The sequence below is a fragment of the Apium graveolens genome, chromosome 2 (assembly GCF_009905375.1).
Source record: "Apium graveolens cultivar Ventura chromosome 2, ASM990537v1, whole genome shotgun sequence".
Classification (NCBI taxonomy): domain Eukaryota; kingdom Viridiplantae; phylum Streptophyta; class Magnoliopsida; order Apiales; family Apiaceae; genus Apium; species Apium graveolens.
The window spans coordinates 8,346,228-8,490,406 of NC_133648.1; the positions used below are offsets into that span (position 1 = coordinate 8,346,228).

Genomic DNA, 144,179 nt, shown 5'->3' on the forward strand with positions numbered 1-144,179 from the left:
AAAAATTTATCTGAGTTTTCATCGGCCATGCCTATATGTACATTAAAAAAAATGCAACAAATAATGTGAGGTCAAGTTAAGTTTTTAAATATAAGTTTAAATTTTAAAAAAATCCCAGACTCGGTCAATGCTAATAAAAAAACCAGTCAGTCACCCTCCATTCCTTGTGTCAAATATGGAGCAGCAAAAATTGCTGCAGACCAAAAGATTTTATGTTCAGGGTAACAAGAGATTTTTTAAATTAAATTATATTATATTACTTAAAAAAACGACACCGTTTTAGATTTTTTAAATTAAATTACTTTAAAAAAACGACACCGTTTTGCTGATGTGTCACTTTTAAAACCGTCCACCTACATGTGGTCGGTTATATCCACAAATTCTGCAGGTTAAAACCGACCATATCTGGTGGTCGGTTTTGTAGAATAATAAAAAATTAATTTAAATTACAAAAAAAAGTACCCGTTACAGAGAAAACAGTGTCGTTTTATTCTTCTGCCTAAAACCGACCGCTGAGGGTCGATTTTAACCTATTTTTTTTTTAATTTTTTTGTTATATCTCTCATTTCTTGATTTTGGGAACACAATCCCACTCAGGTGACTCTCAAAAGAAACCTGTTTTACAAAAGGACAGAAACTTCGAAATGTTCTTCAGTTGTTTTGTTGTTTGAGAAAAGAAACCACCACAAACATTGGGAATAGATCAGTTTTCACTGAAGATCCCATGAATATCTCTAATGCACCTTCATGTGCAAAACAGTCTTCACAGACTGAAAGGTTTGAGGGTAGTACTCCTAAGGGGGAGCTATCTAAATCCTCTCCAATTCAATTGGAGGTTCCTCAAGAAGGAACAACTACCCTCATAACTCTAGTAGAAGCTGCCTTAGCAGTCGAAGCTAGAAGTACAATTGCCTATGATACTGTCATTAGAAAGGCAAGTATAGCACATTTAAGTGTCAGTGTGTTGCAAGACACATAAGGGTTTGAGGCTGGTGTACATGACAGTAACCCAGTCAAATCCCCTCCAATTTAATTGGAGGTTCCCACTATAAGTGGAGGACAACACCCTGTCAAAACCACAGAGCAATCAAAGAGTTAAACTGTGACCCTAGTCACAGGTGTTTCTGATGAACCATCCACCTCACAACCTCAAATTGGTATTCACTCTTCTGATGAAATGAGTATGATTAGATCTATATGGATTACCCCTAATCATATGATCACAGACAACTCTAGTAGACCAGACATCATGTTTGTTACATGTCTGTGTGCAAGATTTCAAGCCAATCCAAAATAATCACATTTGATGACTGTAAAGAGGGTTTTCAGATATTTGAAGAAAACTCCAAACTTAGGATTATGGTATCCTAAAGGAACTGGTTTTGAAACCGTTGGTTACACAGATGCAGATTTTGCTGGATGCAGGGTTGACAGGAAAAGTACTAGTGGAAGCTGTCAATTTCTTGGGCAAAGACTTGTATCCTGATATAGCAAGAAACAACAATCTGTATCAACTTCTACAGCTGAGGCTGAATACATAGCTACAGGAAGTTGTTGTGCTCAAGTGCTTTGGATTAGAAATCAGCTAATGGATTATGGCCTAATGTTACATAAGATTCCTATCATGTGTGACAATACTAGTGCCATATATATAGTAGCTAATCCAGTTAATCATTCTAGAACAAAGCACATTGATGTAAGGTACCATTTTATTAGAGAACATTCTACAAATGGTACCATTGAGCTCATTTTTGTTCCAACTGGAAAAACAATTAGTTGCCATTTTTACTAAACCTTTGGATGAAACAACTTTCACTAGACTTGTAGGTGAAATTGGAATGCTCAATTCTTCATCCTAAGGCAAGAACTCGGCTAATATTTTGCAGCAGATTAATTTCTAATAAATCAATCTTTATCGGATTTGAATTAGAAATTAACTGAAATATGAATTATAAATATTTCAGAAATCTCTGCATATTTATTTTTCAAAATTCAAAAATCAACTTTGAATTTTTCAAATTCTAAGTAAACTGCTCAGTTGTTAATTTACATCCTTAATATGTAAAATTAACACAAGGCAGAATTACAGTAATCAAAAGTATATAGAGAACTGAGTTCTCGATAAGTCTAATTGACTTCTCGACAAGTCATTTTGGGACTTCTCAAGTGAGTTCCCGACAAGTCAATTTACTGACTTCTCGAGTGACTTCTCGATAGGCTTAAATATGACTTATCGATAAGTCCTTGTAGAGTTCTCTAGTAGTGATAATTCACAGAGTTCTCTACAAGTACAATTTTTGGATATCAATAACTCAGAACTGAAATAATTTAATTTAATAAATTATTTTGGTAAAATACTTTTGGAAAAATTATTCTCATTTAATTTTAAATTTATTTAAATAAAAGTTGGAATTAATTCAGTCTATTTTTAGACAAACTGGGTATCTATTTGACATCTCAATAAGTCAATTTTTAGTTCTCTATAAGAGTAATTTGAAATGACTTCTCGATATGTACTTCATTTCTTAAAAAAATTCTCGATGGACAAATTCCAAACGTCTATTTTTGAGTTCTCGACAAGTCATTTGCTTTTACTATAAATACCCAGACTTCTCGATACATTTACATACTTACAAGTTTCGAAATCTCAAGTGACCTAGCCTTTCAAGCAAAAACCGATTTCTCTCTCAGTTTTACTTCTTTCTAAAAAAAATTCTTACCCATTCATTTTCATTAATCAACAATGGCCCAAAATGTTGCAAGATCCTTTATTCCAGAGAAAGGAACCAACTATCTCGCTTTTACTGATGCTAAACAAGCTCCTGACAGTTTTAAGGGGTTTGTGAAACTTTTGGCTGAGACTTATCTTGCAGGAGCTTTGACTACAAATCATGTCCTGTATCTGGATGTTCTGCATGAATTCTGGACTACAACAATAGTGAGAACTGATATGAATGATAACTTTCTCTCTATGGTGGTGACATGCACAATTGGAGGCCAACAGGTAGAATTCAATGACCAAGATGTGAATAGAGCTTTGGGGCTGCCAACTGAGAATCTGGTGGAGGTGCCAACTCCTGATGAGCAGACTGAGTTTATGGACTTCATCAATTATGGTGGAAGAATCAACCTGTCAAGCTTGAACATGACCAATCTAAGGAAGGAGTGGTCTTTCATCTTTGATTCTGTGGTAAGGGCCTTCACTTGCAGGAAGACAGGGTATGACAACATTTCAAGTGTTGTGCAAAAGCTCGTGTATTCAATTGCCCACAACAGACACTTGAATGTTGGTCTGTTGATCCTGGAAGAACTTGCAACCAGGCTAACAATGCCCCTGTCAACTAGAGGTAAGGAAATTTTCATTCCTAGATTTATTATGTCCACTTTAAATAATAAATTAGCAGACATACACTTATTATATGGAATAGATAGTACAAAAATAGGCAATTATAAACAAGTGTCCAAAATAATATTTGGTTCACTTACTACAAAGAATAAGGTAAATGTAAGTCTAAAAATCACTCCATTCATGTTGGAAAGGTTCAGGACTTACCCTTACCCTATGCCTGACATGAGATCTAACATACAATCTAACACAACTAAGATCCCTGAACCTGTAGAAGTACAAGCACAACATTACCAACAGGGATCTTCCCAAGCTGCAACCATTCTTTCAAAACCTTTAGAAGCTAGGAAACCAACCACCTCATCTTCTCAGAAGGATGGGGTGGGTAAAAAGAAGAGAAATGGGGCAACCTTAAATGTTGTAACTTAGAGTGGTGGGGATCAAGCTGAAAAAGAGTCACCTTTGGTCAAGAGATCTAAAAGGAGTAAGAAAACTGAGCTGACCACTCAAGCCACCTCTACATCCTCCCAGCAAGATGCAGTTGTAAAAGCAATCAGTAGTGAGTCTGCACAGCCTGCACAAGAAACAATTCAAGTGTATGGTAGGATAAATAAGGAAGGCACACATTGTGAGGACACATCTCTTGAAGCTTCATCATCTATTCAGGGGGAGCTGTCAACACTCACAACTGAGCAACAATCTCTTATATCTAAAATTTCTTCTCTTCCCATTCCACTTGAATCCACTTCTCAAGTGCAACAAAAATCAAGTGACTTGGTTCTAGAAATCTTGTTCACCACCCAGACACCTCATTTAGATGGTGAGAGGCTACTAGCTGGGGTAGACCTTGATGTCACCATCACAAACATGGGGAATTCATCAGTTTTCACTAAAGACCCCATAGAAACTCAAAATGCACCTTCATGTGCCAATCAGTCTTCACAGACTGTAAGGTTTGAGGGTAGTACTCCTGGGGGAGCTACCTAAATCCTCTCCAATTCAATTGGAGGTTCCTCATGTAGGGACAACTCCCCTCAAAACCCTAGCAGAGATTTCCTTGGCAGTTGATGCTAGAGTACAATTGCCAATGATCCTGTCATAGGGGAGGCAAGTATAACACATTCAAGTGCCAGTGTATTGCAAGACACACAAGGGTTTGAGACTGGTGCACATGGCAATAACCCAGTCAAATTCCCTCCAATTCAATTGGAGGTTCCCACACCTGGTGATGAACAACAACTAGCCATAACCACAGAGCAATCTGTGAGTAAAAATGTGACTTCAGTCACATGTGTTTCTGAACCATCTACTTCACAACCTCAACAACCTCACACTTTCTCTTAGTGGCTGCAATAATCTGGCTCTCAACCAACTTCTGTAGATGTTCTACTAGTAGAGCAGATTTCTGGACTGGCCAACATATCTCAACATCTACTCACTTCTGATATGAGCAATCAAGACTATCAAGCCATCATGCTCACCTACAATGAAGATGTTGAAAAACAGAAGGAGTAGATTTTGAATGATGAATAACATGATGGTTATGTGGATGCATAGTTATCCCAAGATTTTGTGTTGAAGAGGGATCAAGTCTTGGCCAGATTTAAGGAAGAGTATGTTACAATCCTTGGAAGCAATGCAAAGGCCTTGACTCCACAAAAAATGTATGATGCAGTCACAGAAGTGCACAAATCTCAGCTCAAGGCTTTTCACCTTTTTGGTAAAGCTCTTGAAGTCAAAATGACTGGTCATGAGGATAAAATCAGGAAGCTGGTGAAGGATAAGATGGATGAAATTATACCATCTCAAGTACATATCACCTCTAAGTTCAAGCATTTTGTTGATCAGATGTCAAGGATGGATCTTACTACAATAGAGAATGAAGTCAAAAATCTCAAACAGTCTTTCATCAATCTCCATACAGTGGTCCAGCTGCAAATCACTCATTCTAATGACACTAAGTTCAAGCTGAATCAACTTCACCAGAGCAGATATGAGCCTCCAGCTTTGCTAATGGAAGGCATCAAACAGGTTGTAGAAGAAAACTTTGGCACATCTAGCAGCTCTTATCAGCCTGGATCGACTTCAACAAATCTGCAAATTCAGTCTCTACAGACTCAAGTCTCAGCACTGCAAGACTCCAACTCTTCTCTCACTGCACAAGTTCAAGCCCTAACATCTCTTGTCAAAAGCCAACAAACAGACATCCAGACCCTGGTGGACTCTCATAAGCATCTTCAAATGCAGAACTATATAGGTTTGGGAGCCATCATGGGCAAACTTAACATACCACTACCTTCTCTACCTGAATAGGTAAGGCCTGAAATACCTACTCCCCTCCTCATGCCTGCCAACAAGACTAAGGGGGAGATAGAGGCTAGGCTAGCACAATCAAGATCATCTACTCAACATGTCCAAGGTGCTGAAAAGAGCTTAAGTCAAGAAATTGATAATGGAATGGAGAGACTTTTTAAAGCAGCTGAGGGTCCCAGTCTAACAGGGAGTTTGATGAATTGCTTAAGGCACTCAGGGCTTCTCTCAATGACAATTTCTTCACCTACAAGAAAGCCTTGGACAAGACAATAAACTCAATAAGGGTGATCTTTGTGACAAGAGATAACTTCAAGAAAATAATAATTGTGGTCAACATCATTGACTCAGGGGTAGATAGAGGTATGCAGGTGTCCCTCAACTGTCTTATTTCTAGGAGGGAATCTGAGTTAGATATTCTGATAAACAAAGTCAGAGTAGTGATTCATGAAGACACTCTCTTGCTAACAGAATTGAAGAATGCACAAGTGGTTACTTTTCCGGAAGCTTATCTACAGCCTAGCAAGGGAGTGGCATACATCTGTCCTACTACCAAACACTTCAAACACTTTCAAGTTCCTAAACAGTGTGTCATGGCCAACAAGAAGCTTATCATGACTCTTGAAACTGAGCTGAAATAAAAAAGGAACAAAATTGTTAAAGATGAGGAGATGATAAAGCTGTTGAGAAGATAGTTGAATAATACAGAAGCCAACTTGCCTAAAACTCAAATCAACAAGGATGATTTGGATGATGATAAGCAGAAGAAAGATGATCAAAATCCTTCTGGCTCAAATCTAAGTCAGTCCACTAAGCCATCTGGCAGCAAGAATGGTGAGAAGAAGAAGGAGGATGAGAAGAAGAGAACAGATGAGAGAAGAAGTAAAAGAAGACATGATAGTTCAGAACCACACAAAACCCTAAAAATCCAAATACAACTAGCTCAAACCTCAGCTCAACCTATAACATTAACAATCTCAAACATCAAACCAAATCAAACCTCAAAGCCAAAATTTTTGTACAAACAAACAGCCAACTCTTTCCTAAAAATTCCAATCACCACAAGTCAAATAAATCTCAAGAAAATCTCAACCCTACCTTTAACCAAGCCTTCACTAAAAGTTAATCTCAAATCTGTTGGAAGAAAGCCTAAGGAAGCCAAACTCACAAAGAAAGGAGAAGTAACTGAAAGGGCCATCTGGAACTGTTTCAAGCAATCTGACTTTCTACCTCTAAAGTGGTGCATCTCAGATGAAGACCATTTTCAACAACTTGCTGAGGAAATAGTCAGAGTATGGGTTGTATCTCTTAGGGAAATTAGAATTTTCTATGAAGATGGTTCCTTTACCTTTCTTGGCAGTGATTTAATGGACTCTCTTTCAACCACAGAAATCAAGAGAATAATAAGTTTGTTAAAGGACAAGGATACTGCCACAAGGGCATGGAGATCAGTTGTAGCTGAGTGGTTGATTGAAAGGGAAGAAACAAGAAAAAGAAATGAAGTTGAAGCTGAAGAAAGAAGGAGGAGGTATGATGAAGAAATTGAGATGTTTATAAAAAGATCAGAAGAGCTTTAGGCAAAAGGAATGAGCAGAATCTCTAAGGATGGGAAATTTCTAAACATCAAAGCTAGTGGATTCTCAAGATTTATAATAGATTTGCTAAACAGTGGTTATCCCAAGGTAGCAAGACAAAAACTTGTAGAAGCTCTAAGTGGAACACCTATTATAGAAGAACTGGAAATTCTTGATCACTTGAAAGATGTTCTTAGGGAAGAAGCAGATACAGAAACTGTCTTTACCTGATACTTGTAACCATTGAACTTTGTAAATCTTATGTTGTACAAAAGTTTTAATTCTATCAAGCTTTGTGTATTAATTTTATTTTCCATCATTTTAAACTTGGGGTTAGTCTTGTTAACAGGCATGAATTTGTGTTAAGCAATCTTCTCACAAATTGGGGGAGATTGTTGTGCAAGACATGCCTGTACATTAACAAGACTAAGTCAACTTGATAACCCTAAGTAAGTTGTATTGTAATCTTAGTCTGCATTTGTACTTGTGACATTTAAAGTCTGTAAAAATATAAAAGAGCAGACTGAAGCCTTTTTCTATAAACAGTGTCAAGCCTAAGAATTCTATCTGGAAGAAGATCAAGAAGATCATGTCTCAGAAGAATTATGAAGAAGCTTGGAGTTGAATAAATCAATTTTAGGAAAAATATTCTAAGTCAAGATCTCTACAAGTCACAGATTTAGTGTTATAGAGAAGTCATTCGAGAACTCCAGAATGACTTATAGAGAACTCAGAAAAGCTTATAGAGAACTCAGAGATATCGACAAGTCAAATTAAAGACATGAAGATTGGAGATATCGACAAGTCATTTCTTCACTAGAGAACTCATAGTTATCGACAAGTAAACATTCACTAGAGAACTCAGAGTTATCGATAAGTCAAATTCCACTAGAGAACTCAAGGATATCGATAAGTCAAAATTCACTAGAGAACTCTGAGATATCGAAAAGTCAAATTTGACTAGAGAACTCTGAGATATCGACAAGTCAAGAAGCCACTGGAGAACTAAGAGATATCGATAAGTCAAGTGAAGATATGAAGATTAGAGATCTCGATAAGCCAAATTCTCTTATAGAGAACTGGAGACCTCTACAAGCCAAATTAGCTATAGAGTACTAGAGATCTCGATAAGCCAATATACTTATCGAGATTTCAAGTTCTCTATAGACCAAACTGGAGATCTCGAGGTAAAATCTCAAAGTACAAAATTGCAGATCAGTTCAATATCCAAGATTAACAATCAACAAACAATCCAAACAGCTGGATTGACAAGTCTACAAAAAGCAACTTGAAGAATGTGCAAGATCAATGGTGAAGATTAACTGACAAAGGAAGATCAAGATAATCACATGATGCTAAAGATATGCTAAGCCAGAAATAGAAGATATACTTTTCTATAATTGGAAATGACAAGTGACAGTTTACTAAAACTAATAGCATGTCTTATTGTACACTGTGTAAACCAGCAGTTAACTGAATTATAAAGTTAACATCAGGTGTGTGAATTCAAAGAAAAAATAACATACAGGAGATGAAATCACATGATTGTCACGTATTCAAGCAAAAATTATCGCTTATTTTTTGTCGTGACTTACTCCCTAGGCATGCAGCTGATCCTATCATTGAGTTGTGCAACTTCTTTCCAGATTTGTGTTCGTCCACCCTCAAGTACACATATTTGAAGAAAATGGAAAAAGATATAGTGATAATAATGTCCAAATTTGATATTGTCTTCAGTCCAGGTCTTTTTAATCCTATAGAACATTTGCCACTACATTTAGCAACCGAGTGTAAGTTGGGTGGGCTGGCTAATGGGCGTTGGATATATTTTGTTGAAAGATACTTTCACAACTTGAAATTGGAAGTTGGAAACAAAGCTCGAGCGGAGGGTTCAATGGCACAACACTACATTGGGGAGGAATGTGTACACTTTTACACGTTGTATTTTGATTCAAAGATTGGATTGATGCATAATCAATTACGTCAAAATGAGGCCCCTCAAATGGTTCATGATATCGATTTGTAAGAAGTTTACACATATCCGGCACATCCTAGTCTACAAAGTAGAGATATAATCTTGATTCTTGATGAACATGTACTCGTGACATACTATGTTCTTATTAATTCGCCGGAGGTTGGGAAGTATCCACAATAAGATATTTATAAGTCATTTTTATTTAAAAAAATTGTTTAGTTCATAATATAATTTTTTATTATTTAACTTGATTATGTAGTGGTTTCCAAAAGTCGGTAGAACGGCAATACCCATATTCCAATGATGCCGAAAAAGAACACTTTCAAAAATAACAATTTCGAGATTGGTTCGAAAGAAGGGTATGCATTGCATTTTATACAATAAACAAACACACACACATACACACATATACATACTTTATTTAGATTATGTTACTCAAATATTTTTTTAGGTACAAGATGATATATAGCTCAACAAGAAATTTATAGACTAATAAGATGTCCTTTGTATAAAATGGAGTCTTATAAAGCATGCAAGTGCAATGGTTAAAAATTTGATTGTGTAAATGCTAATAACCTCACTCCACCAAATTCCGGTGTAGTTGTCATATGTGGGGAATTTTATTGATTTCTTAACATAAAAGTCAATTTTTTTCATTAATATTTGTTTGTAAATCTAATATATTTTTTTAATTTTAGGTACTTGTTACGAAGAAAGTTATGGTAACTATTATGGAAGGATAGAAGAAATATTAAAACTCTTCTATCATAATGGATTTTTAAATGTCATTGGTCTGATCAAACTAAACATGTGAAAGTTGATAGACACCGGATGACTACCGTAGATGTGAAATCAAAATTAAATGCTGAAGACGTATTTGTGTTGGCTAGACAAGCTCATCAAGTGTATTACACACCAAATTTTTTGAATGTGAATCCAACATGGTATACGATTTTAACAACAAAGAGGCGACTAGTTGGTGAAAGTGTGTCAACACAATAAAAATCCGGAATCAATGATGATAATGAAGTGTCAAAAGCTACATCATCGAATGTTGAAAGAACTATTGTTCGCGATCTCTCAAATTTCTTTATTGACTTGAGGATGTTTAAGAATGACTACTAGGTGGATTGCACCAATTAATAATAAAATGAACAAAACAAGGAAGTCGAAGACGAAGACCAAGAAGAAATTGAAGATGAAGATGAATTAAGTGATAATGATGATTTAGTGTAATTCATCATTTTTAATAAAATGTGTATTGAAAGAGTTATTTTTCAACTAATATCCTTTAGTATACATTTAATTAAGTTTTTTATAATTTTATAATATTTTTTATTAATTTTTATAAGGTGAAAATGTGTGTTTTAGAAATTTTATGCAGTACGGCAGGGGAAAACATGGGAGGAAGCGGGGAACATAATTTTTTGGTCAATTATATTCGACCAAAAAAAGGTGACAAAACACCATATGGCTAAATTCTACTCTTTATAGTCAAATTTCACTTATATATATAAATATTTTTTTCATTTATTGACCTCATTCTTCACCTCCTTTCTCTTTCTCTGTAACAATTTAGGGTTTTAATGGCGCTCAATGACGAAGCAAGATCTGTGGCGCTCAGGAGGATTTGTGGCTCACATGTTTCTCTCTCTCTCTCTCTCAAATTAGGGTTTTTGAGTTTTTGGGGGTTTTAAGTTTAATTAGGGTTTGAAGGTTTGTGGTTTGAAGTTTATATGTGTATATATTGTGCAATGGGTCTCTCTCTCTCTAACTCTCGCCCTCTCTCTCTCTCCTTCTCTCTCTCTCTCTCTCTCTCTTAAATTACGGTTTTTGAGTTTTTGTGGGTTTAAATTTTAATTAAGGGTTAGTATTGAAAGATTGAAACTAATTTAACTATTTTCTTTAAATTTTGTGTCAATACTAATTTACCAAACCAAATTAAGTGTTATCTAGTGCTGGCTTTTGCAGTCTCTTTGGAATCAAGTACTGGACACCTTCAACATTAATAAAAATAATTTTATGGTCAATACTAATTTGTTTAATGGAAAATCAACCATTAATTTGGAATGATAACTAATTAATTTGGACATATTCAAGTTATATAAAGATGATTTTTGAGTGTTAATTTAATATGCAAAAACAAGAATTAATACTCTATCTTATCTTACTAAACTTCAGAATAAACAAGTGTAATTGAGTGCTCCACGTGTTTTTAATCAGCTCTTTTAGAGAATTACAGTTGTTACAAATGCTAAGTTTTTTATTATTTATCGACTACGTTGATTTCCAACTACATCCTTACTAACAATAAGAAATATATGTGGCCACTAATTTGTTGAGTAATTCTGAATAAATATTAATAAACAAGAGGGTTCAATAGGGGTAACATGTAAAGATCATAACTATTTACATTGATACTTGAAAGTGGATCATGTATTGGTCCGTGTGTTCGACCTAAAAAAGCACACAAAAAGCAATAATTAACCATATATTTGAAGGATGTGAATATGATGGTGGTTATTAGTGGGAGGAGATTGAATGAATTGATTGGCTTTGTTTCTCTTCTTATTAAATGTAAATTACAGTCTTTCATAAGGTTGACATGGTAGATCATTGGCCGATCTTTGTGGCTATTTTTTTAGGTGGCGTGGGCTGATCTTGGTCTGAAATTAAGGAAGGGCAAGGGTAACAAAAGCAAGAATGGGGGGGGGCAGTATTGGGGGTAGTGAAGCACGCCAACCTCGTGACGAAGAAAGTCATGTGGAAGGGTCACACGAGGTGGGAGAAAGTATCATCAAAATCATGTTTGAGAGGAAAAGACGCAGTTGTTCGGAAGGTGAGTACTCGAAGAAACCAACCAAGGATAAAAAACATGTGGTTTATTTCAGAAGTACATAAAAGGGTAATAAATGTATTTGTATTCATTAACTTATTTAAACATTTAAATGATTATAATTAACATTTTTATTTCATTATGGTTTTACAGTTTTAGGGCGAATACACCAAAGAAAACTCTGGGGTACATTGCTCGCATGAAATGGGATGAAAATGCAGTCAATTCTGATGGATCAACACGTGAAGCTTGGTACTACAGATGCATCAATAATTTCAAAGTAAATGTTTCTTGTTGAAAAATATTTGAGATTGTAGTTTATTACAATTTCATTTACAACCAATATTGACCAATTTGTTATTTTGGCAAGAGTACTACGATTATCCCAAGGGGTGTCTAGAAGAAGAAGGCGACAGAGTTGTGAGGGCGCATATTGCCCGAAATTTTAAATATTATCTTGGCACTAAGAAGTCCGGACTTGTGGAGAAGGTAAATGCCCTGTTGGATAGTGGATATACTGAAGACAAAATTGACATAAAGAGTGAAGCGTTCAGGTTTCACTATTTCTCGTCGTGTGTGTGGTGTTCAATATTTTGAATATTGGGGAACACCGCGATTTAAAACCTTGTCCATTGCTGGCCAGAATGCCCAAAAGATGGTCGAATTTACCTCTCGCAGCGGGGCCAAACCTTATCAAAATAGACGAGAGGTATGATTTTCTCTTTTAAGTTGATTAATGTCTCCTTTTTTTATTTTTATTGACACATAATTGTTTGGTGTTTGTTTTCCGTTTGACAGGAAATAAATGAAGAAAGAGAGACGAAAGGTGAGATGCCCATCTGCTACGAGGAGTTCATGACTAGTGTGTACGACCCCACTAAACCAGTTATGATCGAACTACAGGTTTATATTATAGTCCCTAAATTATTCTACAGTAGGGTTTGTATATACTTGATTTAAGGGGTTTTTATAAATGCTCATTTAGGAGTTTATAAATCTAGGATTTTAAATTTTTATTAAATTGTTGATGTAGTTAGAAATTTTGTTTGCATGAAAGAAAATGTAACTTGTTGCTGATTTAAACTTATTTTGTGCAACTCTATAACGACTCTATATTTTATCATCCCTGTTTATATACTTATATTACATTTTTGTTCCTGAATAATGTCAACACTTAGGGGTTGTTTACTTCCAGAAATGAAAGTTATGTTGATCTAATTAATATAACTTCCACGTCTTTCGTGTTTTCAATCGTGCATTCCATTTTTCTAAAAGTAGAAAACTTCATTTAAGTTTGTATAGGGAAATTATAAAACTATCCCACGCTAGTTTTCAAGCATTTTCAAAATTGTGATTATAATTTAGGAAACTATAGAAAACACGATTTTCTAGTTTTTTAGGTTTTATATTTAGAAAATGACAAAATGAACATGTTATTCTTTTTTTGATTTTTTCTAGGAAATTTTTTCTAGAAAATAAAGCAAGTAAACAACCCCTTGACATAGGTTTGCCATATTTGAAAATAAGATATTTTTTTGACTATCTCAAACGTTGTAGGACTATATCTTGACATAGGTTTGCGGATCCTTCAGTCTTTTAAAATTAAGTTAGGAACTCATGTCAGCGCAGCCTTGGGAGTTGTTCAACCTAAAAGATAGCGGGAAAAAAAAACTCTTTTTGTGCAGGTGCGGGCCGTTCATGCCTTTGGAATCGTCAGGTGCTGACATCTTCTGTGTGACGAACATGGCATCTATCGCCAACTGAGTGGTGGGCCACCCACCTTCGAATGGTGTTGGTCCTACGGACCGCCTTGATTTTTATTTTGTGATTTGGCTTCCAATTTGCAGGAAAAAATGAAACAAGTGCGGGTTGAATTGGAATCTGAGCTGGAGTCGCTGATGAAGCATCATCCCCCCGTACCCGTAGGGAAATTCAGTGAATGAATGATTTTATTATGCTATCTGAAGCGAGATGCCCAATGAAGGGGAAGCTTTTTCTATTTCCCCAAGATACAGTGTCAGAGCTGGTGGGTGGATGGGATGCAGCAGAGCTGTTGAAGAAAAGAAAAGTGAAAGATTCTGAAGATTTTATTGACATTCCTTATGAAATGTACTTGATGATGTCGATGATCTTAGATGATGTGAAGGAGATGGTATGTTCCTTATCCGAGCGGGAGGTGATGCAATCCATTTTGGATGAGGAATTGTGTAAACTAGCCACTGCTGCTTTTCCGGACCCAAGTCAGCAGTCAAAGCGCAAGCATTATGATCGGACATAAAAAGGTTTATTAAGTTCGATCTTGAAGGAAAATGATAAGATCATCGTAGAGGTAACATTCGATCAATTTGCTCCTCAATATATCTTTATTACACTTGAATTCTTATAAATACATTTAGTTATAAAAACACATAGAATTTCATAGTTATTAACTTAAATATGACTATTTTTAATTTTTGGTAGGTATCAAGATTGAAATATCTTGTTATATAATTTGTAGAGTTCAAAATACCAGTTGGCAGTTGCTCATAGAACAATTTGCTTGCCACTTTTGCCCTCATATTATTTAATGGTAGTTGTGCAAATTAATAGAAAGTACTTTATCAACTGAATTTCTGTATATTGATCAAGTTTTCAAATTTACGCTACTGGTTTTATACTGACTACTACTTGTTTCTGCATGTATGAGAGTGTTCAAGGGAAACCTATGGTGGTGGAGAGTACCTGCAATGATGAAGATGGTTTTGGACGCAATCAAGAAGAGAAGAAGAGTACATACACATCTGTTTCCTCTGCCTAGTAAACAGATGTACATCATAATTCATTTTTAAAATCTACATAACCTATGTCAAACTGCTGAATGATTTTAAACTTCAGTTGTATTTTGTTAAAACTATCAAGTATGGTCGAACAATGGCACTTTGTAGTAGCTGGTTAACTTAGTACCATGCTGAAAAACTGTGATTTGTATAGATGAATCCAATACTATCTAGTTGTTTTTGGGATGTTACTATTATAATGAAGATTTCATCTACTAGCATGTTTTTGCTAATTTACTTTTCTTTTAGTCATAATTCTTGTATATTTAGCTGTTTATTTGCATATAGATTTTATATTTTTTTGAGTTTTTGGTAAGTTAAATTCGACTAATTTCTGCAAGTGAAGCTGAGTTTTGGTCTGACAAATTTGACTGAATTATGATAATATTCAAGCTTTGGTCTGATAAGTTCGATTAAAGTAGGTTGCAAATAACAGAATAAAAGCTGAAAAACACGGTCAAATTTAGCAAAAATCAAGTCGAATTTAGTAAAAAGGGTACAACAAGAATTAGTCAAGTTTAGTTATCTCCAGTTTCCAGTCGTTTTTAGCTTACAACTAAAACTGGTCGAATTTAGAAATTTTTAGCATAGTTTCAAATTTTAAGTAGCAAAAATCCGATGCTCCTAAATTTGAATAGATGTAGTCATAAAATTTCGGTCGAAAAAGATCGGTCGTATTTATCCGATCGAATTTAGACCGGTCGAACTTAGTTATGTACGACCGACAGGTTAAATCCGACTCCCTCGTTTACAACTGTTTACTTTTCTGGTCGAATTTAGCTAAATTTTACCATTTCCGGTCATATTTCACGAAATTCGACCAAAATTTTCAGATTATTTTAGACATTTTTGTTGTAGTGTATTAGTTTTGAACATATTTCAAATATTTTAAATTAAACTAATCAACTCATTACTAATAATTATATATCTATATATATCTCAGTGGGTTATAAAAAATGGCCCCAGTAAAAATATTACTCTATTGTAATTCATATAAATTATCTCATTAAAATACAGAATTAGCAACTAATGTCCATTATAAAAGATAAATTTTTCAATTTTTGGGACGCAAATGATATTTGTATCAGTATTCACTACATTGGTTTCTCACTCAATTACCAAAACTTAATGTAACAACACATGATGACTTGAACTTCTGACGATATATATAACAAAACATATATCAATAACCAAACTTCCTAAATCGAAATCTAACTATATATAAACCAAAATTTAGTAATTACCGGTATCAATACCGTATTTTCGAATTCCCTGAAATGAGGTTTGATAAGATCATAACCAAACATATATCAATTATCAATGTTAACATATATTTAAATTGACAAATGAGCGCGATGAGATAACTTAAGTGGTTAAGAGTTTATCTCTTGTCGTCCCAGGTTATGGGTTCGATTCTCGCTCACCCCCGAGATTTGTTAGAATAGATACTCAATTATAAGGCATATAAGCCAAATTAGTAAAAAAAAGGCTTTTCTCATGAATACCTAAATTTTATAAACTTTTTGTAAAAATACTGTCAGTTTTTAAAATAAATTGCAAAAAAACTATCTTTCAAAAAATATTTGTAAAAATACGGAGGTTGCATTCGCAACCATATATGTAACCGCTAGTAACCATGTATGCAACCGCAAATTTGAAAAAATCTGTTAAAATTTACATTTAGTTGCAAAATAAGTTGTACAGGTGGTTGCAAATGGCGAAAAATGAATGCCCATGCAAGGCCAATACTAATACAAACTAAAAACAACCCCAAAATCAACTAAAAACAATCAAACCCACTTTTCTCGTATTATACTGAGATGTAGGCAGGCAGACAGATTGTCGAATTTACTCCTTAATATCAATAGCAGAGGACTATGACAAAAAGGGCGCGACGGCGCATGTTAGAAGGTTGTTAGACATCGTTGCTTGCACCACCAGCTTTGGATCTTCGGCGAACAAGGAAGATTCCGGCAAAAATGCGTCGGATAGCAAGGCCTCCAAAAAATCTATCCGGAAACGAACGTCTCTTCCGCCGCCGGAGAAAAGCTTGTCGGTGTTTCCGTCACCGTGCTCTTTTGTTGCAGCCGTGCTTGCACTGCCGTCGTCGGAGGAACAGCAGTCTAAGTATGATGTGGCGGTGGCAATGAGAGGAGACTGAGAGAGAGGGCAGAGAAGTTAAAAAAAAGAATGAGAAGATGAAGATGGTATTTTTGCAATTTAATTGTTTGTATGTTTAAAAAGATAGTAAATTTGCAAGATTTTAAGTAAGATAGTAGAGTTGCAAATAATTACCCCAAAATTGGTATTCTTGACAATTTCCCAAAGAAAATTGACAAATCGGAGCACGAGAACTGAACCCTTGACTACTCAATAAACCTAGCTCTCATATAATGTTATAATCAATTTATATAAAAGTTTAAAGGAAGAAAGATCCCAACACTAGGGGTGAACGCGAGTCGGGTTGGCCGGGTTAGGAGTAATAAATTAAATCAACCCAATTAATTCAGTTTTTTTAAAAAAATGAACCCATTAACAAAAAAATTATTTTCAACTCAACCGTACCTTTTATACATTGGATCGGATTGGTTTAGGTTAAAACTCGAATAAAATTATTTAAATATTTTTAGGAGTCAAAATTATAAATAAATTTAATTAAAAGTTGAGTGTACCCCATAATTTAAGATAAATATTATTAAATAATATATGTACCATGTATTCTTCAAGTTTAAAGTTCATAACTTATGGTGTATTAATCGTAAACTAATAATTTTATTTTAAAAATATTATTTATTACAATAAATACATAAATTAAAATTTCAACTAATAATACTATAATTGTAAAATCGGGTTGGGATAGATTAGTAAGAAAATAAATTTTTTGAAGTTTGATCGAACCCATTATATTCGGGTTGACAAAAGATTAAACCATTTAAAATTCGGATTTTGGATAGTTCGGTTCTGTTGGCCGAAATAATGGGCAGGTTGGGTTGTTAGTCCCTTAACAATAAGACAAGAATTACAGAAGGGGGGTTGAATGGAATTCTTGAAACTTTTTCTTGAAATAATAATGTTCTAACTCGATTATATATATAAGTGTGAATTGATTAGCACAATGCGGAATAGTTACTTAAATGAATCAAAATACAAGTAATTAAAAACAAGAGTCTATAAAAAATTTCTGGTGGATTTGAATGATTCCACCAGAGATATATATTATATATCGAGAGAACCCTGAGTACAAAAATGCTCACAGCTGCTTACAAATATTGGACAACTAAGAATGCAGAGAAATACTAAGAATTCTGCTTACAAATGTTTCTCTGCTTCTGTCTTCTTAGGTTTCTATAGTTGCTACTTCTTGATTTATATATATCACCAAGATTACAAAGTAATGAGACAGGATAATAAAACAAAAATTATTTAGTCTATTACAATGCTACTTCATTACTCTATTCCAGCATCTTTGAATATTTTCATAATAGCATGGAAATGACAATGCTTCATTGTTCTCGAAAACCCAGTTGAATAGGCTACCACATTCCATTTGCATCCACTCGACGCATGTGACTGTGTTGTCACTGTCAACAGATATTTGAATTCTTTATCCGCCGGGTTATTGATCATCCGTCGAGTTATTGATCATTTGTCGGGTTGTTGATCATCCGTCGAATTCATTGTAGTTTATCCATCGGGTAGCAATCAGACACTTGACTTCATTTCACTTATACAGAATTACAAGACATCATCTATGTACAATTAATCAACCTATTCTGCATATCTAACTAAAGTCAACATGACTTAATGACTTAAGTACTACTACAAATTCTAAACAATGTGTATGCGTAAATGTGCTTTGGACTTATTATTACATAAGTTACTCACTCGATGGATAATAAGTTATCATCCGTCGGGACTTTAAACCTTATCCGTCGAGTGCTACATTATTTCATTAAGTAAAATCTAACAAGATGTTTTGTTCATGAAATCATCAAGTATACAACATATATACAACATGGGTCGATTTTGCGATTTGGTCGATTTTTTACTTACCCCTACCCAACATGATCTTCAATTATTAAAAAATTGAAAGCTGCTACTCAAGTGTAATTACCGGCGGTGGATACGACACCACCATGGAACCAATGACGGTGACAAGCTCTCCCAATCAGGACCACTCCTCCTCACTCAAATAAAGAAGATATACATTGTAGCATACATGTTACATGTATGCATAATAAAAATGAAATGCAAGAGGTGTAGTGTGCGAGTCCACAAAAGACGTCACAGATACCGGCCGAACTCAAGGCTCTACCTTATCATCATCTTATCTAAATACCAAAACTGAGAGTGAGTGAGTGCGTAGGCCCTAATTTGTCTCCCCCACCTTCTTCAATTCCTCTCATACTTCCCCATCATCTTATAGTGTTATAATATCTTCTTGTTATACCCAAAAAAAATAACAGATATTCAATGGAACAGTAGGGTTCATGAAAATACAAAAACCAAAACAATACCAATATTACAAGAAACTACACATACCGGGATAATTATGTGACTAATTAAGCTATTAATTAATATAATTATCTCTGATCAAGAAGAGTACTGCTGTAGGCCTCTTCACATATATATGTAAATATAATCCCTTTGGATTACACAACAAAATAACAATAAAATTATGTAATTCCTTCAATGAAACAGTCCTACTGCAACTTCTGACGGAACTAGTAAGGGGCTAATCCAGGCTGAAGTCTTGTCCAGGCGCCTAAAATATATAATTTTTAATATAACACTCTTTAGTTTTCCTCAGATGATTCGGGACTGGGGAATTCATTCAAGTCAGGTTTATGGTAAACCCTACCCGAATTAGCAACAGAAGTTGAAGAGACGTCGTTATGATGTGTAGCTTGAAGAGCATCAACCCTAGCTCCAACTTCAGTAGCTTTTTTTCTAATAGAAGCTGCAGACAAATCATGAAGCTGATCCACTTGTTCATCGATTATTGATTCCGGAAAATTAAGGCGTGCGGATGGGCCTCTCAGATAAAACACGGCAGTATCGTAAGCACGAGCAGCAGCTACCGGAGATGAGTAAGAACCTAACCAAATACGAGAACGTTTGTTAGGTTCTCGAATCTCAGCCACCCATTTTCCCCACTTTCGCATCCTTATTCCTCTGTAGATCTTGTTGTTTTCCTGGTTGTGCTTGGAGTGCTTTCTTTTTTCATCGTTTGTTATGATGCTTGATGAACAACATGAATCTGTACTCCCCTCCATGGATATATTGATGAATTTTTCGAGCGGGAGGAAATGACCGTTTTTCTTGTAGGAAACTGACCGGATCAGCTGAGTTGTGGTTGGAGTTAATGTAATATAAAACAAAGAGAAGTTAATATGAGATAAGGAGGAGATTCCATTGTGTGTCCTATAGAAAACCCTTTTGCCTCTTCACCAACGTCCACTCTTACTTTATTTTTATACGCTCTATGCAGCTTGCAATTCGCTCCATAGAATAATGGATGTTTATATGCGTTACTCTTACTTAATATATGCAATAAACGCGTCGACTGGGACCACATTTGGCAGTGGTCCTTCCGTCCCGATGGATCCTTTATATTAGGTGACGTGGGATCGATATATATTTTAAAAACCTCGTTTTTTTAAATAATTTTAGATATATATTTTTAAAATAAAAATTTAAGTTTTAAGTTTTTATAAAAAATAAAATTCTAAAAATAAATAATAAAATTATACTTTTTAATAACCTTAAAACAAAAAATATATAAAGAATTCAGTAAGATCGGGGAATATAAAAAAATACTACAGTAAATTAAATATTGGAAATTATGTATAGCTTTGTAATAATAAATAATTCCAGACGGTTGATTAAATTTTTATTCAAAAATTTTATATGTTTAAAATTAAGGCATCCTTTTCAGTGAGAAGTTCAACTCTATTTAAACGAGAAGCAAATTTTCTATCAGCCTTAATTATAAATTAACATGTGAAAACTGATATTTCCTTCGAAAGGTATAACACTCGTTAAATACAATTCAAGCCAGAAAACGACATGAATATATTTGTATGTGCCAATATTTTTATTTGTCTAGTTTTACACGTAAGTCTTACAATTTTTTTTAATTAATTAGGTCATTTGAGTACTGTATAAATATTAATCTCTTAGATATCGGAGATCGATGGAGTAATAATTGATAATGTAATAAATTTATTAAAATAATATTTTTTTATTTTAAAGTAATGAACATAATATATTTATATTATCGATAAATAAATGTCTAACTAAAATAATATTTTTTTTTTCTTTACCCCAAACCCATTACTTTAAAAAAGGTTTAACTAGTACGTTTATACATGCGTCATAATCTAATAATCTATAAATATTTGATCATATATTTATATATGTTAATATGTAACAAGACTGCCAGGGGATAAACTACGTACATGATCGAGATTAGATACGTAACCCTTGAATTCATCGTTCTTAAAAATAAATATTCGTGAGAATTTAGTATATGAATTAATAATTTAGTAGTGTAATTTAGCAGCGTAAAATGAAAATCTCATATATTATGCGGGTAAAATCAAATCCTGAAATCTAAAATCTCAATAAATTAATAAAGTTACGGAAAACCCCTAGATACAAAAAAAATGTGGTGACCCTAAATGTCACATGGGGGTTAAAAATGATCATAAATATCACTTCAAAACGGTATATCGTGTACCGTTTATGCAAAACACCTAAAACGGAACTTCGTGTAACGTTTTGGCATTTTAAATTTTTTTTATGCGCAAAACGTAGATAAAGTACCGTTTTGATACAAAACGCTATATGATGTATCGTTTTGAGCCAAAACGCTACTTTAACCTCCGTTTTACACATTATAAAAAAATTAAAAAAAATAAATAAATTACCATAACGGAACACTAAGTACCGTTTTGCATTAAAAATATAAAACGGAAGACGAAGTACCGGTATGAAATGACATTTTGGGTTATTATTTTCAAAAGAGATATTTTGGATCATTTAACACTAAAAAATAATATTTTGGTCCATTGTTACAAAAAAATAGTACTATCTACCATTTTGAAATATTTTTGGATACGAAACATTATTTTAAATTAATAAAATGGCATGGAGGGGAATTAAATGTCCCCACAGGCCAACATGCTTAATACGGCAGACAGCACAAAATTGGGCACCTAGTTACTTGGCAAGTAGCTATACATGTATGCACGGACGCCACGTTGTGTTTTATCTCCGAATTAACTCCAAAAAATGGCCGACTGACAGGACAGCTACAATCCTTCTCTATCTCTCTCGATCTCAAACTTTGGCCTAAATCAATCCCTAACTATGAATTCATCGATATACCTGTACAATTAAATCTCGATAAATGAATATATTCGGGACCGAGAAATTTTATTCATTTAACGAGATTATTCATTTATCGAAATTAAAAATACATTATATGTATTATATTGAGACCGGAAAAAATTATTTATTTGACAAAATTATTCCTTTATCCATATTCATTTACCAAGATTCTACTATATAACTATATAACGTGTGTTATTATATATCCACCTAAATGGTTGAAGCATGTGAAGCAGATTCTACTACTATTTTCTTTAATTTATTTGAAATTTTGATTTTATTTAGAATTGTTTTTAAAATGTAGCTGATGAATTTTATATGTTCTAACAATTTAGTGACAACAATTTCAAATTTATAATATTGTGGTCGGAAATTTTATCTATTATAACAATTTGACGACCACAGTTTCAAATTTATAATAGTGTGGTCGGACATAGTTTTTATTTTTCAAAAATATGGCTAAGGACTACTTTTTGGAGATATTTCTTTCCAGAAAAATGATTCTCAACCAAACAAAAGCAATGTCTATTTACCCTATTGCAAATTTAAAACTCCATGACGAAATGATATGCATATATAATATTCAACAATAATTTCTCAATTTACTCTTTTATTTGTTGTTGATGATCACGGGGGATCCACAGGTTTCGCTTCTCCTACTCAAACCCTAATGTGTTGGTGTTAATTAAGTGATAACGAGATTTACATGCTTTATGTCAAAATGGTGATGATGATGATGATCTTGATAATGTATCTCTTTTATGGTGATTCTGCCGGCAGAAGTTAAATATTCAATGTACCGACGGAGGCAGAGTTGTGGCAGGCAGGTACCAAACTCCGATATAATGATAAAATTATTATTAAAATTTATGATAAAAAAGTACATATTTATAATTTTTTTAGTAATATATTTTATTTTAATTTTCGTCCTCTTAATAATATATAAATTTTATAAGTTTAGTACTAATATTTATGATATATATGAATTTAGATACACGAATTTAAATAAATATAATCATTGAAATTGCTTAAAATAATTTTTATAAATTTATTTAATAACTAATAAATTAAAATATATATTATTTACTTCGAAAAAATAATTCGCCACCCCAAACTGACTCCGTCCCTTCCTATTACTATTTAATACATGCATATTGCTACAATCCAATAAATTAAGCACTATACCTACCAGCCTATGATGTGCGACACGAATTGTTTCAGTTGCATAATGTTGGGCAAAACCAAGCGTAAAAAGGAAAAAACGTACTAACTAATTAAAATATTACACTAATAATATACAATAAAAATGTGTAATTACATAAACATGAGCATATGGCTAGAGTTGACTATATTTTAAATACTGCACAAATACAATGACCAAACAAAAAGTACCAAATATTAACAATTCAACCAAGAAGACATACTTGTAAACTTCCGGACAGGCATTTAATTTAACAATATTTTCATAACAAAGTAGCAATCTATATTTAGGAATGCCTAATGAAAAAATGCAATACATTAATGTACTAGGAATATAATGGAACCAGTATAACAAAAGAAGACAGTGTTACAAAAAGAACAAAACAAACCTGCAAGAAGATAAAATTAGAAATGATGGTTTGTGCAACAGCCTCATTTGCCCAGGTGTCCCTGTTAAGCTATATAAACATTCAAAAGACCGCAAGTGAATTCCCTAGAGAGAAAAAAGGGAGGGTTCCATGAATATGAGAAAGAGAGAATGATAGAAACTACAAAATATCAGCCGACAATATTAAAGAAAGAGAGAATTAAAGAAAAAAAGAGAGGGTTCCATGAACACAGTAAGCAATTGCAATATTAGACTGTTGCACAAACAATCAAACAGTTGGTCTGCGTTGGAAACCAATGACTGCTTGATCACTACTCTGAAAAGTTTGGAAACTAATTACAACCGGGTGCTGAGAGCCACGACGACATCGTTGCTGCATCTCATCAACCGTATCAGAATCCCCGGAGAAGAAGACTTTTATTAGAGGGGAAGGTTTAACAGCGATGTTGCGATTTTTAGTTGGATTATGCTAAAGTTGTATTGGTTTGGGGTCTGATGAGTTGAAGCAGAGGTTAAAGAGAGCTGAGGAAGACGCGGCGAGATGAGGAAAAACCGGTCAATTAGGTTTATGTTTTATTGAACAGGCAAGTAAAATTAAAAGGGGAATAAATTGGGGAAAGCGATTTGGATGAAGGAAGTCAACCAAATATTATTATAATAATATTTAAAATAAATATCATTATAAAGATAATGTCACCAAGATTATTTATATATATATATTAGTAATATATATATATATATATTAGTGAAATAACCAAAATTTCATAGTAAGACAATATTATTTGATTTGTCATTTTAACAATCAAGTATCAATTTGACTGGTACACCTAACTAGTGTTAATCGTGAATTGGTATTTCGATTATTTTAAAAATATTTTTCAACGATCCAACTGTATGGATGTATATATATATATATATATATATATTAGTGATATAACCAAAATTTTATATCAAAATAATTTTATTTGATTTGTCATTTTAACAGTAAAGCATCAGTTTGACTAGTATAACTAACTAGTGTTTAATCGTAAATTGGTGTTTCGATTATTTTAAAAATATTTTTCAACGATCCAACCGTATGGATTTCAATAAATATATATATTAGTTATATAACCAAAATTTTATATCAAAATAATTTTATTTGGTTTGTCATTTTAACAGTCAAAGATCAGTTTGACTAGTACACCTACTAGTGTTTAATCCTGACTTGGTGTTTCGATTATTTTAAAAATTATTTTTCAACAATCCAACCGTATAGATGTCAATAGATATATATATTAGCGATATAACCAAAATTTCATATCAAAATAATTTTATTTGGTTTGTCATTTTAACAGTCAAGCATCAGCTTCACTTGTACAACTAACTAGTGTTTAATCCTGAATTGCTGTTTCGATTATTTTAAAAATATTTTTCAACGATCCAACCGTATGGATTTCAATAAATATATATATTAGTGATATAACCAAAATTTCATATCAAAATAATTTTATTGGATTTATCATTTTAATAGTCAAACATCAGTTTGACTTGTACAGCTCACTAGTGTTTAATCCTGAATTGGTGTTTCGATTATTTTAAAAATATTTTTCAACATTCCAACCGTATAGATTTCAATTAATATATATATTATTGATATAACCAAAATTTCATATCAAAATAATTTTATTTGGTTTGCCATTTTAAGAGTCAAGCATCAGCTTGACTTGTACAACTAACTAGTGTTTAATCCTGAATTGGTGTTTCGATTATTTTAAAAATATTTTTCAACGATCCAACCGTATGGATTTCAATAAATATATATATTAGTGATATAACCAAAATTTTATATCAAAATAATTTTATTGGATTTATCATTTTAACAGTCAAACATCAGTTTGACTTGTACAACTAACTAGTGTTTAATCCTGAATAGGTGTTTCGATTATTTTAAAAATATTTTTCAACATTCCAACCGTATGGATTTCAATTAATATATATATTAGTGATATAACCAAAATTTCATATCAAAATAATTTTATTTTGTTTGCCATTTTAACAGTCAAAGATCAGTTTGACTAGTACAATTAACTAGTGTTTAATCCTGAATTGATGTTTCGATTATTTTAAAAACTATTTTTCAACAATCCAACCGTATAGATGTCAATAGATATGTATATTAGTGATATAATCAAAATTTCATATCAAAATAATTTTATTTGGTTTGCCATTTTAGCAGTCAAGCATCAGTTTGACTTGTACATCTAACTAGTGTTTAATCCTGAATTGGTGTTTTAATTATTTTTTTAAAAAAATTCAACAATCCAACCGTATAGATGTCAATAGATATATATATATTAGTGATATAACCAAATTTCATATCAAAATAATTTTATTTGATTTGTCATTTTAAAAGTCAAGCATGAGTTCGACTAGTACAACTAACTGGTAATTAGTTCTGAATTTGTGTTTTGATTATTTAAAAAAAATCATCGATCCAACCGAATGGATGACAATATCTATATATTAGTGATAATCAATGTTTCATATTAAATTATTTTATCAAAATATGTAATTTTTTTTTCTGAAATTCTTGAAATGTCATCCAAACAAATAAATGATGACATAAATATGGTTGGATCATGAAATAATATTTTTTAAAAATTGAAATTATAAAAAAACATGTGCTAATTTATTATCTACAAAAACTTGAGAAAAGTCAAATTTACCGCCAAAATTTTGGGGAAAAGGTTAAATTTCTCTCTTTAATAACTTACGACGAATTTTAATTTCCGTCATAAATTAGATGTTCAAATATTTTTTGTCAAAAATATTTGATCGTAAATTTAGATGAAATATATTTTTTGTTTAATTTTAAATTAAAATTTTAATAAAAATATTTAACTTACGACGAAATGTTCAAACCGTCGAAATTTCAAATGATTTTTATTTTCCCACCAAAAATTTGGGGAAAAAGTTAAATTTCCCTCTTTGATAACTTACGACGAATTTTAATTTCCGTCGTAAATTTTAATAAAAATAAATAACTTACGACGAAATGTTTAAATCGTCGCAACTTCAAATAATTTTTATTTTTATTTAATCGTATCGTGCATAATTTTATTAATAAAATACTAAACTTACGACGATTTTGGGTTTCGTCATAAATAATTACGACGTTTTACTTTTTTCCGTCGTAAGTTGGGCGCACATTTTTTTCCGTCGTAAGTTGACCGTCGTAATTGGCCTATTTTTTTGTAGTGGTATGTACAAATGCATGAACTGCATGATTGAAAGAATAATTTTTTACCTGGAGTTTCTGGAAAATTCACATACATGGCTAATGGCTGTGAGTATTTGTGTGGCCCGAAAGTCGAATCACTGTTTGCGACCCAGGATTCTGATAGTTGTGGCGATTCCTCTCATGTTGTTGCGATTGAAACCGACTTTTCATTCATAAATTAACTGCTCGGCATGGAGTCTGTTATCGTGAATTTCGAAAATATAGCAAAAAAATTTAGGGCTTTTTTGAAAAATATTTAAGTCAAAAAATATTTTGCAAAAATACTGTCGTTTTTTCAAAAAAAAATTGCAAAAATACTTTTTAATTTGTAAAAACACTATTTTTCAATTTTTTTTGCAAAAATACGATTTTTGACAACTAGAATCAACTGCATGCAACATTTGACGAGTTTGTGCTACCGGCAACTCCATTCAACTAGTTGCATATCTGTTTGATTTGGTTTATTTTGGTTGATTCCGTATTTTTGCAAAAAAAAATTAGAAGATAGTAAAATCGCAAAAAAACTTAAAAAAGTTAGTACTTTTGGTAATTTCTTTTTTTTTAATAATATCAGGAGAAGTAATTAAATTTATGTATTTTTTGGCATGTTCGAAAGTCAACTTATAGGAATCGTGAATTGAAAATAATTTTTTTTTACGCATTTTTGTATTTGAATCTCGTTTTCATTCTCGTTAATCTGATTAAAATCTTACTGGTTTTGTAACTTCAAAACAATCTATGTTGAGGAGAATTATGCTTCAAATCGTAGAATAATGCAAAGTATGTAGAAACATAACTCGTATACTGGGGTTAAGCATTGAACATAATCTCAAATGAAATATCATGAAATGAATGGCGGGAAAATCAACAACTGGAACCACAAAGCTGCTTTTATGAAAGGTTTGGTTTCAGTTGAAGAACCCACCATATAACTAAAATGCAAACATCGTACCAGAAGTTATAGGACCAACTTGAGGCTTGACAGAATCAGAATATCACCACATCGCTGTCTTAATCCACCTGGTATTGTGATTTCCACCAACATAAGTTTCAAAGATATGATACAATCAAGAAACTTTAGTAAACAATGAGTTGAACATTAAAAAATAATGACCGATAAAATCAAAGATATTCTAGTTAAGTGCCCGTTTGGATCACGAGATTTCAACCTATTTAACAAAATGGTATGAAATTTCAATAATGTATTAGAATCTCATTCCCACTACTGTTGACCGGGTTGAAATCCCATGATACAGATGACCCCTAGATGATTTAACAACCAAAATGAAAAACTCAACACAGTAGTGCTTGACACAGATCTAAGCCAGGGTCCAGAAGAAGATCCAAATTAAACACAACAGAAGCACACTTTATACCAACAAGAACAAACCAAAAGAAGGATACACAAATAGTTTCTAGGAGGTGAAATTTCTGCTCAGACAAAGGCTTCCAGTGAACAGGGGGCTAAATGGAATGTATGTAAGATGGGACTCGTCATGAAGGTCAAACATAAATTTAAATGAAGGTATCAGCTACAGCTACGCATAGTACGTATAACAAAAATTTTCATCCAGAAATGATGCCAAGTCACAGACAATAATTGTATGCAATCTAGATCTTCATTCTGGATATATATCACCAAACTGAAGTATCTATTTATAAGGAAGAATAACATAACCATCTAAAATTACAAAAAAGAAGAAAATAAATTAAATGTAATCCAAAATTAGGTTTTTCTGTATAAAATGTTGTCCGCATCTTGCTATTTCAAGATGAATACTACACGGTCGGTCGTGATATATTTTTCTCTGTATAATATATCCAGGGTCTGGGATTCATGCAGAGTTGTACTTGGAAGACTTTAGAAAACTCCTTCATCAATGATTCATAAGTGGCGTTAACCAGTTGATCATCAGTGAAATGTAATTTTCCGCATCCTTCAAAGGACAGAGGCTGACGCAGCAACTCTTTTATGCTGCCAACTTGACGGTCTTGTATTCCACATGGTACAATCCGATCAAAAGGTATAAGATCTACTGTTACATTTACTGATACTCCGTGATACGTTATCCATTTGGATGCACGTATGCCAATTGTCGCAACTTTTTGATCCCCTGAAGTAATCAATCAAATGTTTTCAGATAACGTATATCTAAATCATATAATGAGCATGACTACCTTTTTATAGAAGGGAAAATTAAATGATAGGTCCCTGAACTATTCCTGTTTATTCGATAGGTCCTTGAACAAAAGATTCCGCAAATCAAGTCCTTTAACTTTCAATTTTTTTTGAATCAGGTCATTCCGTTAAAAAGATTCTGACGTCGTTAGAATCTTGCTGACGTGACAGTTAACTTTAAAACATCGTGAGCTGACATGTAAATTGACAGAAAAACGTAATTAAATAAAAAAAATATACTAGTTTATATACATACGTTAACAGAACCCACTATCCATATACATACACATAACATATTATTAGTGCGGGCTACTTTTAATATTAAGATTTTATTTTTATATAACATTTATTTTTTATTATGAAACAAATAAACTATAAAAGATAATAAAATATAATATATATGTATTTATGAAGTTAATGACATGAATGGATTTCATACTATGAACATGTTCAAAAATCTAGATAGTTATGATCTTAAATTTGAAAATAAATATGTATAATGCGTCTAATGATATATAATTATTTAAAATTTAATACTGATATAACACATCTATATTATATTATTAAAACAACGATTGGTAGGACAATACTCATATTTTAATATTAATATTTTAGTTCGTTTGTTTTACAATTAGAATTTTATTGTAATTTTTGGTTAATTGAACTTTGACACTTAACTGATTTATTAATCTTATTATAATTAAATTGATTTTAATTGTTTATTTAAAGATATCTCAATTTTGTTATACTATTTTTTCATTGAAATTATACATATCAATTCACTTATAATAATATAGTATTTGAATTTTAGGTAATTGGAATAGATTCCACGCTGTATTTATGTTAGACCTAACATTTTAGTATAAATTAAATTAAATTAATTAATAAAAAATAATAATTTTAGTTTAAAAAATTATATTGATTTTAACATTATATTGATTTTAAGTTACAATATATCATTTTAAAAGTCATGTGCATGGCATGTAATGTTATTTTTTATGTCTTAATTTCATTTTTTTGTATCTAATTTCATTTTTTTGTTGAATTTTAGTCAAATTCACTGCCACATCAGCAAGATTCTGACGGCGTCATAATCTTTTTAACGGAAGGACCTGATCCAAAAAAATTTGAAAGTTAAAGGACCCAATTTGCGGAATCTTTTATTCAGGGACCTATCGAATAAAACAGGAATAGTTCAAGGACTTATCAATTTATTTTTCCTTTATAGAACATTCTTTTATTCAAATAAACCAACATAGCCCGCCAAGCATCGCATCCACTTATTAGTTAACATCAAGGTATCTAAGTCTATGTGACTACGTCTGAAGCATTTCTAAGTCTGCATATTCTATGTATTGGTTTTAAACTATTAGTCAGAAGCACAGGACACTGCGACAGAAATCTCCCCTGAATGATAATTAATAAATCGCATTTGAAATTAATTCTCTGAACTCAGGTGACTGCGCAGGATAGATATGCTCCGCCTCCTCCAAAGCAGTCAACATTCATCCATGCTCTAAAACCACACTCAACAAAGCCGTTTGTGTGCTCAAAACAAAGAAGATTATCCAGACAAGAAACTTTCGAAGGGAGAGAGCATCTTCTAAAGATAACTAGCAACCAAATCGGAGACGGTAAAGAACCGCACCGAATAAAATTATGACGATCATATACTGAACCAAAAAAAAACAACATAGAAAATTTTGGTTTTAAAATCTAACTGCACACAAACCAGACCAAACTGCACTTCTATTAATAAAATATAGATTTTACATATATAAAATACAACTAGCTTGTAACTTGTAAGTGATACCAGACATTCAGTACATAGTGTATAACTTAAACTTTCATCAAATGTCAAGTAAACACAAGATTATATAAATTATAACACAACTAGGTTGGCGTTGATAAAGGAAGACTAGACTGTCAAAGTTTGCTTAATTGCAGATTATATATTCTTCTGATAAAAGTATAGACTCAGTGTTTTGACATTGGTTAATTATTTATATTACTTAGATATATGTTCACTGTATACTCGTGATTCAACTACCAGTTAAAAACTGACCTTTTTTTAAACTGTTTATAGAATCGAAATCATGACGTTGAAAACTAAACCATAATTTTTTTAAATCGAACCAAACAGCTTTTGATAAAAGATTTTGGTGCTGGTTATCCAGCTCGACTATCGGAAAACACCTGAATCTCTCTTTCTGGAAAGGTTCTAGCTACTGAACTGATCAATCTCATGGCAGGAATATGCAATGTCATCTTGTTTGAATCTTTAGTCAACTAAACCAGCTAACTCCACAACAGTCTCTGCGGCAGGAGAATTCACCTTAAAAGCTGCTCGCCTAAGTTCAGTATCTGATTGTGGTTCAGCTGTAATCTCCATTACCGTCAAAAAAACAATCCATCTGCAATTGCCCTCTTGCCATCTCAAGCAGTGATCAGTCAAAGATAGCATCCCCTTTTCTTAATTATTCTCCTACTACTCGAAATACTACCTCTAGCAACATCCTAAGAGCCTGAGACCAATCTTCAACTCAAACTTCATTTTAGAAGTCAAATTCCCTCCTCCTGCAAACACCAACCCCATCTTTGGAATACAACTAATAAGATGCTCTCACTTTATAAAAAAATAATGTCAAACCATTCCTCTGAATCTGCTTATTTATCTAAACAATCGAATCTATACTCTGCTCCACAACACTTCTCCACTGCAAAGAATCAACAAATTTTGATTTTTTGAATGACACCAATGTAACCAAAGGCCTGAGATCCTAAAAATTCCTCTCTGACCACAGGCTCACTCTATGCCATTCTAGCAATCAAATTAGCCACAACAATCTGAACGCTCATAAGTGAGCTCCCCAAATCACCAATAATAACCGACACACCTAGCTTATTCCCAATCACCCCAAACCTCTCTTGATCAATCACTATCATAAGCGCATTGGACAACATTCAATGAATCACGTTTTCTTTTGAACACCATAATCAAAAACGGAATGCCACTTTATTTAAAAATAATCTTTTTATTCCTAATATTATCTTTTTCCACAAATGATATTTCATTAATCACTTTAATCTTACCATCTTATTCACTTATGCCAATCGAAGAAAAGTAATCTTGAATCAGCCCCTCACTTTTCATATTCAAATTGAAACCCTAAATTTACTAGGTTTCAAATATATGTAAAACTAAATTTAAGCAAAACTTTATTCCCGTAGTTTCTATAGCAAAGTAAAACCTTTGTTGCAGAATAACAACACTCAAGCATAAAGCATCATAAGAACATGTAAAAATAAAATACATGAGGACATATACTGATACATAAGAATTCTCAACACGTACCAACCCAAACTCCAGTCAGACCCTCGTGCCTGGAAGCCTTTATAGTAAAATACGAGGACAGAACTCGAATCACCACCTCTTCAAGAGCTCTAAGGTACCAATGAAGATCCATAGTGTGGTAACGAAGATTAAGAATAGGATACATGACTAGCTACAAAAAAACAAACTACTGATAAATAGTCAAGTCTGTAATAAGTTAATCAAGGAATACAAAAGATTACAATTTGCATCATGAAATGTTTTACTATCAAACAGATAAATGTTACAATTACTCAAAAATCCAAACTTTCAATAAAAATAGCTAAACAAACTAATGATATAAACTCGAGTCTGTAATAAGTTAACCAAGGAACACAAAATATTACAATTTGCATTATACATTGTTCTACTATCAAACATTAACGGTTACAAATAATCGAAAAATTCAAACTTTCATTAAAAATAGCTAAACAACTATCCAATTAGCACAACAAAATTCAAAAGTACCTGTCCTGGACCATGATAAGTAACTTCACCGCCGCGATCAGTTCGATAAAAGTTCTTGATTCCTTTTAAATAATCCTCAGAACTACATGTTCCCAATGTATAAACAGAGGGATGTTGCAAAACAATAACACTATCACAAAAATCTTGATTCTTATCAACCAATTTTTTTCTTTCTTCCACAATTGATTTTTGCCAAGACATGATAAGGAACTAACTCATTGTGCATATCAAACACATCACACATACAAATACACAACTAAACCAACTTAAAACACTAAATATACTTACATACATACATGTAAATACAAAAAAAACAAGGGCTTTGTGTGAAAAATGTAAAGGTACCTCCTTTTTGAGACATGGGCAATGGGAATTGCTTGGGATGAATTGAAATTTGAAAAATGGATTGAAGGGGTTGATTTTCTTGAAGAAATTTGAGGTGGGTGTATCACAAAACTGGGGTTTGTGATCATTTTGTAGACTAGTTTAATTTATATTTTCAAGAAAATATGAAAGTTCATTCATTTGAACAAAAGGTATGAGATTTTAACAGAGTGGGGAAGAAGTGGAGTAACCAATTTGAAAATTGGAACAACAATTAGGTTACTTAAGAATAATTAACTTTTTAGCAAAGAAGTTGGCCTGTTTGGCGATATGCGTGTTTGGGAAATCTTAAAATAAATAATTTATGACTTAAGTCGAATAAGTGACTTATAAGTGATAAGTTGATAAATACTTATAAGTTATACAAGTGTTTGGATAATTTAACTTAACTTATAAGTCAGAATTTTTTTATTTAAATAAATTGAAATAAATAATTTTTAAATATAATTATCTTAATTCTTATATTTTAAGTTTGATTAAAATTTTAAAAATATATTTTAAAACTAAAATTGATAAAAAAAAATAAAAAATCAAAAATAAGTTGAGAAAAAGTACGTCGTTACTAACATTCAACTTATCAGCTTATAAGTTGTAAATTCAACTTATAAGTTGGGTCGACAAACACTCGTCGACAAACTGTTACGGATTTATAAGTCAATAAGCTAACTTATAAGATTTGCCAAACAACTTAACCTAACTTACACGCATTACCAACTTATTAATGTTTTTTATTTTTTCTCAACTTATTTAAATTTTTTTGTTTATTTATTAACTTTAATTTTAAAATATATTTTTAAATATTTTCTAATTTAAAATTTACGAATAAAGATAATTATATTTAAAAATTATTTATTTAGTTCATTTAAGTTAAAAAATTCTTACTTACTTAAAGTTATCCACATACTATATATTATATATAGAAAAATGTAAGATTCCCCAAATATTATAAAAAAAAATCCCAAATACTCTATAAATGACAACTTTCCTTATAATAATATGGGACCCGTACATTCATATGCGTCCACAAATTAAAATTGGACATTTGTCATGTCAGATAATTATGTGTCAGATCATTATGTAACTATTTTGATAACACATTTGCTTTACCTAGCATTACTCAAATATTTGAACACTTCAATTCAGTGATTCGATCAAATACTTGTCCACTATTTATTCATGTATACATGAACTTGATACTCCCTAGTCCATGAATCCATGATCAGCATTCAACAACCTTATTATCTCTGTGGCTGATATTTGATCATCATCCTTAATATTATCACCATACTCTTTGTGATCTTGTAGGTCAATTTCACCGCGAACATCATGAGTCATCATAAGAGAATGAACTCGATATCTTGTAAGTAGTGTCAGCAATGCGGTGACAATGAAAAGGCCAGCAAAGCTACTTGTTGTCAAACTTGGGTTAATTTGTGATGCATCTTCGGCCTCGTATTTGCTGGTACGTCCCACCTCAAAATAGCGCCTCTCAATCAGTCTCATTCTTCCACTTTCCCTTAAACTGAATATTGCCTTTGACATGGGCTTAGACAGCGGAGATCCAGTCGGAAATGCCTGAAATACCAATGATCATAATACAAGGAGCTGTAAGCTTATTGATCATAATACAAAGAGCTGTAAGCTTATTGTATCCTTTAAAAGTCAATACATGCATTAGGCATGTCTTTTTTAAAATGTTTACTTAAAAGATGGTGATAATTTGATGTTCTCTACCCATATCAAGATTTTCTATTTAACACATGTTTTGCAAATTCAACTGTGTTTGTCTTCTCGCTCAATCTTTTCATCTGTACACTTGGATCTGTAAAATTATTTTTGAAAACGTGATTTTGAGGCGCATGGGTAGAGAAGTTAAGTTATTTATCTTGTGAGCCCCAGAAATTTGTAATCTGCAATTGCACAGATAATATATTTGAGGACTAAATTGAGGCAGATGAGACTTACAAATCCAAATCCACCAGTATTATAGGTAGTTTCCGACATCTTATATTTAGGACTATATTTGCTAAGGAATAGTTTGATGTAAGGAATCTCATCAAAAATAGCATCAACCCCTCCATTTTTACATCCTAGGGAAAGGGCCTCGTCATAAGCTTCAATGCTTCTGTAACTGGGAAAATCAGTTATGTTCATGCTAAACCATTCTGTGAGCACGTCTTTCACAAACGAGCCTTCTTGATAACCTGCACACTCAGGGGAGTACGCAGAAGGTCTCAGCTGATCCACTGTTAATATTGAGGATAGATTTGCTGTGTAACTCTGCATTAGTATGTATGCCATGAACAACCATAACACAAGCACAAACCTGGCCCATTTGTTCCCAACCATGTTCCCTGCTCGCGAAAATACATGTAATTAAAAGACCAGATGTGCAGTATGCGTGAGTGTCTTGTCTTTCTGATGTAGAAAAGATGCACTTACTTTCAGGAAAGGCTAGAGCTGCTACTGGAAACAAGAAGAGCATGCCAAGTTGGCGTTGAGGATTTAAGCCGCGCTCCAACATTCGGAGCACAATTCCGATGAAGATAGTAGCCAGAAAAACTGAGAGCCAGAGATCCCAACTTAATGGCTTCAAGAATATCCACATGTTATTCTGCTTCTTGGGGTTAGATCTAACTAGTATCCCCACACCAGACTCTGTGTATGGAAGGGAAAAGTCCACCATCTCTTCTCTAAGAGCCCATATCGTTACATCACCAACCACTACATCATATTCCAGGTTCTAGAGACACACATATTTTGTGCAGTAAGTGTATTAATTCATATGTAGATTTAATATATAATGATGCATAAATTGTTACTCTTGTCTACTAACCTTGGTGCCACTTAGCTTGTTGATTAGATCGTTATATGTTCCATTACTTTCACCTCTGTCATTTATGAAAGGAATAAATTCAGGTTCAAGCTTGAATGGCAATGCATCCAAAGCAGCATTGAAAACATCTATGCTAAATCCAGTAACATTATATTTCTTAGTGTCACCGATTTCTTGCACATTCACAAATTCTTTAAAACCTGTTTTCTTTGGAACCCCTACCCTTAGCTTCAGGCCCATTCCTGGTACATCCCATCCTTTGGGCTTCGTTGTAGAATCTCCGGGCCATATGATTGGTCTTAAAACAAGATCAACCGGTTTGGAGGGGACTACTTCATAGTTTTTCTCAGATTCACTTGCTATTTTTCGACTGAAGCCACTTCCTGGAGTCCAGTATCCAACAGTTCTAGCACCGCTCTCCCCGTTTCCAGCTATGTTGATAATTTCCACAACTTTAGTTTCTATTTGTCTATGATTCAACTTGAATTCTCCGCTTAAGCCAAGGAATCTAGTTTCCAAGATTTCCTTGACAAGTCTTGGACCAGCCTCTGAGATTCTCAAATTCGTGATGGCACTTGATGTATTAAATTTTTCATTGCTCCTCTTGACTTCGGGGAACTGTATATTCTCTACTACTGTGGCTAATGCCCAAACTGTGTCATATGCCCGCAAACAAACCATAGTAAATTCGTCTCTAATTTTTTCAGTAACGTTAGGTTGCTGCTGCACTAACAGAAGATTGTTCCACCTGACTTTAAAGTTTTTAATATTTTTAAACTGAGGTATATAAGGTCTGATACCTAAAACGCCTTCCATTGACTCAATAGTTGTAGCATCCAAAGAGCTTAGCAAATTCGATAGTGCATCAGTAATTATCCATGTCGTTCCTTTTCTCATCATTCCCACCTCATTCGCAATAGAAAACAGGTGAGAAACAAGATTAGTAGAAGTCACGTGAACAAGAAATACCCGAGTTTGGATACTTCTCAAGTGGCTCAACTCTTTCTTAATCAGAACAGATACCCCAGCAGATGATGAGATTGTAATCGTATAAAAAAGCTGAATACTTGCTTTCTGAAAGGTTTGTATTACAGAAGAGATGAAACTATTGTCAGGCTCTTTTTCTGTGTCATCTTCATAAATCACTACAATCTCATGCCAGCCAAGTTGCTGGACAAGGGAACTGATGCATTCCAGTTGAGAGGAATCAGGAAGGGTGGTTTGAATGAAATATGGAGTCTTTGAAGGCCAATTCGATGAGCTTGTCATTGAAAATGAGATAATTGGCACCTGAGATATCCCTCCAATTTCCGCAACAAATCTAGCTTCGTTGGAGTGTTGTGGCCCGATGATTGCAACAACTTGGTCCTCATTCACCAACTCCAAAGCTGCAACAATAAATTAAACGAGTGAGATAAACAGCTATATGCATCACAAATAAAGCCGCTTGCATCACAAGTTAATTTAAATTATAAAATAACTTGTATCACCTGCAGAGGCTGCAGTAGTAATATCATCAGAGTTCTTGGAGTGTAAAGCCAATCTTGTATTGTATTGCTGATTTTTAGAGTAAAAATCGGATAGCGCCATGGATATGCAAGAATTGGCAATAAAACCAGCAGATGAACTGAAATCAAGAATTAATCCGACGTCAACAATTTCATTATTTAAAGGTAAAGTCGTATTTGTTTCATTTTTGGCAGAAGCTAAGAATACAACAATAGTACTGATGAACAAAAGATGGAGGTACAAATTGGAGAACTTCATTTCATTCTATTCATTTTGTGTACCAGAGATTATTATATATAGGGGAAGACATAGTGCATTAGAAGTACTAGCATTGAACTGAAATTGTTTATGTCATTCGTGATCATGGAAAGAAACATATACAAGTATTTCTTGTCTATTATTAGTAATAACTTAGAAAATTGTAGCTGACTTGAAGTAATTTCCTGGAAGCTGTTATTATTCTTAACATTTTGGAATCATGAAGAATTAGATTTGCTGGTTTAGTTTGCTGCACAACTTGCTGGTGCTTATATCTACTGAAGTCCTGGTCTTACATACTTCATGATAATGTATATTATTCCCTTAATATAAGATATCTTAAATCAAATGTAACTAGAATAATGTTAGGGTTACTATCATCTGTTTATTCCAAGAAACTCACTGTAAAGTATCATCAGAGATGACTTCTGTGTAGGCTGACCAGGTAAACCCCAAGGAACCAGGAGGCTATATTTTGCACATGGAGAAATAGATTAAAAGGTTGACCTGGAGAAGGCATTTTGAAGATTTCTCCTTTGTTGTGCATGTTAATACCTGAAAGTATTTATGGGACGTCAGTACCTTCTGAATCTGTGATTAGTGGCCTCACTACTTTCTTTACATTTTTCTGCTGTGATATCCTTCCCGAAATGCAGTTATAACACAAACAATTTCGAACATCTCAACTGTTGAGGCAACAGATAGGTTATTTTAGTGAAGTTGTAATGCACAACACTACACCGTATCCTATTTTCGTGATGCGTTTTATCCGATTTCAGAATTACATGGTGCGGTGCAATTTAATAATTTAAGAAAACCGCTAAAGCGGTTTGATTTGATGGGGTTTTAGTAAAAAATCGCACCCCACCAATATCACCCCTATCTACAACTAATAATTAAATATAAATGTTTCCAACATTGTTCCGTTTTATCCTGATACCATTATTGAAGCTATTGCGATAGGGAATGAAGTGTTTGTAGACCGTCAAAGCAGTCGTTTCCTCGTGCCAGCGATGAAAAATATGTATGCTTCTCTTCGACAACTAAATTTAAGTGGTGATATTAAGGTATCCTCCCCTGTTGCTCTTAGTGCACTGCATAATTCTTACCCGCCATCATCTGGATCGTTTAAGTCTGAACTGATTGAGCCTTTTATCAGGCCTATGCTCACTTTTCTTCGACGAACAGGGTCGTATCTTATGGTTAATTCCTACCCGTTTTTTTGCTTATGAAGACAATACTGACACGATTTCTTTAGATTATGCTTTGCTCCGTCCCAATGAAGGCGTGAAAGACTCTGGCAATGGGATGCGTGAAAGACTCTGGCAATGGGAATGTTTACATGAGTCTTTTTGCCCAACTTGATGCTGTTTTTGCTGCTCTTGATGCGTTGAATTTTAATGATATTAAAGTTGTTGTTTCCGAGACTGGCTGGCCTTCTGCAGGTGGTGATACGGAATTCGGTGCTGGAGCTGACAATGCAGCAGCTTATAATGGGAACCTTGTGCGCAGAGTACTCACTGGTGGTGGTACTCCCTTGAGGCCTAACGATAAACACAACGTCTTTTTATTTGCCCTGTTCAACGAAAATCAAAAAACTGGACCTGTTTCCGAAAGGAATTATGGACTCTTTTATCCAAACACAGAGAAAGTTTATGACATTCCATTGTCAATAGATGCATTGAATGGTACAATGTCAAATCCAACAAACAGAAGTAAAGCAAAGGTGCCTATAGCATCCCCGCCAATGAATAAGGTTCCAAGCACAAACGGACAGACGTGGTGTGTAGCTAATGTGCAGGCAGGGCAGGAGAAACTACAAAGTGCGCTTGATTATGCTTGTGGTGAAGGCGGGGCTGATTGTAAACCAATCCAGTCAGGTGAATCATGTTTTCACCCGGATACTCTCGAGGCCCATGCTTCATACGCGTTCAACAGCTATTATCAGAGAATGTCTCGTGCTAGCGGGAGTTGTTATTTTGGTGGAGCTGCCTTTGTGGTTACTCAAGTTCCTAGTAAGTTTCTGTGCATGTAATTTAGTTTTGCACATTCATTAGTGTATAATTCGATAATGATTAACCGAATCTATCTGTATGTTTTTGCAGAGTTGAGCAAGTGTGAGTATCCAACCACGAGAGGATGAAAGATCTTGCACTTGATATATTTTTCTGTTGTGGAAGTAGGAATTTATAGATTGTTAGGTATTCATTTGTAGGAGATTTCTCCACCCATTTATTGTATTTCTACTTGAAATTTTGACAGATCTATTTGTGTGTTCTTTTACATTGTTCTTGTGTCCTAACCATTGAAGATTTAGTTTTTGGTTTACTTTAATGCCTTGTTTGGAAACAAGCATTTCATTTTAAATGAAAGATTTCAAATGACATGATTTGAATTGTCATTTCAAATTCCTATATTTATACTAAAATTTGATTGCCTTGAATTTCAAATAAAATTCAAATCCAAATTCTTTAGCTTATCCAAACATATTATTTGATCAAATCTAGAATTTTAAATGAAATCCAACTTACCAAACGGGCACTAACAGAGTTTAAGTAAAAATTGAAAATCTATTTGGTTGCAGATTTTTATAGAGGGGGGGTATGATTATAATTTGTTTTAGGCCAGGAATGTGGTTGCCTAATTGTCTATTGTGTGAGCCATATTGACATGGACTAGCCAGGCTTCTGGTTTATTTCCCATAATCAAGTGTTAATCACAAGTTCTGTCTCATTACTGTAGTTTCATCAAATCCGATGGAAGGTCATACAAGTTTCTTGGTCGTTATCAGACGTGATTGGTTTTCGCGATAACTAGTAATCTTACATTACAATTTCCTGGACCTCAGTATGGGAGAACCTATGGAAGTCTTTGATCAGGGAAATGTGGTTTTTTTCTCAATAGTGGCTGCTTTATTTCGAGTTCTACTGGCAAAATAATGCAGTGTTATGTCTGTTGTTCCTCCTGTTATTATGTTCATTGAGAAGGTTAATGCAGATTTCTTTTAAACCTGGTATTTATAGGTTGGGCTGTGCCTGTTCAACTACAATTGTAATTATCTGAGTTACCTGGTAATCTTTTCATGAACTGAACTTGAGTTTTATTATCTTCCCAAGAAATTTGTTTTTCTGCAGCAGCCCCTACCATGAAAACAGGATAAACAGTAATCTGTTGGCTGGAAAAAAATGAAAAAATGAGACTATTGAAAGTGTCAATTTTTGACTTGGATGTGGTGGAAGAAACGTTGAAAATATCTTACTCATAAATTGTCTCAAACCCATTTCGAAATCTAGAATTTTCAGATCACTTTTCTTGGCAGAAAATATAAAAAGGGACTTCATGATTCACTGTGCATGAACTGTACTCCCTCTGTCCCAAAATTACATATCCATCATTTTATTTTATAGAAATTAAATTGATTAATTTTTGAATTTATATTAAATTTTATCGATTAATTATTTTTAAAATTTGAAAGTTATATGAAATAATGTTCAAAATACAACAATTTTGGACTTCAACCCCCCAAAATACCCAAATGTACGAGGACCGCCTAAAATACTCATGAAATACGTATTTAAGTAATGCGTATTCAAGCTTCTAAAAATTAATAAATAATATTTACTTTTGTTTTTAAAAAGAATGTGCATGTTCAACGTGCGTATTCAGAAAAATAAAATAAAATGTGAACATGCGTATTCTTTATTAATTTTTGAAAATTCAAATATGCATCCTTCACATGCGTGTTCAGTTGGTAATTTGGGCAGAACATCCCGTCAAATGATATTTTGAATATTTCTCCCCAAATGATAGTTAATTTAATTTTTCGTCCAAGTTATATTTTTATGATTTTTTATAATTTTATGATACGTATATTTTTTATGATTTTTTTTAATTATATGGCATGTGTAAATTTTAGTTAAAATTTGATAATGACTGATAAAAGTCAAAATGTAAATATATTCCAGGGACGGGGAGTACAATTAAAAGAATTTTGTAGCCTTATTTCTTTCAAAAATGAATTTTATAGACAAATTGAAGTAAATTAGTAATATTACAGTTAGAGATGTTCAAAAAATCTGAAGCCCGAAATCCGATCCGATTCGGAAAAAAGTCCAAAAAACCCGATTCGGAAAAAAGCCCGGTCCGGTTCAGCCCGGCCTGCGAGCCTTAAATGGGTCTCCTTTTTTCTCGAAAATCCGGCCCGGCCCGAATCCCGAAAATTCTGGATAAAAGCAGGATTTAAAAAAGCCCGGATCGAAAAAAGCCCAGATAAAAGTCCGGTTCGGCCCGGATAAAAACCCGGGCTTTTTTAAAAGTTCGATTAAAAACCCGAATTTTTTATATAAAATTTGAAAATATACAATACTTTTTATGATTTTTTAAATAATATATTATAGTATTAAAAGTAATTAAGGTATATATGATTATTTATATATTATATTAATAATAATTATTTATTTCGATATCTAAACTACTTTATCTGATATATCAAAAATTTATTTTCTCCGGTATTTAAACCACTCATAATTCGAGTTAAAAAATATTAAAATATTTTTTTAATATATAAATAAAAAGCCCGAATAAAGCCCAGATAAAGTCTGGTTCGGCCCAATCCGGCCCGGCCCACGGGCCTAAAACGGACGTTATATTTCTTAGGAAGTCCGGTCCGGCCCGGCCCGATTTTTAAAAAAGAACGGTCCGATCCTTTTAAAAAACCGAACTTTTTAAAGACCTGATAAAACCCCAGCCCGATGAGCTCTTTGTGCATCTCTAATTACAGTTATAATTGTTTCATTTGATTACAGATATATATTTTTTAGGAGTACATGTTAAAAAATCTCATAATTCATGTCGAATCAAAATTACATATATTTTTTAAGAAAATGACCAATCAAAATAATTTTATTTTATTTTTGATAGTTAATCAAACTGATTTGTGGCTATTCTTTGTATGGTATAAAATGAAGAGAATAAAAATTAGAATCAGGTAATTGTGCATTGTATTTTCTAGAAGTGTGACAAAATAATGAGCCATCTGCTCTCGGTCTCATAAAGTCGAAATAAATCAACAACGGTTTTCTCAACATAAAGATGCATACACCTCTTTTCAACACAAACATAACTACTACAAGCCAGTCTTAGCTTCCTCACGCGTTTTAAACCACGAACTCCTCATTATTGTTTTTATTTAATTTCCCATATACAATAAAAGCGTAAGAGATAATTTCGCCACAAAAGGTTCCTCTCAAAATTTGGTTAACTGTAAATCAAATATAAATCAGATATTTTAATATCAATTTCACTCGTGGTTACAGATTTCGAAAATCATAACATATTGTCTAAGTTACCGATTTGTGATTTATCAAGAAATTTTTAATCAAATATTTTATCGACGATTTTTTATTTTTTATTCATTATTACATATTTTTCAAATTAGACGGATCGTCTGGTGTACCGATTTGTGATTTATTGAAATTTTTTAATCGCATGATTTTTTGACAATTTTTACTTGACTTATCGACAATTTTTGAAAAATAACCATATTTCGTACCCATAATTTCACTGGCTATAATAAAAAAAAATCCCCGACAAGCATGTAATTTACGTTTGGATCAATTGGCTTCACCTGTTATACAAGTCAGCTGCTCCTCTGCAACAACCATTTCAACACTAAAGTTTAACAAATCCTCTATCTCTTTTAGCCGACAAATTTGAACCAATATTTATACATTTCTGCTCTGCTCATCAATCTCTTTATTTAATGTGAAAGTTCCTTTTTAAATTAAAACATTTTTATATTTTTTTACTATAACCATTAAACAAGTTTGCGAGATCAGTTCATTATATCAGCAGGTATGAGCCGTGGGACTTATGTTGCTTTGGTGGCGGCTTTTATTTCGATTATACTTGTTGTTTTGATCGTGTTTATTTTACGAAGATGGCTCCGTTCCGAGAAACAGACGCCAAATTCTATGGTTGTGGATAATGAAAATCTCGAAACAGGGAGGTTTCACAGTCTTGATCAAGGAAGTAACAAGAAAAAGGCAAATTTTCATGTTTTTCGACGTGGAGTTACGTCGAAACCGTTGTTTAGTTGGGCTGATAATCCGTCTCTTGTCAATGAAGCTGCTGAACAAGGATGGTTGTCATTTGCTTTTACTAATTATGCCTCGTATACAGCCTCTCCGTCGCTTAGATCAGCTCGGACGTTACTAGCTATATGTTCTGCAGGTGATAAAGTTAATGAAATGGGAGTTGAGATTGATTGGGAAGCTTGTCAGGGCTCAAATGATTTTTTGCAGAAAATTAGACTTAATTCGGGTTTGAAGAAGATTAATACAGGCAGTTACGCGAATTCTGTTATTAAAACAGCTTTGCCTTTTCCTGGTCCTCCTTTTGGAAATTCTGCTTTTCCTCAGGAGGCTTATTTTGAAATCAAAATCGTGTTTGTTAATGAAACACGTGATAGGAAGGTTATTGATGGAGAAGGCGAAAAAATTATGCTAATAGGGGATGATTCAGAATCTGTAGTTAGTGTTACCAGTAGTAGCAATGGTCATGGAAATGTGAAGATTGATGACAGAAGACTTGGATTTAGAGAAGGAAAAGGCGAGGCAGCGACATTGTTATCATTGGGACTTAGCGTCGGAGGGTCTCTTCCACTAAAGCTTCCAGGGAGCTATCCAGGATCCATTGGCTTTAACTCTAATGGTTCTGTCTATCTTGACGGTAAGTTTTATATTCACTTTTCTTTCTGATGTTACCTACAGATACAGTGAAATGCTTCATAGAGTTCTGAGATATGTGTGACAATTTCGGATTTCAGGTCATATTTGTGTACATAATTGTTCACAATGTGTTGTTCTTAATGAAATATCATTAAAATGAGTATAAAACTTCAGAGAATGACAATTTGTAGAAACAAGTCATTTCCGAATTTTGTCACTTTAACCGTGTCTAGTATCAAGTCGGATTAGGATATACGATATAGCGAGCCCTTTTTTAGTATGTGATGGAAACTGGATTACAATGTCATGTTTGTTGTTGCAGGAATGAAGCTTATTTCTGAATCAGAAACAAAGGAATGGGGGAGAAAGGAGAAGGTAATCGGATGCGGCTTCAATCCCAGCAAGAAAAAAGTGTTCTTGACAGTAGATGCAGAAGTTGTACATGAAATCCATTGCAAGTCAGAGGAATTTGAGACTCCACTATATCCAACTCTTGCAGCAAATGGTGACATTACTGTTCTAGTAAATTTTGGGCAAACTGAATTCAAATATGCACCAGCAAATATGCAAAGAATTTCGAATCCTTGCTTCACTAGCCCTCTTGTAAATTCTCCTTTACTAAGCTATGATGAAAAAGAGCTCTTCTCCATTGGCAGAATCAATTCACAATGGCGGAACAGATCGACAACTAGAGGCCATTATATGTATGGCAGTAGTACTAATAGAGGTACCAGAGACTTTGATGAGATATCAGAAGGCGATTTGTTTGAAATTGCGTTAAATAGTTCTGGAAGATCTCCACACCCTGACTCTGTAGCAAGAGGTTGAAATATATCATTCTTGATTTTAGCCTAGGATGCAATGTGATCTCCTGGATAACAAGTGTTAGAGTTAGATGATTCAGATCTACGAGTGCATATATTTGATTTCCTGTAACTGAATATTTTTATATGATGTCCCTGTTCGACAACCATTGTTCAATTCAGAGAACATTACCAGCAGGTGTGATAACTTGCAAGACCGTTGTGGGTAAGTCACCGCGACCCTCTCCCAACATTTTATTATTCGAGAGGGGATCAAAGCCACCACCTTCCACATAAAAGGGGGAGTACCAACTATTGAGTCACAGCCGCTGGCATCACAATCACATTGAGTTCCACATGTATATTTGATATCAGTGCATTGAATTTTATAACCACCTTCTGGACAGATGAACCGCCTTTTGTCGCCTAATTTAAGAGCAACAGTTTATATTTTTGTGAATTTTGTCTATCCTCAGTACTTCGTTATTTCATGTTTAATACTATATTCTACATTCTACAACCAAAACACTCATTCTACAAGCTTCTCTGCATCAATGGCCAGCTTAGAGAACCATAACATCCATGTTGTCTTCCTTCTTTACTTCACTTCTAGCCACCTTATTCCCCTTGTAGACGCTACTCTCCTCCTTTGCCTCACGACGGTGTCAAAGTCTCCATCATCACAACCCCGCATAACCCAGCCATGTTCCAATCCTCAGTTGACAAGAGCATAAGCTTAGGCACCAGATTGCAATCCACTCTGTCAAGTTCCCCGCAGACCAAGTCAATCTCCCTGAAGGAATAGAGAGTTTTACCACAGTGACATCGCCTGAACAAAATTTAAAGGCATGGCAAGCCATAGAACTCATTCAAAAACCAATGGAGAATTTAATTCGCTCTGTCTCCTGATTGTTTCTTTTCGGAAATGTTTTCTTCCCTGGACAGTTGACCTGACATTGGAGCTTAATATTCCCAGGTTCATGTTTTTTGCTTCTAGCTTCTTTTATCAATGTGTAGAACACAAATTAAAACTTTATGCACCTTGCAACAATATGGTTTTTCCTGATTACATTAACATGAAGAAGCCTCAGCTACCAGACCAATATTTATCAAGAACTAAATTTGGCGAATATCTAAAAGTGAGCGAGGAATCACAAACTTGAAGCTACGGGACAGTCCACGGCACATTTTTTGAGCTCGAACCAGCTTATGTTGACCTCTACAAGAAACAAATTTGCACAAACTCATGGCATATTGGTCCTTTATTTCATTTTTCCGGAAGAAAAGAAGTTCAGATTTCAGGTAAAGTTATTGTTTCCAATCAACATTGCCTAAATTGGCTCAATACACAGAAACCATATTCAGTTGTCAGCATGGTCAAATTTAGTGACAGACAATTCACTGAAACCCGAGTACATCCCTAAACCGAGTTAACCGAGTTCTGATACCATATAAAATAACCAGTTGCACTAAAACCTTAATGTGGTAGAGAAAAGCCCGAACAAGATATACTCTTTAAAACAGATTTTGGGTGGAGTTGAAGTAGGGTCAGATGTGTGGAATTCAACGCCGGAGATTAAAAGCCCAGTGATCGATAAACAAAAGATAGAAAAGGCGGTAGTAAGGTTGATGGGACGTTCTGCTGAAAGTGAGATGATAAGGCAACGGGCTGACGAGATATATGTGATGACTAAGTGTGCGGTGGAGGAAGGTGGATCATCTTATTATGATCTCACCGCATAAATTCAGGATATCAAAGATCTCACAGCCAACAAAAATGATTAAGTATTGTTCTTGTTGATTTAACAATGCAAATCATTTTGAATCAATATCACATGAAACAACAAGAATTTTGATTGTTTTTCTTCTACTTTACCTACATAGTATTATAAAATTTAGTGTATACCCATAAGAATGAAAAAACAGAGAAGATGGATGTCCTGTAAACCCTCATTTGTAGCTCTTGAAAGTTCAATCGCCACTTGCATTGCAGCAATTGTCGCTTAAATCAGTTCCGGGTTGTTCTGCAGGTGATAAAGCTAATGAAATGGAAGTCGAAATGGATTGGGAAGTTTGTCAGGGTTCAACTAATCTCACTTAAGTAGATATGGGTTCAACTAATCTCACTTAAGTAGTTATGTAAATTCTGATATTGTAACAGCTTTACTATCGCAAAAGCTTACTTTGAATTTAACTTTACAACTTTACTAACGCAAGAATCTTACTTTGAGTTTAACTTGGCATGAAAGGTATTAACGATGAACCAGAGAAGGTATAAAAAGGGAAATGGAAATGCAAAGATTGACGGCAGGAGACTTGGATTCAAAGAAAACAAAAGCGACATCGTTATTAATAGGATCAAGTGTTGGAGGCCCTTTAGAGCTAATCAAATCAGTTGGTTTTAACTCAAGTGTTCACTATCTTATTGATTTTACATGTAGTGGAATGCTTGATACTGTAATGGCGGAATAGATGAATAACAAGAGCATGCGGTTACGGCATTAGTACACTTATAGAGGTAAATTCACACAAGATTAATATTTCTATAATTTTAGACATTATGTTGAAACTAGCTAAATACTTGTATTATGCATGCTATTTTCTTTTAAACATATAAGATATATGTTTCTAAAAATTATATGACAATCATTATGTACCAGTAACTATTTAATATAATTATAGGTACAACCCATTCACATTTATAGTAGATTGTAAAGAAAATTAACATAATTTGGAAAAATAATTAGTGGGCAGATTTCAAAGATATAAAATATCCACATTTAACTAAACAAAATATATACTCAAAATTAATTTTCCATAAATGTGAAGTATTTTGTAAAATTCGAACAAAATCCAAAAAAATCTTAACAAATACTTTAAATCTTTTAAAATATTTTCCTAATCTTAACATATGGCCAAATGTTATAAACAACCAAAAACACTGGCTTTAGAATTCCTCTGCAACAATGGTTGTCAGCATACAAAACCATAGCATTCATGTTGTCTTCCTCCCCTACTTCACTTCTAGCCACCTAATGCCCCTAATCGATGCAGCTCTCCTCTTCGCGTCTCGTGACGGTGTCAAAGTTTCTATCATCACAACCCCACACAATGCAGCCATGTTCCAATCCTTAGTTGACAAGAGCATAAGCTTAGGCCGCCAAATTGCAATCCACTCTATCAAATTCCCCTCAGAACAAGTCAATCTCCCCGAAGGAATCGAGAGTTTTACCACAGTGACATCGCCTGAACAAAATTTTAAGGTATGGCAAGCCACGGAGCTTATTCAAAAACCAATGGAGAATTTAATTCGCTCTTTGTCTCCTGATTGTATCTTTTCGGATATGTGTTTTCCCTGGACTGTTGACCTGGCATTGGAGCTTAATATTCCCAGGCTCATGTTCTTTGCTTCCAGTTTCTTTTATCAGTGTGTAGAACACACATTAAAACTTTATGAATCCTGCAACGATATGGTTGAATCCGGAACAGAAACTTTTTCTATTCCGGAACTCCCTGATGACATCAAAATGAAAAAATCTCAGCTACCAGACCACATGTCCAGAACTCAATTTGGCGAACACTTTAAACTAATTGTGGAATCACAAACTAGAAGCTATGGAACAGTCCACGACACGTTTTTTGAGCTCGAACCAGCATATGTTGACCTCTACAAGAAAACAATTTGCAACAAATCTTGGCATATTGGTCCTTTATTTCATTCCTCTGGAAGAAACGGGGTTCATATTTCAGGTAAAATTACTAGTTCCCATCAACATTGTATAAATTGGCTCGATAGACAGAAACCAAAGTCGGTTGTTTATGTGTGTTTCGGCAGTATGGTCAAATTTAGTGACAGACAATGTACTGAAATTCTACAAGCATTGAATGCATCAAACCAGCCATTTGTTTTCGTGACAAAGACAAGTGCATTTGTACTAGGAGATTTTGATGAAAAGAAGGGAATAGTAATAAATGGTTGGGCTCCACAAATAAAGATATTGAACCACGTGGCAGTCGGAGGCTTCATGACTCACTGTGGTTGGAACTCGGTTCTTGAAGCAATGGTTGCTGGTGTGCCACTCATTACCTGGCCATTGTTTGCTGAACAATTTTATAATGAGAGACTTATAGTTCAAATTTTGGGTAATGGAGTTGAAGTTGGATCCGATTTTTGGAATTTACTGGCGGAAATTAAATGCCCAGTGATCGATAAACAGAAGATAGAGAAGGCGGTGATGAGGTTGATGGGAGGTTCCGCTGAAAGTGAGATGATCAGGCAACGGGCAGAGGAGATATCTGTGATGGCTAAGCGTGCAGTGAAGGAAGGTGGATCATCTTACAATGATCTCACCGCATTAATCCAGGATATTAAAGATCTTAAGGTGCACAAAAATTATTAATTATTAATGTAATTTTTGATGTGACGATGCAATTATTTTGAATCACTATTACATGAAATTTATAATAACGTTTATTGTTTTTCTTTCACTTTACGCACAAAGTATTATAAACTCTTACTGTATACGCAAAATCAAAAACTGAGAAGATGGATTTCACACCTGTAGACATCCTCATTTGTGCAATTAACTCTTAATTCTTAAGAGTTTGATAGCCAACTAACTCTATAGTGTCTGGCTTAGATTTGATCCGACATTGCTACACAACTATATATTCTGCAGGTGATAAAGCTAATAAAATGGGAGTTGAATAGATTGGGAAGTTTGTCAGGGTTCAACTAATTTTATTTTATTTATTACAGAAATCCAGAATTAAATTTGGTCTGAGAAAGATCAATACTAGTAGTTATATATGCAAATTCTGATATTGAAACAGGCTTGCCTTTTTCTAGCCCTACTTTTGAAAATCCAGCTGTAGACGGAAGCTTGTTCTGAATATAACATCATAGTAAAGGTATCAACCAAGAACTGGAGAAAGGGGAAAAACTTCGCTTATATAGGATGATTAAGAATCTGTAGTTGATGTTACTAGTAGCAGCAATAGTCTTAGAAATGGAAATGTGAAAATCAATGGCAGGGAGCTTGGATTCAAAGAAAGAACGTGACATTGTTATCATTAGGACCAAGTGTTGGAGGCTCCCTTCCGAATCCGCTATAGCTTCCCGGGGGGCTAATCAAGATCAGTAGGTTTTAAGTCTAATAGTTCTGTCCATCTTGATGGTAAGTTTTATATTCACTTTCTTATTGATGTTACATGTTGTGGAATGCTCTATAGAGTTCCAATATAGGGAATGGCACTTCCAGATTCGAGTCAAATTAGTTTCTGTAATTGTGTCAGTTGTAGTTAATCTGGGACAAACTGCATTTATATTTGCACCAGCAAATGGGCAAAGAATTCTGAATCCTTGCTTCACTGCTCACTGGCCCTCTTGCAAATATGCAAAGGGCTCTTTTCAATAGTAGAATCAATTCCCATGGCGGAATAGATCAACACCAAGAGAAGGTTTTGAATAACTCCCAAATTTCAAAAGAAAAAATGAAATCTGAATTAAATATTTATAAAAAATTGAAATTTGAACCGAATACAGTCAAATTTCAAAAATTACAGCTGGATATTTGAGAACACCCAAATTTTGAAAGATTCTTTAAAATCTAAATGAATATCTAAAATTTTTAAAATATGAAAAAATCATATAGATTTTGGATTGAAAATCTTATAAAGTTTCACATTTTTTTATTTTAAGCCCAAAACACTCACTGTACAAGTTTCTTTGCATCAATGGCCAGCCAAGAGAACCATAACATCCATGTTGTCTTCCTCCCCTACTTCATGTCTAGCCACCTGATTCCCTTAATAGATGCCGCTCTCCTCTTCGCCTCTCGTGATGGTGTTAAAGTTTCCATCATCACAACCCCATGCAACGCGGCCATGTTCCAATCCTCGGTTGACAAGAGCATAAGCTTAGGCCACCATATTGAAATCCACTCTGTCAAGTTCCCTCAGAACAAGTCAATCTCCCGGAAGGAACCGAGAATTTCAACACAGCTACATCGGTTGAAGAATCTTTTAAGGTATCGCAAGCCATAGAGCTTATTCAAAAACCAATGGAAAATTTAATTCGCTCTTTGTCTCCTGATTGTATCTTTTCTGATATGTTTTTTCCCTGGACTGTTGACCTGGCATTGGAACTTCATATTCCCAGGCTCATGTTTTTTGCTTCCAGTTTCTTTTATCAATGTATCAGACACAACTTAAAACTCTATGCACCTTTTAACAACATGGTTGAACCCGAAACAGAATTTTTTTCGATTCCCGAACTCCCTGATAACATCAAAATGAAAAAGTCTCAGCTACCAGAACATTTCTTGTCCAAAACACAGTTCGGTGAATACTTAAAAGTGATCGAGGAATCACAAACTCGAAGCTATGGAACGGTCCATGACACGTTCTTTGAGCTCGAATCAGCTTATGTTGACCTCTACAACAAAACAATTTGCGAAAAGTCATGGCATATTGGTCCTCTATATCATTCATCCGGAAGAAACGAGGTTCGGGTTTCAGGTAAAATTACTACTACTCATCAACATTGTCTAAATTGGCTTGATCTACAGAAACCAAAGTCGGTTGTTTACGTGTGTTTCGGCAGCATGGTCAAATTTAGTGACACACAATTGACTGAAATTCTACAAGCATTAATTGCGTCGAACCAACCATTTATACTCGTGACAAAGAAGAGTGTGTCATCGCAAGGAGATTATGATAAGAACAAGGGTATAATTCTGAATGCATGGGCCCCGCAGATAAAGATTTTGAACCACGCAGCAGTAGGCGGGTTCATGACTCATTGTGGTTGGAACTCGGTTCTGTAAGCCAATGTTCTAGTTCCCTTGTGATTCACGCTTCTGACGAATTTACATAATTGTTACAGATTTGGACAAGGCTTCATGAGTGATTGGAATTCTCGAAGACGTCGCACTTTGCAGTGATCCTCTGCTGTGATTCTGTGCAATCACTACTAGAAATAGTGAATACGACAGTTGTGCTTAGAAATAGGTGTGTAATGCACCCGATGTTAACATCGGTTTACAATTAAGGGTTCTTAAATAAGATTAATCTGATAAATAAAGTGTGGTGGTGTTGAGCTCTTTTGTTTCTTGTATTTGTTGAATCTGTTTCAAGTTCTTGAATGACTGTTTATCCACTTCTTTTAACTCGGACATGTTCTGCTGTTTGTCTGTTTACTCTAATATTCTCGAATAGAAGAGCTGAGAGCTGCATTACACCATAGAAGAGTTAAAATTTTTGGTAATTTGGTTCAATTCTCATTTTAGACTCCGAACTGAACTCTGTACCAATTTATTAAACGATTGTGCAATCTATTTTTATTTGTATTTATGATAATTTGTTTTATTTTGATTAATGCTTTTAAGTTCTATTTTCAAAATATAATATACATATGTATATATTAAAAATATTGTTAATTCTTTTTATTGATATTCAAATTTTTTTGTAATTATTTATTTATCTTTTAAAGTTTATAATAAATACTTCTCCACAACAACAATTTTAAATATTTATACTTCTTAGTAGTCTTCGTACCGTTTTAAAATTCGTTATTAATCAATATATTTAATTTAGTTTTCTATTAATATATTTTTAGTCTCTAATATTTGTGACGCCCTCAATCTCGGGGTTAGGGAATGAGAACTCACACACCTCTAATCTATATATTAAATATGCATAAACCCCGATTAACTACTAACAGGATCAACAGGATAAAGTATGAGACAAGATTACAACTACCAATCATAAGATATGACTTACAAACCCAAAATATTATTAAATAATCAATATCGATTCCGGCTGGAAACCGACAGATAACCCATTGTATCTTTATACACCTCTTTCTAGGCGCGAGCTCACTCATAAAAACCACTACATGCTCTGACAACCGGAAGCCCTCAACACGGTAGGGACCACCAGGTACGCTCTTACGAGCAGTGCGCCTAAGTCTGACCATCTTCTTGCTTAACTGCCATGGTTAGTTAAGACAAAACAAATGAGTATAAAACTCAGCAAGTAACTATATAGCAGTTCTACAATATCAAATCTCAATATACTTTGAACCAACTAGGGCATTCTACTTTAATTAATCTAGGTGGCAGATTTCCATTTTTTTTTCTTTGGGATAAGGAAAGGTATCTGAAGAATAGTAGGGCTTTCAAGAAACAAGGCTCGAAACAGGACGAAAACCGACATTCATCACAAATCATTATAGGATCAAAATAGATCTTTCGATAGAGGAAAGCAACAATATTTAAAGATATAGAATCAATCATATGATCAACAATTTCAAGAATCAGGGTTCTCGAGCTTTAAGCTCCACAATGACAAAATCAACTCTTTTCAAAGCAATATAAACCATTTTCATTTCAAAAATCAATTTACTGAATAAAAGTTTCAGTTCCCTTTTAAATACTCAATTAGAACCCTTGATTGGATGAATCACTTTATCTTTCCATTTCATTATATACGGGCGATCAGCCCGTATCGACCTCCATTCCGGTCTTTAAGGTACCAATCGGCATAATTTCAGCCTTAAATTGGACTAGTCCCACTAGCCTCTTACCATGATTGGACTAGTCCCACTAGCCTCTTACGTCTCAATCGAATCCATCAGGAATTCATTTGGAAAATCTTGAGTTGGAAAAACAAATAGGTTTTCTAAAATTCATTTTATCATTACCAAGCATTTGAAATCATTCGGACTCTTTCAAGTCGAAACTCATTCTTAATTCAGATTTTAAAGAAACAAAGTCCAGGGAGTGAATCAAAGATACGCAAGGAACAATTCACAAGAATTCTGTATCAAGGACGACAAGGCACTAAATAAGAAAGATCAGCATTGACTTAGGGATCAATGGGGGTGATCAAGAGAATCAGGGTATCATTAAACATAGTTAACCAAGATAATCAATAGGTTCAATATGATTCATGGCATTATAGGTAACTTGAACAGAATGGTCAGGTTATCAATGAGTGAAATCAATAGGCTTATCAATAACAGGTTATCAAGAACAGGGATTCTTTAAATCAATAACAGGGTTTCATAAAACATGGGTCTCATAAAACAAGGGTTTCATGCTTAAACAGTTCAATACTCTACATGGTATGAACAACATTTCCTTTATAATCATTTACAGAAGTAATCAGAGTTACTTGCCTGAATTTGCTTTCTAGAGGGTTGAACTACTACCACCTAGTAAATCCTTTCCTTTCCTAGCCTGAATGCCCTCACGCTCCGAATCTATAATAAAACCAAAATCTTAATTAGATTCCCAACTCTCGTTCCCGGAACGATCACACTATACGATAACTTGATTATATCCTTGACTCGAGCATACGAATATAGCTTATACATATAAGCACATAGCATAATCCTTTCTCGTAGCTTTTATATCCTTATATACTTAGCAATCAAAGCGTACTCGCTTGACCTTGGCTATTTCTCAAATCAAACTAACACGACTCTTTTACGAGTACAAGACCTATTCACAACCAAACATTTACGTTCATAACCATCACTTATATCAATCAACTTAGTTCCCTTTTCTTTTGCTCCTTAATTCGAGCCACATACTATAATCAAGCAACAAATTCCTAAATATTTACTTATACACTTTCAATCATCCTTTTAATCATAAAAACCAAGTAATTTGACTTTCATTCCTTATGGCCTATTCGGCCTTATCACACAAAATTAACCAAATTCTCACTTTAACTCACATACATACACACAACTCATTCAAAGCTATTAAAGTATCATCCTTCTTCATTTTAATCATAAAAATTCGAGCCAAATCATACATACTTGCGCGCATGCAATTCAATTTTAACTTATCATGATATCAAACACTTTATCTTTATCAAGTAAGCCAACTAAGTTTCTTAACACAATCGATTTTCACCTAAATCATAACATGCATCCATTCATTCATCAAATTAGTCCCTTTTTAACTTAATTTAATTCGGCAAAACTCAATTTTACTTCTCAAGGACAAATCATTGACATGCACATCTTGATCCTCTTTAAAACTAGCATGCAATCACTTTTAGGCCATTTATACTTAGTGTTTACCAAGATTATCTCACAAAAATCAATTTCCTTTCTTATTAACACAAAAATTCGAACCTAAACTTAGCATGCAACAATAATTTCATTCCTTTTTAATCTAATAACAATCCATCATCATTTTAAACAAGTTAATTCAAATCAAACAACTTTAAAGATTAAAACCATTCGGCCTTTTTCAAAAACAATCATGCAACTTGATATTCTTAATCCTTGAATCACAAATCCACCTATATTTCAATAGCAAATCAATGACTCATGAATTTCAATATAATCAACTTGATTTCCTTAAAATAGTAAGGGCCATTCGGCCTTTTAATCAAAACACCACATGCAAACATAAATAAGTGATCTTAAGGTTCTAGAGCTCAGTTTTTTTTAACATCATAGCTCACCACCGGTTCACCGGAGTTCATCACCGGTGGCGGTGGCATCACGGTGGTGCCCTCATTCGAGGGTGTCCAACCACGAAACCCCCAATTTCTTAACAAAAGAAATGCGGCAACACCACATGCAATCTGATTTCAGCACAAAAATCACAGAACACGAACTAATCATGCAAGCCCTCGGTTCTCGGCTCAAAACCGAACTCAAAAATACACACACACACTTTGCATGCAAGCACAAACACACACATGCACATGAATTAAAGCTCTTGTATGGAATAAGGTTGATGATTCATGGTAGGTTTCAAAGAATTAGAGAGGGAGAGACAATATACCGAGAGAAATCAAAGAGAGAAAGAGAGAGAGAGTTGCCGAGAGAGAGTTGTTCGAGAGAGAGAGAGTGAGAGTGAAAGAAAAAGAGGAGAGAAAAGAGTGAGTGCACGGAAAGAAAGAAGAAAATGGGGAGGAAGGAGTAATTTATACTCCCCCAACACAAGGGCAAAATGGTAATCTAATAACTCCCTTTTTAATTTGCACTTTCTTTCTTTTTTTACTCAAATGTAACGAAATTCAAAATAAAAATATTTCTCTCTCGGAAAGTCGAGGATTATTGAAAATGACAATTTTAACACGTAGGTCTCGAAATTAGCTTTTTATCCATTGCTCATAATAAGAATTTGAGCGAACGGTTGATTTTATATTTATTTCGTAAACTTGCTTTAATAAATACAATTTCCACATAAAATTGATTTAAAAATGCAAAGATCAACAATCAAATTCACTTATTATTTTTAAAAAGTCTCTAGGATCATTACGAAGGTAACAAAATAAATCCCATATTTTTATCCTTCTCGGATGATTTTATAAAAATACGCGAAGGTTAATTAAACCTTTACTTAAATCACGTAATTCCTTTAAAATTCACAAAATTGACACAGAACACATAGTCATGCACACAGTCAAGCAATCACACACATATAGTCACATAACGACTCATGTCTGATCATATAATCTATCCCTCTTTAATCCTTATCCTCTTTTACGCGTACCGAGTCACGTTCAGCCTGACGGCCCGACGCTAAGCGTTTCTATTACGCTTCTCATTATCTTTGTCAATCAGCACGTCTCTTAAGACGAAATACTTTATTCATTCACTTCACATATAACTATCATTTTATATTATTTAATTTCCATATTAGGACGGGTTCCGTTCTACCTGACGGCCCGACACCAAGCTTAATTTCTAAGCTGACTCTTTAAATTGGAACATTTTTATTCACGCTCCTAAACTCTAGTATACAGATAAGAAAAATAATCATCACTTAGTCACATAATTATAATCTCATCACATAACACATACTTTATTTTCTTAATTACGACGCAAAATTCTCAGTCGTTACAATCTACCCTCCTTAAAAGGATTCTGTCCCCAGAATCTAATCTAAGCAAACAGATGGTGATACTTTTCTTTCATTTCGCTTTCTAATTCCCAAGTCGATTCTTCGACTAACAGGATTTCTCCACAGCACTCTAACTAGAGGTACAACTTTATTTCTAAGCGTCCTTTCTTTTCGATCCAAAATTCGCACTGGTTGTTCTACATAGGATAAATCTGGTTGGATTTCCACTGGTTCCAACTCGATCACATGACTTGCATCAGCATTATACTTTTTCAGGAGAGATACATGAAACACATTGTGCAGATGTTGCATTTGCGGCGACAGCGCCAATTCATACGCCACTTTCCCAACTTGTCGCAAAACTTCAAATGATCCAATGTACCTTGGACTCAGCTTTCCTTTCTTTCCAAATCGAGTTAAACCTTTCCAATGAGATATCTTCAACAAGGCTTTGTCTCCAGTTTCAAATTGCTCATCTTTTCGTTCTTGATTCGCGTACTTTGCCTGTCGGTCTTGAGCTGCAATTAATCTCTTTCGTATCATTTCAACCTTTTCCTTCGTTTTCTGAACTAGCTCTGGGCCAATTAACTTGCGCTCGCCAACTTCGTCCCAATAAGTAGGGGATCTACACTTTCTTCCATACAACGCTTCATAAGGCGGCATGCCAATACTTGCGTGATAACTGTTGTTGTAGGAAAACTCAATTAAGGGCAAATGATCGTCCCAATTTCCTTTGAAATCTATTGCGCAGGTTCGCAACATGTCTTCAATCATCTGAATTGTCCTTTCACTTTGTCCGTCTGTCTGCAGATGATATGCCGTACTCATTTTCAACTTCGTTCCCAAATGATCATGGAATTGTCTCCAAAATCTCGAATTAAACCTTGGATCTCTATCAGACACGATAGATACAGGAACTTCATGACGCATCATGATCTCATCCAGATCCAATTTGACCAACTTCTCTAATGAAAACCTTTCGTTAATCGGCAAGAAATGTGCTGACTTTGTCAACCGATCGATTACCACCCAAATCGCATCGTGATTTGACTTGGTTTTAGGTAATCCTACCACGAAATCCATCGCGATATGTTCCCATTTCCATTCAGGTATGTCCAGTGGCTGAAGCAATCCGCTTGGCCTTTGATATTTCGCTTTAACTCTTTGGCACGTGTAACATTTACTTATCCATTCCGCAATTTCCTTTTTCATGTTTGGCCACCAATAATTTTCTTTTAAATCCTGGTACATCTTCGTACTCCCAGGGTGAATTGAAAATCTCGAGTTATGCGCTTCTTGCAAAATCTCGTGCTTTAGTTCCACAACATTAGGTATCCAAATACGTGAGTTAACACGGTATATCCCTTTTCCATCCTTTTGAGCTTTAATTTCTTCTCCCATCAACTTATTCCTTTCGCGATTCATCACTTGCTCTTGACAACATCGAATCTTTTCCAAAATTTTAGGTTGAAACAGCATTGCATAAATAACTTCATCTCCACATTCTGGAGTCTGCACCTCTATTTCCATTTTGTCAAAGTCCTTCATTAATTCTTCCGATGATGTTAACATATTCAACCTTTCCTTTCGACTTAAAGCATCAACTACCACATTTGCCTTTCTAGGATGATAGTTTATCGCACAATCATAATCTTTGATCAATTCCAACCACCTTCTTTGTCGCATATTCAGTTCTTTCTGAGTAAAGATATATTTTAAGCTCTTATGATCCGTATAAATCTCGCACTTTTCCCCGTACAAATAATGCCTCCAAATCTTAAGGGCAAATACAATTGCTGCCAATTTCAAATCGTGCGTTGGATACTTTTGCTCATGCGGCTTGAGTTGCCTTGACGCATATGCTATTACCTTCCCCTGTTGCATTAACACGCATCCAAGTCCTTTATATGAAGCATCACTGAATATCACAAATTCCCCTTTATCATCTGGTAATACCAAGCACTGGGGCGGTTACCAATCTCTTCTTTTACTCTTGGAAACTTTCCTCACACTTTTCTGTCCAAACGAACTTCTTGTTCTTTCTGGTCAACTTTGTCAACGGAACGGCAATCTTTGAGAAATCTTGCACAAATCTTCTATAGTATCCTGTTAATCCCAGAAAACTTCTGACTTCCGTCGGAGTCTTGGGTCTTTCCCAATTCATTACAGCTTCTATCTTGGTTGGGTCCACTTTAATTCCTTCTTTATTGACTACATGATCAAGAAATTGCACTTCCTTTAGCCAAAATTCACACTTTAAAAACTTTGCATACAGCTTCTCTTTTCGCAGAATTTCCAAGGAAATCCTCAAATGCTCCTTATGATCGTCTTCCGTCTTGGAGTAAATCAGTATATCGTCGATAAACACAATCACGAACTTGTCCAAATACTGCTTCAACACTTTGTTCATAAGATCCATAAATGTAGCTGGCTCATTCGTTAAGCCAAATGCCATCACCAAAAACTCATAGTGTCCGTATCTTGTTCGGAACGCTGTCTTGGGTATATCTTCCGCTTTGATCTTTAATTGATGATACCCAGATCTTAGATCAATTTTCGAAAAACACGAAGCTCCTTTTAATTGGTCGAACAAGTCGTCGATCCGTGGTAGAGGGTACTTATTCTTGATCGTCAACTTATTCAGCTCACGGTAATCAATACACAATCGCATGCTTCCATCTTTTTTCTTTACAAACAACACCGGTGCGCCCCACGGGGATACACTCGGTCGGATTACTCCTTTGTCCAACAACTCTTGCAATTGAGCTGCCAATTCCTTCATTTCAATCGGCGCCATGCGATAGGGAGCTTTCGATACTGGTTCCGTACCAGGAGCCAAGTCAATCGTCAACTCGATCTCTCTGTCCGGAGGTAGTCCGGGAAATTCATCAGGAAACACGTCCGGAAAATCTCTTACTACCGGAATATCGTCGATCTTTACAGATTCTTTCTCCACGTCCGCGACATGAGCCAAATAAACTCCGCATCCTTGACGTATTAATCTTCTCGCCTCAATAGCCGTTAGAAATTTCTTCTCTTGCCTCTTTCCTTTAAATATCACTTCCTCACTATCCTTGGTTCTTAACTTCACTTTCTTACTTTTACATTCTATTTGCGCCTCATGGTTTGACAACCAATCCATTCCTAGTATAACCTCAAATTCTCCTAACTTAAAAGGAATTAAGTCAGCAGAAAAATGCCGACCTTCTATAGACACATCACAATCAGGGCAAATCTTATTAACAACAACTTTCTCTTGATTTGCTACCCCTATAATCAAATTAGGCTCTAGAGGGTACGCAACACAATTTAACTTATCAAGAATACTTTCAGAGATAAAAGATCTAGTTGCTCCAGAATCCATCAAAACTTTTACTTCTACTGAGTTTATAACAAGCATACCTGCTACCACGTCCACATCTCGCACCGCATCTTTCATTGTCATGTTAAAGGTTCTAGCTCTGGGTTGAGCTGATGGTGCTGGGAGAGACGGCGGTCCAGTAATTCTGAGAACATTAGCCTTCTGCACAGGCTCCTTGCAATTTCTAGCCATATGGCCCACTTTGCCACACTTGAAACAGGCCAAAGCAGGTTTCCTTACTCCATTTGAACATTCTGAAGAATAATGCCCCTTCTGGTTGTACTTAAAACATGTTATGTCTAGCTTATTACACCTCCCCGGGTGTCTCTTTCCACAGTTCCTGCATTCTTGCATCTGGGGTCTGCTATCCTTTCCCGGTTGTCCAGCTTTCTGGAAACGGTTCTTCTGAGCTCCATTCCTGGGTCTAAACTTCTGGAACTTTTGGTTCTGACCTCCACCATTCTTCCCAAACTTCCCTCTAAACTTTGAGCTTCCTTGCTCTTGCTCAGAGCTTTCAAACTTCCTCTTTCTTCCTTCATTTTCTCTTCGAGCAGCTTCCCGCTCACCTTCCACTATCATTGTTTTCTGAACCAATGCAGCATAGTTCTTGATCTCCAACATTGCTATTTGACTCCTAATCCACGGCTTAAGTCCCTGCTGGAACCTCTTAGCCTTCTTTGCTTCAGTATTCACGTACTCAGGTACGAACCTTGACAATTCCGAAAACTTCACCTCATATTCTGCCACCGACATTTCCTCCTTTCTAAGATCCAAGAATTTCATCTCCAACTGATCTTGCATATAGCTTGGCAAATACTTTTCCAGAAACATCTCGGTAAACTTCTCCCAAGATAAGTCTTTGCCTTCCAACAACGCCTTAGACGACTCCCACCAGAAACTTGTTTCATCTTTCAGATAATAACTTGCGTACTGAACTTTCTTATCATCCTTAACTTCGGCTAATTCAAAAGCTTTTTCCATCTCTCTCAACCACGACTGCGCTTTAATTGGGTCTGGCAAACCTAAGAACTCTAGGGGATGAACGGATTGAAAGTGCTTGAAATTTCCAACTTTTGGGGCCACATGTTGTTGCAAAAGCTGAGCAAGTCTGCTCATCATGGTGGTTTCTAGGTTTATTTCTGGGTCTTGGGTGGGAATTTCTTCTTCTTGGTGATCTGGTGAGTTGACCATTTCTTACAAACCTGATTGAGCAATTATTTAGCAATACGATAGCATGGCATGTATATATTTAACAACAGTTTCTATGAAATCTCTTTTGTGGGTTTTAAGTTTTACCCAATTTGCACATGCAATCCTATTACTACATAATTCTCATATCAGTGTTGTTTTATCAAGGCACGGAATTGGGTTTTATGATCTTTAAACATGGTTATATGAAAACATGGTTGTATTTAAAACATGGCATTGAGAACAGTTTATAAGATAATCAAGGTGCACAAAGGAAAGCAAGATAATAGATTTATTTAATCAATAGGTTACATAGGGAATATTCTGGATATTAAGGTTCTGAAACAAGGTACAATAAATAGCAGGGTTAAACAGAGGAAAAACTGGAAAACATCCCCCTATCTACCCCTAACTTCCAACTACTACTACTACTACACTGGTCTGAAATACAACAAGATAAATGAAAAAGGGATCCCGGCATCTGACCAAGTATCCCAAAGCCTACCGGCACTGAAAACAACAACAACAATCTACGGGATCAACCAACAGTCCCGTCTAATCACCTAGAATCTTTCTCAACACAACCAACATCCAGCGAATGATCTTATGCAGCCTCCGGGCCTCAGCATCAGCATCACTAGTGGATGGTCCCTCATCCAATCTCCTCATGGCAACCTGCTCCACCAACTGAATCCTAGCTCTCCACTCCTCCATCACCACCGAAGTCCTCTGCCTAGAGTCTCGAATCAACCTATCTACCAGAGCTCCCAACTCAGGAATGCGGGAGTACACAAAGTCTCGGTCCTGGGCTAACTTGCCACCAACACTGACAGGAATAATCTTAGGCATCTCCGACTCTCGCTCAGGGGCAGGGGTCTCTGAATCTGGCCTCAGGGGTGAAATCTGCATGGGGATCTCACTACTCTCAGAAGGGTCCTCCTCTGGGTCTGAACTAACATACACAGGCTCCTCTGGAGAGGGTGGAACGGGGTCCACAGGGGTACCGGTCAAGCTAATCTCTGAGTCTGAGTCACTGCCACTACTAGGATCCTGAGAGAAAACACAACTCTAGTTTCCACTTTACCAATCAACACTTTCCTTAGACTATACCTAATAGTCTAACTCAACTCTACATGAGTCGAACTCTCTCGCGATATAGATATATTCCCAAAATACCCTTTTTAAAACCTAACTTGTCTCAGGGACTAGATCCTGTAGCTCTGATACCAACTTGTGACGCCCTCAATCTCGGGGTTAGGGAATGAGGACTCACACACCTCTAATCTAATAATTAAATATGCATAAACCCCGGTTAACTACTAACAGGATCAACAGGATAAAGTATGAGACAAGATTACAACTACCAATCACAAGATATAACTTACAAACCCAAAATATTATTAAATAATCAATATCGATTCCGGCTGGGAACCGACAGATAACCCATTGTATCTTTATACACCTCTTTCTAGGCGCGAGCTCACTCATAAAAACCATTACCTGCTCTGGCAACCGGAAGCCCTCAACACGGTAGGGACCACCAGGTACGCTCTTACGAGCAGTGCGCCTAAGCCTGGCCATCTTCTTGCTTAACTGCCATGGTTAGATTAAGACAAAACAAATGAGTATAAAACTCAACAAGTAACTATATAGCAATTCTACAATATCAAATCTCAATATACTTTGAACCAACTAGGGCATTCTACTTTAATTAATCTAGGTGGCAGATTTCCATTTTTTTTTCTTTGGGATAAGGAAAGGTATCTGAAGAATAGTAGGGCTTTCAAGAAACAAGGCTCGAAACAGGACGAAAGCCGACATTCATCACAAATCATTATAGGATCAAAATAGATCTTTCGATAGAGGAAAGCAACAGTATTTCAAGATATAGAATCAATCATATGATCAACAATTTCAAGAATTAGGGTTCTCGAGATTTAAGCTCCACAATGACAAAATCAACTCTTTTCAAAGCAATATAAACCATTTTCATTTCAAAAATCAATTTACTGAATAAAAGTTTCAGTTCCCTTTTAAATACTCAATTAGAACCCTTGATTGGATGGATCACTTTATCTTTCCATTTCATTATATACAGGTGATCAGCCCGTATCGACCTCCATTCCGGTCTTTAAGGTACCAATCGGCATAATTTCAGCCTTAAATTGGACTAGTCCCACTAGCCTCTTACCATGACTGGACTAGTCCCACTAGCCTCTTACGTCTCAATCCAATCCATCAGGAATTCATTTGGAAAACCTTGAGTTGGAAAAACAAATAGGTTTTCTAAAATTCATTTTATCATTACCAAGCATTTGAAATCATTCGGACTCTTTCAAGTCGAAACTCATTCTTAATTCAGATTTTAAAGAAATAAAGTCCAGGGAGTGAATCAAAGATACGCAAGGAACAATTCACAAGAATTCTGTATCAAGGACGACAAGGCACTAAATAAGAAAGATCAGCATTGACTTAGGGATCAATAGGGTGATCAAGAGAATCAGGGTATCATTAAACAGAGTTAACCAAGATAATCAATAGGTTCAATATAGGTAACTTGAACAGAATGGTCAGGTTATCAATGAGTGAAATCAATAGGCTTATCAATAACAGGTTATCAAGAACAGGGATTCTTTAAATCAATAACAGGGTTTCATAAAACATGGGTCTCATAAAACAAGGGTTTCATGCTTAAACAGTTCAATACTCTACATGGTATGAACAACGTTTCCTTTATAATCATTTACACAAGTAATCAAAGTTATTTGCCTGAATTTGCTTTCCTGAGGGTTGAACTACTGCCACCTAGTAAATCCTTTTCTTTCCTAGCCTGAATGCCCTCACGCTCCGAATCTATAATAAAACCAAAATCTTAATTAGATTTGAAAGGCATATGTCATAGCCTACTCGTTTATTCGAGTATTTAACTCAACTCAAATAAGAATGTAATAAGTAAATAGTGGATCAATCATCAGAGAGATCTCACAAAGTAACATCTGTCAAAGAATAAAGAAACATTGTTCATCTGCAGACTTGAAGATTCACTGGAAGAAGTTCAAGAATTTGATCATGCCTCAGTGATATAAATCAAGATCGTGGATTTAATCAAGTGACAGAGATCTCGTCAAGGTATCATTTATTACAAGGATTCAATCAGAACAACAAAGTCAAGACATGAAGAAACGTCACAAAAGTTAGTCACTCATGAACCAGACAGTACATCGAGTGTCAGCATTGAAGTGACGGAATTGATTCATAAGTCTCAGTGACTTTCAGAAGATTGACAGAAGAATGGTTGCTGCTCAGCGTTAGTATTAATTCTCCATTAATTAATTAAGTCATATAATTTAATTAAGAAAATAAATTATATCTGCAAGGATTAATTTATTAATTAATTGAATTAAATTGATTAATTAATTTAGAATTAATATTAAGGAATTACAGAATTTTAATTGGTTTAAAATCTATTTAAATTGAAACAAAGCAAACTGATTGTATTAGTATGACAATCGGTATGACAATCAATAGTCATACCGAAAGTCATGCTAATTCATTTAATTGTCTTGTTAGAATTTTTATTAGATTAAAAATCTGTTATTAATCTTTGCAAGACAATCTGAATTGTACTTATGTAACAATCGGTATGACAATCAATTGTCATACCGAAAGTCATGCTGGTTCAAAGGATTGTCATTGCAGTTCATTTGCATTCGGCTGTTTACTTAAAAAGAAACAAAAGAAGCAGAAGAAAACATCATCCAACAACTCAGCAAAAACAGAGCAGCACATACAGAACAAGAGAACACAGCAGAAAACAAAAGAAAATATTTCATCATTCATCTGCTTATTCAAGATCAAATATTCTAGTTTGTTAATGTTAAATCCAAACCACTAGAATTACTTATCTTGTTCTTGTATATCAATCTAGCGGATTAAAATCCCTAGAACTTAATCTCAAATCGCTTTTAGCATTTGATCTTTTAATTACAAAAATAGAAAAAGTTCATGTCGAATTTATTCTAAATTTGTAATAATTGATTTGAGATTAATCCCTTGTAATCGATACCGTAGTTGTAACACCTTTCAAGTTTAATAAAAGTTTTATTTAACTTGAATTTTGTTTCACAATTTTATTCCGCATTTTATTCGACGAAACGGTATTGTTTGCATTCAACCCCCCCTTCTACAAACAAATTGGGACCTAACAATTGGTATCAGAGCCTTCTGATTAACGTACAAATCAAGATCCTAGACTTTTGTGTTTCTTTCACTTCTTGAATTTTTATTCACTCAAAAATTCATAATGACTACACAAAAAGTTGGAACCGTTAAAATTCCACTTTTCGATAAAGAAAATTATGTGATGTGGAAGAAGAAGATGCTACTGTTTTTACAGGTTGCTAATCCCAAATATTTGCAAGTGTTGAAGAAGGGTCCAAAAATTCCTATGGTTATTGAACCAGAGGTAATAGAGAATGATGTGGTGATCACCAAAGCGAGAACTTATGTGAAGGATCCTGAGGACTTCTCTCCTGCTGAAATAGAAGAAGCTTCCCTGGATGCTAGCCTTCAATTAATCTTAGTAGATTCCCTTAATCCCCTAATGAACAGACATGTGATAAATTGTAAAGATTCTAAACATATCTGGGAAACTATTGAGATTATTAATGAAGGCACAGAGGAAGTTAGGGAGAACAAACTAGAAATCCTAACCTCTGAGTATGAATACTTCAAATCTAATCCAGGAGAAGGAATCACTGAAGTGTTTGAGAGGTACAATGCATTGATCAACAACCTGAACATTAATGGTAAATACTATTCCATCAGGGAGGTCAATAAAAAGTTCCTTTTAACACTGCCAACTCATCTCGAACATAGAATCACTGCCATAAGAGAAGCAAGAGATCTGAGTGAGATTTCTTTGGAAAGGCTCTATGGTGTGTTAAAGACTTATGAGTTGGAGCAGATTCAGCAGAAGGAAGTTTACGGGAAAGGAAGAGTGGTCAGCACGTCTACTGCTCTAGTAGCTGATGAACAGCAACAACAACCACTATATCAACAACAATCTCAACAGTCAGATAGAATGGTACAGTCTTCCAAGGTTGAAGATAATGTGATAGTAGCAGAATTTGATTCTCCTACTACAAATCAATCAGGAGATGATTATTATTCCTTGGAAGAACTGGAGCAATTGGAGGATGAGTCAATGGCCCTGATTGTCAAGAGATTCTCAAATGTCAGATTCAAAAGGAATCCCAAGTTCAAGTACAAGTCCAACTACAACAGATTCCAGAAAGGTGGATCTTCATCCTCTAACACCAGCAGTGGTGGGTATAAAACAGGGATGGTTGATCGAAGCACCATTCGATGCTTCAACTGTAATGAGTTGGGACACTTTGCCACAGAATGCAGGAAGCCAAAACAAGCAAGGAAGAACTCTTACGATTCTAATCAGAAGAGTAAATCTGAAAGGGCGTACCTGGCAAAGGGAAGAAGCTGGGATGATACTGACAGTGAAGATGAAGAAGTTGGGAATCTTGCTCTCATGGCTAGTGATGCAAGCACCTCATCGTCAAGAAAAGAGGTAAAACTTTCTGATGCTGAAATGGTTTATCATCTAAGAGGTAACTTAGATTGTGCTCGTCGTGATAATGAATTGTTAAATCAACAAATCAAAGACCTTGAGAAAGAGGTCAATGAATTAAGACTTGTGCACATTAATCAAGATAAACTTAAAGACCAAGTATCTTTTCTAGAGAATAGAGTTGACTGTTATAGACAACTCGAAACTATTCTCAAAGACAAGATCACCGGTCTTGAGGCTAAGGTTAAAGCTTACTTTAATTCTTGTTCGAAGTCCAAAGAGTTTTACAATAAGCAAGCTGTTAATCAAACACATGGAATAGGTTATGATTACAATGCTGCTATTGGAAAATTAGGCATAAACTCCCCTCCTCATGTATGTGCTAAAGGCAGGGAAGTACCACATGTGCTTAAGGGTGTTGATGAACCCCTCTATAAGGAATCAATTGCTGAACCATTTGATGAGACCTCTTTTATTATTCAAGAAGAAATCCGTGCTGAAGATAATGCTAATGGGAAAGCTGTCTCCAAGTCAAGTGTGTCAAAAGTTCCAGTCAAGGTTGTGAAAGCAACTGAGACTAACTCAGACACACATGAGTTGGATAGCACAAATGCCATGTCTACCATGCATAAGTTGCCTATTGTTAATCCTTCTCATAAAGCATGTGGTGTTCCTGATTGTATGTCTTGTGCTTTTAATCTGTTGTTTGCTTATTTTAATGGTAAGCATGCTTCTAATGATAAGACTACTCCTCGTCAGCATGTGAATAATAGAAAGCATGATAGGTCTAAGACTGCTAGTCCTCCTAAAGCTAGAAAGGAGACATTTGTGCCTAAGCCTAAACATAAATCTGATAAGGCTGTTTTAAAGGTCAAATGTTCAGTCATTGAGAATGTTGAGAATAGTGAAATTAAGAATGTTGTTTTGCCTGATAAAGGCCAATTTTACAAGTATGTCGGACCCAGCCAAGCTTGGGTTCCGAAGAAGTTCTAATCCATTTGTATTGCAGGGCATTAAACAGGTACAACCGGTAGTGTGGATTCTTGACAGTGGATCGTCAAGACATATGACCGGAGATAGAGCCCTGCTATCAAATGTGGTTGAGAAAGCTGGCCCAGTGGTTACCTTTGGAGATAACAGCAAAGGTTTAACGGAGGGATATGGCTGTTTGCAAGCTGGAAATGTTATCATTGAAAATGTATATCTTGTGCAAGGACTTGAACACAATCTGCTTAGCATTAGTCAGTTCTGTGACAACGGCTACAATGTTTTATTCGACAAGCTGAAGTGTCAGATTCTGCACAAGAAAAGTGAAAAACCCTCCTTAATGGGAATACGGAAAGGAAATCTGTTCGTAGCTGACATGAACTCTGGAAGCAATCTTGAAGTCAATTGTTTCTATGCAAAAGCATCGTCAAATGAGAGTTGGCTATGGCACAAGAGACTTTCCCATCTCAATTTCAAGACAATGAATTCTCTTGTCAAAAGAGAATTGGTAAGAGGTCTGCCTCAGCTGGAATTCTCTCCAGAAGGACTATGTGAGGCTTGCCAGAAAGGAAAGTCAAAGAAAGCAAGTCACAAAGGCACTGACACATCTTCCATAACTGGTGTTCTGCAATTATTGCACATGGATTTATTTGGTCCAGTTAATATCCTTTCTATGTCAAAGAAGTGTTACTGTCTTGTGATAGTTGATGACTATTCCAAGTATACGTGGGTTTTATTTCTTCACTCTAAGGATGAAACACCACAAGTTGTGATTGATCATATCAAGATGATTGAGTTAGATTCTAACGTCCCTGTTAGAGCAATAAGGTCAGATAATGGAACAGAATTCAAGAATGCACTTCTAAATGGATTCTGTACAGACAAAGGGATTACCAGACAATTTTCAGCTCCTAGAACCCCTCAGCAAAATGGAGTGGTAGAAAGGAAAAATCGTACATTGATTGAAGCTGCAAGAACGATGTTAAATGAATCAGGTCTTCCAATGTACTTTTGGGCTGAAGCTGTCAATACTGCATGTTATACTCAGAATCGAACTCTAATCAACAAAGACTTCATGAAAACTCCTTATGAGATTTTGAATGAACAGAAACCTTCTATCAAATACTTTCATGTATTTGGTGCCAGATGCTTCGTGCTCAAGGATGGAGATGATCGTCGTGGTAAGTTCGAGGCAAAGGCATATGAGGGTATTTTTGTTGGATATGGAAGAAGATCATATAGAGTGTATATCATTGATCAACACAAAGTAACTGAAAGTGTCAATGTTACATTTGATGACACTAAACTCCCTAGTATCCAAACTGAAGATCCTTCTGAGAAACTGAAGTTTGATGATACGTCAGATTCAGAGTCAGAACATGGTCAAGAACCTGAGGTTGTTGCTGTTGAAGAACCTGTTAATCCTGATAATACTCAAGGTAATAGTGATGGAAACTCTGGAAACAATGGAGATACCACTGCTACTGACGGAGAATCTTCAAGTCAACATGGCAACAACTCAGGGGGAGATGCTGAAGGATCATCTAGTAGGACACAACATCACAATGAATTTCAAGGCGAATCATCAAGATCAAATCTTCCAAGACAGACTGTTTGGAATAAAGCTCACCCTTTTGAGTTGATTATTGGTGATCCAGATGTTGGAGTCAGAACTAGACGTGCTACTCAAAATGAGTGTTTGTTCTCAGGATTTCTTTCTGAGATGGAACCTAAGAAAATTGAAGAAGCACTAACTGATCCAGATTGGGTGATTGCTATGCAAGATGAACTCAATCAGTTTGAAAGTCAACAAGTCTGGAAACTGGTACCTAGGCCTGTACACAAGAAAGCTGTTGGTACAAGGTGGGTATTCAGGAATAAACTAGATGAAGATGGTGTGGTTACAAGAAACAAGGCAAGACTGGTAGCTAAAGGGTATTCTCAAGCTGAAGGTATTGATTATGATGAAACCTATGCTCCAGTGGCTAGACTTGAGGCCATCAGGATATTTCTGGCATTCGCAGCATTTTCAAACTTTAAAGTTTATCAAATGGATGTCAAGATCGCCTTTCTGAATGGAAAGCTGGATGAAGAGGTATATGTAGAGCAACCTCCTGGTTTTGAAGATCCAGATCATATGGATTTTGTCTTCTTTCTTTTCAAGGCTATCTATGGGCTAAAACAGTCACCAAGAAAATGGTATGACACTCTCTCTGAATTTCTTATTGAAAATAGCTTTATTAGAGGTGTCATAGACAAAACTCTCTTTTCTAAAAAACATAAGAATGATACTATATTAGTCCAAGTCTATGTGGATGATATAATATTTGGGTCTACTAATGATAATCTCTGTAAGAGATTTGCTAAGTTAATGCACAGCAAGTTTGAAATGAGCATGATGGGAGAGCTGAAGTTCTTTCTTGGATTACAAGTAAATCAAAGGTTAGATGGAACATTTATTTGTCAATCCAAGTATCTCAAGGAACTCCTCAAAAAATACAATCTAGAGGATTCTGCATCAGCAAGGACTCCATCAACTACAGCTGTCAAGCTTGGACCATGTGAAAACTCCATTAAGGTAGATGTCACAAGCTACAGAGGTATGATTGGCTCGTTACTCTATCTTACTGCGAGTAGACCAGATATTATGTATGCTACATGCCTATGTGCAAGGTTCCAAGCGAATCCTAGAGATATTCATCTCGTTGCTGTTAAACGAATCTTAAGATATCTTAAGGGAACACCAAATCTAGGTATTTGGTACCCTAAAGAATCTGGTTTTAACCTTGTCGGATATACAGATTCAGATTATGCAGGAAGTGTTGTTGATAGGAAAAGCACCTCAGGAAGTTGTCAATTCTTAGGAAGCAGGCTAGTCTCATGGTACAGCAAGAAACAGCAAACAGTTTCCAACTCAACGGCCGAGGCTGAATATATTGCTGCTGGAAGCTGCTGTGCTCAGATCTTGTGGATTAGGAACCAACTACGAGACTATGGCTCTGTATTGAACAAGATTCCTATTTTATGTGACAACACAAGTGCAATAGCCATCACCAACAACCCTGTGCAGCACTCGAAGACAAAGCACATTGACATCAGGTATCATTTTATTAGAGAGCACGTCATGAATGGTACTGTTGAACTATTTTTTGTTCCAACAGAAGAACAAATAGCAGATATTTTCACTAAACCACTTGACGAATCCACATTTACCAGATTAGTTGGTAAATTGGGCATGTTAAATAGTTTTTGTGATTAATTTAATTAATATCTGGAATCTGTTCTTGAATGAATTTACAAATGAATTTTTCATAAATGAAAAATTCATTTGCAAATTTATTTTATCATTTTATCATATTTCTTGCTTATTCTATGTAATATATATTATCTTATCTATGTTATTTACTCTACTTGTTAATTTAAAATATCTCAGAATATTTTATTTCCTCTAAAAATATTTTTCTATGAATTTTATTTGCTAAAATTCAACAGAAATCTATTTTTGGAATAAAAATAATTAATTCTGAAATATTGTCTTTATTTTCTGTAAAAATTTTAAGTATTTATTTCAGTTTTACTATTTTGTAATATAGTTTCAGTACATAAATAGAAGTCTGTTCCTTTTATTTTATTTTATTTTGTTTTCTACTGCAATGACAATCGGCAAGACAATTGAATTGTCTTGCTGAAAATCATTTCAGTACTTATATATATATATATATACTTATTTTCATATTAATTCTGTGTGAAATCCTTTTATTTCCAGAATGACAATCGGCAAGACAATTGAAATTGTCTTGCTGAAAGTCATTTGCGAACATAATTGTCATTTCAGTGTTTTTCAGTATAGTTTTATACTGGCAAGACAATCGGTATGACTATTGATTGTCTTGCCAGTTATAAACATTATACATATCTATTTTTGTTTTATTTTGCCTGGTATGACAATCGGTATGACTATCAGATTGTCATACCAGTTATAATTTTAATATTTATTCTATTGTTTTTATTTTCCTTCTTTTGCCTGGTATGACAATCGGTATGACAATCCCGGATTGTCATACCAGCTGTTATATAAAGGCGTTTGGTGTATTATTTTTAAACCATTTCATCAGTTCACTTCATTTCAAAAAAAAAAAATTCTAACAGTTTTTCTCTCCTCATTTTCTCTCTTCTCTCTCTTCGAACTGAAACCATCAATCTGTTATTTCCTTGCTCGAGTTTTTACTCAGCTTACTATTTCATCACTTTGTGATATATACATACAAGTATATATATACAAAGGTGCTGTTGTTTTTTTTATTAAAAAAAAAAAAAAAAAAAATTAAAAATCAGTTTGCCCCTTCAAATTCCATGTGTGTTGTTGATTTTGAACTTTTTATTTTTAATTTTAATTTCTGATTTGTGTCTTTTGGCTTATTAAAACTGTGTTTGTGAGTTAAAAAATTCTAACGAGATACATTTCTGTCTAAATTTTTCGATTATAATTAATTTAATTCGAATTATTAAATTAATTTAATTAATTCGAATTTTCTTAATATTATTCTTAAAATTTTGAAAAGCGTGTGTCTTATTATTATTTTAAATGGCTCTCAATTTCCAAATTGTCGCGCATAATCAGGTTGGTTATTTTAATCCGGAAAAATGTGATGTTGAAAAATTTAAGCCTTGGATTTGATTTTTAAATGACCATTCGATTGTTAGCTCTGCTATTAAATCAAATGTGATTTTAAATATCGATCTTCTTAGACTGATTTGCACAACCTCTACTGTGGCCGATGATTCAAAATCTTTTTCATTCACCGTGGCAAACACACAGTATGTAGTTGATGAAACAATCGTCAATCGTACGCTAAATTTTCCACTTGACAATTTCTGTAATTTACCCTCTGAAAATGATATCACAAATTTTTTTAATGCTATTCACTATCAGGGGGTGATCAATTTAACCAAACTTTCTAAATCAAATTTGGTGTCTGAATGGGATATATTCTTCGATACACTTTCCAAAGTGTTTTCCAACTGCACAAAATCTAATTTTCATAACATTACTTCCACCCTGCAGTATATTGGTCTTGCGGTTGTTTTCAATCAAAGGATCAATTTTGGCAAACTACTTTTTCCCATTCTCTTGAGACGTCTAACTTCTGCTTTACGTGATCATTCTACAAATCGTAGGGTATCATGTTACTATGCTCGTTTTCTTATGCTCATAGCAGATCATCTACTCACCCCTGAACACAAAGCACTTTTTGCTAACTCTGCTGTAACCGAACCCCCACCAGTTAGCAAAAAGATTTACACTCGCCAAGACACAACCTTCAAATTTATGCAAGTACCAGTACTTGTATCTGCTTTCATGGCCAATTATATTCCCTTGCCTATTTTTAATCTTCCCGGCCATGAACAGCAACCTCAACCTCCAGTGGTTCAAGCCACCCAGGCTCTTCCATTACAGGTAGTAACTCCTCACTCTCTCTCTCACTCTCTTCCTACTTCTGTTAACAGACCCTCAGTGGTTGATAGGGCTGACCATGAAGTTGTAGAACCACAGCTTCAATCCCAGGTCATAGAGCCAAACACAGAGTCTCATTCTATCTCACCCTCTCCCCCACTGTCTAAAATGTTACCCAGAAGATTATTAGGAAGTAGTACAATGTCAAATATGAGTGAACCCTCAGCTCTGCCTCCTCCTAAGAAAAGAAAAACCTATTCTGAGGCATCTGAAAGCTCATCCTTGTCCTCCCAACAGGACATGGACTTTGAAATGGCCAATGAACAGTTACTAGAGGCATTCTCTCAACAGGATGCATCTATTGAAATTCGCCATCGGGCCATGGCATCTTGTACTGAGTCAAGCACAATTCCATTACTCACAATGGAACCATACACTTCCCCAGATAATACTCAGGACACCCAGCGAGGAGTGCACGTAGAGTCGGTTACAGTGCCTGCCATAGTTACGGCAGAAGAGCAGTCACATGCTTCAGAGGGAAAATCTGACTCTCCGCCATCTTTAATAGAGTCATTTTCTCCCCTCCCAGATCCAACAACTCTGGCTCCCTTATGGGATTCTCCACTCGCAGATTTATCTGGAGAAAGTGGAGGGCAACTCGGTCAATCTATCCCTGAAGCAATTCAGACATCTATTCCAAAAGATTTGATAGTATTGACTGAGGATCGGGACTCGCGAATTCCCATTGCACCACCACTGACCTCTCTTGAAGAGGCTAGGGTGATTTTTAATGCAGGTACACAAGAACAGCAATTGGAAGACTCCTCACGAGCAATCATATTGAGAGAAACACATGCACGTGAGATGAGTGAACCAAATACGAGTGAACTTCAGGTGAGAGCACACACAGACACTGATACTGTCAACCTGTTAGCTCAGATTGCTGCCCTGAAAGAAGAACTTGCTAAAAGTCAAGCTGAAGCTCAAGCATTCAAAGCACAAGTGGTTGAACGGTCTTCTTCTTCCACCTCTGTCGACAATCAGCTTGCAATCATAAGGAATGACATCTCAGATTTAAAGACTACTGTAATACCAAAGCTCAATTCTATTCAGGACACTCCAAATTTATCAGCTGATGACATATCCAACTTCTGCTCCCTACATACAAGAATGACTTCTCTTGAAGACCTCGTTGAGATGAATCATTCACTGGACAACTCAAGATTTCTAAAGATAGAGACGGGCATGGAACATCTAAATGAAGGCATGAAGCACTTATATTACATGATCAAGAATTCTCATTGCCCTAATGAAGAACAAAGAGCTTATTTTGAAGGACCGTCTGGTTTCAAAGGAAAGTCAGTAGAGGATCCCTCAACTAAGGGGGAGAAGAAAGGGAGTAGTTCCAAAGGGAAAGAAAAAGATACTTCTGCTGGAGATAAAGGAAAGGCTGATGATGCCTACTACAGTGGAGAACAGGATGACTTCGATATTTTTGACATTCCCACTGAACCAGTTCAGGAAGATAAAGATGGGTTATTTGAAGCTGAAGAAGAAAGTGATTTTGAAGATTGGGAAGAAGAAGATACAGTGGATCCTAGGTTTGAGAAAGAATTTCAGAAAGAGCAGTCAGAGATGCAAAGAAAAGAAGCTGAACTCAAGAAGGTCTCACAGATCATTGATAGGAGAAAAGACATACAAAGAACAGAAACTCTTCAAAAGCAACGTCTTCATGACATTAAAGCTCAAGAAAGGAGAAGAGATGTCAGACTGAAGATTGGTGGAAAGTGGGATGAAGCTAGGAGAGTACTCGATATGCCTCAGCTATGCACTAACAATGATAGGCAGTTCTTACATCTTCTTGACAAGCTGGAAATCTCAAATCCTAACAATGACATGTACATGAATGCTATCAAGACTGAAGTCTCAAGGATCACAGCTGCTTTTGATAGATCCCTAAATGAGATGAGCATTTTTGTATATTGTCAGAGTGAAGGATCATTCAAAGTGTCACTTCATCTATTTGAGAATCGTTCGTTGTCAGAGATTTGGGTTCTTTTAAACAAAGTGAAAAGAAGCTCAGAGTTGAATGAAGTTCTTCGGGAAAGGCTTAAAGAGTTTGCCAGCAGGGCTAGTCCTCAAGTGGTCAACAATCCTCATCAGGTGAGATTCTTTAAGTCTGGTTGTCTTCAAATCTGTCAGCTAGATGTACAATCTCTTAAAGACTACTCAGCTAAGCATCTGGTCTGGATGGAACATCATTTGAGAACTGCTGGATATTCATCCATGTTGAAGACTCAAGCTGCTGACTTGATTCAAGCTTATTGTGAGAAGAATGTTAAAAGGTACAATCAACTCAAGAATAAGTTGAAGACAGTTGGAGTTCAACCAGTCAGACCTGCAAGCTTCACTTCAGAAAAGGATCGTGTTTTTGACAAGGAATTGCTTCAAGATTTAGAAGAAGGTGAAGTCAGAAGAGAAGACAACTAAAGTCAATTAGCTCAAAACTCAATGTAATATGATTAGAGCGTTATGAATCAAGATAGAATAATGTAGTTATATGTTCAGGCTAGAGGAACATCTATCTTGTATTCACTTGTAAATTTCATTTGGAATCTGGAAAATGTTAAATATAATCCAGAACTTTTCTGCTATTTACTTTACATTACTGTTTATATCTTTTTCTTATTTGTTAGTTGAGTTATCCTCTAGGTATTTGTTGTTATTGTCTAACAAGCAAATAGGGGGAGATTGAAAGGCATATGTCATAGCCTACTCGTTTATTCGAGTATTTAACTCAACTCAAATAAGAATGTAATAAGTAAATAGTGGATCAATCATCAGAGAGATCTCACAAAGTAACATCTGTCAAAGAATAAAGAAACATTGTTCATCTGCAGACTTGAAGATTCACTGGAAGAAGTTCAAGAATTTGATCATGCCTCAGTGATATAAATCAAGATCGTGGATTTAATCAAGTGACAGAGATCTCGTCAAGGTATCATTTATTACAAGGATTCAATCAGAACAACAAAGTCAAGACATGAAGAAACGTCACAAAAGTTAGTCACTCATGAACCAGACAGTACATCGAGTGTCAGCATTGAAGTGACGGAATTGATTCATAAGTCTCAGTGACTTTCAGAAGATTGACAGAAGAATGGTTGCTGCTCAGCGTTAGTATTAATTCTCCATTAATTAATTAAGTCATATAATTTAATTAAGAAAATAAATTATATCTGCAAGGATTAATTTATTAATTAATTGAATTAAATTGATTAATTAATTTAGAATTAATATTAAGGAATTACAGAATTTTAATTGGTTTAAAATCTATTTAAATTGAAACAAAGCAAACTGATTGTATTAGTATGACAATCGGTATGACAATCAATAGTCATACCGAAAGTCATGCTAATTCATTTAATTGTCTTGTTAGAATTTTTATTAGATTAAAAATCTGTTATTAATCTTTGCAAGACAATCTGAATTGTACTTATGTAACAATCGGTATGACAATCAATTGTCATACCGAAAGTCATGCTGGTTCAAAGGATTGTCATTGCAGTTCATTTGCATTCGGCTGTTTACTTAAAAAGAAACAAAAGAAGCAGAAGAAAACATCATCCAACAACTCAGCAAAAACAGAGCAGCACATACAGAACAAGAGAACACAGCAGAAAACAAAAGAAAATATTTCATCATTCATCTGCTTATTCAAGATCAAATATTCTAGTTTGTTAATGTTAAATCCAAACCACTAGAATTACTTATCTTGTTCTTGTATATCAATCTAGCGGATTAAAATCCCTAGAACTTAATCTCAAATCGCTTTTAGCATTTGATCTTTTAATTACAAAAATAGAAAAAGTTCATGTCGAATTTATTCTAAATTTGTAATAATTGATTTGAGATTAATCCCTTGTAATCGATACCGTAGTTGTAACACCTTTCAAGTTTAATAAAAGTTTTATTTAACTTGAATTTTGTTTCACAATTTTATTCCGCATTTTATTCGACGAAACGGTATTGTTTGCATTCAACCCCCCCTTCTACAAACAAATTGGGACCTAACAAGATTCCCAACTCTCGTTCCCGGAATGATCACACTATACGATAACTCGATTATATACTTGACTCGAGCATACGAATATAGCTTATACATATAAGCACATAGCACTTAGCACATAGCATAATTCTTTCTCGTAGCTTTTATATCCTTATATACTTAGCAATCAAAGCGTACTCGCTTGACCTTGGCTATTTCTCAAATCAAACTAACACGACTCTTTTACGAGTACAAGACCTATTCACAACCAAACATTTACGTTCATAACCATCACTTATATCAATCAACTTAGTTCCCTTTTCTTTTGCTCCTTAATTCGAGCCACATACTATAATCAAGCAACAAATTCCTAAATATTTACTTATACACTTTCAGTCATCCTTTTAATCATAAAAACCAAGTAATTTGACTTTCATTCCTTGAGGCCTATTCGGCCTTATCACACAAAATTAACCAAATTCTCACTTTAACTCACATACATACACACAACTCATTCAAAGCTATTAAAGTATCATCCTTCTTCATTTTAATCATAAAAATTCGAGCCAAATCATACATAATTGCGCGCATGCAATTCAATTTTAACTTATCATGATATCAAACACTTTATCTTTATCAAGTAAGCCAACTAAGTTTCTTAACACAATCGATTTTCACCTAAATCACAACATGCATCCATTCATTCATCAAATTAGTCCCTTTTAACTTAATTTAATTCGGCAAAACTCAATTTTACTTCTCAAGGACAAATCAATGACATGCACATCTTGATCCTCTTTAAAACTAGCATGCAATCACTTTTAGGCCATTTATACTTAGTGTTTACCAAGATTATCTCACAAAAATCAATTTCCTTTCTTATTAACACAAAAATTCGAACCTAAACTTAGCATGCAACAATAATTTCATTCCTTTTTAATCTAATAACAATCCATCATCATTTTAAACAAGTTAATTCAAATCAAACAACTTTAAAGATTAAAACCATTCGGCCTTTTTCAAAAACAATCATGCAACTTGATATTCTTAATCCTTGAATCACAAATCCACCTATATTTCAATATCAAATCAATGACTCATGCATTTCAATATAATCAACTTGATTTCCTTAAAATAGTAAGGGTCATTCGGCCTTTTAATCATAACACCACATGCAAACATAAATAAGTGATCTTAAGGTTCTAGAGCTCGGTTTTTTTTAACATCATAGCTCACCACCGGTTCACCGGAGTTCATCACCGGTGGCGGTGGCATCACGGTGGTGCCCTCATTCGAGGGTGTCCAACCACGAAACCCCCAATTTCTTAACAAAAGAAATGCGGCAACACCACATGCAATCTGATTTCAGCACAAAAATCACAGAACACGAACTAATCAAGCAAGCCCTCGGTTCTCGGCTCAAAACTGAACTCAAAAACACACACACACTTTGCATGCAAGCACAAACACACACATGCACATGAATTAAAGCTCTTGTATGGAATAAGGTTGATGATTCATGGTGGGATTCAAAGAATTAGAGAGGGAGAGACAATATACCGAGAGAAATTAAAGAGAGAGAGAGAGAGAGAGAGAGAGAGTTGCCGAGAGAGAGTTGTTCGAGAGAGAGAGAGAGAGAGAGTGAGAGTGAAAGAAAAAGAGGAGAGAAAAGAGTGAGTGCACGGAAAGAAATAATAAAATGGGGAGGAAGGAGTAATTTATACTCCCCCAACACAAGGGCAAAATGGTAATCTAATAACTCCCTTTTTAATTTGCACTTTCTTTCTCTTTTTACTCAAATGCAACGAAATTCAAAATAAAAATATTTCTCTCTCGGAAAGTCGAGGATTATTGAAAATGACAATTTTAACACGTAGGTCTCGAAATTAGCTTTTTATCCATTACTCATAATAATAATTTGAGCGAACAGTTGATTTTATATGAATTTCGCAAAATTGCTTTAATAAATACAATTTCCACATAAAATTGATTTAAAAATGCAAAGATCAACAATCAAATTCACTTATTATTTTTAAAAAGTCTTTAGGATCATTACGAAGATAACAAAACAAATCCCATGTTTTTATCCTTCTCGGATGATTTTATAAAAAATGCGCGAAGGTTAATTAAACCTTTACTTAAATCACGTAATTCCTTTAAAATTCACAAAATTGACACAGAACACATAGTCATGCACACAGTCAAGCAATCACACACATATAGTCACATAACGACTCATGTCTGATCATAGAATCTATCCCTCTTTAATCCTTATCCTCTTTTACGCGTACCGGGTCACGTTCAGCCTGACGGCCCGACGCTAAGCGTTTCGATTCCGCTTCTCATTATCTTTGTCAATCAACATGTCTCTTAAGACGAAATACTTTATTCATTCACTTCACATATATCTCTCATTTTATATTATTTAATTTCCATATTAGTACGGGTTCCGTTCTACCTGACGGCCCGACACCAAGCTTAATTTCTAAGCTGACTCTTTAAATTGGAACGTTTTTATTCACGCTCCTAAACTCTAGTATACAGATAAGACAAATAATCATCACTTAGTCACATAATTATAATCTCATCACATAACACATACTTTATTTTCTTAATTACGACGCAAAATTCTCAGTCGTTACAATTTACCCTCCTTAAAAGAATTATGTCCCCAGAATCTAATCTAACCAAACAGATAGGGATACTTTTCTTTCATTTCGCTTTCTAATTCCCAAGTCGATTCTTCGACTAACGGATTTCTCCACAACACTCTAACTAGAGGTACAACTTTATTTCTAAGCGTCCTTTCTTTTCGATCCAAAATTCGCACTGGTTGTTCTACATAGGATAAATCTGGTTGGATTTCCACTGGTTCCAACTCGATCACATGGCTTGCATCAGCATTATACTTTTTCAGGAGAGATACATAAAACACATTGTGCAGATGTTGCATTTGCGACGACAGCGCCAATTCATACGCCACTTTCCCAACTTGTCGCAATACTTCAAATGATCCAATGTACCTTGGACTCAGCTTTCCTTTCTTTCCAAATCTAGTTAAACCTTTCCAAGGAGATATCTTCAACAAGGCTTTGTCTCCAGTTTCAAATTGCTCATCTTTTCGTTCTTGATTCGCGTACTTTGCCTGTCGGTCTTGAGCTGTAATTAATCTCTTTCGTATCATTTCAACCTTTTCCTTTGTTTGCTGAACTAGCTCTGGGCCAATTAACTTGCGCTCGCCAACTTCGTCCCAATAAGTAGGGGATCTACACTTTCTTCCATACAATGCTTCATAAGGCGGCATGCCAATACTTGTGTGATAACTGTTGTTGTAGGAAAACTCAATTAAGGGCAAATGATCGTCCCAATTTCCTTTGAAATCTATTGCGCAGGTTCGCAACATATCTTCAATCGTCTGAATTGTCCTTTCACTTTGTCCGTCTGTCTGCGGATGATATGCCGTACTCATTTTCAACTTCGTTCCCAAATGATCATGGAATTGTCGCCAAAATCTCGAATTAAACCTTGGATCTCTATCAGAAACGATAGATACAGGAACTCCATAACGCATCACGATCTCATCCAGATCCAATTTGACCAACTTCTCTAATGAAAACCTTTCGTTAATCGGCAAGAAATATGCTGACTTTGTCAACCGATCGATTACCACCCAAATTGCATCGTGATTTGACTTGGTTTTAGGTAATCCTACCACGAAATCCATCGCGATATGTTCCCATTTCCATTCAGGTATGTCCAGTGGCTGAAGCAATCCGCTTGGCCTTTGATGTTTCGCTTTAACTCTTTGGCACGTGTAACATTTACTTATCCATTCCGCAATTTCCTTTTTCATGTTTGGCCACCAATAATTTTCTTTTAAATCCTGGTACATCTTCGTACTCCCAAGGTGAATTGAAAATCTCGAGTTATGCGCTTCTTGCAAAATCTCGTGCTTTAGTTCCACAACATTAGGTATCCAAATACGTCAGTTAACAAGGTATATCCCTTTTCCATCCTTTTGAGCTTTAATTTCTTCTCCCGTCAACTTATTCCTTTCGCGATTCATCACTTGCTCTTGACAGCATCGAATCTTTTCCAAAATTTCAGGTTTAAACAGCATTGCATAAATAACTTCATCTCCACATTCTGGAGTCTGCACCTCTATTTCCATTTTGTCAAAGTCCTTGATTAATTCTTCCGAAGACGTTAACATATTCAACCTTTCTTTTCGACTTAAAGCATCAGCTACCACATTTGCCTTTCCAGGATGATAGTTTATCGCACTATCATAATCTTTGATCAATTCCAATCAGTTCTTTTTTTCAACTTATTCCCCAAACCGGGGAAGAAGTATTTTTTTTTCTCAATTTTTTTCCCAAATTTACAAAATTGACGAGAGAAAGGAATATAAGTCAATTTTAATTTTCTTTCTATTCTAGATGCTAGAAGAATATAATGCAATGCAAGTGTCCCTTAAAGGTCATGGACAGGGATGGGCGTCGGGTCAATTGGGGGCCGAATATTGCTATCTCGCGGATCCGTGACTTCAAACCTGATCTTCGTCCCTGGCCCATTCCCCGTCGGAGATTATATATTATTGCCCGTTCCTGGCCCGTTTCCCATCGTAGACTATATAAATTGGGGATATTTTATTTAAATCAAAATTTCTATTAGATAATTTTTTCATGTAAGATGTAGAAATAAATAGCAAATAACTAAATATTATAGAGAAGAGTTCTATGCATATCACATTTTTATCGGAGACCACCTATGTTCTGCAATCAAAACACTATCAAATATATTATTTTGTGAAGTATGTTTTACGAATATCGCTATTCATTAAAATTGTTGAAGATCATTTAAGTTTAATAAGTATGATGTGTATATTCTGCAATTTGAACAAATGTTTTGCAAAATAAATATGTTTCGTAGAATAAAACATTTTGTAATGTTTTACTATGATTTTCAAGATTTTGGATAGAATAATAATCTTTGTAGAACATAATTCACAAAATAATACGTTTTGCAATGTTTTTATGCAAGATATTAGTTGTCGGACATAAGTGGTCTCCGTGGTTTTCAATGTGGTCTCCATAGAATTTGACTCAAATATTATATTGTAAATTCTAATAATTTTGACTTTTGATACATGAAATATTTAAGTAAAATTAAAGCACATTTGAAATAATTCACTCTGACCTTACACTTTGAAAAATATAGTATTTAAGAACATCTCTAACAACATAAAAAATATAAATTATCCCTAACACTTACATATTTTTTGAAGATAAATAAGAATATATAAATATATTGTAGAGTGTGAAAAAATCGGGTCGGGGACAGGGATCGCGCTGGGTAGACATAAAAAACCGTCCCCACCTCGTTCCACGATTTTTTTTCTGAAATAGTCCCCATTCCTTGGTCCGTACGCAAAAATCTCCGAATCCCCTCCACTTGCGGTAAAGGGATCGGGGTGAGATCGGTTCGGGCCGGAGTCAATGCCGAGGTCATAGAATTTGCAATGTTTGTCTTGGGCTTTGGTGTTTTAGCTAATAACATAGATGGTATTTTACAATATATAATATCCGATAGTTACTGGACTTGGATTCTTGGATAGCCTACTCTTTTGGGTTACTAGTGTAGGCCTGTAGGTAGTAGGGGGTATTCAACTATCTTAGCGGACCTTAATCCACTTTTTGAGGAAGTTTGTACCAGAAGTCCAAAATGTAGGCCCTATTGGATTGGAAATTTTTTAATATTACTTCCTGGTCTCTTTTCTCTATTCTTTAACAAATTTTCGGAAATTTAAAGAATATTTTTATAATTTTTTCTTTCTTAATTATAATTATTCATTTATTTCAGTAAATAATTTAGAAAAAGCTTGAAATAACAAATAAAAATGATAATTTAAAATCAATTATAGAAAGAGGCATTTAACTATTTAGAGACTAGTATAAAAAATTTAAAAGTCAGCTAAGCTTAGGTGTATATATTGAATTTTGTATCCACATGTAAGTGACAAACACCAAATCTCTTATTTAAACTTAAACTCGCACCACCCGCTGGGTGATATCTTCGAGTGGTTAAGAATTTATTATATGTCATCTGAGTTCCGGAATTTAATCTCGTTTATTCTAAAAATGTATTAAAATAAATATTTATTTATAATGCTGTAAGTCATATTTATAAAAAAAAAACTTAACTCGTAAACTATTAATTTTTAATACACAACGTTACAATATATAATAAATAATCTTTAATAAAAAAAATCCCCGAAAAGACTATCATACGAATAAATAATAACTTTTGTTAACTTAATTTAAACTAAAAATAACATTTGACGAACAGATGTGCTAAAAATTACATTACGATTAACAAATACGTTGAATAATTAATTTCAAAATCATCAACCGTTGATTATAGATTTTCAAATTAATTCACACTTGTAATTGATCAGAATAAGTAAATGTCCAAACACCCGTTTTAAAATATCGAGAATTCGAATATTGTTTTAATCAAATATAGAACGAACACCACCACTATACATACATGTGGCATGTGTGTTATGTGAATAGTTTGCTATCCCGTGTAAAGTGACATTTGCAGTTTTTATCAAGACAAAATATAATGGAGGACCAAACTTGAGAACCCAATTTCTAATCCGATTAGTTATGAATTATAATTAGAAAGATATAAGACTGAGGGCCATTCTACTATGATTGTACCCTCGAGAATTATTCTTTCTCTATGTATACTAGTCTCCTTATCCATTTAATTTAAGTATTTAACACTCTTTTTTAATTATCAATTTTATTATTAAACTCTAAATTGGCCTTCACTGATTAGCAGAATCCTGAGATTAGATTCATGGGAAGACTATTTCACCAAACTTAATCATGGTACTAATATAGTTTATTATTATAAATTAAAAGCCTGGTTCTTTAATAATTAAGATTATGAGGGTTGAGCACTAGAATTAAATTAAGGGGGACACAGAAAGTTGTGGCTAAAGAGAGAATTAATTAGGGTGGAAATAGTAACTAAGGGCATAGCATCTCCCACAACTTTTTAATTCATTTTTTAAATTTAATATAAAATATTGAATCTTAGTAATTTAAGAAATCAATAGTTATTCTCAACTCCAACAACATTCCCTATATTCATTCCTTATATAATATTTAATCATTAAAAAATAACATTATTACATAAAATGAATAAAGAAAAGGTGTTTTTTTTCAAATATATATTATAAAATAAAAGTTAAAAGACGAGAGACATTAGCTAAAAATAAGGAATGGGAAGAAAATTTTAGTGGATTTTAGTAATTTAAGAAATCACTGAACTGGAATAACGTTGTAGTAGTTTTTTATTATATTCCTTATATTTGATTTTAAACTCCAAATAGCTAAAATGTTCGAGTTGCTCTAAACAGATTAATAGGATATGAAATGGGTGTTAAGAAAAAGGTAATCGGAGGTGGGAGCATGGTGATGCAAAGTTCCACATGGTTGGAATCGAAAGCACGAGAGGGATAAAAAAGGTGGGGGTGAGAATAAAGTTAAACATGGCAGCAACTCATCATTTACTACTGTATGGCTGGCGGATCTGTTCTCCCTGCTGTAATTTTTGTTCTACCACATTATTGCATTGTCCGAATCCCCTGTTTAAATTTAAGCGTCTACTAAAATCGAGCACAAGAACCGGGAGAGGTTAATTATACTTAACTATAAGGTGAACTATCCGGTATAGATTTGAATATAAATTTTTATGCACTTGCTTAGTTGCATATGGTGTGTACTTTAATGCATTTATTCATAAGTGAAACTGAATCGAAAATCAAAATATAACTAAAACCCGTAAATATTGTCATTAGTATCAAAATTGTACGGATATAATCAAAACTTGTAAAATATTATTATCGATATCAAAGTGATCTATAAATATTCTTTCCGTTTCAATTTATATGACATGTTTGGTTTTTATGGTGAAATTAACTCAATTTTGACCCTAAATTAAACATCAATCCTTCATTATTTCAAAAAAATGAAAATTATTTATTAAAGTAGATTAAATATACTTTTAAATAATATAATTTTTATAATTTTTTTCAGTTATATACTCTATTAAAAAAATTTATCACAATTGAGTCAATTTGACCACAAAAAGTCAAAAATAACAGATACACCATCTGTCTCATTGAATTCTATACATCACTTTTTGGCACGCTTTTCAATACTCATTTAAAGTATAACTCTATTATATTTTTTTAATTTTTTTTATGTATAAAAGTGTTATGTTTAAACTTTTATTTAAAAAAAATTAGGAAAAAATATTACAAAACTATATTTTATAAAAGTTTTGAAATACGTGTAAATAGTAAAGTAAATAAATCAATGGGAGGGAGGTAGTAAATCAGAACGGAAGAAGGATAGCCGTAGAAGAACACACCATGATTTTCTAAACATGCTATATATAGAGAAACACACCATGGTGGTAAAAGAAATTAAGAATTCTTTTAATCTTCTAAGATAATGTTGCTGGTTTGGCACATGAATTGATCATGGTGAGTTGGGTACAGTAAGTAAAATTTAAAGGGATAGAGATTAGAGATGATCGATTAGGTCATATGGATGACCGAAAGCTGCAAAAATGCATGTTATTGCCAACTAGAAAGGGGAAACTTAGAACAATATGGATCCATCAGAAAAGCTACTGCAATTTCTTCGAGATAGAGCAAGGGACCTTCCTACGTATATAAATGATCCAGATTTATTACAACAATAGATTGAATGTTTTGTAATTAAAATTGTTTCTAGCTTCTCTTGTTGCAAGCTGTAGACTTGTAAAAAAATTTTGCCATTCATATTTCGATTTGCTAAATTTTTTGACACTATGTGTCCAAATATTATATTCCTTCGGTCTCATTCATTTCTTTACCGTTTTTTTTCAAACATGTTTTTTAAGGCTAGTATAAAGTATAGTTTTTTAATTTATTTTCAAAATTTTCCTTTTCAATAAAAATTTGAATATTATATTTTTATTTGGAAGAAAAAAATTTAAAAAAAATAGACAACAATATTTTATAACAGACTTAAAATGCATACCGAACTCCCGTCCCCAAATATAAAAAATTGAATAAGACGGAAGAATTAATATTTTAAAAAAAATATTTTTAATCTAAAATAATTCTTTGTCTGGACTCGTGTCGGAGTGTAGAACTTTCAATAGCGATACTTTGAAGAAAATTTTAAGAGTCACGATAACGTAGATTATACATTAGTGGTTGTGATTCTGGGACAAAATGGAAATTAGGTGATTAATTAATTGATGTGCTTCTAGGTTCCAAGTTCCAACTAATTGCATACTGAACCACACCTTAATTGATTAGAATTCAACTGTTGAAGCATGTGTTAAGTCAAAGTTAAATCAGAGAGTTTAAGGTATCTTTTCTTAATAAAAACCGTGGTTTGTCACATCAGATGCTAATTAATACTGTTTACACATCGATTAGCTTTAAGGCGGAGGCTTAATAGTATATTGAACATGCAGTGCCTGGGCCAGGGTATATAGATGATTAACTGTTTATCTTAAAAAGGTGATGGATATAAAACACCTAGAATTCGGTAATATAACTCACCGGCCAGGATTTTGTCAATTAGACTAATCACATTATCCCACTAATCCAAATATTATCAAAGCAAAGATGTAATTAAGTGTATGCTTATACTTTTTCACTAAAAACAAACCATGCATGAACATAATTTATCCCGCCAGCTCAGCTATTTGACAATTTCAAGGACTTGAAATCCCTGATTTAATTCCCGTATAACTTTGAGATTTAAGTATTGAATTGTTTTTTCTTAAAATCTCCGATTCAATACCCGTATAACGCTCAGATTTAAGTGGAGTGTTGTTTCAAAACACTTGATGATCAAGAATTATGATAATGAAACTGAAGAAATGAAAAGAAGGTAGGGCCAGGGTGGAATAGGCCGTGGTGTGGTGTGTACAAGTGGAGAGATGGTTGCTTGGTGCGCATCAAAGCTAACGGTAAGATAAGGAAAATCTAACGCAAAGTGAGAGAGGGAGTTAGGTCCAGAGAAAATAAAGGAAACTTAGGGTTGGGAGAATTCTTATTGTCAGCCTTTTGCTTTCCTTTACCACCTCCTCCATCAGTTGGAGACGAAAACAAAATTGTTGGTGAATATGTGGGGTTTGTTTAATTGCTTCACTTGTAGCTTACCACAATCACAGACTGTAGTGTGTTCATATAAACAGTTACCCTCTTTGTCCTGCTAGATTTTTTATGTCAGGGAGACGAAGATCGGCATATATTTTAAAACTCCCGTAAAATATAATTATTTAAATAATTTTATTTTTTTCTTTTAAATAAAATAAATATTTAAATTTTTATACAGCAAAAAAAGATTCTAAAAATAAATTATAGAAATATACTTTATATTAGACTTAAACGACATGTCAAGTATGAAAGAAAAGAATGTAAAAAATTCAGTCCGGACGTAAGGAGCGGTAAACAAAGTATGTATGTACCAGACTTGAGGTCGGGTTGACCGGGTTAGAGGCGATTTTACAACCCGATCTAATTAAATCGGTTTGAAATTTTTAACCCAAATTGTAAAATATAAGTTCGTAACCCAACCCTACCCGTCATACATCGGTTTGGGTCGGGTTGGGTCGGTTTAGATAGGTTGAATGATCCGATAAAAAAAGTTTCAATACTATTTATTATCTCTTATTTTAAAAATTTAAATAAAAAAGAAATGTGTATAACTCTTAACTATAGTAATAATATTTAAATTTAATTAACATCATAATTTTAGTAATGTATATTATACCGTATTTCATATGCATACCCAAATAAAGTAACCATACATCTATAAACGAAAATGAATATGCAGACATAAATGGAACAAATAAAATTCTCTCATATTTATTAAGAATCTTTACATGATATTAGAGATGGAAAAAGAATACATTACCTATTTAAAATATTATAGTGGTTACTTGAAAACATACGAGAAAAGGTATAAATACATATCAAACTTAAAAAATTATATAAAATTATGGGTGATAAATTAATGAATCAAGTTGGGTTGGGTGAGGGAAATATATTTGTAACCCGTACCCAACTCATTTATATCGGGTTGACCAAAAAACAACTCATCTATAGTTAGATTTACGCTGTGTCGGATTTTTTAGGTTAATTTTAAAAATAAATTACAGAAATATACTTTATAGTTGTCTTAAAATGCGTGTCAAGCATGTGAAAAAAACCGTAAAGAAATGAGGGGGACGGGTTAGTAGTTTTTATGGATTTATTTTAATTAGTATATTGTTTTTCGTCATTATTATAAGTAAAAAATCAATAAAAAAATTTAAACTTTCTAATATGTGTCCAATACCCATGTAAACATACTACAAAAAATGATATAAACAACTGCAACTATTTTTAAGCCTTCAGGAGTTATTAATGGGAATTGACGAAATATTGATTTAAGATTAATTGAGAAATTGGGAATCAATTGCAATAAACAGAGGATGTATATTTATGAACTAATATATATTTACCATGTCGTAAATCTCATAACTATTCATAATTAACTAGTATACTATCTATGACTATGAGTCATTTCAGAATGCAGAGCAAACAAAATATCTGTACTTAACTAATTATGCAAGATAATTAAAATAAATATATCACATTTTTCATATATCTTGATCACGAGTCACGACAGTGGTTCATGCGTGCAGTATATGTGCATGCATTTAGCTGCTTAATATTCATCTTCATCATCATCATTATTCATCTTACTTGGCAAGTTTGGACGCTGACGGACAAGACCGTGATAGTATTATTATTTTTACGTCATGTCACCTATTTATACCACATGAATGTTTACATGTGATCTTGTATAAAAAAAAATTCACTTTTCTTTATTTTTGTTAATTAATTACCCTCAACGTGATACTTTTGAACTCCTGCAAGTGGTACACAAGCTCAGCGGTTATATAAAACCTTTTGTTCGCTAAAAAGAATTGCGTATCAAAACTCTTGGACAAAAAATTTGAAACTGCGTATTTTTTTAAATTTGTGAAACTATAGCTGAAAATTTTATTATCTATATTTTAAACAAAAAATAAAGGCTTTAATTTTAAAATTAGCCAACTGAATTACCTCAAAAAATAAATAAATAAAGTTGACTGAATTGTTTGCGAATGAAGGAAGCAGGTGAGACATCCGTTTTCTAGGGGCAATAAATAGCTATGTTTGTACGTAAATATCGACACTCGGGGGTTTATACGAAATTAAGGGTGTGTTTGGTATTGTTGTTAGCAACTTTTCGCTGAAAAGCAGTTGAAAAACTGTTTGGTAAAATTTAAAAGCTGCTTTTCGGAAAAGTGTTTTTGACTTAAAAGCGGATGTTAGGGAAAGCAAGTCCCTCCATACTTCTAGAAAAAACTGTTTTTCAGCTGTTGCGGGAAGCAGATGCTGATTTCACAATCAAACATTATCAAAAACATCATTATTTTTTAATTTTTTGTATCAAAACATATACGTATCAAAAATATTAACAAACAATCATCTGATTTTTAAAACATCACTTTTTTTAATGACACTTTTTCTTACAGCAGAGTAATTTTTAACAGCAATACCAAACAGAGTCTAAGACTCCATATTCAGAATTAGTATTAAGCACCCTCCCTCCCAACTCCCAAGTCCCACCACACATGTTTCAGATTTTAGGGCTAACAATCTCGTCACGGACAGGCAGCACCGAAGCGTTCAAGAATTAAAAATGTTTATTATTGGAATAAAATAATAATCCTCTTAACCAACATTCTTCGAGAGCAGGGGATGCTTGCTGGTTATTTCTAGAACTAGTTACGGTGCGCGTAAATTTAATTATTAAAAAAAAATATTAAATTTCAAGATTTTGAGAACAAAACTCTCTTATTGAACATTTTTCAAGATTGAAAGCTAAGGGTAAAATCAAAAATTTAGTAATAATCTGAACAATAATGAATAAAATTGTTTGATAAAATTATTTAAATTTCTAAATGATAACATTAACCTATTTATCGTTGAGTGGTTGATAATGTTCAATAATTCTTTTTATTGAAAGTTGTTTAAATTAAAATATATATAAAATTAAAATACTTTTTTTGATAAGTTAAATTTTTATCATTTTGTAATAATTAGGCAAATTTAAAAATTAGACCGTAAATAAGTACAGTCACTAATAATTTTAAGATAATACTAGATAAAAATGAAAAAAAAATAATATATATATATATTGTTAGGAAATGAATAACACACAGAAGAGGGTAAATGTGTTTTACTGTTTTTAAGCTTTTCTTGATTATTTTATAGTTGAACAAAATAAATTAAATCTTGTAGTGAAAGTGTGTTCATGCAGAAATTAAACTTGCAAAAATAAAGAACACAGATCTTCAAAACTCACTTAATTTTATATTAAAATTAAGAATGTTTTGCTACAAAATTTCTAGGCTATTTGTTGATAAAGAGCTTAGCTTCTTCTTGAGAGAGTTACAAGATTTTTTTTTATCTAAATTGTTACCACTAACTAAAGGACCAGTGTTAATTTTATATTTTAGTTAACTGCTGGTTTACACAGTGTACAATAAGACATGCTATTAACTTTAGTAAACTGTCACTTGTCATTTTCATTTTAGGAAAAATGTATCTTCTATTTATGGCTTAACATATCTTAGTATCATGTGTTTACTTTGATATTCCCTTATCAGTTAATCTTCACCATTGATCTTGCATATCCTTCAAGCTGTTTTTTGTAGACTTGTCAATCCAGCTGTTTGGATTGTTTGTTGATTGTTAATCTTGGATATTGAACTGATATGTAATTTTGTACTTTGAAATTTTATCTCGAGATCTCCAGTTTGATCTATAGAGAACTTGACATCTCGATAAGTATATTGGCTTATCGAGATCTCTAGTACTCTATAGTTAATTTGTCTTGTAGAGATCTCCCAGTTCTCTATACGAGAATTTGGCCTGCCGAGATCTCTAGTCTTCATATCTTCACTTTGACTTATCGATATCTCTGAGTTCTCCAGTGGCTTATTGACTTATCGATAACTCAGAGTTTTCTAGTCAAATTTGACTTGTCGATAACTCGGAGTTCTCTAGTGAATTTTGATTTATCGATATCTCTGAGTTCTCTAGTGGAATTTGACTTATCGATAACTCAGAGTTCTCTAATGAATGTTGACTTATCGATAACTTTGAGTTCTCTAGTGAATAAATGACTTGTCGATATCTCCAATCTTCATTTCCTCAATTTGGCTTGTCGATATCTCTGAGTTCTCTATAAATTTTCCCGAGTTCTCTATAAGTCATTTTGGAGTTCTCGAATGATTTCTCTGTAATACTAAACATGTGACTTGTAGAGACATATCCTGAAACTTTAGGTCAAATCCATTTTTGGATCACTTTTTTCGGGGTGAATCCGACCATGACTTATAATATTTTTCCTAAAACAGATTTATTCAACTCCAAATTTCTTCATAATTCTTCCGATGCATGATCTTCTTGATTTTCTTCCGTATAGAATTTTTAGGCTTGACATTTTTACAGATTTTAAATGTTACAAGTACAAATGCAGACTAAGATTACAATACAACTTAGTTAGGATTGTCAATTTGACTTAGTCTTGTTAAAGTACAAGCATGTCCTGCACAACACACACACAACACACACATATATGACTTTTTCAAGAGAAATAAAATTGTAAACAACCCATGATACTATTTTAGAATTTTATCAAATTTATTTCTAATGTAAAATAATAATTGTATATTTAAATATAATAAAAAGTTTAACAACTAAAATTTGGAAAAAAATTGATTTTAAAATTGATTTCATTGTGAAATAATTTTGAAAAGTGTGATTTTACTACAAACCCATTTTGAACAATTTCATCAAATTACAATAATTTTTAAATAAAAAAATTATGCAATTTCATCATTAATTTGGTAATTAAAATTTGTAACTATATATGATGAAAAATGAAATAAATTATGTATTTACATTCTTTAAATAATGGTTCTTTACATATCTTTGTATAAAAATTACTTCATGTATTGACACATATATATATATATATAAGCTTCAAATAAAATTTACGTATTTTTCTATTTTAATTTAAATAATTATACATTTAATTATTTTTAATTCAGTCAGAAGTAATTTAAATTTAAATTTAAATTTTATTTTCTAAATATAAAACACGAAATTTAAAAATTTACAAACTTTTTTAGTCACAAAACAGATTTCAGTACATGTGTTTGCATACGATTACGAGGATAAGAAGAATGTATTTTTTTTAATAAAAGATGAATACGCATATTAAATAAAATGACAAAATATAAAATTTGTTACATGAGAAAAGCAAAGTGACATAAATATAATTTGATTGGTTCAGTTAAAATTTAGAAGCCCAATCATTCAACAATTGTTCAAAAGAAATTCAATCGTCCAGATACATAATATTTGAATCAAACAATCTTAACAGAGAAAAAAAAAATGGTTCAGTTCATATTCACTAACAAACGGGGATTAACTCATCCTCTTTGAAGTCTTCTGTTTCTTAAAGAGTACAGAGCATGAGGTATGGAACGTGGAATCAATGGATGAATGACTTTGAGGTACTCCACAAGTGAGGAATCATTTTAGAAATGGGACCAAAAATAAATACATACATACTGACTCTACATTATTTATAAATTTTATTATTAGTCCCCACCTTTTATTTTCAGTCTCTTGCTAAAAAGCTACTTGTGAACTTTTATCACTATCGTTTTATATATTTTGATGTTGTCATTTTTTCTCTTTTGGAATTTTGTATAACCAGTCCTTTCTTTTATGTTTCCATGTATTTTCTTTCTTGTGGGATTGTCTCACTTGTTTCATGATTTGTTACTAACAACATATTCTATCATTATGTCTTCTCCTAATTATTATACCACTTGTATTTTTCTCCATATTTATTCTCCAATAACAAACATAAACAGATTCTAGTTAATTAAATTTATCCATCTTACAAATGAGTTTTTGTTATAATAAATTTCAGAGTAATCCTTATCCCTTAAGCTATATTAACAATAAATGAGAGTCCATTTTTAATTTACGTTTATTATTTAAAGTTATTGCATCTGATTTTTCCTAAGAAACTTTAAAATATTGAAGAAATTATAAAAAAATTAATTTTTTGACAATTATATAAAATTGATAAATAATGAGTATTTCAATTTTATTTTTTCAGTCATTTTTGGTAGGACTGGAATAGGTGGGACCACGTAAGATAATAGGAAAATGGCCATGTGAGAGTGGGGTCAACCGAGCTGGACATGTCTAAATCGAAATAGTAGTAGTACACCTAAGCGGGGTCCACCTTTTAGACCACTGCTTTTTTAACACCTCCACCACCTTGGGGTCCACACCTCCACCACTAGATTTCTTCCTCATGGTCCTTATTTTTACTTATTCTCTTTTTAGCTAATTACTAATTTAAACTGATTTTTTTAAACCGTTAGTTAAAATCAAAATTTTGAGACATTGATTAACATAAACAGACGATATTTAACAAGTTATATAAAAAATTCAAAAATTTTAAGCCCCTCGATTTTTTTCCCGTATTGGGTTTTTGAGCACTTCATTAAAACATTGAACTCCGGCCGATACAAACCCCCGAACTGTCAACTACAACTTGATTGTGAAATAAAAACCGAGCTAACCAAATAGCTGTTTTTTTTTCAGATTGTTTAAGGCATAGAATATTCAAATTCTTTAATCTAAAAAGTATTATAATGACATCTCGAGTAATCTAACCGACATCAATTCCGAAATTAGTAGTAACACAATTGACCTTCACATAAGCATCATCTGTAACCCAATATTCTGAACTATCAATTATATCAATTGATATTAGAGCGACAAAAGCCCTTAAAATGCGAACATTTTTTTGTTGTGAAAGGTGAGTTTTTGCGATATCCACTACCGTCTCAGATCTGATACAAGTCTTACGGATCTCGAAAAATATCATAGAAATCTTTTTCAGAGCGGCTGAAACCACCAACAAAAAACAAAATAACATCATAATATAAAACCCTAACATCCCAAAAATATGGACACGACTAACAACCTTGAAAATAAGGTACTCGACAAGATCTCACCTGAAAAGAATTAGTTTTTGGTTTTATCGAGAAAATGATACATAAATAAAGAGTAGATGGGAGAGCGAAGGGGGTTTGATCAATTAATGGATGATGGTTGAAAAATGGAGAATTGGTGGCTAGAACACTAGTTTCGGGGGTCTGACTCTCAAAATCCCTTTTAATTGGGTTAGCACAAAAACTTGTTTGTTTATAGTCAAGGCCGTTCCGAAATGATTTGGTTAAAATAGGGAATAATTGTTGTAAACTAGGATTCATAAATAAAAATGCGTCAAAATATATAAATTTAACCGGGAATGAAAAATAAAAACAGACAGGAAAGAGGAAATGAAAGAAACTCCAAAATGAACTAGTGGTATCAATGTCGGAAGGAGAGCACGGGAAGTAAACAAACTTTGTACTTACACGAATAGCAGATGCGAGTATTCTGATTTCTGATTTCTGACTTTTAATTAATAAGAAAGAGACGAAAATTTATTTAAGAAAATTGACTCAGAGACAACTGTATTGAAAGGATAGCCGTTATTGAAAAGGGCAAAATGGGGAATTACGAGGCCAATTAACACAGTTGACTATATGATTGTCCCGGACTGCGGCCCATAGCAGTAGTAGTAAAATAATATCGACACCAATCTTAAATAAAAATTTAATTTAATTTAATTACAAGACTAACAAAGTTTATGTTAAATTGTTCTTTTTTTTAAATAATTCTTGATCTAGTTCACTTGGTAATACGGTAATATAATCGATAAATGAAACGAATAAGTTTGTCAAAATAATCTTTCTAATCCCGGTGTAACTGACAAGAGTAAACATTTCTCGGTTCAAAATCTAACAAAAAAACGATTTTGATTTGATTTTTAATTAATTCGGATCCGATTTGATTCCTAACTTTTTTTTAAAAAACCGGTTCTTAATTTAGTTCGGTTTTTAACACTCTAAAACGATAAGAATCGAACTGAATCTTAGAAATATATTATTGTATAAAATATTTTTTCTCTTTTATAATATTATAATAAATTTCAAGACATAAAATCTTCTTTCAATAATTTTTTGTTGAAATATATTGTAAATATTTAAATGTGAAATATAAGGAGAACTCGGTTTTTTCGGTTCGGAACTAAACCTTGCTGAAATTTACGGTTCAGTTCCGGTCAGTTCTTTCAAATAAACGACTAATGTTCGGTTCTTAAAATATTTCAATTTCGGTTCTTGATTTTTTCGGTTCTCGATTCAGTTTAATTTGACCCTGTTTGGGTGTTTCCAAATTTCGGAAGACCTAATCATTCCGAAAAATAAAATAAAATTTTATGATTTCTTTTATCTTCCTCTGATAAAAAATATATGTGAGTGATATATTTGTTTTGAATTTACAATATAAAAGTATAAAAAATTGAAGAGAAACTATGAATTAGCTTTGTTATTCTTGTTTGTTCTGTATCTAGTATGCAATTGAGCGTAATAGTTTTTTTTTTTTTTTTTTACTTTTTTAGAGCATCTTTGGTTATGATAGTTAAAACGGTTAGGCAAATGAGGATTATTTACAATTTTATTGAATTTGTAAAATCAGGTATTTCACTGGTATTAGTTATAATCATTAGTTATATTCAAAAATATTTTTTTATTCCTATTTTTCAGATTTGTATGTATATATATGTATATATAAACTTTAAATAATAAAATGAGTTTAGTTAATACTTAATTCAATACATGAAAAAAATATATAATTATAATTTAATAATTATTACAACTGAAAATATAATAACATATATATATATAACAAAATTATATTTAATAAAAAGTTACTAATATATATTGTATTATATATATATATTGTTTGTTAAAAATAATTAATAAATTTTGTTAACAAGAGCACAATATCTTCACACTTAATATTATATAAATTAAAAATATTATATATAAAACAAAAATTTTAATATTTATGTATTAAATATTATATAAATATATGTATGTATTAATGTGTAGATTTATGTTTAAACATGAATTAAATCTGACGTGAAAAATATAGCTAATACCTACAGATTCAACAAAAATATAGAAAACCGGATAAAAGATATCTAAATTTTTTGCTAATAGGTGATGTGGTTGGAGTGCTGTTTTTTTACCTAATATTTATATTTGAGATAATGGTGGGAGATACTCTTAGATAGGAATTATGAATTTTTAATTGTATATGTACTACTCCCCGTCCCATTTATATTGCCCATAATTCTATTTTTATATATTTTTAACGTATTAAATATGCTAACAATTGTAAATTTATATATTTATTGTTAAATATATATTTTTTAGCTTATAGCCAGCACCGGAATTGAGGGACTAAAAAAAGTTAACATTAAATTTATTGGTGAAAAATTATAACATATAAGTAAACAATTTACGGGAGTATTGTAATGTATGTGGAATATGGGAATTAAAAATGGTTGGTGCAAGGAGTTTAACAGAGTCGGTCCCTGAATGCAACTGCAGTTAGATGCACTCAACCGTACTTGTCAAATATATGAAGTATCTTTCCCCTTATATTATTATTATAAACTAAACTCCTCATCTCTCTCTCTCTCTCTCTCTCCAGCTTTGCTTCTTACACTTCTTTACCTCAACTACCCCTACATTCCAACCTATACATACACCAACACATTTTTATACTTACATACATTGTCTGTAAACTGTCCCCGTCCTCCTCCTTAGTTGTAGCATCACTTTCTGGGTTCCATCTCCATTCATTTTTCTGTAAAATTAAAGAAATCCTCCTCCTCTCCCTCACTAACCAACTGTTTTCTTGTTTTCTACCTCTCTCTCTCAATCTCTCCCAAATCTCTCTCATCTCTCTCCCAATCTCTCTCATCTCTCTCTCTCTTTTTAACTGTTTATCTTCTCACTGTATACCTACTTTATTTCTTCTTCTGCTTCACATGGAAGCAGCTGAAGATTGTTGTGTTAAAGTTGCTGTTCATATTAGACCACTCATTGGAGATGAACGTCTTCAAGGTTGTAAAGATTGTGTCTCTGTGGTCCCTGGTAAACCCCAGGTATAATTTACTTACATTTTAAAGATTTTGGGTTGTTTTGTTCTTGAATTTTGTGAAGTTAAAGGCTCTGCTTTTTAGATCACATTTTGTTGGAGATCTAGATCTTTAAGTTATCATGTTTTTGTACAATTTTCTGATAGAATCTGTGAGTTCATGCATGTCTTTGGTCGAACTCAATGATCTGATTGTTTCCCCAAACAGGCTGTTGCAGTGTAGCAAAATTGCCTAATTTTTCTGCTGAATTTTAGACTTGTATAGTATTCATCAGTTCAGAATTGTCACCTCTTTCAATACTTTATGTATATAAAAGAACTTTTTATTTGATATCTTAGATTTTTGTTCTAATTTATAATGGTCAATCAGAGGATTGGTTCTTTGTCACCGCAAAAGGTAAGTGGCTGGCGCAGCTCGTTGCTCGTTAGCCTTCCACTACTTGTAAAAAATGATGAGAATTATAAAAAAATTGATGACCTTAAAATTTTCATATTACAGATTGTAACCTGTTGAAGGGGTGCGAGGAGATTGATTCTTCTAACAATAATAAGAATAATTAAACTTCAATAATTTAGGATCCATGTAAAAGAAATCAATGATGTTGACATACTTCAAAGTACTATCAACATTGTTTTCAGAGGTGGAGGTATCGCGAGTTTTGTACTTTTGTATCTATCATATTATACTTATTATATATAAATCCAAAATCCGATTTCTGGCATGCAGAAGATTTCTAGATAGTGCTCTTACAAGCTAATTGATGTCTTGAGTACAGAGATAAGTGTATTCTGTCTTACCCCTAGACATTAGGAGGAAAATGCACTAGCTTCTGCAGTTCTTCTATGCCTCTATTGTCAAACATATTCGTTTAAACTCCAGACGAGGCTCATTAATTTGAAAAATGAAATTAGGAAATACTAATTCTCCCTCCCAACTTAACCTTCAGTCTTAATAGGTTTCTTCTGATATTGGTTTCGATTATACTTTCAGTTAGTTGTCCAATTTTGACCCTTTTAAGTTTCATCCAAGTTTCCTAATCCACATATGGTAATATATCTAATGTATCAGAACTTGTGAACTGCACACGAAATGTGAAGGAAATTCATAAAAAAAATCAGAACTTTTCATGACTTTAAATTTTAAAATGTCAAAAACATGACTCTTCCAATGGTTCCAATCAATACCTTTTTTAGTAGCAGATATCTAAAAGGTGTAACATTACACAAAAACTTACTGTCTTGAAAGTCATGAATGGCCTGTTCTCTTTATGTTGCCTGAAAAATGTCAAATAAACATGTGAAATGCTTTATGGGAGTTGTGATTGTGACTACTGATGTGGAATTCCTTGTTTTTTCCTTCCAATTTTCATTTGGGCAATTTTTTCTTGGTTATACTTTATGTTTACCGATCCAGCAATCCCTTCATTTTTTTGATGTACTACATTTTTTGCTACTTAAACAATTCCCTTACCCAATCTTGCCTTTCACAATTGTTGAAGTCTCAACCTCTTGTAGGGGATTAATTCAATACCACTAGAGTAGGAGCCCTTTGGTTCATTTTAATCTGGGAAGCACCGACACTCCAAAAAGGATGCCGTATGCGTGTCGGACACGGCCGACACGGCTGAGTACGTGTCTGACACGCCATGTGGCATGTCGACAGAAAAAGGCGATCGACACGGGTTCGACACGCGACCGACACGGGTTTGACACGCGATCGACACGGCCCACCGACCTAACCCATATAAAAAAGCCCAAAATCATCTTTAAAAAGCCCAAAATCAGTTTTTAAAAGCCCAAACCATCTTATATTAACCCTAATTTAATGTCTCTCTGTCTTTTACAATGTTGGGCTCTGGATTGGAAACAAGAAAGAGGAGGGCTGAAGGTGGTTCTGCTTTGGAGAAAGCTTTTAATAATTAAGCCAAAGAACAATTGATTGCTGAAATTGCAAGAATGTTTTATTCTTCTGGACTGCCATTTCATTAAGGAAGGAATCCATATTTGACATATACAAATCTTATATTATTTATACTTTTTTTACTTTTTTTTGCCGTGTCCTGTATCCAGGACACTTTGATAATTGATGAATCCCCGTATCCCGTGTCCCGTGTCGCCGTATCAGTGTCGGTGCTTCCTAGATTTTAATTTAAAACACTTATGGTGATTCTCAAATAAGCTACTTACAAAATATTTCTCTCAATTTAATTCATCATATTGATGTTAACATGGGAAAATGTCTTGAGAAATATAGGCTGTCTATGTTATCAGAAGTGTTTGTAGTCTTCTTTATTACAGTGCAATCTCAGGATCAAATTGTGATAGAATGATATTAATAACACAAATGCTAGATATCAGATATGATTTCAATGTTGAGTCTTTATGGTTTATTGTATGTGACCAACCAGAAGGAACTAATTTATTTGCCAATATTAATTTAACTAATTGTCTAGACCGTCCAAGAACGATGGTATAATTTATTTGCCTATCTTGCCGCTAAACGTCTCAAACTCGTAAAAAAAGTTAATAGATGATGTTTGGAATGGCCTGATGATTTGCATCAACCCCCTGAAAACAGGAACAAGACAATGCCTCAACTTGTTCTGTTAAAATTTATTAAATGGGTCATTATTTTTACTCGCCATAAACTCCAAATGCTGCAAGAACATTAATTCCTTAGAGATACTAACAAGCTTTCTACTGACATGGTTCTACATTGTGGTTCTGTGTGTGTGTGTGCATGTGCGTTTTTGTGGAGTTGAGTGGTATGATATCAGGAAAAATGCAATTGTTTATGTTGATTCTGTATAAACTACTGAAATTTAGCTCTTGTTGCTATTATGTATGATATTGTTCAGGCAATTTGAAAGAAAAGGAGTTCAGTTAATGATGTCTGAATGTTGTTCAGGTTCAACTTGGTCCACATTCCTTTACTTTCGACCATGTATATGGAAGTTCTGGTTCTCCCTCATCCGGTATGTTTGAGGAGTGTGTAGCTCCTCTTGTTGATGGGCTGTTTCAAGGATATAATGCCACTGTTCTTGCCTATGGCCAGGTAAAGTTTCTTAACCATAATAACTGCAATCTTTAACAAATCTGTATAGTGTATTATCGCTTTCTGGTGATTTCTAATAGTTGAAGATTTTAATATACTGCAGACTGGCTCGGGCAAAACATACACAATGGGTACTGGCTCCAAAGATGGTAATCAAATAGGGCTAGTTCCCCAAGTTATGAGTACTTTATTTAGCAAAATTGAAACACTAAAACATCAAACTGAGTTCCAGCTGCAAGTTTCCTTTATCGAGGTCTGATGACTTTCTTTCCTTTTACAGTTGCTTACAATTATATTTCATCATATTCTATCATTTTTCCATTCATTTTAAAGCATGGTAAGGGAGAGAAAGTAAACCTTTGCTTGTTAGCATAATTTTTTTTAACATATTGATTATGAAGCTACTGAATTTTCATTTTGAAGTTATTTATAATGACTATTTGTTTAAAAGGCAGGAGGTTTTATGGTAATGGTATAAAGTGTAGCACGTTAGTTTTGTCTATGTAATTGTAGTTTCGGAAAACACTTACTTGACTGTATTTTTTGAAGTTTTTTTTAGACAAGGACAGTATCTTTTGAAGTTTGTTTGCATTTAAATTATAATTAATTTGTCTAATTGAGCAAAGCCCTGTATCGGAAACTGTTCTCTTTTTTCTGCTTAAAAATCCTGAAATATCGGAAATCTACTTCAGCTGGAACTTTTTTAACTAGTTTGTGATGCTCTACGGAATATATAATTTATACTTTGTTCCAATTTCTTATAAATAACCACCAGATATCTATTTGTAGATTCTTAAAGAAGAAGTACAAGATTTGCTGGATCCTGACTGTTCTAACAAATCAGAGATGACAAATGGCCACTCGGGGAAAGTAACATCCCCTGGTAAACCACCAATACAGATACGTGAAACATCAAATGGTGTTATTACATTAGCAGGATCAACTGAGCGTAGTGTCAAGACATTAAAAGAAATGGCTGATTGCCTGGAGCAAGGATCATTGAGCAGGGCAACAGGGAGTACCAACATGAATAATCAGTCCAGGTAAGTGTTGTAGTTGTATTTTCTGTTTCTTCTATTCTATAACTTTGTGATGATATGCTGAGGATAATTTCCACTTATATGCCGAGTCTGATCATGAGATAACATGCAGTGGCTATTGCATAGTCATATGTTATGGTTGCTGCAATGTGGAAGATTGCCTCTAATTGTCTTCTGTATATAGATACTTCAAATAAATATCATTAATCATGATATTTTCCATCTATGTTTGAACTTTATGATAAACTTTCTACTTGAGTCATTAGGCTATAGTATGTAGGATTATTTATGCATTTACTTATTTATAGAGATAGAAGTTTAAGAGGACACTTATAGCAAGATCTTCATGCAAGGAAATCAGATCCATGTCAGTATTTAGTCAGTAACATGCTTAATTCTTTTTCCAGCTCATTCATGTATGTTTCTTTCAGAGTGTACTATATATTTCTATTATGTATAGCTGATTGATCATGTTGCTTCCTCTAACACTTTAAGGTTTTCGATGAGTTGGTTACTTAACATGGTATGAGATCTCATTTTGGGGAGGGGTCTCAGGTTCGAGTCCTTCCATACCCATTTGTTTAATTTAACACGACTGAGGGGGAGTGTTGAAGAGTGTTGGGAGTTTTAAATGAGTTGGTTACTTAACAAACACATGGAAAGCATTTTGGTGCATTTATTTTTGGTGACTTTTTTTGTTAAGTAGTTACTGAACAACTTAAATTTATAAAACTATATATGTCGTGCAGACACTCAACATATTCCCTTCCCCAGTCATGAGTTAACATGCTCAGTTTTACTTGTCAAAATAAGTGACAACTTAATCTTTTATTTTCCAATTCTTTTACAGTCGATCTCATGCTATCTTCACCATCACACTGGAACAAATGCATAAGATCAACTCTAGTTCTCCTGGTGGTGATACCAGTCCTAATGGATGTATAGGTGACGAATATTTATGTGCAAAATTGCATTTAGTGGATCTTGCTGGATCAGAGCGTGCTAAACGAACAGGCTCTGATGGCATGCGTTTTAAGGAAGGTTGGTGTAACTGTTTGTGATTGTGATATCTAATGAAATATACCCAATATCAAACTGAGACAACATCTTTGGCTTTTCACTAGGAGTTCACATAAACAAGGGTCTTCTTGCACTTGGCAACGTAATCAGCGCACTCGGTGATGAAAAAAAACGAAAAGAAGGGCTTCATGTTCCATACCGTGACAGTAAACTTACTCGGCTTTTGCAGGTCTTCTTCAATTGCCATAATTCACTGTACTGTATGTAAATCCCTGGATTAGTTTTTCATCCATAAATAGTGCACCCAGGGACACAATTATTGAATCTTATAAGCTGAAAGCCTTTTTGCATTTGTAACTTGAGTGGTTCCCCATTTTTTATTTATGTTTCTACCTATTGCCTTTGAATTTTAACTCGTACTCAATTTAAGTTTTCATGCACTGGCAGGACTCGCTCGGCGGTAACAGCAGGACTGTTATGATAGGCAAGTCTTGTTTGATTATACTTATTCATTTATTTTATTCTTTTAAAATATTTGTATTGCTTGCATTATCAATAAAGCATTTGTGTTGCTTATGCTAATGTATTTTGTTTAAAGTTTACTTTCACGCAGTGTTTATAAAAATGCTTATGTGGTTCCATGTTGACAAGTTAGCATAACATAGATGATTGTTATCTTCCTCAAAATAGACTAGTCTATGGTTTTAGAGTCTAGTTCCACGTATATAGCATTTTTCCTAGTTAACTCTCCTGTTATCTTTTCCCCTTTCTAATAATCATTATGTTTGCATGATTCTATTTTGTTTAGCCATTAGGCATTACCATTGATTTATCCCATTTTCCAGCTAGAAGTTGTTTAAATCTTATTAATGCTTCAATTTGATCCGTGATATTACTTCCCTTTCAGCCTGTGTTAGCCCGGCTGATATCAATGCTGAAGAAACTCTAAACACTCTTAAGTATGCAAATCGTGCCCGCAATATCCAAAACAAGCCTGTTGTAAGTTTTGTAATTTGTAGGGGTTTTCGTATTTTCAACCACTTTTGGAAATGACTATTTGCTTCTTAATGGTTAAATGTAAGCAACTGGTATGTTCAATTTGCCAATCAGGTTAACAGAGATCCAATATCTAATGAGATGTTGAAGATGCGGCAACAACTAGAGTGCTTGCAGGCAGAACTTTGCGCTCGTGGGGGAGGAGCATCATCTAATGAGTTACAGGTACCGGCATTCTGGTCTCTCACCTGACATGCTGAATTAAAGAATACAAGCAGTGCCTAGTATTCATCTTATCGGACTCCTTTGTTCGGGATATCTTCAAATAAGCCCCTGTGAAACAGTCATCTCATTTCAAGACACATATATGTGGTTATATGCTCATTTTAATAAAAAGTTAAATCAGAAACTGAATAGTTCACCAGTGATTTGACATTACAGTAGGAACACCAATTTAAGACAATTAAATCTTTCGATTTACTGCTAAAGATTGTGTTTAAATTTTGTAGGCTCTGAAAGATAGGATTGCTTGGCTTGAAGTTACTAATGAAAATCTTTGTCGCGAACTTCATGGATACCGCAGCAGATCCTCTGGTTTGGAGCAATCTGGAAACGATGCTAAGGTAATCAAGTATTTCTTTCTCACTTCTACTTTTTATGAAGTGTGAGGCAAATGGCGCGCTCTACTTCTACTTCTAACTGAAGGCGAAGAACCGGCATTGCAAGCAAATGGAGAAATGGTATACAAACGATAGAAGAAAGAGTGTATGGAATGCGAGACTGCGAAAGTGGGGAAGCCGGAAGTTACTAAATAAGTCGGAGGAAGAAAGTAGTTGGACAGCTGTATTCATAGACTGTCATTTGTTGTCAATTATGTTCAAAAGATAAAAAATATTAAGCTGAGTGATTGCATATCTCCATACTAAGCTTAGTGGTTCCATGTCTCCATTTTGGATCTTACAGGTTGGCGAAATAGTTTCTACTAAAACTGAAGGGCTTAAAAGGGGTTTACAGAGTATTGACTCGCCAGATTGTCAAATGAGTGAAAGCGGTAATATTTTTATTTGACAGAAAACTCAATATTTTACCCAGGAACTGATAGAGCCTTAAGGAACAACTCTATTTTTTTTGTACTCGTGAAACATAATGTAGTTTTCATTGTAATGTGTCCATATCCTTAAATGTTTGATTGCAAACATATGCAGGTGACTCTAGTGACATTGATGAGGAAGCAGCAAAGGAGTGGGAGCATACTCTTTTACAAGATTCTATGGACAAAGAATTACACGAATTGAACAAGCGATTAGAACAAAAAGAGGTATAACCATTTTTGTTATCTTTCAGGAATTTAGAATCATTAGGAACAAGAATATTGAATCTTTAATTATGTTAGATTTAAAAAGTAAACTGCATTTTCTCTGTTGCTATTAATATCTTGTAGTTGAAATATATATGTACTCCTGACAACTTGATAAATAAAATGGAAGTAAATAATACGATGTTTTACTTTCCTGCAGTCTGAGATGAAACTTTTTGGCGGTTTTGACACAATGACACTAAAGCAACACTTTGGAAAGAAGATTGTGGAACTTGAGGATGAGAAAAGAACTGTGCAGCATGAAAGGGATCGATTATTGGCTGAAGTTGAAAATCTTTCTTGCAACTCTGATGGGCAGAAATTGCAAGAAGTTCATTCTCAAAAATTAAAAGGACTTGAAGCACAAGTGAGTAGATGGCCTCATATGATGCCATTCTCTTACTAGCGAGACATTGAAGCTCACTGATTTTTACCTGTCTTGCATCTCAGATTCAGGATTTGAAGAAAAAGCAAGAGAGTCAAGTTCAACTTTTAAAACAAAAACAGAAAAGTGATGAAGCAGCAAAAAGATTACAAGATGAAATTCATTTTATTAAAGCACAAAAGGTTGGACATTGAACCCCAGATTGACTTTCTTCATATATTTCATTCTTTTAGTCTTTTTGCTGATAACTTCTTGCAAACATTCTAGGTTCAGTTGCAACATAAAATTAAACAAGAAGCTGAACAATTTCGACAGTGGAAGGCATCTCGAGAGAAAGAATTGCTACAGGTATTTTCCATGTACATGGTTTAAGCTCTTACATCTACATTTTGTCATCATTTACCTCATCTATATTTATATTATCAAATCTATCACTACTAGTTTATTGAAACAGTTGTTAGCGGTATATTGTTATGTCATTGAGAAACAATATCAAACTAGGTTTGTGAATAGTCAACCTAAATGGTTATTTTAGCATCCCTTCAGAATTTGGTATGTAACGCCTAGTTACACTATTGCAGTAAAAAATTTTGTGACGGTTATGTTAAAAAATGTTTGCAAGAATATTGGCCAAAGAATGTGTCATACAATGTTTATGGTTGTGCTCTGCTGTATATACATTGGGCATGCCAGGGACTGTAAATGTCATATATGTTTGGTAAAGTGAACCAGTTTATTTAGCATTTATTACTTTATTTATTAAGCTTGCATCTTTGGCTTATTTCTCTTTTTATGAAACTCTTGTTTTAATTCATGACATTTTGTCAAGAAAGAACTATAGATGTCAGCTTAGAGACCAACATAGTGAAAAGTTTCCGCGCCAAGTTCATTGTTTTTTTGCCTAAAAATTTAATTTTACACGCAGTTAAAGAAGGAAGGGAGAAGGAATGAGTACGAAAGACATAAATTGCAGGCATTAAATCAGCGTCAGAAAATGGTGAGGGCTTTATTCTTTGCATGTTTTTGTGTTCTTTAAATCGTCTTAAATTAATAACATTGAGCAGAGGAAGGCACAAAACCTAAGAACTCCAATACTCATTGCCTGATCCAACAGTGAACCTGTGCGACTCCAATCCTCATTACCTTAGTTACATGAATGATCTGTTGCAGGCTTGACATAGTCACATAAAAGTTACCTTTCACGGATTTTTTGTTGGGCAATTTCCTAATCTAAATTTTTGAATCTTGTTGAGTTTTTATTTTATCAGATATTCCATTTACTTTATGGTTATGGTATTGCTTTACTTTAAACTTTCCACACATATGCAAAAATATTATAGAATCGGGTAAGGTGATGATAGTGCTAAAAACGAGGATACTCGTGTTTCTGTGAGCTTTGAGATTATTAAGTAATTAGGTTGTTTAGAGTCAGTAGCCAAAGATCTGGAAGATACTAGAAGTGTATTAGAATTTTCCTATCTAATCATGATGTACTGATGTGTGTGTGTTGTTAACTGATAAATTAAGTTGGTCTTGTGCTTGTAGTATATACTGAAGAGAACTGCTACTGATCATGAAAATTCTTTCTTTCAGGTTCTTCAAAGAAAGACCGAAGAGGCGGCTATGGCTACCAAGAGGCTTAAGGAGTTACTAGAAGCTCGCAAGTCTTCAACACGTGACAACTCAGGTATTTGCTTTTCGAATATTATTTCATACATTGAAATAAACTGCAGCAACCCTGCCTTATAATACGAAGCATACCACTTGAACAAAGCACAAAACTGGAAATCAATAGAATATAAGTTTTGTTGAATTGTTAATAACCCGATGTTTACTGAAAGAGCTACCTTATTCTCTCTATATTTATTAAATATAATAGGTTTTTTCTTGGTTATTTGTCTAATGCCTTTATTTTATATCCTTGTTACTGAAACTGTAGCTATTTCGGCTATTAGCCATGGAAATGGAACAAATGGACAGGTAATCTCTATGTTCACTCTTCACCCTGCATGTCAATTTTAGCAAATTATATGAAATTATAGTAACCTAAGTTATATTTGAAGACCAACGAGAAATCCTTGCAACGTTGGCTCGATCATGAACTTGAAGTCATGGTGAAGGTTCATGAGGTCCGATACGAGTATGAGAAACAAAGTCAAGTGTATGTATCATTTATACATGTTTTCATAGTTTGATTATTGAAAGCGACTTATGTTAACTAATCCAACCTTTGGTTATCTCTACAGCCGAGCTGCCCTGGCAGAAGAATTGGCTGTTTTAAGACAAGTTGAGGAATTTGCTTTAAAGGGCCTTAGCATTCCTAGAGGAAAAAATGGTCTTTCAAGGTAAAAATGTAATTACATATTAGTTTCTTTAAATATTTTTCTCTTCACTCAAATATTGTTTCTGGGGTTGATAGGCTAAAACTTCATTCAACTCATAACCATATTGGCAACTTGCAGTTGGGTTATTGAACTCAAAATTAGAAATTGGATGGAAAGTTGAGATGGACTGCTCATACTCATATGAAAATAATATACATGTCAACCAACCCAATTCATGTTTAATAGGTCAACCCGACCCGACTTAAAAATCTGGACCAATGTTTCTCTGGTGTACTAATAGCTAAAAGACTCATATTGTGTGTCTACATACATATATATAACCAAGAAGTATATTTAATCTAGATGTTTCTCTGGTGTACTGGTTGCACATTTTGAGCATTGGAAATATCAGGTTGACTAATGTTTTTGCCTTCTCTTCATTTCAGGGTTTCTTCCATGTCACCTAATGCGCGAATGTCAAGAATATCATCTCTTGAAAACATGCTAAGCATATCGTCGAACTCGCTTGTCGCAATGGCTTCTCAGCTATCAGAAGCAGAAGAGCGTGAGCGCGCCTTTGCTAGTCGTGGACATTGGAATCAGCTACGCTCAATGGGTGATGCGAAACATATGCTACAATATATGTTCAACTCGCTTGGTGATGCAAGGTTTTTTTCCTAAACCTGGATTTTTTGTTTCTTCCTTCAGACAAGATTTTTATATATGTGAACAGCTTCTGGTTCCCACCTAAATAAACTCTAAGACTTTTTAATTTTTATTTTCAGAATTGCGATATTGTTTCAAAAAAAGACAAATTAGGAAAAGGCTAGGAAATTTAAATGGTGCTCTAGTATAGTGACAAGATCATATTAATAAATAGGCCTACTGTAACAATTTTCACTAGTTTATTTCTTTTTGAAGAGATCAGTGCTGTACCAGAAACCAAAAGTATGTATAAGTGTTAGCCTTTGGTATTACTCATAAATTTGGATAAACCTACCAGTACCATTCTATCTAATTATATAGAGGTACCTGTTTTCTCTCATCAAATGATCACGTGGAGTCCATAAGATTTTCTTAAATTGGTCGTTAGAGCAAGTCCAACAACTCCCCTATATGAGCTCTTAAGTTCAATTATAAGGATTTTGACAAAAAATGGCAATCCAACAGTGTCTTAGTGCTTCCTTAAATCACTAAGACATGACCTTCATTCTTTATCTTTAAGGAACTTCTAGTGCTCCATTATAACACTTTTGACTATAAAAAATTCATTCATCTCTCTCTTTCTTCCACATTTTGTCCATATTTTTTCAAATTTATTAATATAATAATAATAATAAGGAAGGAGTATAGAGATTATAGTTGGAGTTAAAATACAATATCATATCCTAAATTACTAAGAACCAATATTTTATAATATTTATAAAGAAGCTACTAGCATATTGTTGGACTTGCTACTTGCTCTTATGTATATGTATATCTAATCGATCTGCGGTTTCAGTATTTACTTCTAAAAACTCGTATATGTAATGGGTCTATACAGAATACCAATTGATAAATTGTCAACAGGTGCCAATTGTGGGAAAGGGAAATCGACAATAAGGAAATGGAAGATCAACTCAAAGAACTAGTAGGTCTACTCCGACAGAGTGAAACAAGAAGAAAGGAAGTTGAGAGGGATCTTAAGATAAGAGAGCAAGACCTAGCCATTGCACTGGCTACATCCGCTTCTGTATGTTTTCTATACTTGAGTGAAGATATGCGACTTTTTCTTGTTTGAGTTTATTATGTTTTTTTGAGTTTATTATGTTTTTATTCTATATTAGTACATGTTAACTTGAAGATTGTGGTACCAGTTAAGTCAGAAAGAAGGGTTTATAGTTGGAAATTGACTTCTGCAACCTATATTGCTCTAAAATTAGTTGATAAGAATATTACCCTCCTTGCGTATCTTAACTTGTCTCCTTGCTTATCTTGACATCCGATGATTAGTCTAAGCTACTACTGTACTGGAAAAGAGTACCCCTATGCAGGCCGTTTCTAACAATGATTGGTTTATTCTTTCTGGTTGTTTGTGTCTAAATACTTTAGAGATCTGATGAGCATGGGAACTCTCACAATTCACTGAAACACGTAGCAGATGACATGAGTGGCCCATTGTCTCCGATTTCCGTGCCTGCACAGAAACAACTCAAATATTCAGCGGGTATTGCTAATGCATCGGTCAGAGAGTCAGCAGCCTTTATAGATCAGGCCAGAAAGGTATTCTGTGCTTCTCGTTACCTTGCCTATTTTGTGCATATACCTTTGGCTAACCACCACACCTGTGCATGCAGATGGTGCCAGTTGGGCACTTGGCAATGAAGAAACTGTCATCAGCAGGGCATCCGGGTAAACTATGGAGATGGAAGAGAAGCCATCACCAATGGCTTTTACAATTTAAATGGAAGTGGCAAAAACCTTGGAGACTGTCGGAGTTGATTAGGCACAGTGACGAAACAATCATGAGGTCACGACCACGTCCACAGGCTCTGCCAGATGTAGTCCGTAGGCGTTAAGTTTCCTGTCAATTCTGTAAATTCTTGTTTGACCCTCGATCATCTCCATGGCACAGCACAAGGAAGACCATTAAAAATAACTGCAGGTCTGTTCATAAAATTTAATGTGTACGTAATTAATCTAAATTTTATCTCGCTACTTGATACTAATGGGCGTTGGGAATCTGATTTGGTTTCAGGCGGCATGCAAAGGTATATTAGAGTTCTATAGCTGGCATACTGCAAATGGGCACCTTGTAAAGTTCTGTAAGTACCCAAGTGCAGGCCACATGAGTTGTCGCAGGTTAAAGGCTGAAAAGACTGGATGCTGAAGTACTTCGGGGTGAACTCTATTGTTGTGAAATCTCTCCTGGAACCTTGTTGTGGTGTTAGTTGGTTATCAGATTAGATAGTGTCAAATAGCAGTTTCTGTGTGGTTTTTCTATAGGTAGTAGTAACCATTGTGTGTAAGCACAATATTGATTTTGGGTGAGGGAAGTGAGCTCCAACATTTTTTTTACACTGTGAAGGTTGTTTTTCCTCTTCTTTTTAGCCTTTTAGGTTTTGCTTCACATAGGTGCAGTAGATTAATTCAACTGATGATGTAAATGCACATTGTAACACATTGTAATAAAAACAAAAAGAAAGTTTCTTTGTGTAACCAGTAACAACCACAGTGTACACACATATATTACATGTAGAATGAATATCCGAGAATTGCTAGTTGCCTATTTTGATGTTTGTATATATGAAATTAACTGAAAACAATGTTCTCTCAAAAAAAACTGAAAACAATGTTTTCTTATTCAAGATCAAGTTTGGAATGTATATTGGCCATTCAATCTACAATTAAACTACAAAAGGCTCCAGAAGTTATATCAATGTAGCTTTCCCTGTGAAACAGATTTAGCTCAATTGTGGTGAACTAAATTGTATAGGCTTTTCTCTAGCCAGATAGGTATTTTCAGTAAAATCCAATTATATATTACCCCCAATATGCTAATTACAACATGCAAATAACCATGAGGAGACGAATTGACACTGCAAGTCTGCAACTTCCACAAACAAAAAACAACACTTCCGGACAAATAATAAGACTACCACAAAAAAACAACGATCCCCACTGCCCTGCATAAGGACTGATTACAGTCATATAGCATTCTAAAAAATCTTTTTGATTATAACTGAAGACTGTGCAAACAACATCTGGTCGATTATTGTCCATAATCTCATGTGATAACCACTCTAATACAGAATGATTAGTGATGCTAGGTTACAAGTACAAGGAAACAAGACTTCAAACCCGTCCACCTTGTCCGGTGCCAATCACAGGATCAAGACTGCACACGGATTAGAGAGGAGTCGAGCAATGTACAAGTTTACATTATCATCACTGCCAATCACAGGATCAAGACCAAGAATTTGTTGCAGGAGGAAGGATCAGATTTTACAACACCAGTATGCATAGTGTTCGTCTTTGCGATCGCTGCCTACAAGCCCTCCACACTGTAAACAAACAAAGCTGCTCCCATCTGCAAATGCATCCAGCATAATTTGCTTTCTTCCCGCCTCGGACAGTATCGAACTTCCCTTTGCATCAGGTTCAAATGACTGCCCTACTGTGCTAGATTGAGATGGCTCAGTTCTTGATGGAGCTGCCTCAGCAATGGCACATTCAGCAAATAAGGAGGCTAATTCATCAGCAGCACTACTTGTTCGTAGTTTATTTCTGTAAAGGTCTCGGGCACGGTCCATCACTTGAACAACAGCTTCATCTCCTCCTGTGTTCTTCGTTGCCACTACTACCTGTGATAGATGTTTTGTAAGTTGAGTTCATGAAAATAAAGAGTGCAGGAACTATATTATTGAATATTGACTGAATCTACAATGCTACTTTTCCTATGCACCACCATCCATCAAAGTCAAATTCTACTTGATAATAGATATTCTACTTGATATTGGATGCACAGTGGTACGTCATTTTGTAGGTATACAGCCTTTAACGCCCCCCCCCCCCCCCCCCCCCTCAACTCTCCCTGTAGCTTTTCCAATATCTGTGTGGCACTAAAAGTATCCAATCTAAGGGGTACAAACAAGTATTACAGCTGATGCATCAAACCAGCCAAGCCAAAGGCAACTGAAGTGAGTACTTGTATAATATTTAACTCACTGTGTGTTTGAGAGGCTTATAGAAAGATTAGGTTCACAGTCACAATCAACTATTGCTAAATGGTTAGGCACTTGCACAAAACTTTCGGTGGCTATGCCACCAACAGAATTCATATACATGAAGAAAAGTCGCATTATTGCACACTTTTAGAAATAGAATTACACAGAAGCAACTGGTACGCCTGCTAGAGCAGTTAGCATCTAGTTATTCATAGTAACAATTTGTGGGGATGACTGATGCTAAAGAGCACCTAGCCTTGGTAAAAAAAAATAAAAAGTACAACAAAGACCAACCCCTTTCTAAATTCATTATCAAAAGTATACAATAAAAGCTTGAATCATCGTATTACCAACAAACAATATATAAACCATCATACAGTGTTAAGTAACCAGCTCAGCTCACCTAAAAACCTTAAGGTAAGAGAGGAAAACCTTGAATGGATCAAATCTTATTTTACATACATAAAGATTGCAAATTTTGCAGAATAAACTTCATTCTTTTATTCAATACACATGAGGTAAAAGAAAAATTATCTATGAACATTCATTAGTTTAAAACAATTTTGTGCTTTCCTTTTTAGTAAAGCTTTACTACCCATGATCACATACATGACATGTACATAGATCTTGTACAACCCGAGGAGTCCAAAATGAAAACAACGTCAGTCCATGTTTCCAAAATTCTGATAAATTTTATCAGCAAAACGGCTTGTTCAATTGCGGTATTTTTTAAATTACTATTTATTCCGATTCACAAAGTAATATGAAGTATTTTAATCCAAAATATTATGATGTCAAGGAAAAAGCACAGGGCAACATGTGTTTACTTATCTACTAAAAAAATCCGAGAACGGAAGGTGATTGGTTGGGGAGCATCTTCATCTTAAACACCCCGAAGGAGATTCTAAAGGCATTTTTTATATATTTGGGAAAAAACAGTCCAAAATACATCAATTTAGAAACATTGGCCCCTTGAATCACATTAGATAGCAAGAATACGTATGACTTGGATGTGACGTGGATACGTACTTATATATACTAATATTTCTGTTTCTCCATTTTACCCGTGTAACACATATGTGCACAACAATTTCTATTTGTTTTGTTAGAGCAATGCAAGGTGTAGGGGCGCATTTCAAACACGTGTACCATTAAACAATATTGACAAGTGGACATTGCAGTTAATCTTACTACAAACAGCCTCGCACTGCACGGACTGTTGTGTCTCTATGAACTGCAACATCCCGCACAATGTATGGCTGTTTTCAATACCATTGCTGATACACGTAACACAATCTTAAATTACCTTTTTTTAAGTAAATTAACGGCCCCTTATCCACTTTAGTCCATACTTACTAATAATTCGTATCTTTATCATTTTCACAAAGAAATTCCACACATTTCAAATTTAATTCAAATCATAACAACTTTCAATAAATTTCTTACTCAATTCAGAAAGATACCACTCGAACTTCCAATTGTATCTTTACCATACTTTCCAACAAATTTCGCGAATTTCAGTTTCAATTCGACTCATATCAACATATTTCGAAAGTTTTCTTTCCCAATTCAGAAAAAACACCACAATACCACTCAATTTCCAATCTTACACATTAATCATATACATTTCCATCCAATTCAATCACACAATTAATTCAAGCCCATCACTAAAACAACTCACCACAACTAAACCAACAAAATTAAACACAAATCCCCATCTGGGTCATCAAGAAATGCATCAAAAACAATCAAGATAACATTTTTACACATAAATTAAAAAATCAAGAAAATCAAGAAAAGGTAAAAAAAGAAGATGAAAATTTTACCGCGTGGAGAGCTTGAGAAGGATTGCCCTGATCAATGAGTTGACGGGCCAGTGTCAAAAGGTTTCTAACTGACTCATGCCGGTCAGTCGCCGGAGTTGTTGTCACCGGCGCCGGAGATTCTGTGTCCATCATATCGGAGTCCATGTCAGCAAGCAATCAGACAGTTGTGTGTGCGTTTGTGTTTCAGTGTCGAGTTTTTACAGTAAATGATGTTTGATGACTCATCAAAGGAACTGATGTTCTTGTGTGTAATAGATGGTTCCAGCAGGTTCTACATGTAACCAGGCCCAAATGAAGCCCAAAAGAAGCTCTTGGTATTAGATGATCACTTGTAATTGGGCTTCTTTGCAACTAGGCCCAAAAGGAAATTTTTGTTGCTTGTTTTTAGATAGCTTTTGAATTGGGTTTTATTTAGTATATGGACCGAGCAAAAGGTCCTCTAAAAATATTTGATCTAAAATGATGGACCCAAATATGTCTTTACATGTTGGGTTACAAGATATATTAATATATGTCTATATTAAAATTGAACATGTTCGATGAATATTGACAGGCCTGGTCCAGCCAGTCAGGCCTAATATGATGTCAGGCCCAATAAACAGGTCCAATTTAAACCCTTGACCGACTCCGGAGCCACTCAAATGCCCCTGATCCCTGTAAATACCCAAAGAAGCAAGAGGAAAAAGGATTCATAAATTTCATACACTAATAATTTAGTAAATTCTGAGCACGGTTGGATATCTCAAGTGGTTAAGAGTTTATCCAATGTCGTTCCAGATCCTGGGTTCGATCCTCGCTCACCCTGAGAATTTCTGAGAACAGATACTCATTTGTAAGGTTATAAGCCATATTTGTCAAAAAAAAAATAATTTAGTAAATTCTACATTCCCTCTAGTTTCTTTTTCTATATATAAGTTTTTGCTTAAATAAGAACGATGATGAGAGCACGTGATTTTCGTAGTTAAACTTGGGGGTTTTAAAATTTTAATTTTTAATTTACACGAAATCATCAATTTACTAAATTTAGAATTTCAAATTCAAAAAATCACTAGTTTTCAACACAAAAATCATCCATTCTGACGATCCTCGTTTAAAGAAGTTCTTAGTCGAATTTTGAGAACCGGTGAATTCTAGAGTTGAAACTAGTTATTTTCTGAAAAGTTGAAATTTCAAATTCGATAAATTGATGATTTTGTACAAACAAAAAAAATTAAATTTTATAAAATCATCATAAAAAAATTATTAGTTCTCACAGTTCTTATTTTAAAATTTTCTCATTTCAATAAAAGCTTATGAAGATATGTACATCTATTTGAAACCAAGGAAAAATTATCAAAAAATAATCATCATTTTAATGAAATTAACAAAAATGAACATTCCGAAAAAGTGGACAATTTTAGCGTTTAGAATAGTGCATTGTTAGTTCTAATAAAATACTCTATTCACCGCCACCTCGCGGTACAAAATCGGACCAGCACATATATAAAATATTTAAATTTTAGAAAATCGTCTTGTACGTCCCATGCGAATAAAAATCATGGGCTCAGGTTTGTATCAATCATTTTTTTAATTATTTTTATATCTTTATCGTGCATTTTTCTAACCGTTTTTCTCTGACAAATCATCTTCTTCTTCCTTTATTTTATAAACTTTTATGTACTGTTTCATTATCCATATTTCATGCACATACTTTGTCTCATTGGTTGAGTTTCGATTCCCGATATTAAATTTGAAATCTGTAACTTGCAGGCGACAAGGCGACAAAGCAACAAGTAACAAATAATTAGGTAAATCCCACGTGAATTATAGCATGGGTTAAGGTTTGTCTCGACGTTTTTCAATTTAAGTGATCAGTTTTTTGTCTGTTTGAAGTTGATATTTATTCTTGCGTATATATTAAATTGTTATTTTACTTATTACGTATTTTGACACGCACACACAAGCCGAGCGTCTTTCGGAAACAATCTCTTCATTTTTTGGAATGAGAGGAAGGCTGCGCATACCTTACCCCCATTAAGCACAATATACTGGTTACGTTTGGTTTGGTTTATTGAATGGCCTGCTAACACTTAGTCAATTTTTTTAAGGGTTTATTATCATATTTTTTTGTCCGGAAGTGTTTATTATTATTAAATTAACTTATTTTTGTATAAAATTAATAATAAGTGTTTATTATTAATTTTATATAAGAATATGTTTAAGTTGTCCATGCCCGAAATTAAAATCATATTTTTAAATATTTTTTTATGAAATGGAAAAGACGAGTGTATTTAGATTTTAGATTGCAACATCCCATGTCCATTAGAGCGAGAATTTTTGGATCTTTTATAAAAGCTAATTTAAACCAGTACTCTCTCCGTCCCTCCCAATTGTTATTGTTTTTAAAAGAGCGTACGACACGTATTTTAAGATGAATAGAAAGTGTAGTTTTATAATTTTTTAATTTTTTTGAATAAATGTTTTAACATTTGTTGGTGATAGTGGCCCGATTTATGAGGCCCAATAGCCGAGGCCCATTAGGCAAACACGGACCGACCGTTAGAATAATAATTCAAAGAAACGTAACATCCTGGAACATTCATTTTCCTCCAAGTGTAACGGCTGAAGCATTTATACCCAAGGTTGGATATATCACACAATCATATACACAATTTTAAAGAGAATGACATATACAATTTTGGTACAATCATAGTTCTTGTACGTTCCATCTTACTCATGAAAGGCCGATTACTGATTCTCACACCGGAGGTGAATCGGGGGAACAAACCCTCGCATTCTTCTCCTTGCAGGTCCGACCGAAGGATGCTCCGACCGAAGGACGCTCTACACGATCGAAGGACGTTCTATCATCATCAGAAATTTGGTCTTAACATTGGCGCCGTCTGTGGGAACGTACAAGAAAGCTTAAAACAAAATCCAAAAAATCGTCATGTCTCGGTAGAGGATAGTCTGAGAGGCAATAAATTGAACATTTGATTAATGATCAACATCCATGGCAAGAAGGCTACTTGTGTGTAACCCGAGAAACAAGAGAAGCTATCAGGCTCGCAAGAGACTCCAGTTCCTCCAAGGTGTCACAAGGTCAACAAACACAAAATAGTGTTCAATATATGCCAACCAGAAAATCTGAGGGACACCGATAGCTTGCCATGAACAAATGACAACAAGATAAGCAATACTCTTTCATTGCAGTTTTTTTAATAACTGTTACACCACAATCTACAGCCTACTTTATGCTTACATATACATGTTTAAGTTATTAAAGGACAGGGGTGTAAGTAGATAATTACCGATATTTACTAATTGTAATGGGTTAACAAGAGGCTAACCAATTTCTCAAGAGCACCTTTTGATTGATAGTCTATTAGTGTGTGTTCTCGATAAGCATGTGTTAATTGTCGTAGAATACATGAAAAACATGAAAGTGCTGCTAAGCTAATTAAAGAGAAATCTATAATGGAGAAGATTAAAAAAGAATTCAAGAATATGTATTGATATTATTTTATCATCAATGCACCATCTCTGTTTTTCTTTTAAATCAGGATGGTCCTCTTTGCATATCTATAAGGAACCACATGAGAGGATCCACATTTCAGAGGCTATATCGGATGTCAGAGCGATGGAACATATTCCGGTGCGAGCAACCTAGTCAGGAGTAGCCCATAGCTCTGAAGATTAAACTCTCGGAATACCGAGGACCAAGTCCAATTGCTTATTCTTTATTAATTGTCTTGCTCCGTTCCGCGATGCCGTTGCTAGGCTCAATGATTCACCTGATGTTCTTCCTGTGACTTGTATCATTTCTGATGTTTCAGAGGAGCTTGGCATTCCTAATGTTTTCTTTTGGACCGTTAATGCTTTCACCGTTATGTGCTACTTGCACTACTCTCGTATTCGTGATTTGGCTTTGTAGCGAGCAAGTACCTGCAGCTTGAAGAATGAGCATCTCGACCACCTTATTGATTGGCTGCCTGCAATCGATAAAATCCAGTTTATGGAAAGAAGACTCGAATTGCATTGAATTCGAAAAGACATGCGAGCAAAAGTTCAAGACAGAAATTTTTCAGAAAATCTGCTGAAAAAGGGGTCTAAAAATCACTAGAAAGTGCCCATAAAATCTGCAGAAAAATTACCAGAGAATGCAGAAAAATAACTGGAAATACTACTGAAAAAAGAGTAGAAGCGCAGAAGAAAATTACCAAAAAAGCTGCTCGTAAAATGTTCGGAAAACCTGCAGAAAAAATGAACAGAAATGGTGCAGAATAAAGCGCAGAAAATTGAAAACTACACAAGGTCTGACTTCAATTAATAAACTGATTTTGTAGGGAATTTTTTGGTAAGCAAACTATATACCGATGGAAAGACCTCGGAGTCTAGCTTTTTATGCAAAAAACGGTTCGGCAAAAGAATTTTTCTACAAAGAGTTATGATTGTTTCAGTGACAGGGTGTCAAACTGTCCCGAAAACTTCAGAAAGCATGACTTTGAAGAATAAATTGTTTTCATTAACAAGGTTCTGGGAACTGAATTATACGTCATCGAAAAGATACCGTAGTCTAGTTTTTTATGCAAAAAACGGTTCGTCAAACAAAATTTTCTATAGCGAGATATAACCGTTTTAGTGACAGGGTGTAAAGCTGTCCAGATTCTGGAGAAACTGCAGAAATGTTAAACTTTGCAGAATAAACTGCTTTCCTCTGGGAATTTATAGACAGCGAGCTACATACCGTTAGAAAGATCTTGGAGTCTTCCTTTTTATGAAAAAAACGGTTCGTAAAAATAATTTCTCTACAGAAAGATACAGTTGTTTTACTAAGGAGGTGTCAAACTGTCTAGACTTGCGGCAATACATTATATCTCCATGTGACAACAAAAGCAAGTCATAAAACAGAGTAGAACGTATACAAAGAAAAAAGTATCTGAATTCTTGATCTGCTTCAGACAAGAGTCGAACGAAGAGTTGGACGACCACCTAGCTCAGCTTAAGGAAGCAGTCAGGACAAGGTCAAGGTAACTGAATTTTTGGAAGCTCACCTTGATCCGACTAAAGGTACATTTCACTACATTATTTTAAAGTACATTTCTTCGGATGCAGAAATTTATTTTATTTAAGTGCATTAATTCGAATTAATCAAATTCATCCGAATTTAGCACAACAAATAAATTAGCAAAAAACCTATTTAGGGTATATCCTAAATAATATAGGAACTTGCTTAAGTATCCAAGGAGAATATTTACCCCGAAGCGGAATAAGTATTTAAGACCCTAATTATCTTTCCTTCGGGATTGGATAGAACAAATCGACCTAATTACTTGAAATCCCGAAGCAGAAGCTATTCAATCCCTTAAAAATTCGGGGACAAAGATAACAATTTTGAATGATAAGCAGAAGGCACGAACTAGCCGAAGCAGCTTAGTTGAACATGTGATGTTCAGATTAGTTATGCATAAGACTAGCAAAGACGAACAAACACCTTATCTAGGGAATCGCTCGAAGAAGATAAGATCGTTTGTCTCTTACTTTCCTAGTATTATTTGACTTCGGCATGAAATACCTATCTAGGGGCTACCCGACGAAAATAGTTCATCCGTTCCCCCGCTCCTTTATAAGATTTTGAAACCGGACGAAACACCTATTTAGGGGCTACCCGAAGATAATAGGTCCTCCGTCTCTGTATCGCTTATACTTAGCATGTAATTTTTAGTAAGTCTTTAAGACACAAGACCCATCCCTCGGAAAAGGGGCAAATAAAGCTGAACATCCTTTCCGAACGATGTCCCTAATCCCTCAAACAGTCGGGGTGAAGATGGATGTTAAAACCTCGAAAATTGTTGAGGTAAAACGAAAGCCGAAGATGCAATGCAAAATTGAACCATTGTTGAGGCGAAATAAAAGCAGAAGATGCAATGCAAATTGAACCGTTGTTGAGGCGAAATGAAAACCGAAGATGCGATGAAAGTTGAATCATTGTTGAAACAAAAGCCGAAAATGCGATGAAAATTAAATAAATTACGCTAGGTCAAATACCGAATATGCGTAAACTATAAATTACGCTAGGTAAAACACCGAAGATGCGTAAATTGCAAGTTAAGCTAGGTAAAATACCGAAGATGCATAAATTAAAAATATTGCTAGGTAAAACACCGAAAATGTGTAAATTAAATAAATTACGTCAGGTCAAAAACAGAAGACGCGTAAATTAAAAATATTTTAGGTAAACACCGAAGATGCGTAAATTAAAAATTACGCTAGGTAAAATACCGAATATGTGAAAATTAAAAATTATGCCAGGTAAATACCGAAGATGCGTAAATTAAAAAATACTCTAGATTAAATATCAAAGATGAGTAAAATAAACAATTTATGCCAAGAATAATACACATATCGAAGACGCGTCAATTAAATAAATTACGCTAAGGTAAATGTTAAAACCGGAAAAATGTAAAATAATTGAAATATAGAATGGAGACCGAAGAAGCATAAAAATAAATTATGCTAGGTCAAAAAACGAAGTTCTGAATCCGAACTATTCAGTCCCTTAAAAACTCGGGGAGAAAAATGACAATTTTGAAGGCTAGGCCGAAGACACATATAAAATTTCCTAAATTACGCTAAGGCACCAAAATAGTCGAAGCAGCGTAAAGGAAGAAAATTTTATCAAGGCACGAAAATAGCCGAAGTAACGTAAAATTTCCTCGAAATATGCGAAGGCATAAATAGAGTCGCTTCATATTAGATCTATATTATCTAGAGATAAACATGTTTTTTACACTAGATAGGGCGAACGAAAACCTATCTAGGGGCCACCCGAAGATGATAGATCCTTCGTTCGTCCCTCTTTAAAATTTTATCTCCCGAATGAAACACTTATCCAGGGGCCACCCGAAGAAGATAAGTCCTTCGTCCTCACAATATTCCTTCGTTTGAAGGGAACATTACGCATGACATTACCTTTAGAAAGGGGGCGAACGAATACATATCTAGGGGCTACCCTAAGAAGATAGTTCATTCGTTCCCCCACTCCTTTCTAAGATTTAGAAACCGGACGAAACACCTATTTTGGGGGCTACCCGAAGATAATTGGTCCTCCGTCTCTGTATCGCCTATACTTACCATGAAATTTATAGCAACTGTTTAAAAACAAGACCCATCTTTCAGAAAAGGGGCAAACACAGCTAATATCATTTCCGAACAATGGCCCTAGTCCTTCAAACACTTGGGGCGAAGATGGATGTTAAAAACTTATAAATTGCTGAGGCGAAAAAAAAACCGAAAAGGCGATGAAAATTGAACCATTGTTGAGGCGAAATAAAAGCCGAAGAGGTGATGAAAATTGATCCATTATTTAGGCGAAATAAAAGCCGAAGAGGCGATGAAAATTGAACCATTATTGAGGCAAAATGAAAGCCGAAGATGTGATGACAATTGAACCATTGTTGAGGCAAAATAAAAGTCAAAGATGCGATGAAAATTAAACCATTGTTGAGGCAAAATGAAAGCCAAAGATGCGATAAAAATTAAAAATTGTCAAGAAAAAAGCCGAAGTTACAATTAACGTAAAATCCGAAGATACAATTGCCAAAAATTACTAAGGCAAAGGACGAAGACATCACTGTTGAGGCGAAACGATAGCCGAAGATGCGAAATATTAAAATTTTGCAAAATTGTTAAGGTAAAAAGAAGCCGAAGAGCCAATGTAAAAGAGAAATAAATTATGCACCAAGGTAAAGAAACATCCAAATATGTGAAAAACACCGCATAACAAAAACAGCCCAAGGCAGAAGTTGCAAGTTCGGAGGGAGGAGATTGATAAAATGAAAATCAATTGTCATAATGGTCTTCATCCTCGCCCGAATTATTCTATAGTACGACCGACGGGATCTTCCATTCCTTCGTCCAGAAGGAGCTTGTGATTCCAGTCGAGGCCATGAGCCTTCTCAATAACATATCAAAGCCGAATGGAAACACCTCTCTTCGGTCAGTTCTAGGTCCTCTCCCAACTTCCCGTTTATCTTCGATCTCTGCGGTTGAGCGTCATATCACGACGAATGGCCTTAGGATTTATACCCAAAAATGGGTCACACATATTGTCTATCGCCCACACACTAGTCCGATCAATAAACAGGGACATGTTGGTGATAGTGGCCCGATTTATGAGGCCCAATAGCCGAGGCCCATTAGGCAAACACGGACCGACCGTTAGAATAATAATTCAAAGAAATGTAACCCCCTGGAACATTCTTTTTCCTCCAAGTGTAACGGCTGAAGCATTTATACCCAAGGTTGGATATATACACACAATCATATACACAATTTTAAAGAGAATGACATATACAATTTTGGTAGAATCATAGTTCTTGTACGTTCCATCTTACTTATTAAAGGCCGATTACTGATTCTCATACCAGAGGTGAATCGGGGGGACAAACCCTCGCATTTTTCTCCTTGCAGGTCCGACCGAAGGATGCTCTGACCGAAGGAGGCTCTACATGATCGAAGGACGTTCTATCATCATCAGAAATTTGGTCTTAACAACATTATATTTTTATTATGAAAAAAATATAATTTTTTTTATAAAACTATATTTTATATTTATTTTAAAATGTGTGACAAACCAGAAATAATAACATTTAGCCGAGGCTGAGGGAGTATAAATCAAATTACTAGTATTTTTGAACTGACTTGTTATGGACTGTTAAAATTGTTATGCATTAAGTCGTGAGTTTCAATGTTCTAGATAATATCACAGTTTTACTCGGACCGTCCGTCGGTAGTCCGTAGTGTAAAATCACGATCCGAGTTTCATAAACTTGTTTGTGGAATAGATGACAATGTTAACTTTATAAAATGGTGTGTTTGTAACATCAGTTGTAATAGATTGTTAGATCCAATATTGATTTCGATGGTGGCATTCTCGGCATTTACATTTTTGTACGAACAGGGTTGCTGCAGACGAAGCGAGGCACTTGACAATTAATAGTGTAATAGACAGTGTTGACCACGGTGTCTGCAAGTCAGATTTGCCGTGCGTGACCAAGCCTATGTACATGTTTCTGTTCAAAATAGATCGAATGACTTGCATTTGGATGACTTTGCTGCAACTCCAAAATTTGTTTATGATAATAAATTTATCAAGTCAAACGACATCTTAGTTGGATTTGACAAACAGTCGGTCATGTCAGAACGGGGTTATCTTTCCGTGCAATGCAAAACGTATAGAGCCGAGTTGCTTTCTGCTCTAGTCGAATGGAGCTTTATTTTTTTAAAATGAGTCGAGCTGAGCGGGTCGGACCGAAATTAATAACGGAGATGAAAGTGATGTTCACATTCAACTTATTTATATCATTAATAATTAGGGCCGAGTATTCGGTAATTCGGGAACCGAACCGAAATATTATTCGGTATCGAATAAGGAGGAAATTCATAACCGATTAGTGAACCGAAATAATTTCGGTTATTTACCGAACCGAATTAATTATTTCGGTTAAAACCGTAAACCGAATTAAAAAACCGAATTACAAGAAAATTGAATTTTAAGATAAGAATTTTGCTATTTTTATTGAACAATTAATGATCTGCTTCTCCATGTTAACGGAAATTACACCTTGACAATTATCTTTTTTCAAAATATGTAGGAAAAAAGAGATGAAAATATCATCACTAGCAAAATAACGGATAGATAACTCATAATTGAACTTAAAAAAAAAGACATGGGTTAGCAAAATAGGAAAAATAATAAAATATAATACATATATTTATATATTTATAAATATATAAATATATTATAATATATATTTCGGTAATTTCGGTAATTCAGTTATTTCGGTACCGAATAACACAAAATATCATAACCGAATTAAAAACCGAATTATTTTGGTTCAGTAACCGAACCGAATTATTTCGGTATTTTCGGTTCGTTATTCGGTTAACCGAACCGAATGCTCAGCCCTATTAATAACTGAGCCAGCAAGAGATCCAAAGCTCAATACTAAATTTTTCAGTTTTTTAAAATATCTAAGTACTAAAATAAATATTTCAATCATTTAATCTCTATTTAATGATCAAATAATCATAAATAAATTTAAATATGATACAAATTATGAAAGATTTATTAACATTATAAAAATATTTAACATTTTTTAGCGTATATATATATATATCTATATATATTTATACATTTAAATTTTAATAAAATTATTAATTATTTATTCTGTAAGAGCAAGTATCCCGTTGATCCCTATATTAATCAGCACTTGCAGTTGCACTCTTGACCAGAGCCGCACATCAGTTTGTTTCCGAACGCTAACCATTTTCGTAATTTACACCCTAATTTGAACACGCTTGTAGTATTATTACTGTTCAAAACATGTGTTATGTGATTATTGACTTATATAACTGACTAAGTGTAGAGATGCACAAAAGGCCCACCGGGCCGGGTTTTAACCGATCGTTAAAAAGCCCGGACTTTGATTTTGACCGGGCCGGGCGGGGCCGAACTTTCCGGAAATGTCAGAGCCCGTTTGGGCCCTCGAGGCGGGCCTAGCCGGATTTTTTCGGGTCGGATCGGATCGGACCGGGTTTTTTTCTAATTAATTCGGATCGAGTATTATTAGAGATTTCGAAGAATACATGTGTTAGCTTGACTTGTTATCAGAATTCTATACATTTAACTACACTATTCATCTCTAATATACATTTTGTTTTTCTTCAGTTAAAGAACAAATTTTAAATGAAATATATTATATGTAATAATAAATTTTAAATTATATTTTATACAGACTATACAGTTTGTTTTTTAAATAAAATTCTAATTTTATATATCAGTAAAAGAATTAAATAATAATTTATTTAATAATATAATAATTTAACTAGGAACTAGATAGGAAGAGATTATGCTCATCTTTTTTTAACGATCATGATAAGAAAGTCGAGATTTCCAATTACAGTAGTGTTAAAATTTTATTCCAACTACACGAAAATAGTAAAAATAATAATAATAAAATGTTAGATACACTAAATTGAATTCTAAAACCTTTCTCAATATCTACGTGCAGTGTTTTAAAAATCGGTCGATTAACCGATTAATCGGAGTTCGGACGAGTCCAATCCCGATCAATCGAAAATCAAGTCAAAGTGTGTTTTTTTTAATAAAAATTGGTCAAAAGTCGACCGATTCGGTCAAAAAACAGACAGTTCAGGTCAAAAAATGGTCAGTTCGGTAAAATGGTGAAAAATAATGATAAATTATTTTTTAAAAGAAAAACTATAATTCAAAATAATAATTAATATTTGATTAAAATATATTGACTTATACTGACTATCATATGCCCCAAATCCCAATCTCGGATAATTGAATAAGTTTTTTCAATTAAATCACTCTTACTTATTCCGAAAATTTACTCCATCGATTCATTCACTTAACAATAACCTGTAATTGATTTGCTACTTAACTAATTTTAGTATATCACGAATTTATATATAATTTATATGTTGTAAGTATTAATTTCCTTACTGCTAAGTAGTGAGTATTAATAATATATAAATTAACTGTAAAAAAAGTACATATAAATCGCTTAAAAATCAAATACTCCATCTGTTTTTTTATTATATGATGTTTAATTTTTGTGTACACACTTCTAAGTGATTTGACCGCTTAGTTAAAATAATAATTTTTAATTTTTTCTTTTTGTGAATAAAAATATATATAATTAAAACTTTAATTTAGAAAAATAAAATTTTAAAAAATATTATTTTACCTATCCGGTCAAATGACTTAGAATTGTTTGCAAAAAAGTCAAACGACATATAAAAAAACTGAGGGAGTATGAACTAATGAGTAGTGATATGTGATATTAATTTTGTAAATCGTTGTCAAAAATTAATGAAATTGAAATAGAGTTATATATTATTATTTTATATATTATTATTTAATTAATTAAATTGCTTCCGATTAATGTTCCGATTAATTACCAATTATCCAATTAATTACTTAAAGGTATTTCTACTTTCTACTTAACACTGTTTACGTGTAATATATATGTAGTTGATAATTTTATTAACATTGTGTTCCAGACATATAAGCTTGAGAGAAAAAAAGAGAATATCTAAAATGTACTTTTGAGTTTTAGAGAAGAAATCTTTTTTTGCCTATGTCATATTTTTCAGAATTTTCTCTCATATCCAACAAAAGAACTTGAAAATATGTCAAAAAAAAAACTTTATTTGTTAGTCTTCTCTCCCTATCTAAATAATATTTTTCTCTTCTTGAATATAAAACTGATGAAAAGGGCGTAAATAAAACGCTGCCTGACAATTTTATTCCTCAGCCGTTTACGATATAGAGATTCTTCACAACCTCAATAAAATAAAATAAAATAAAATAAAATAATCACCGTGATTAGACTAGTTATTCGTTGCCTTTCGTTTTGACCTGCTTTCGTAATTTATACTTTGGCCGGCGGCCACATTGACAAATGACTACGAATTTAATATTTTTGAAAATAAAATATTCATCCACTTTGTCGGCCAATAATGATAAGGGTGGAAGTGCGTGTTTGGGAAATCTATTAAGTGGGTTTATTAACTTATAAGCCCGCAACAACTCATCGATAGTGTTTGTACACCCAATTTATAAGTTAAATTTAAAACTTATAAACTGATAAGTTAAATGTTAGCAATGACATACTATTTTTCAATTTATTTTGATTTTTTGTTTTGTTTATTAACTTTAGTTTTTAAAATATTTTTTTAAATGTTAAAGATAATTATATTTAAAAATTATGTATTTTAATTTATTTAAATAAAAAAAAATCTGACTTATAAGTTAAATTAGTCAAACAGTATTTATCAACTTATCACTTATCAGTCGGACACTATTACTGGTCTGCATTGTTTAACTGAAACAGGTTCCATTTGGCTCCACTTAAATTTATCGGTGCTCCGTCCGAGCGGGAGAAGTAATGAAAAAAACTACGAAAAATACAGAAATAATTGCAAATAAATTTGAGAAAAAAGGATAGAATTATAAAAGAAAAGATGATGAGAAACACCGAAAACGATATAAAAATTATGTAGTTGCGTATTAGATTGAGCTTTTTTGAAAAATATCTAAGCCTATTTTTTTTGCAAAAATATTGTTATTTTTTAAAAATAATTATAAAAATACTTTTTAATTTGCAAAAATGCTATTTTTAATTTTTTTTTTGAGAAATTAAAAATATTTGACGAGTTTCTGCAACTACATGCAACCTCAAATACAATCAAAATAAATTTATTCAACTAGTTGCATATATGCTTGATTTTGGTTGATTCCGTATTTTTAAAAAAAATTCAGAAAATCGGAAAAAAAATAAAAAATATAAGTATTTTTGATAATTTCTCTTTTAGATTTAAGATTGAAATATTGAAATTTAAAACTTAATATTGAAGTTTTATCTAAGTTCTGCATAAATTAATTTGAAATTAGTTACATAATAACAAGCTCGAGATTCAACTTGTCGTATTCGTTTAAATTAGTACAAAAAGCGAGTTGAGTTTAAATTGCTCATTGTTTAAATACGTAATAATATTTTGACGTAGTTTGAACTGCTCGTTACTCGAAAACATCTCAAAATCTTCTCAATACAACAAATGAACATTTTATGCAATTTCACAAAGAAATATAAATTACTTTGGTTCTCAAAAAACAAGTAAAAAATGTAAGGGACTACATTATTTGCATTTTGCAAGAAAAAAAGAAGAAAAACCCCATTTAATTGAGAGAAATATGTACTCCTTCTGTTTTTATGACGTTTGACTTTTTAACACATATGTTTAGGAGGTTTGATCATATAGTTAAAATATTTTTTTTCAATTTTTTTTGTTAATAAAAGTTTTTATCTCATAATTTTATTCAAAAAAAGAATTTCCTAAAAATAATAATTTTAGTTATGTGGCCTAAATATGTTTACCAAAAAGTCCGTATGTTAAAAATCAGAGGGAGTAATTTACAAGATGATGGTGAATAATTTCAACCAAATCCACATATCTTTGGCTCCAACTTTAGCAGATACAACATACAACAACACAATATATTCTTTACTTGATTTTTTCCCCATAGGAAAATCAGATCATCTCCACAAAGCATCTTTTTTGCGTTGACCTCTGAGTTCCCACTTGATCATAAACTAATCTCTTCTTGGACGGCCGTGATTGAATGTTACAGTCATAAGGATGTTAAGAGGCCTAATTAAGTGTGATTAAGATGATTCAAGAACTAAAGAAGCTGGTGTATCATGAAGAGATTGAGAATGATTATGATCCCCTTCATATGTGACTACCAACATTGCTGGATCATCTAATGCCCTCTCTACATGCTTTCTTGCTGGACATCCTCTCACACTGCTGCACTTGTAATATCCCCTGCATTTTCATTCGAAACTCGTCAATCTCTCGTTCGAGTTATAATAAAATACGGGACAAAGAATCCGACTCTCTAAATGATACAGGTCGAGTTATAATGAAACACGAGACAACCAACTCGGAATCCCCGACTCTCTAATTGATGCAGTTCGAGTTATAATTTGAGTTATAATGAAACACGAGACAACCAACTCCGACTGCAATTGATACAATTGTGTACACAAATTTTAACAAAAAATACATTACGATTACGCATAACAAACAAATCCTGTAACACGATACGAAATTAACACATTTCCGAACACGAACTCGATATTAAAATCACTAATTTGAGGACTAAGAAATGGTCAAACCTGGGATGAGGAGAGCCTTTGATAGGTTTTTGACCATACTTTCTCCAGGAAAAATCATCAGGAGGAATATCAGACATCTTCAAACTTATAGCCGGCACTCTCACCACCTTCTTCATCTTTGATTTCCTACTGTTACATCACAACACATTCACCAAATAAGTCACAAACATAACACAAAATTAATCAAACAATTATTTAACAGCTAAAAAATCGAAAAATTTACCTTTTCTTGGGACAATGGCATCTCCCAGAAGAGCCAGAGCATCTAGCTGCAGAATTATCCATAGAACTACTGCACTTGCGCTTAAACGAAGACGTCGAAACAGGCGGCCTACTACCCGATGACAAATTCGTAATCTGAAACCCCGATCCATCGGTATCTCCGGTCAATGACGACATAAAAGATTTAGTACTCGATGGCAAAGAAGTAGCAATCGAACCAAAGTTAATCGTATTAGTAACATGTTCCTTTTTTTCGAAACTAACATTTTTAACAGCCTGATTATTAACAGCAGGCGCAACTAAAACACGCTGAACAGGAACAGGATTACAAACAATTTCATTTTTGGCCTTCATTATTTGTGCCTGAACTACTGGACCTCTGCGAAAACGAGCATGTCCAGTACGCGATTTATCGAGTAACGAAATAAATGTTTTAAATTTATGGACAGCGATATCGGTCACGGCCCGATAATCCGTCACGTTAGTTTCATGCGAAGTTGATGAAGAAGAGGAGGAAGAATTATTTGCGTAGTGTTGAGATGAGTGGGAGATCATTCTGATGAGATTATCGACGCTTTCGAGCCCTGCTAGAGCTGCTTCTTGCACGGAACTGTGTTCGAGTTTGGCACCGAAATTGTATGCGTTGTTAGTCATGAGTTCAACTGTCATGTTCAGAAATGAAACAAGAGCGTATGAATTGGTTTGTTATAGAGAGAAATGTGTGTGTTTGAGAGTCAAGTCGGATGAATGAAGTTTGTTTTAAGTATTGGGAAGCTTGGAGATTATATATTGTTTGTACAACGAATTTAAGCCGGCGACTTTCTTAACGTGTTCATTGACTAAACTATTTATATTGAGTAAACTATTTATTTTTCATGTTATTATCTGATTATTATTTTCTTTTCTTTTTTTGTGACATTATAGGGCAACACTAAAATATAAAAGTTTAGATACGAATAAGGTAAACAATCAATTGTTTGACATTTACATCACGTTTGATTTTGCTGCACACACTTTTAAATTCTTTGACAGCATAGTTAAAAATGTAATTTTTTATTTTTTTTAAATAAAAATATATAACTAAAATTTTAATTTATAAAAAGAAAAATTTTAAAAATTATTATTTTAGTTATGCGTTCAAACGACAGATAAATAAAAATAGAGGGAGTCCCATTTCGTGGCTATGTTATTTTAAGATTTGTCCTAAATTGTTTAATATATTTTTTATTCTTTTGCTTCATAAACAAATCGTCAAAATTTTATCCATATTTCTTCAAATTAAATAAAGACCAAAATATATGTAGATTACATTCGATCGATGTTAGTACAATTGACGTTTACAAACTACTATCGAGCTCCTCCAGTAATGTTTTCGAGAGATTTTTTCCCCGTGTTAAATGCAAATTTATAGAGACTTCATATTTTAAAAATTATCTTTTGTTAAAAATATAAAATTGACTTAAAAAAGAGTTTATATTAATGCATTTATTATAATGGGTAAAAGTGAAAATAGACTATTATTATGAAACGGACTGAATAATTATACTTATATATATTTTACTCCATTTCTTAATATTTTTCTTTACATGTTCAAGTTTTTAAAACGTAATTTTTTTAATTATCTTAGTAATCTTAGTACCATTTAAAAATTTATTCACAGTCTGTTCCCTCTTTTGCCTTTTTTTAACCTTCCACTCCTACCCAAATGTTAAGAATCGATGCAACAAAAATTAACTAACTTGCTACATTATTTAGCATATTAAAGAAACATTATTTTGTTAATAAATTCACGTGAGTAATTACTTATAAGAAAAAAGAAAAAAAGGTAATAATAATTATTAAATTACCGGGTGAGGGAGTAACGACGAAAGAGAAAGAAGGAAATAGACAGAAAGTCAAACAATAAATAATGTAACGTCAGGTTTACTTTAAATGAATGGTTAGTGTTGGGCCGCGGAGTTGACCTTTTAACAGCTTTTAAGTTGGAAGGTAATGCTTGTAGGACCCACACTGCTTTATGTTCCCGGTAACCGGCTACCGGGTGCTTCAAAGTGACTAACTTAGATTAATACTTTGTGTGTTTTTTAATATATGACATTTAATTTTTTAACACACATATTTAGAAGGGTTGATATTATTATTTTTAAGAAATCTGTTTTTTGAATAAAAATATGAGATCAAAATTTTTATTCACAAAAAAAAAATTAACTATATAATCAAACCTTCTAAACGTGTGTATCACTGATGTGTAAAATTGTAATACCGCAAGTGCACGGTGTCTATTGTTAGCAGAAACTAGCAAGTACGGGTCGAGTCCACAAGGAGACAAGTCTCAAGAATTTTAATCTAATTATTGTAAATTGTTCCTATAGTGACAACGATTATTGAGAATTTTCTATAACTAAATAATGCAAATAACTGTGTTTTGAGAATCAATTAACTAAAAGTCTAGGGCAATCGGGTTTATCATGCTTACACCAAACTGATTCCTAAGCTAAATCGACTAAAGTGGTCACGCAACTAGAGTTTGTCAATCTCTCTCAAGTATTAACACTCTTGTAACATGATTACACAATAATAACTTTTAGTAATTTTATTGGTCAAGTGATTAGAACATATGTCGATCTCTCTCGAGTATCAACGCTCTCAGAAATCTAATGATACTCTCGCATTCACATTCATTCGGCTAATCGTATGTGTGCCTCTAATTAGTACACTATCTCTCGATCTAGTACCATTATTGCATATAATTAGTCTATGATATTGGCCAATTACACAAACTAAATGTTAAAACATATCAATTAGAATCACTTAAACCGGTCAAAATACTGTGAAAATCAAGCCATTATAGTGGTGCAAATATAGTTTTCCCCTGCGCCCTAGATTACGACTACTCACTCATGCTAGGAATAAAAACAAGGAAAACAATTGAGAAAGCCATATAAAACATATACTAAAATAAAACAAAGAAGATAAAGAAGTACCTCAAACTTATATAGTATCCAGGGTAAAGAAAGCTATGAAAATGATGAACCAAAAACCCTAGCTCCCAAATAAAGGCACGTATGTATCTATGTTCTCCAAGCTAATAATAATAAAAACTTACTCGCTAATAATAAAATCTGATGTTATATCTAATAATCAAAGTATTTTCTTATTCTAATCAAATTACAAGAGACACTTCTAAACCGAATAGGATTCTTTTGTAAAAATTCGCAGGTCTCTGTTTTTCCCTATTTATGGGCTGCTCCCGCTGGATTCTCCTTACTGGACCATCTCTGAATTAAAGACAATTCCGTGGGCTTCGCGTGGACTGTAAGATCATCAAAATCGGACTTCTGGATCTCTAGATACGGCCCAAATATTATTTGCAGCCCCTGTATACATATAATACAAATTTTCTTCTATTTCCACTCTAAAATAGGACTTTTTGCTCCAAATCCTTCCAAGTCTAGAATTTCCTTGTATCCTAAAATAAAATATCAAAATCTATTAAATAAATATCCTAATCAGTGCAAAACAGAATTAATGTGAGAATAAAATCATATAAAATATATATAAAAATACACCTTATCAAACATCCCCACACTAAGCATTTGCACGTCCTCTGACAAATAAGTGAAATAAAAACTAAGTCCTAACTAACTAACATCACTTTCGTAGATGACACGATTACATTGAGCATATGCAACAAGCCGTTAAACCCATAGGCAGCCCTAGTAGGACGAGTGTTGTCTCGTGAAGGTTTATAGTGAATCTCTCTACAAAATTTATTTATTTTCTTTCTGCCAAGCCTCAAGTATGCAACATCTCACAACACTCCAAACATGTAAACCACAATTACACAATAATGACAGTCTTTTCAATTCGCGCATCATTTGTACACAACTTTCCAAGTACGCATGCATTGTCAAAATAGACAAAAATATCATGAAATAAACATCAAAGTCGCCTTTAGTAAGTAACATGCCATGGATAGAAAAAGTCACACAATTCTCAAATCACACAAGTGTATAGGCTACGTGTATTCGCTCAAGTTCAATCAATAAAGACGTGCGCTACCATAAGCTTGGTTGTCTACCAAATCTCCACTACTTTGAATACATGCATGCACAAATCAAAAGGTCTTTGTTAAAGGTTGTAACATAGCTAAGGTCAATGGTACGGTATAAAGAAAAAGGCTAACAAATGGCTAACTTGATAAACTAATAGAGCATAATGTTCATTTTTAATTCAGCACTCAACATGAAATTTTGATCATGTAAAAGCTGAGTGAACTCTCACAAGTATTAAGCCCAAGCACAAATCGTTATGTACTTCCCCACTTCATATTGCACAAACCAATGAACACCAGCTCTTTTTCATCTTCTCCTTTTTCTTATTTTTTTTTTCAAAGTTCAAGTATTTCTCCAGTAACCAAAGGCAGTGAAAAGTCACCAAGAAAAATAAGAGATATTAAGTTAATCTCTCGTAATTTCTAGTAAAATGCACTTAATACCTGCTCATGCACATGGATCGTCCCTTTCATATGAAATTACACTTGCCACCCAATGGTCTCAAAGGAGTATTTAACTTTTTTTTTTCTTTTTTTTTTCAAGCTGATACACACCAAATTATTCACACTTCAACAAAGAAATCCCCACACTATGTATCACCATCCCTCAAATGAATCAAAATGCTCTACTAGTAAATCAAGACAAGAAATAACAAGTAGGTTCAAGCATTTAGAGTGGTGATATATCAAAAAAATGGATTAAAAGCTCAAAGGGGTTCACTAGGGATAATTCAGGGGTACTGTTTAGGATAGAATATGGTTAAGTCCTAGTGCCTTTATCATTTTCATGCATACACATACCACGTAGTCTCAACAAGGTTTAAAACAAGTTCTAGAGCAACATACTTCATGACGAACAACACACAACAATAAAAATTCGATTGATATAAAATGTACCAATCACAAATTAGGCTCAAGTTCTCACAAGGTGAAAGCATGCTTCGGTACTTACTAAAATTGATAAAGATGCATCTCAAGTTTTTAAAATTTCGCAAGCACATACAAGGAATTATCATGCCACAAATGATTTTCTAAGGATATGACATATCAACAAATCATGCAAAAGAAGCTCACAAGATGTGTACTTATCCTTGTTAACACACTACGAGACATGGCAATGTACAAGATTTTTTAATTTTCTATATATTATTTTTGCTTTTTTTAAATTTTATGATTTTTTTTAATTTTTAACACGAGGAACTCATCCCTGCACTTAAGTGGTTCATTGTCCCCAATGAACGAACTAACAAAATACAAAAAGAACAAAATAAAAATCTACACTAAAAAGAAATAAAACTCCCTTGGGATTAAGGTGCAGGATGCGAAAAATATCTCTGGATAGAAGCAGAGATGTCATCAAATTATTTCCCCATCCTCTCTTGATTTTGTATGATTTGCATCTGGTTTGCCCTTAGCTCAACAACTTGTTGCTCGAGAGGTATCACTGGCTCTGTAGTCACCTCTGGTTGTACTCCATCACGTTTGTGAGGTGCTGGAGACAACCCCTCCTTACGGCCAAGTCGACGCAACATATGCATACCTGTGACGTACCCAGAATCAATTTGGGACGACCACCCCGTTGCCGCCTTTAAGTTAGTTGTATAGCGACTAAAAACAGCCAGCTTCTCTGCAATTTGAGTGACAAGTCCTCCAATAACTAGAGCACCAGTACGCCTGTTGGCCTGATACAAGAATCTTTCTATCAATAAACTCGTCCAATCGACTGGAAGTTCCGCATCAAAGTAGTACAATAATGCAAGCTCCCCTGTTTGAATTTTGTTGTTACTCTCTGCACGACCATATATAGTAAATGATAAAAGTCGAGCAAAATAACGGTAGCATGGGCTTATGATATGCGAAGCTGAAGCACATTGAGCAATATATATTTAAATGCTAGGCAATCCTGTGATTTTGAGCCAAAAAGGTGTAGCATAATTTTCAGGTTGTGGTTGCTGCTCTACTAACTGTCAGTTGAACATGTTGGCCGACTGAGCTTTTGTAATCTCATAATTTGTATTTGCAATCCGAAAAGATAACAACCCCTCGTTAGAAACCGTGAAAGAACTGAGAAACTCATACGTAAGAGCAGCATAAGAGGGCTCATTCATGTCCGAGAGATCACTCCATCCAACTTTAACCAGTTTATGTTCAAATTCTGTAACAATAGCCAACCTATTAATACACGTAAAATTTGTGTACCTGTTGGGAAGGACCAGACGTGCAGATAAAGTGGCATAGCGGGACCGTTGTGTATCTCCAACAGTTTTAACAGCGGGATATTTTTGAATATCGGGCAAGGATGATTTGCTACTCTGCTTTTGTTTCTTCTTTGTAGGTAATTTAGATGAACCCATAGTGAAGAGACGGAATAGATAAAAGCGGAATCAAAAGAATGTCACATAAGTGCCAGAGAGCAGCTATTCCTACGGTTGTTGAACAATGATGTTGCGTTTGTTTGATATTAAAAGTGGGGATGTTTTTGATTTGAACTAGACCTCGTGACGGAGAGGGAGCATGGAACAAAATAGTGATGTTGTTCTAGTACTTGCTGTAGAGATGGACGGCAGAAGCAAAACAAAATCACCCATTTTGCGTCTTTCAAGACTTAAACTCAACGTAGAGAACTCCTTGAAGAAAAAGGCTCGGTGAAATCATTGTTCTTGTAGATGTCCCCTGTTATGTGGCTTAAATGAATGATGCCTACAGGAACGTAAGAGATGTCCACACTGTATAATAACATAAGTAATACAAATTTTTAACAAACATTACAAAAAACAATTTCTTTTGTTATTTTTTTTATATTGGATATGTATATATACAAAAATAAAATACATAGGTATTATATATATAAAATACAAAGTAGGATTTACAAAAATAAATAAATATATATATATATATATAAAATTGAAAAAAATGATATATTAATAATAAGTATATATAAAAAAATAGAGAATATAAAATGAAAATATATATATATATATAAATAATACTAATAATAAAAATATTGTACATAAATAATACTAATAATAAAATAAAAATAAAAATATTAATATTAAAATTATATACAAGTAATAAATAATATTCTAAAAATAATATACATAAATATTAATTATAATAATATAGATAAAAAGTATTATAATTATGTAAACACAACAAAATAATAATAATATGCACACATATTAAGAACACATATATACACATATTTAATTAAGAATTAAAAGAAAAGAAAAGAAAAATAGAAAAAAATAATAAAAAAAATAATAATAGTAAACTAACAAACCTACGTATATACTATATACTAGTACTTAAGTATATAATAGTAGTAGGGCAAATATGCTTTGTTACATCACGTTCCAGAGGCCAGGGGCACCGCTGACAGCTGTACACGCGCCGCGGGTACCAAAATCTTATCTTTTGCATGCTAGCGCACTGTTAAAAATAAAAAAATTAACAGAGGCTTTGCACACCACGGGTAGTAGGATACACACCGGGGTCATAATTTTTTTTTCAGGCGCCAGTTGCACCACAGGGAGGATAAACTGCACCGCAGATTTTTTTCTTTTTTTTTTACAACCTGAAATAGTTGACACAAAAATTATCAAGGCACCATGAGGGAGTAAAAATTAAATACAAAAATGAACTAACCTCTAAAAAAATACAAAAATAATTAAATAAAATATAGAAACAGTAGTACTAATAATATTTATAATACAATAATAATAATAATAATAATAATAATAATAATAATAATTATATATAAAAAAAATTATTACATTATCAACATGTTGGGTTGCTTCCCAAAAAGCGCTCCTTTAGAGTCATTAGCTTGACTTCTAACCTCGATTTAGATATCCGTGGAGGGGTTGGGGATATAGTATGTCTCTATTCCACCAATAAATGCACCATCAACATATAACTTCAAGAGTTGACCATTGACCTTGAACTTTGTTCCATCTTGCCCCATAATTTCAGTAGCACCATAAAACTTAATATCAGTTATAGTGAATGGTCCGGACCATCTAGATTTGAGCTTCCCAGGAAAGAGTCGAAGCCTTGAATTAAATAACAACACCATGTCACCAACCTGAAAATCACGTTGTTGGATCATCTTGTCATGCATCTTCTTCGTTCTTTCCTTATAGAGCCGAGAATTGTCATAAGCATCGAAACGAAGCTCATCTAATTCATTCAACTGAAGAAGCCTTGCCTCTCCCGCAGCCTTTAAATTCATATTGAGCTCCTTGATAGCCCAAAAGGCACGATGTTCAAGCTCAACTGGAAAGTGGCATGCCTTGCCATAAATCAACCTATGGAGTAGTGCCAATAGGGGTCTTATAAGCCGTTCGATAAGCCCACAAAGAATCATCCAACTTTAAATACCAGTCTTTTCGAGACTTGGCAACCACCTTCTCTAGGATGCTTTTGATTTGACGATTTGAAACCTCTACTTGGCCACTTGTCTGAGGATGATATGCTAAGCCAATCTTGTGAGTAACACCATACTTCTTGAGAAGAGTTTCAAATTGTCGATGGCGAAAATGAGAACCACCATCACTTATCACTGTTCTTGGAACTCCAAAACGTGGGAAGATAATATTTTTAAAGAGTTTTATCATAACCTTAGAATCATTGGTTGTCGATCCAATAGCTTCAACCCATTTCTATACATAGTCAACAACAACCAAAATATACTTCATCCCACAAGAAGTTGGGAAAGGTCCCATGAAATCAATACCCCATACATCAAAAATTTCAACTTCTAGAATCCCGGTTTGTGGCATCTCATGGCGTTTAAAAATATTACCCGTTCTTTGGCATGCATCACAAGCCAGACCAGAAAGTACGAGCATCCTTAAATAAAGAAGGCCAAAAGAAACCAGATTGGAGTACCTTAGTAGCGGTCTTAGATGGACCATGGTGTCCTCCACATGCTAGAGAATGACAATGTCGAAGAATGTCATTTACTTCAAACTCGGGAACACATTTACGAAAGATACCATCAGCGCACTTTCGATACAAGAAAGGGTCATCCCAAAAATATTGTTTAGCATCATGATAGAACCATTTTCGCTGTTGATAGGTCAATTCTGGAGGGTGAGAGCCACTAACACAGAAATTTGCAAAGTCTGCATAGCAAAGAGTTTGAGTAGCAACCGCAAATAAGTGATCATCTGGAAAAGAATCGTCAATAAGAGTGTCTGATACAGTATCCGATTTGAAACGCAACCGTGAGAGATGATCTGCAACCACGTTCTCGACACCTTTCTTGTCCTTAATTTCCAAGTCAAATTCTTGGAGTAACAGAATTCAACGAATAAGCCTCGGTTTTGCTTCCTTCTTGGCCAACAGATATTTAAGAGCGGAATGATCTGTGTGAACAATGACTTTGAAGCCAATGGGATAAGCACGAAACTTGTCAAGAGTATAGACCACTGCTAGAAGCTCCTTCTCAGTAGTAGCATAGTTCACCTGAGCTTCATCCAAGGTTTTACTTGCATAGTAGATAGCGTACAATACCTTGTCCTTTCTTTGACCAAGAACTGCTCCAACAGCATAATCACTTGCATCACACATGATTTTGAATGGAAGATTCCAATCTGGGGGTTGTATGATAGGTGCAGAGACCAAAGCATTCTTTATCCTGTAGAAAGATTCTAGACAAGCGTGAGTAAACTCAAAAGTGGCATCCTTAAGCAACAATTGAGTGAGAGGTTTTGCAATTTTTGAAAAATCTTTTATAAAACATCGGTAAAACCCTGCATGACCTAAGAAACTCCTAACTCCCTTGACATTAACAGGAGGAGGAATGAAAGGCATATGTCATAGCCTACTCGTTTATTCGAGTATTTAACTCAACTCAAATAAGAATGTAATAAGTAAATAGTGGATCAAGCATCAGAGAGATCTCACAAAGTAACATCTGTCAAAGAATAAAGAAACATTGTTCATCTGCAGACTTGAAGATTCACTGGAAGAAGTTCAAGAAGTTGATCATGCCTCAGTGATATAAATCAAGATCGTGGATTTAATCAAGTGACAGAGATCTCGTCAAGGTATCATTTATTACAAGGATTCAATCAGAACAACAAAGTCAAGACATGAAGAAACGTCACGAAAGTTAGTCACTCATGAACCAGACAGTACATCGAGTGTCAGCATTGAAGTGACGGAATTGATTCATAAGTCTCGAAGATTGTCTGAAGAATGGATGCTGCTCAGAGATAGTATTAATTCTCTATTAATTAATTAAGTCATATAATTTAATTAAGAGAATAAATTAAATCTGCAAGGATTAATTTATTGATTAATTGAATTAAATTGATTAATTAATTTAGAATTAATAATAAGGATTTTCAAAATATTAATTGATTAAAATCTGTGATAATTCTAAAAAGACAACTGATTGAACTAGTATGACAATCGGTATGACAATTGATAGTCATACCGAATGTCTTGCTAATTCAGTTGATTGTATTGATAGAATTTTCAATTAGATTAAAATCAATTATGTATTCAGAAAAACAATTTCAATTGTACTACTATGACAATCGGTATGACAATCAATAGTCATACCGAAAGTCTTGCTAGTTCATTTTAATTGTCTTCCTAGCTCTAATAGATTGTCTCACCGAAAGTCTTTCAAGCTCAAATAGATTGTCACACCAGTTCAACAACTTCGGCTGTGATTGATTAAAAGGAAGCAGAAGACAATATCAACATAACATTCAGCAAAAACAGAGCAGATACAGAACAAGAAAAAAGGCAGAGAACAAAAGAAAAATATTTCATCTTCCATCTGCTTATTCAAGATCAAATATTCTAGCTTGTTAATGTTAAATCCAAACCACTAGAATTACTTATCTTGTTCTTGTATATCAATCTAGCGGATTAAAATCCCTAGAACTTAATCTCAAATCGCTTTTAGCATTTGATCTTTTAATTACAAAAATAGAAAAAGTTCATGTCGAATTTATTCTAAATTTGTAATAATTGATTTGAGATTAATCCCTTGTAACCGATACCGTAGTTGTAACACCTTTCAAGTTTAATAAAAGTTTTATTTAACTTGAATTTTGTTTCACAATTTTATTCCGCATTTTATTCGTCGAAACGGTATTGTTTGCATTCAACCCCCCCTTCTACAAACAAATTGGGACCTAACAATTGGTATCAGAGCCTTCTGATTAACGTACAAATCTAGATCCTAGACTTTTGTGTTTCTTTCACTTCTTGAATTTTTATTCACTCAAAAATTCATAATGACTACACAAAAAGTTGGAACCGTTAAAATTCCACTTTTCGATAAAGAAAATTATGTGATGTGGAAGAAGAAGATGCTACTGTTTTTACAGGTTGCTAATCCCAAATATTTGCAAGTGTTGAAGAAGGGTCCAAAAATACCTATGGTTATTGAACCAGAGGTAATAGAAAATGATGTGGTGATCACCAAAGCGAGAACTTATGTGAAGGATCCTGAGGACTTCTCTCCTGCTGAAATAGAAGAAGCTTCCCTGGATGCTAGCCTTCAATTAATCTTAGTAGATTCCCTTAATCCCCTAATGAATAGACATGTGATGAATTGTAAAGATTCCAAACATATCTGGGAAACTATTGAGATTATTAATGAAGGCACAGAGGAAGTTAGGGAGAACAAACTAGAAATCCTAACCTCTGAGTATGAATACTTTAAATCCAATCCAGGAGAAGGAATCACTGATGTGTTTGAGAGGTACAATGCATTGATCAATAACCTGAACATTAATGGTAAATACTATTCCATCAGGGAGGTCAACAAAAAGTTCCTTTTGACACTGCCAACTCATCTCGAACATAGAATCACTGCCATAAGAGAAGCAAGAGATCTGAGTGAGATTTCTTTGGAAAGGCTCTATGGTGTGTTAAAGACTTATGAGTTGGAGCAGATTCAGCAGAAGGAAGTTTACGGGAAAGGAAGAGTGGTCAGCACGTCTACTGCTCTGGTAGCTGATGAACAACAACAACAACCACTATATCAACAACAATCTCAACAGTCAGATAGAATGGTACAGTCTTCCAAGGTTGAAGATAATGTGATAGTAGCAGAATTTGATTCACCTACTACAAATCAATCAGGAGATGATTATTATTCCTTGGAAGAACTGGAGCAATTGGAGGATGAATCAATGGCCCTGATTGTCAAGAGATTCTCAAATGTCAGATTCAAAAGGAATCCCAAGTTCAAGTACAAGTCCAACTACAACAGATTCCAGAAAGGTGGATCTTCATCCTCTAACACCAGCAGTGGTGGGTATAAAACAGGGATGGTTGATCGAAGCACCATTCGATGCTTCAACTGTAATGAGTTGGGACACTTTGCCACAGAATGCAGGAAGCCAAAACAAGCAAGGAAGAACTCTTATGATTCTAATCAGAAGAGTAAATCTGAAAGGGCGTACCTGGCAAAGGGAAGAAGTTGGGATGATACTGACAGTGAAGACGAAGAAGTTGGGAATCTTGCTCTCATGGCTAGTGATGCAAGCACCTCATCGTCAAGAAAAGAGGGCATTAAACAGGTACAACCGGTAGTGTGGATTCTTGACAGTGGATCGTCAAGACATATGACCGGAGATAGAGCCCTGCTATCAAATGTGGTTGAGAAAGCTGGCCCAGTGGTTACCTTTGGAGATAACAGCAAAGGTTTAACGGAGGGATATGGCTGTTTGCAAGCTGGAAATGTTATCATTGAAAATGTATATCTTGTGCAAGGACTTGAACACAATCTGCTTAGCATTAGTCAGTTCTGTGACAACGGCTACAATGTTTTATTCGACAAGCTGAAGTGTCAGATTCTGCACAAGAAAAGTGAAAAACCCTCCTTAATGGGAATACGGAAAGGAAATCTGTTCGTAGCTGACATGAACTCTGGAAGCAATCTTGAAGTCAATTGTTTCTATGCAAAAGCATCGTCAAATGAGAGTTGGCTATGGCACAAGAGACTTTCCCATCTCAATTTCAAGACAATGAATTCTCTTGTCAAAAGAGAATTGGTAAGAGGTCTGCCTCAGCTGGAATTCTCTCCAGAAGGACTATGTGAGGCTTGCCAGAAAGGAAAGTCAAAGAAAGCAAGTCACAAAGGCACTGCCACATCTTCCATAACTGGTGTTCTGCAATTATTGCACATGGATTTATTTGGTCCAGTTAATATCCTTTCTATGTCAAAGAAGTGTTACTGTCTTGTGATAGTTGATGACTATTCCAAGTATACGTGGGTTTTATTTCTTCACTCTAAGGATGAAACACCACAAGTTGTGATTGATCATATCAAGATGATTGAGTTAGATTCTAACGTCCCTGTTAGAGCAATAAGGTCAGATAATGGAACAGAATTCAAGAATGCACTTCTAAATGGATTCTGTACAGACAAAGGGATTACCAGACAATTTTCAGCTCCTAGAACCCCTCAGCAAAATGGAGTGGTAGAAAGGAAGAATCGTACATTGATTGAAGCTGCAAGAACGATGTTAAATGAATCAGGTCTTCCAATGTACTTTTGGGCTGAAGCTGTCAATACTGCATGTTATACTCAGAATCGAACTCTAATCAACAAAGACTACATGAAAACTCCTTATGAGATTTTGAATGAACAGAAACCTTCTATCAAATACTTTCATGTATTTGGTGCCAGATGCTTCGTGCTCAAGGATGGAGATGATCGTCGTGGTAAGTTCGAGGCAAAGGCATATGAGGGTATTTTTGTTGGATATGGAAGAAGATCATATAGAGTGTATATCATTGATCAACACAAAGTAACTGAAAGTGTCAATGTTACTTTTGATGACACTAAACTCCCTAGTATCCAAACTGAAGATCCTTCTGAGAAACTGAAGTTTGATGATACGTCAGATTCAGAGTCAGAACATGGTCAAGAACCTGAGGTTGTTGCTGTTGAAGAACCTGTTAATCCTGATAATACTCAAGGTAATAGTGATGGAAACTCTGGAAACACTGGAGATACCACTGCTACTGACGGAGAATCTTCAAGTCAACA

The 144,179-nt window shown here is 34.1% G+C and overlaps 7 protein-coding genes and 3 pseudogenes across 7 annotated transcripts; 5 read left to right on the top strand and 5 right to left on the bottom strand.

The window, feature by feature from the left end:
* Nucleotides 1-19,344: 19,344 nt before the first annotated feature.
* LOC141706856 (ethylene-responsive transcription factor RAP2-1-like) lies at nucleotides 19,345-20,379 on the bottom strand. Its single transcript, XM_074509728.1, has one exon. It carries the CDS (start codon nucleotides 20,131-20,133, stop codon nucleotides 19,654-19,656), a length of 480 nt encoding a protein of 159 aa, XP_074365829.1. The 5' UTR covers nucleotides 20,134-20,379; the 3' UTR covers nucleotides 19,345-19,653.
* Nucleotides 20,380-28,881: 8,502 nt separating this feature from the next.
* Nucleotides 28,882-33,366, bottom strand: LOC141685114 (octanoyltransferase LIP2p, chloroplastic-like; annotated as a pseudogene).
* Nucleotides 33,367-34,706: 1,340 nt separating this feature from the next.
* Nucleotides 34,707-38,153, bottom strand: LOC141706857 (glutamate receptor 2.3-like). The gene is made up of 5 exons (XM_074509729.1): nucleotides 37,833-38,153; nucleotides 36,343-37,730; nucleotides 35,949-36,249; nucleotides 35,472-35,860; nucleotides 34,707-35,081 (listed from the first exon to the last, which is right to left on the bottom strand). The coding sequence occupies exons 1-5, from the start codon at nucleotides 38,107-38,109 to the stop codon at nucleotides 34,707-34,709; spliced, it is 2,730 nt and encodes a 909-aa protein (XP_074365830.1). The 5' UTR covers nucleotides 38,110-38,153.
* An 861-nt stretch (nucleotides 38,154-39,014) lies between these two features.
* Nucleotides 39,015-40,386, top strand: LOC141685121 (glucan endo-1,3-beta-glucosidase 13-like; annotated as a pseudogene).
* A 3,357-nt stretch (nucleotides 40,387-43,743) lies between these two features.
* LOC141706858 (uncharacterized) lies at nucleotides 43,744-45,818 on the top strand. Its single transcript, XM_074509730.1, has 2 exons — nucleotides 43,744-44,838; nucleotides 45,160-45,818. The coding sequence occupies exons 1-2, from the start codon at nucleotides 43,965-43,967 to the stop codon at nucleotides 45,663-45,665; spliced, it is 1,380 nt and encodes a 459-aa protein (XP_074365831.1). The 5' UTR covers nucleotides 43,744-43,964; the 3' UTR covers nucleotides 45,666-45,818.
* Nucleotides 45,819-45,957: 139 nt separating this feature from the next.
* LOC141706859 (nuatigenin 3-beta-glucosyltransferase-like) lies at nucleotides 45,958-50,073 on the top strand. The gene is made up of 2 exons (XM_074509731.1): nucleotides 45,958-48,158; nucleotides 48,695-50,073. Exon 2 carries the CDS (start codon nucleotides 48,760-48,762, stop codon nucleotides 50,038-50,040), a length of 1,281 nt encoding a protein of 426 aa, XP_074365832.1. The 5' UTR covers nucleotides 45,958-48,158; nucleotides 48,695-48,759; the 3' UTR covers nucleotides 50,041-50,073.
* A 1,303-nt stretch (nucleotides 50,074-51,376) lies between these two features.
* LOC141685129 (nuatigenin 3-beta-glucosyltransferase-like) lies at nucleotides 51,377-52,467 on the top strand (annotated as a pseudogene).
* A 45,483-nt stretch (nucleotides 52,468-97,950) lies between these two features.
* Nucleotides 97,951-111,799, top strand: LOC141706860 (kinesin-like protein KIN-4A). The gene is made up of 25 exons (XM_074509732.1): nucleotides 97,951-98,421; nucleotides 101,323-101,469; nucleotides 101,573-101,722; nucleotides 102,259-102,512; nucleotides 103,360-103,550; nucleotides 103,634-103,758; nucleotides 103,977-104,013; nucleotides 104,437-104,528; nucleotides 104,640-104,750; nucleotides 105,035-105,148; nucleotides 105,489-105,576; nucleotides 105,731-105,843; nucleotides 106,043-106,249; nucleotides 106,333-106,449; nucleotides 106,535-106,615; nucleotides 107,193-107,264; nucleotides 107,861-107,954; nucleotides 108,207-108,247; nucleotides 108,331-108,428; nucleotides 108,514-108,612; nucleotides 109,038-109,259; nucleotides 110,161-110,323; nucleotides 110,683-110,853; nucleotides 110,928-111,235; nucleotides 111,329-111,799. Exons 1-24 carry the CDS (start codon nucleotides 98,305-98,307, stop codon nucleotides 111,147-111,149), a joined length of 3,126 nt encoding a protein of 1,041 aa, XP_074365833.1. The 5' UTR covers nucleotides 97,951-98,304; the 3' UTR covers nucleotides 111,150-111,235; nucleotides 111,329-111,799.
* Nucleotides 111,800-112,333: 534 nt separating this feature from the next.
* Nucleotides 112,334-115,352, bottom strand: LOC141706861 (uncharacterized). The gene is made up of 2 exons (XM_074509733.1): nucleotides 115,124-115,352; nucleotides 112,334-112,934 (listed from the first exon to the last, which is right to left on the bottom strand). The coding sequence occupies exons 1-2, from the start codon at nucleotides 115,265-115,267 to the stop codon at nucleotides 112,569-112,571; spliced, it is 510 nt and encodes a 169-aa protein (XP_074365834.1). The 5' UTR covers nucleotides 115,268-115,352; the 3' UTR covers nucleotides 112,334-112,568.
* Nucleotides 115,353-129,065: 13,713 nt separating this feature from the next.
* Nucleotides 129,066-130,867, bottom strand: LOC141706862 (putative WRKY transcription factor 15). The gene is made up of 3 exons (XM_074509734.1): nucleotides 130,100-130,867; nucleotides 129,877-130,005; nucleotides 129,066-129,523 (listed from the first exon to the last, which is right to left on the bottom strand). Exons 1-3 carry the CDS (start codon nucleotides 130,765-130,767, stop codon nucleotides 129,361-129,363), a joined length of 960 nt encoding a protein of 319 aa, XP_074365835.1. The 5' UTR covers nucleotides 130,768-130,867; the 3' UTR covers nucleotides 129,066-129,360.
* Nucleotides 130,868-144,179: the final 13,312 nt, after the last annotated feature.

What these genes read in the sequence shown, in the direction of transcription:
- LOC141706856 (XM_074509728.1), bottom strand. Translation starts at nt 20,133, where the DNA reads ATGGAGGGGAGTACAGATTCATGTTGTTCATCAAGCATCATAACAAAC.
- LOC141706857 (XM_074509729.1), bottom strand. Translation starts at nt 38,109, where the DNA reads ATGAAGTTCTCCAATTTGTACCTCCATCTTTTGTTCATCAGTACTATT. An exon ending in TACTACTGCAGCCTCTGCAG is followed by an intron (nt 37,731 to 37,832) that starts GTGATACAAGTT and finishes TTATTGTTGCAG; the next exon opens with CTTTGGAGTTGGTGAATGAG. An exon ending in ACAAGCTAAGTGGCACCAAG is followed by an intron (nt 36,250 to 36,342) that starts GTTAGTAGACAA and finishes GTGTGTCTCTAG; the next exon opens with AACCTGGAATATGATGTAGT.
- LOC141706862 (XM_074509734.1), bottom strand. Translation starts at nt 130,767, where the DNA reads ATGACAGTTGAACTCATGACTAACAACGCATACAATTTCGGTGCCAAA. An exon ending in TGCCATTGTCCCAAGAAAAG is followed by an intron (nt 130,006 to 130,099) that starts GTAAATTTTTCG and finishes GTGATGTAACAG; the next exon opens with TAGGAAATCAAAGATGAAGA. An exon ending in AAAGGCTCTCCTCATCCCAG is followed by an intron (nt 129,524 to 129,876) that starts GTTTGACCATTT and finishes ATGAAAATGCAG; the next exon opens with GGGATATTACAAGTGCAGCA.
- LOC141706858 (XM_074509730.1), top strand. Translation starts at nt 43,965, where the DNA reads ATGAGCCGTGGGACTTATGTTGCTTTGGTGGCGGCTTTTATTTCGATT. An exon ending in TGGTTCTGTCTATCTTGACG is followed by an intron (nt 44,839 to 45,159) that starts GTAAGTTTTATA and finishes TTGTTGTTGCAG; the next exon opens with GAATGAAGCTTATTTCTGAA.
- LOC141706860 (XM_074509732.1), top strand. Translation starts at nt 98,305, where the DNA reads ATGGAAGCAGCTGAAGATTGTTGTGTTAAAGTTGCTGTTCATATTAGA. An exon ending in TGGCATGCGTTTTAAGGAAG is followed by an intron (nt 103,551 to 103,633) that starts GTTGGTGTAACT and finishes GCTTTTCACTAG; the next exon opens with GAGTTCACATAAACAAGGGT. An exon ending in TTCAACACGTGACAACTCAG is followed by an intron (nt 107,955 to 108,206) that starts GTATTTGCTTTT and finishes CTGAAACTGTAG; the next exon opens with CTATTTCGGCTATTAGCCAT.
- LOC141706859 (XM_074509731.1), top strand. Translation starts at nt 48,760, where the DNA reads ATGTTCCAATCCTTAGTTGACAAGAGCATAAGCTTAGGCCGCCAAATT.
- LOC141706861 (XM_074509733.1), bottom strand. Translation starts at nt 115,267, where the DNA reads ATGGACTCCGATATGATGGACACAGAATCTCCGGCGCCGGTGACAACA. An exon ending in CTTCTCAAGCTCTCCACGCG is followed by an intron (nt 112,935 to 115,123) that starts GTAAAATTTTCA and finishes CATCTATCACAG; the next exon opens with GTAGTAGTGGCAACGAAGAA.